Below are 144,179 nucleotides of genomic sequence, written 5' to 3'. Positions count from 1 at the left end.
AAAAACTACAGAAAGTAAATGGGAGGAAAACTGAAAAGACGAGCATTCCCACATCAGGACGGGCCAATTTCCAACTCATCACCCTGTTGTTGATTACCAATGAAGTGTTTATGTGGGTCCAAGTCTCACTCAGAAATAACAAGCTGACTGATGAACGTTTAGGTTTTACCAGCATACTCGACTCCTAACATTATTTCAGCGCAGGTCTGAAGATGGATGAATATGCTGACCATGGCATTTGTGTTGGGAAAAGAGCCCTTGCCATAAAGGCAGTCTTGTGCCAATTATGGTGTTCCCACATGGAGATGCCCATTCCCAACTCATCACCCTCTTGTTGATTACCAACGAAATGTTGAAGTGGGCCGAAGGCACATTCAGAAATAACAAGCTGACTGATGAACATTTAGGTTATATCAGAATACTCGACTCCTGACAACATTTCAACATTTCATGCAGCACGGTAGCATGGTGGTTAGCATAAATGCTTCACAGCTCCAGGGTCCTAGGTTCGATTCCCAGCTGGGTCACTGTCTGTGTGGAGTCTGCATGTCCTCCCTGTGTGTGCGTCGGTTTCCTCCGGGTGTTCTGGTTTCCTCCCACAGTCCAAAGAAGTGCGGGTTAGGTGGATTGGCCATGCTAAATTGCCCGTAGTGTCCTACAAAGTAAGGTTAAGGGGAGGGGAGTTGTTGGGTTCCAGGTATAGGGTGGATACGTGGGTTTGAGTAGGGTGATCATTGCTCGGCACAACATCGAGGGCCGAAGGGCCTGTTCTGTGCTGTACTGTTCTATGTTCTAATATGCTTACCGTTGAGTTGGGAAAATAGCCATTGGCATAAAGGCCTTGTGCCAATAATGGGTCCAAGGAAGACGAGAGGTACACTACTAAAACCCTGTTGAAAGGGAATGAAGTCGCAAAAGCACCAAATAGTTGGCAAGATAAGCATCAAAAATAAACTGTATGTCATTCTTTGTGAGAAATTATGTCAACTCAGTACATTGTTCCAGTGGTGTCTCAGTGTCGTCTGCTACACTCAGGCATCGCCAATTGCTCCATTAATATCTTTCTCTCAACCATAATTTCAGACTGGCAGTTTCCACCAATGACCGTATAACATTTAATGTGAGTTGTTGGGGGGGGGGGGGGGGGGGGGGGGGGGGAATGTCGGGATACCCAGAAGCAGTTCAAGGAGAAGTGGAGTTTCTGGAGGACCACTCCTGGACACACAATTTAAGAATTGTTGGGATGCCAGAGGACATTGAGGGAGCGGACGCAGGCTCTTATTGAGCCAAAATACTGGAGCAGCTGATGGGGGACGGGGCCTTCAACTGGCCCTTGGAGGTCAACTGGACGCTGACAAGGAAGCTGCAGGCAAATGAGCCGGTGAGAGCGATGGTGATGCAGTTACACCGGTTTTTGGATAAAGAGAAAATCTTGCGGTGGGCCAGGCAGATGAGGAGATGTACCTGGGAGGGTAAGGAACTCCGGGTGTATCAGAACCTGGGTGCGGATCTGGCTAAGAGGGCAGAGCTGGGTTCAACGGAGTCAAGGTTGCCCATTTCAAGAAGAGGGCGAAGTTCAGGATGCTGTACCCGGCCCGCCTCTAGGTGACTTACAACGGCCATGAGCATTATTTGGGGACACCAGAGGAGGCAACAGAGTTTTTGAGAGTCACTGAACTGGCAGGAGGGGGACGACATTGAACTCTGGCGGAAGTTTGAGGAGATGTCGGTCTCTCTGCATTTTTGTTCCAGCTGAGTGGGCTAGTTAACAGGAGATCAGTGGAGGGGAGGAGCAGGTGGTTAGAGTGGTAGAGGCGGATGGGATTGTTGTTTTATTTAGGGGAGGGGGGACAGCTGACAAAGTTGAGGCTGTTGTGTCGTAGTGGAGAGGGAGTTGGTGACAGTGACACCCGAGGTAGGCCCGGAGGGTTGTGTGATGATGGTCGGGGACTGGCCCAAGAAGGGATATGGTTGATTGGCAGGGGAGGGGAGCGGGGTGTCCCCTCACCAGGTTGGTCACATGGAATTTGAGGGCGGAATGGACCAAACGGTCGCGTGTGTTCGCGCACTCGAGGAGCTTGAAGGCATTTGACTTGTCGGAAGGGGACATACACACAATCATCAAGTAAATACTAGTCTGGTTGAACCACTGGAATGTAAAATCAACACTAGCCCAGAACAATATTTCACATGCAACCAATGTATGCATGAAGATTGAGTATACTGAAATTTTATTCCTTCTGAAGCGATAATTCCAATGTTTACCTGCATAGAGTTATGTATGTCACTCCAAACGAATCACTTTATCAATGAAAACATGTTTTTTTTAATTTACGTAGCATGTTGACAATCTTTTAAGATGCGAATCATCAGTTTAGAGGCACACAGAACAGTATTGTTTTATTAGAAAATTCAATTTTGAACTATTTGTTATTCTGTTCCAAAGGTAACGATTTACGTAACTTTTTACTCTTTTGTTGCAGCCAATATATTGACAATACTGATTCTTACTCGGAGAAAGTGCGGTCTTTCAAGCTGCATCACTCGATATTTCATGGCGATGGCGGCAGCTGATCTACTGGTCCTGATTTTCAATATAATCCTTTATGAGCTCAATGACATGTATTTTCCAAATTCCTTCCTTAACTACACTGCAGTCTGTAGCTGGAAACATATTCTTGGTTTTGCAGCTATTGATTGTTCTGTCTGGTTAACGGTCGCTTTTACATTTGACCGTTTTGTAGCAATTTGTTGTCAGAAGCTAAGAGTGAAATATTGCAATGAAACTGTGGCCACCATTGTCATAGCAGTAGTGGGCGCGCTGAGTCTTTTAGAAAATGTTCCAGTGTTATTTGTATTTGTACCTGGGAAGATAGTTAACAATGTTTTGTGGTTATGCTCGTTAAACTCAAGATTTTATACTGTTCACGCATGGGTAGCATATTCCTGGATGGACAGCATTTTAACCCCATTCGCTCCACTCTTTCTGATTTTACTGTTCAACACATTGACCATCCGACATATTTTGATAGCTAGCAAAATCCGAAAGGTTTTGCGAGGCAGAAACATTGATGAAAACGAAAATGACACAGAGGAACAGAATCGCAGAAAATCCATCATTTTACTTATTGCCATTTCGACGAGTTTTATACTGCTTTGGATGATAGCGTCAATACATTATATATATGTAAAAGCCACCGACGCCAAGCATTTCTATCATGACTATAATAATCCTATTGTAATCATGCAACAGACCGGTTATATGCTGCAGCTTCTCAGTCCCTGTACAAATACATTTATTTACGCAGTGGCACAGACAAAATTCCGAATGGAGCTAAAGAATGCGATAAATTACCCTTTGTATTTGATTATTAAATTAGCTCAATATGCTCGCTCATAAAGCTGACTGACTATTGAATTTGGTCGTTAAGCTTCATGGTAAAACAAACGGTGAAGCCGGTGGTCTAAAGCCGGTTCAATGAGGAGCTTTGGGGACCCTACCAGGAGCCGCCCAGACATAAGAACATAAGAACATAAGAACTAGGAGCATGAGTAGGCCATCTGGCCCCTCGAGCCTGCTCCGCCATTCAATTAGATCATGGCTGATCTTTTGTGGACTCAGCTCCACTTTCCGGCCCGAACACCATAACCCTTTATCCCTTTATTCTTCAAAAAACTATCTATCTTTACCTTAAAAACATGTAATGAAGGAGCCTCAACTGCTTCACTGGGCAAGGAATTCCATAGATTCACAACCCTTTGGGTGAAGAAGTTCCTCCTAAACTCAGTCCTAAATCTACTTCCCCTTATTTTGAGGCTATGTCCCCTAGTTCTGCTGTCACCCGCCAGTGGAAACAACCTGCCCTCATCTATCCTATCTATTCCCTTCATAATTTTAAATGTTTCTATAAGATCCCCCCTCATCCTTCTAAATTCCAACGAGTACAGTCCCAGTCTACTCAACCTCTCCTCATAATCCAGCCCCTTCAGCTCTGGGATTAACCTAGTGAATCTCCTCTGCACACCCTCCAGCGCCAGTATGTCCTTTCTCAAGTACGGAGACCAAAACTGAACACAATACTCCAGGTGTGGCCGCACTAACACCTTATACAATTGCAACATAACCTCCCTAGTCTTAAACTCCATTCCTCTAGCAATGAAGGACAACATTCCATTTGCCTTCTTAATCACCTGTTGCACTTGTAAACCAACCTTCTGTGACTCATGCACTAGCACACCCAAGTCTCTCTGAACAGCGGCATGCTTTAATGTTTTATCGTTTAAATAATAATCCCGTTTGCTGTTATTCCTACGAAAATGGATAACCTCACATTTGTCAACATTGTATTCCATCTGCCAGACCCGAGCCCATTCACTTAACCTATCCAAATCCCTCTGCAGACTTCCAGTATCCTCTGCACTTTTCGCTTTACCACTCATCTTAGTGTCATCTGCAAACTTGGACACATTGCCCTTGGTCCCCAACTCCAAATCATCTATGTAAATTGTGAACAATTGTGGGCCCAACACGGATCCCTGAAGGACACCACTAGCTACTGATTGCCAAACAGAGAAACACCCATTTATCCCAACTCTTTGCTTTCTATTAATTAACCAATCCTCTATCCATGCTACTACTTTACCCTTAATGCCATGCATCTTTATCTTATGCAGCAACCTTTTGTGTGGCACCTTGTCAAAGGCTTTCTGGAAATCCAGATATACCACATCCATCGGCTCCCCGTTATCTACTGCACTGGTAATGTCCTCAAAAAATTCCACTAAATTAGTTAGACATGACCTGCCTTTTACGAACCCATGCTGCGTCTGCCCAATGGGACACTTTCTATCCAGATGCCTCGCAATTTCTTCCTTGATGATAGATTCCAGCATCTTCCCTATTACCGAAGTTAAGCTCACTGGCCTATAATTTCCTGCTTTCTGCCTACCTCCTTTTCTAAACAGTGGCGTCACGTTTGCTAATTTCCAATCCACCGGGACCACCCCAGAGTCTAGTGAATTTCGGTAAATTATCACTAGTGCATCTGCAATTTCCCTAGCCATCTCTTTTAGCACTCTGGGATGCATTCCATCAGGGCCAGGAGACTTGTCTACCTTAAGCCCCATTAGCTTGCCCATCACTCCCTCCTTAGTGATAACAATCCTCTCAAGGTCCTCACCTGTCATAGCCTCATTTCTATCAGTCGCTGGCATGTTATTTGTGTCTTCCACTGTGAAGACCGACCCAAAAAACCTGTTCAGTTCCTCAGCCATTTCCTCATTTCCCATTATTAAAACTTCCTTCTCATCCTCTAAAGGACCAATATTTACCTTAGCCACTCTTTTTTGTCTTATATATTTGTAAAAACTTTTACTGTCTGTTTTTATATTCTGAGCAAGTTTACTCTCATACTCTATCTTACTCTTCTTTATAGCTTTTTTAGTAGCTTTCTGTTGCCCCCTAAAGAGTTCCCAGTCCTCTAGTCTCCCACCAATCTTTGCCACTTTATATGCTTTTTCCTTCAATTTGATACTCTCCCTTATTTCCTTAGATATCCACGGTCGATTTTCCCTCTTTCTTCCGTCCTTCCTTTTTGTTGGTATAAACCTTTGCTGAGCACTGTGAAAAATCGCATGGAAGGTTCTCCACTGTTCCTCAACTGTTCCACCATAAAGTCTTAGCTCCCAGTCTACCTTAGCTAGTTCTTCTCTCATCCCCTTGTAATCTCCTTTGTTTAAACACAAAACACTAGTATTTGATTTTACTTTCTCACCCTCCATCTGTATTTTAAATTCCACCATATTGTGATCCCTCCTTCCTAGAGGATCCCTAACTATGAGATCATGAATCAATCCTGTCTCATTACACAGGACATACCCGCAAATGATATGCTAAATTACAAAAGGACAATGAAACAATACGTGCAAGAAATGCAACCCATTTCCATACAATAGGCAGAGTTTCAAGGTCCCAAAGCAACATATCTGCTCGAGTATGAGCATTGCTGTCGTTTCCACACATAAATAGAACAGTACAGCACAGAACAGGCCCTTCGGCCCTCGATGTTGTGCCGAGTAATGATCACCCTACTCAAACCCACGTATCCACCCTATACCCGTAACCAAACAACCCCCCTTAACCTTACTTTTTTAGGACACTACGGGCAATTTAGCATGGCCAATCCACCTAACCCGCACATCTTTGGACTGTGGGAGGAAACCGGAGCATCCGGAGGAAACCCACGCACACACAGACAGTGACCCAGCCGGGAATGGAACCTGGGACCCTGGAGCTGTGAAGCATTTATGCTAACCACCATGCTACCGTGCTGCCCCATATTGTTGTAAACCTCAATCAGATGTCCCTTTAACTTCCTTTTCTCAAAATAAACACAGCTGTTTCCTTATCCCTGAAACGAATCTCCTTCACACTGTCTCAAGGAAATTCACATCCTTCCGAAAGTGGGGACCAGAACTGGAGGCAATAGTCTAGCTGTGGCCTAACCAGAATTTTATACAAAGGTTTAGCGTAACCTTTTGGCTATGTACTATGTTTCCTTACTTATGAAGCCCAATATCCCATATGTTTGCTAATTACTCTCTCAAAGATCTGTGTACATGACTCCTAAGGTTCCTCTGTCCCTCATTCACCTTGGGACCATGCCATTGGGTCAGTATTGTCTACCTAACACTTCTGCCAAAATACATCACTTTACACTTCTTTATATTAAATAGCATCTGCCACTTTTCTGCACATTCTGCTGACGTATGTCTTGTTGATTGGTATTATATATTTTGGTATTGGTCGATTGGTTTACTACACTTCATATACAAGATGTACTATAGCAACACACCTAGCACCCTTCAACAGCGCCTTCTAAAGCCACAATCTCTACAAGTTGGTATTAGGTATTTGTACAATTACTTAGAGGACGATTATCCAACTTAATTCAATTACTAACTGCAGTAGCAGTCCAGCGCACTATTGGAAAGCATAAGTCTCAAGGATTTGCATGTGTGGATAACCACGATAGACGAATTCAGGCCCGTCGATATTCCCGGCAATGTGGCCAATTGCATGGACATGCCGTGAATTTAAGGAGGACAATTACAATCGTGTAACTTCCATCACATCGATCTACTTTCAATCGTCTATAACACGTTGGATTGTATCATTGTCTCTGATATTGAGTGGGAAATTGCTCAGAAACTTTCAACCCACCAATGCTCAGATTGGAGTCCACCAGGGGTTCAGAGTTCGTAATCTAACTGAAACCGATTGCAAAGAAGCCAGATGTGGACATGTCGGCGTTTTACTGTGGTGGGCACAGGACTAAGTCTTACAACAGTAAGTTAAAGCCCAACAGGTTTGTTGGAATTTAACTTGGTGTGTGAAAGACTTCTTATTTTTTCTTACTATTTCAAAGAATGTAGAAATACGAAGGATATCAGAAATTACGTTAGAAATAACTCCTTAAGTGCCATTACCTGTATGCAATAGATGTTGCCTCGATTAGCGAATGGCGTATGTTAGCGGGAGAGCATCTCAAATAAATAATTCAACGCCCAGGCTACTGGTCCTCGCATCAAACGATTTATTTCGCTGGTGGAGAGCTGTCGTCTGTTAAAGTACACCGAGCACAGGGGCAGCACGGTAGCATGGTGGTTAGCATAAATGATTCACAGCTCCAGGGTCCCAGGTTCGATTCCCGGCTGGGTCACTGTTTGTGTGGAGTCTGTACGTCTTCCCCGTGTGTGCGTGGGTTTCCTCCGGGTGCGCCAGTTTCTTCCCACAGTCCAAATATGTGCGGGTTAGGTGGATTGGCCATGCTAAATTGCCCGTAGTGTCCTAAAAAAATAAGGTTTGGTTGGGGGGGGGTTGTTTGGTTACGGGTATAGGGTGGCTACGTGGGTTTGAGTAGGGTGATCATTGCTCGGCACAACATCGAGGGCCAAAGGGCCTGTTCTGTGCTGTACTGTTCTATATTCTATAACACAGAGAAACATCCTCCATTCACCTTCATCATAAAACTTTATTCAATTTTCGTCAATTTCTAATGATTGATTTTCTAGCTATTCGTAGAGACGTACATTTTTTGAGAATTTAGATCGGATCAACTGTCTGCTGAAATAGTTAATTTTCCTACGGAACGAAAAGGGGCGGAGAATGGGTGGTGAGCATGGAACTCCATTAACATGATCTAAATCGTTATTTATATTTTCCTTTAAATTTACTAAAATGTCTTTCTTGTTATTTAAATTGATTTAAATTTCCAATCTTAACCAGTGTTTGAAAGAAATCTTTCTCGCTTTTTTATAACTCAAATGAATTGAATTACTGCCGAGTTATTCTCGGAGTCACTGGCTTGGACGACTTAAATGGCTTAAACTCAAACTGAAATCCGATGTTGCAAATTTGAAACGATCTGAATTTATTTTAGACATGAACCCATTAGTTACGTTTCAAACCATAATCTTATATTTACTTTACTCCCTTTCCTGTATTGTTGTGGGAGGACGTCGGTTGCGGTGTCCAGGACGCAGATAGGGATATTGAGCTTTCCTGGCCTTTTTTCTATGCACAGTAAGAAGTCTTACAACACCAGGTTAAAGTCCAACAGGTTTGTTTCAAACACGAGCTTTCGGAGCACGGCTCCTTCTTCAGGTGAATCAGGTGAATCAGGTGAATTTTTTCTATGCAACATTTTGTCTATTGAAATCCACATTGCTTCCACATTTTATCAATTGTGTTACAATGCCTCTAGCTCAGGAAAAGGGACATTATAACTTCCCCTCCTCATTCCTTACCACACGCCGTCTGTCTTTTGGATTAAGCTTTATTTGATTTTTTTGCCTTCTTTTTGACATATCTTTTAATCTAAATGGTGATTGAAGATCTAAACCGTGCGAATCTGGGGCTTCCCATGGCAGGAAACATCACCACTCAATAAAGTTGAAATTTGATTTAATCATCTCATCGATAAACTTTGTTCCAGCTCTTAAGTGGCAAATCGAGAACCACTTCTGTCCCCACTCGAGCTCTATCTTTTTACTTGTCATGACTTTGTGGGATTAGAACCGTCCGCAATTTACTCTCAGGTGATGCTTTTAACTCGAGGGCAACTTGTAGTAGGCAGGTCTCTTCACTTGTTGTCGCATCAGAAGTCAGTCACATGCTTATCACTTAATACCTATTCACACTTTCAGACAATACCCGACTATGCCTACGTCCTTTAACGAATGACCCACCCCACCGTTTGATTGCTGGCCACACCTGTTCACAGGTTCAGAATTCGTCAGCCGCCGAATACCGTCCGGTCTCCAGGATCGATTTACTCACCCGGGTCGCTGACGATATCGGCCGACTAAAGAATCCGAGTCAACACGCTAAACTGTTAGCGGGAGAGGGTCTCAAATAAATCACTCAACGCCCAGGGCTACTGTTCGTCGCATCAAACGGGTTATTTCGCCGGTGGGGAGATGACGTCTGTCAAATTCCCAGACTGTCTCTGCACCTAACAAAGAAAAACATCCATTCTTTTACAATTTTCAAAACACCTACACAGCCCATTTCGGCTTGACCTTGTGCAATAATACTGATTATACATTACGTACATTTGAGATATAGCCCATTAAATTTGACGTTACGTAAAGTGGGTTGGTATCTTACCAGCTGCTACCTCCATGAAGAGGTCACTCATACTAACTTTTAAAGTTATGTCTCCTGCCTGCACCTGGAGACATTGAGCTGGTGAGGATGCATAATGCTCTTTCTCCTGCGGAGCTGTTAAACCTCGCTCATGAAGTACCCCCTTGAAACTACCATGACTGTTTCCATCATTCTTGTCCCACTGACTAACTCTGCTCTCTGTAATTAAATTATGTTTTTTGTACCAGTTTGTAACTTAACCCAGGAATTGTTCAGGGAGGCGGTTAGTTCAGCTAAAATCAATTTTGTGTCTTTTAGTATTGCTATCTCAGCTGACAGCCATTGTGTGTCCTTTCTGATCTTAATAATTCTTAGGTTATAAAATCACAAGCATTATGTATGCACTATCTATTCCTACAAATTGCCTCTTATGCAGGCATCTACGCCAATGGATAACTTTTATCGAAGAACATTCTTTCGAAATCTGACTTCAACAGTGTGTTACTGGGGAATATCTGAAAAATACGATTGCAACTGTTTCCGCAAACAAGAAAATTAATAACACCATATGTGCTTATTCAGGAATCAGAAAATGTGGCACATAAATTGCTCGATAATAACTGACTTCAAGGGATTAATATATGGATCTTATCTGATGAGCGTTTAGCCTTCGGAAATAATTCATCGGAGTTTTTTTTAAATGAAATAGACCAGCTCATCAGTGGCGATTTAACTTCGTCGTGCGGGTATCAATGACATTGTTTCCAGTTGACACACTCGTATAATGTTCACTTCCGTCTATCAACCACTGTTCTCGGGCAGACATTCAGAGGAACTTCAGAGTCGTGAATACCGCCCAGTCCATCACACGAACCTGCCTCCCATCTATTGATTCCATCTACACCTCCCGCTGCCGGGGGAAAGCAGGCAGCATAATCAAGGATCCCTCCCACCCGGCTTGCTCACTTTTCCAACTTCTTCCATCGGGCAAGAGATTCAGAAGTCTGAGAACACGCACGAACAGACTCAAAAACAGCTTCTTCCCCACTGTCACCAGACTCCTAAATGACCCTCTTACGAACTGACCTCATTAACACTACACCCATGTCTGCTTCATCCGAAGCCAATGCTTATGTAGTACATTGTGTATATTGTGTTGCCCTATTATGTATTCTCATGTATTTTCTTGAATTCTGTTTAATTCCCTTTTCTTCCCATGTACTGAATGATCTGTTGAGCTGCTTGCAGAAAAATACTTTTCACTGTACCTCGGTACACGTAACAATAAACAAATCCAATCCAATCCAATTCAACATTGACTTCGCACGAAGGAATGCTTCGATTTTTAATATTTATATGTATTAATTTTAATCCGTGATTTCCCTATTCAGCTCAGTATTTTTTTCTTGTATAGATCCCGCAAACTCATACACTGCTCTGTTACAGACATCATGATCTGTCTGATTTTGTTTCCTTACGAATTTGCTATTATCTTTAGCCCTCGGGTTCTTATGTTCTGTACTTCTCTGACAGCTCGAATCAATTTCGATTTCATATTAAAAGAGACTGCTTCAATCGTATAACGTTGACTGTGTGTCATTATTTGCTTTAAAACCTCCATAGGTAGGTTGATGTAATTTTATATTGTAGCACCGTTTATCGTGTAAGGCACCAGAAAAATACGTAAAGCGGTAATGTACATAAGTCAATATGCAGAGTACGGATCTAATGGTAAATCAGCAGATAAGCCTAGATTCTGGAAAAATAACAAAATGCCCAAACTAAAGGTTCTGTACCCAAGCACACACCACGGCATTAAAAAAAAGATGAGCGCATTGTGCAAATACAAATGAGCAAGTACGAACTGACAGCCATTACAGGGACATATCTACAGAGCGACAAAGATTGGGACCTTAACAGTTAACGGTTTGTAGAATTTAGGAAGGATAGAAAATAAGCAACATATGGAGGGGTGATTCTGTTACTTAATGCTTATTTTCATGCATTAATCAGACGAGACAGATGTTAAGGAGACCAATATTACAGTTAGCGTTAAGATAAAATATGAGGAGGCAAGAGGTCACACACAGCACTTATATGCCGCCGCGCTAATTGTAACTGAAGGGTCGGGCAAATTATAAAATAAGAGAAAGCGAGAGCTGTGCTGAAAGCCACAGTGATAATCATGGGGTATTTAGGCCTGGATATAATTTAAGAAAATGAAATGGGCAAAGTTAACGTAGATACCTAGTTCTAAGCGGATATTCGGGATAGACTCTCAGAACAGTCCAGTCTGTACTTTATTTGAACTGATATTTTGCAATGTGATGCATTAATTGATAACGTCAGTGTGAAGGCATCCTTTGGCTCCAATGGTCAAAACACGATAGGATTGTGCATTCATATTGAGGGAAACAATACCGCTCCACGATTAGCATTTTATCATTAAACAAATAGATTTGAGATGGCAACAAAACGAGCAAGCTAAAGTGAACTGGCAAATATCGTTCAAGTGAAGGTAAATAAGGTTTCATTGTCCGAATTTGAAGCGATATTTCAGAATGGACAAATGCCAATTAAAAATAATAATTCCAAGTTGAGGGCTCATCATCTGTTGTTAACACACAAAGACTAATTGAGACCGTATGAAAATGAAGAAAAAAAGTAGAAATGCAGGAAGATTAGTGGCAGGTCAGTAGCGTGGACGGAATATACTGAACGGAAAACAATGTCAAAATATTGACAAAGAAGGAACTAATAGAATACAAGGGACAGTTAGCTCGTGACATGACAACTGATAACAATATTTTATGTAGACATTTTAATGAAAAAAATACCTAATAAAGTGAGACATGTTTCTATAAATAATGGGTCAGAGAATTTCGTAATCTAAATTCGGGTAATGGAGATGACCAAAACAAATATTTTACAATAGTATTCACAATATGGGAACGAGTAACATTGAAGAAGTAGCTGTAAATTAGGAAATGGAAGGGAGGGACGAACACTGGAAAATGCAAATCACTAGGGAATGGCATTGAACAAATCCTTGGGTGTCTGGCTTGACAAATTCATGTTCCTGACGGAATTCACCCCAAAGTCTCGAAATAAGTGTTACGTAAAATAGTGGATAAATTGCCTTTATTTTTCCAAAATTCCCTGAATCCTGTGTTGGTTCGATTAGATTAAAAGGTAACTACCGAAACTGCTTTATTCATTAACGAAGGTGAACCGATCAAGAAACGACAGTCCAATTCGGCTAACAGCTGCTATTGTGAAAATGGTAGAAGGCATTGAGAAGGACGACGGGCTGGATTATCCGTGACCGACCTCACGCCGAAATCGCGCGAAATACAGTCGGCAGAGAAGTGGCTCCGACGCCGAAATCGGGCTTGATCCCGGTTTCGCGCCCATTCGGAATTCTATGGACTCTCCCCCCTCCCCCTCCCCACCCGCCCCCCCCCCCCCCACCCCCCCCCCCCCCCCCATTTCCCGTGGCGCCTGCCCTGCAGCCCGGAAGCATCACATTATCGGTTCTGACGACCGTTTCTCCGCGGCATCAGCGATTCTGCGCCCTGGATGGGTCGACTTACCGACGACGTTTCTAACCACCTTTTAAAAATCATGACACCGGCGTGCTCGCTGAGGAAGCTGCGATAGGAGGGAGGAGGTGGCCTGGTGGGACTGCGGGCTTCTTGATCGGACAACGGCCGTGCGTTCTGCGGGGGGAGGCGCCCTGCCGGGGCTGGAGGAGGGAAGAGTGGGGACAGGCAGAGCAGCCGGGGATCCCTCGACATGACAGGGGCAGTGTCCACGCACCGAGCCCCATTACGGCGGCCATATTGTTGGACACCCACCCTGGCCCCAGGTGAACGCTGACAGAAAGGCCGTATGTGGGTTCACCCCCACCAAGGCCACCCCCCCCCTACATTCCCGACGACCCACTCACCCAGCAACACCCAGAGTGGGACCACCTAGGGTCACAACTACGGCAGCCTCCAGTGAACACAATGTCATCAAACGGTGGCCCTGGCAGCAGGGACGGGCGCCAGGACCGGAGGCACCGACGGAGCCGATGGAGGGGTGGGGGACATGTGTGGTTGTCACGCGCGTTCACAACGGAGGCATCATGTACCTCATGGTACCTGTTTGTGCACGAGTGTATGCGCCATGATAACATGTTTTCCCCTCACCCCTGCAGATAATCATGGTTGGTCACAAACCAGCAATGTTGGCCGCCGTGAGGGCGGCCACTGCCCTGCATGTAGTCCTGTGGCAACATGAGCAGGGGTGGCTCAGAGAGGAGGCAGAGGCTGCAGCAGAGGAGTGGAATGCGGAGGGGCAAGTGCAAGACGCTGAGGCTGGAGGGCCGGCCCCCCAGTAGGCTGAGGAGTAGCTGGAGGAGGCGATTGCAAGAGGCGATGGATGACCACGTGTATACCACCACCGCATATCCTTTCAGGAACTCCCGGACCGGGCATGCAGGAGGAGACGGCAGATAAGGTGGGAGACACGGCGACACATCTGCCACACGATGGTACAACTGGCACCGCATGTGAATGGAGAGCACACCCATTCCCAATGTCCGTCAAGGTGACGGCGGCCCACAACTATTCCACCGAGTCTTTCCAGTCGCTGATGGGACATGTTCGGGATTTCACAAGCATTGGCGCACAGGTGCATCCGCGATGTTTCACATGCCCTGTGTTTGATTTCGACTTTGTACATATAATGCACTGTGGACCGCAGGATGACCGGGCAGTGGACTTTGCCATGAATGGCAGGATGCGCCAGGTCCAGGGGGGTTATCAATGAATGCAAGTTGTCAAATGGGCACTGGCAGATAACAGGTCGCTGGTCACGAACAGGAATTGGTGCTACTCCATGAACGTTCAGGTGGTGTGTGACCACCAGATGAGGACTCTGCATGTCTGCACCCGGTACCAGGGCAGTGTGCATGATTGGCTCCTTTTGGCACAATCTGCGATCCCCGACCATTTCAAGATGCACCCACCCTCCCCCCAGTGGCTGCGGTGATGGTTGCTGGGTGACGGGTTAAGCACTGTAGTCATGGCTGCTGATGCCTATACAGAAGCTACAAACCGATGCGGAAATCCGACACAATGGTGCCCATTGTGCGACCATGGATGTTGTCAAGAGGTGCTTCGGGGTCCTGAAGATGCGATTCAGGTGCCTGGACCGGTCAGGAGGTGCACTCCAGTACGAGGCAAGAAGGGTTGGACGCATCAGTGTGGTCTGCTGTGCCCTCCACAAAATAGCCCAGCAGAGGGGCTATGTGCTGGTGGAGGAAGGTTAGCCTCATCAGATGAGGAGGATGAGGGATAGAGGACAATGAGATGGGCACGTGGGTTGCTGACGCACAGCACGCCATACAACGGAACCGCCAGGGCCAGCGAGTTTGGGACACATTAATCAACACACTTCACCAACTAGGGGGGGAGAGAGTTGCTGGGTCAGGGCATGGACACCACAAGACCGCACAATTTCACCACCAAAAACTCTCATCTCCCACCACCGAACAACGTCACCTCCCACCAGCGACCAGCCCCACCCCCCACACCACAAATAACCCGCATGAAACCCTCTGCATGACACATGCTAGTGGCACTACGCGCAGGGGCACTGGGTTGGCAGTGACAGCGGGTCTATTCGATGGGATGGAGGATCATGACAGGCTGCTCTGCGATGAGCGCCGTGCTCAGCAATGTTAGACAATGTCTGACAATCGCCCATGTTAGCACCTTCCACCTGGGTGATCCCGACATGCAAGTTGGCCCATCCATCACATGGCCCGGTCGAATCACTGGGGTTGGAGTAATGGGGATGGTCGGGGAAGCTGCACGGTCCACCCACTGGGCCTTACTCGTCCGCCACTCCTCACTACCAGTTGCCAACACTGACCGCTTCACCGCCACACCCATCAGACGGAGCACAGAGGCATATATCAATGGTGTGATCATGTGTTTATTCTGAACAATAATACACAGACTGTGCCCTTGCCCCTATATCTAAGCGGTACCGGCACCAGTGCCAACTTAACTGGTGCCTTACGGGCTCTAACACTACGCCTAGGTGCTTCCCCAGACAGTACAGCATGCATGGAGGTGGACCGCTGTGATACCTGCCCAGCGAGGAGTGTTCCCAATGGCACACGCCTCCTGGTTCGGACAGTCCTGGATGGGCCCGGCTGGTCGTCGGACATCCCGCGTGGCGTGGTGTCACCCTGTTCTGCTCACTGCCCACCAGATGCACCACGGCCAGGAGTAAGGAGTCCGAGGTGCTGCGGTGTTCCAGCACCTTCCCTGCAGGAGTCACCGGCACGGGCCCCAGCACGGGCCCCAGTACCTCCTCCTCACTCGGGGTGTCCAATGGCCCCTGTGCTTATCCATGGAACGAGGGTGTAAGCGGGGCCATCCCCTGAGGCCACCCCGACAGTTGGGCACCGCCAGCCTAGAGGCCCAATCTGGTCTCAACAAGGGTATGAATGTTAACGGCAATAGAGGACAGCGAGTGGGCCACCTTCCTTTGAGACTGGGTCACCTTCCTCTGAGACTGGGCCACATCGCTCTGTGTCTGTGTGTCCGACGCCGGTCAGCACCTGGGCAATGCAGCCGATGCTCTGAGCAATGGCCTGCTGTGACTGGGCCGTCAACTGGACAATGCCGACTATGCACTCAGCAATGGTCTGCCTTGACTGGGCCATGCTGTGGAGCGCCATTGCAATCTCCAGGTAGCTCTGGCATATGGTTGCCTGTGAGTGGGCATCTCTGACGTGGGCCTCGGCCCCCGCCTGCGCATAATGCCCCAGGCCTTGTACATGCTGGCCCATGTCCGACAGCGTCGCCCCTTTGCGTCCACCGTAGATGCCTTCCGTGTGATTTTGAACTGGGTGGCACGCATGGCCGGCATGCCTCCCTGCTCCTGTATGCAGATGGACTCCTCTATCTGCATTTGCAGGTGCTGGACTGCATCAGTACTATGGGTGGAACTGGATATTTAAGGAGCCCGGGACCCAACTGGGCAGCAGCTGGTTGTTGTGGTCGGTCTGCGCTCCGACCGTCCTGCCCCTCGGCTGCTCCTACCTTCACGTGCAATACAAGAAAGACTGTGTTGTGCGCACCATTGAGTGTCCTAGAGACTTTTCACTTACTTTCCCAACCGAGGTGACAGTCCCTGAGATGTGGAGGGTGTTGTCCTAGGTCATGGTGTCCTGGGTAGTTTTGTAAAGGGTCGTCATGGGCAGAGGGCTCATATTCCGGCTTGTCTCCACGTCAGTGCTCGGCTATCAGGGAGAGCACTGGCTCTGGCACTCGGTGGGGGCGTGGGGGCCTGGACAGGTGGGGCCCAACCCCAGCTGGTCCTGTAAGACACGAGATGGCATGTACTGGTAGACAGCCGGACGGTGGTGAGGGGTGACGTGGTGAGGTCTGGGGTGAGGTGTTGAGGGGTGTGAGGTGCTGGTGTTGGAGACTCAAACTGAGGGCGCGATTCTCCGCAAAGGCGGAGAGTCGTGAAGGCCTCCACGAAACCGGCCGTGGTTCACGGCAGCCTCCGCGCCCCCTCCCGGGACCCGATTCTGCTCCCCGGTTGGGGCTAGCATCACGGCCCCATGAACTCCGGCATCGCGGGCTTAACGAATTTCGCTAAGCCCGCGCGCCAAAGTTAGTGATGGCTGACGCATATGATGACGTCAGCCGCGCATGCGCGGATTGGACGACTCCAACCCGCGCATGCGCGGATGACGTCATCCGCGCATATGCGTCAGACACGCGCATGCGCGGTCCGTAATGCTCCTCAGCCGCCCTGCGGACTTATTTTGCGGGGCGGCGGAGGGAAAAAGAGTGCGCAGGAATCGGACCCGCTTTCCGCGATCAGTGCCCACCGATCGCAGGCCCATGTCACCCTTGGCACGGCCGTGGTGCGGCCGTGCCAATCGGTGGCATGGTTGTGCAGAACGGCACTTTGCGGCCGTTTTCACGAACTGGTATATCAGGTATATTAAAAATCGTGAAAACGGCCGGAAAGGCCTTGGAAATTGGCCCATCGGCCAGGGGAGAATCGCTGCTCGCCGTAAAAAAACGGCGAGCAGCGATTCGTGTCAGGGGGCGGGCGTGGGGGGGGGGGGGGGTGAAATAGCGGGACGGCGTCGGACCAGCTTCGCTGTAAAAATTTGCGACGCCCTCTATTCTCCGCCCCGTCGTGAGTGCGGAGATTTGCGCCCTGAGTTTCTGATAGGAAAATCATGTTCAACTAATCGATCAAAGATACCGGTGGATTTATTGCGTGGGATTCTCCGACCCTCTGCTGGGTCGGAGAATTTCCAGCAAGCTGCGCGAATCATGCATGCCACCCCGACGCCGAGATGTGATTCTCTGCAGAGTGGAGAATCGGCACCATTTGGGCCGGCGTGGTAACTGCAGTGCCGGTCAGGGGCCGCACTACTCGATTCTCTAACCCGAGACTTCTACACATCATCGATGAAGACAATCATCTTTACACATCGATGACGTGTTGAAGGATGTGGAGATGATGTCGTAGTTTCTCCGCTCTGGAGAAGTACTGGATGGGGAAGGTTACTCTGTCGGTTGTGTCCCGTGTTTGTCTTCTGAGGAGGTCAGTGCAGTTTATTGCTGTTGTTCGTTGGAACTGTCGATCGATGAAGCGAGTGCCATATCCCTTTTGCAAGAGGGCATCTTTCAGCGTCTGTAGATGTTTGTTACGCTCCTCCTCGTCTGAGCAGATACTGTGTATATGGAGGGCTTGTTCATAGGGGATGGCTTCTTTAATGTGTTTAGTGTGATAGCTGGAGAAGTGGAGCATCGTGAGGTTATATTTAGGTTTGCGGTAAAGCAAAGTGCTTCGGTGATCGTCCTTGATGGAGATGAATGTGTCCAAGAATGCAACCGATTCTGAAGAGAAGTCCATGGTGAGACCGATGATGGGATCGAACTTATTGATGCCATCGTGTAGTCGTTTCAGTGATTCTTCACCGTGGGTCCAAAAGAAAAAATTATCATTAATGTATCTGGTGTATAACATTGGTTGAAGGTCCTGTGTGGTGAGGACGTCTTGTTCAACCTTGTGCATGAAGATGTTGGCATACTGAAGTGCGAATGTGGTTCCCATGGCTGTTCCACGTGTCTTGAGGAAGAACTTGGTGTCGAAGGAGAAGTTGTTGTGATCCATAATGAAGTGGATGAGTTGCAGAATTGTGTCTGGAGATTGGCAGTCCTCGGTGTTGAGCACTGACGCGGTTGCGGCAATGCCATTGTCATGGGGGATCCTGGTGTCCAGTGTCGAGACGTCCATTGTGATGAGGAATGATCCTGGTTCAACTGGTCCATGGGTGCTGAGTTTCTGTAAGACGTCTGTTGTCCGGCGACATAAGCTGGCTATTCCTTGTATGATGGGTTTCAAGGTATAGCCAGAGAGGTTCTTGCACAGGGTCCCATTGCCTGATACAATAGAAAGGCCTGGTGCCTTGGCATTGTGTACTTTTGGGAGGTAGGAGAGATATCCAACGTGGGGGTCCGTGGGATGAGAGCACGTAGGGTGCTCTAAAGGTCTGAATCCAATGTTTTGATCAGTCTGTTGAATAGGCGGGTGTGTTCTTTGGTCGGATCTGCGGGTAACTGTCTGTAGTGTTCCTGGTTGTTGAGTTGTCGGTACAATTCTTTGCAGTAGTCCGATCTGTTCAGTATGACGGTCGCCCCTTCTTTGTCTGCTGGTTTGATGACGATGTTGCGGTTGGTCTTGAGAGCGCAGATGGCGTTATGTTGTACTTGGGTGGCATTCGTGGCTGTCTTCTGAATGCGACTGATGAATCTAGCGTTGATGTGAATTCTGACGTCTTGAACATACATGTCGAGTGTCGGACAATGGATTTCCAGAGATGTCCAATTCGACTCGGTCCTCTTCGGTGCCGCACCACAGATCTCTCGCCTTGCTGTTCCGGTTCGCTGGTTGTCTCATTGGGTTCACTGTCGGCCCTTTTGAGGTCTGTTGAAGAATTCCCGGAGCCTCATTCGCCTGATGAATTCCTCCCTGACTGCCTCGAGACTGATGGCCTCCCTTTTGGTGGTGGTGCAGAAATTGAGCCCTTTGCTGAAGACTTCGATTCGTCTGTTTGAAGGTCAGACAAGTTGACAATCAGATTTCTCCGTCTTGTTTTCTACTGTGGTATCGGGGGAGGCTCGGTTGCTGGTGGTGGTGATGCCGAGTTTTTCAAAATTCCTGTTCTTGGTGTGCGTATAGGTTACGGAGTATCGTTGTCTCATCTGTTTGGCGGTGTTCTGGTGAGGTCTGCTGCGTCCTGAGCGCAAGTTGAGAATATGGACTCTATCTTGATTGCCAGGTTGCGGCGCCTGTTGTCGATATGGTGTATGAGGTGGCTGAGAAGTGTGAGGAACACCTGAGGAAGGAGCTGTGCTCCGAAAGTAGGCGATTAAAAACAAACCGTTTGGACTTTAACCTGGTGTTTTATGACTGCTTGCTGTGCACACACCAGTCCAACGTCGGCATCTCCACACACATTAGTTTAAAACATTCCAACCGTTCTGGAAAACATCCACCCAGGGCATAGGTTCTAGTCCTGACCAGCTTTAGACCGTCTATTTATAATGGTCCCACCTCTCCCAAAACCACTTCCAATGTCCCAAAAATCTGAATCCCTCCTCCTGTACCATCTCTCAAGCGACGCATTTATTCTGTCTATCCTGTCATTCCTGCTCTGAATAGCACGTGGCACTGGTAGAAATCCCGAGATTACTACCTTTGATATCCTAATTTTAGTTTAGCTCCTATCTCCCTAATTTCAGCATCATAGAATTAACAGTGCAGAAGGAGGCCATTCGGCCCATCGAGTCTGCACCGGCTTCTGGAGCGAGCACCCTACCCAAGGTTAACACCTCTACCCTATCCCCATAACCCAGTAACCCCACTCAACACTAATTTTGGCAATTTTGGACACTAAGGTCAATTTATCATGTCCAATCCACCTAACTTGCACATCTTTAGACTGTGGGAGGAAACCAGAGCACCCGGAGGAAATCCACGCACACACGGTGAGGATGTGCAGACTCCGCACAGACAGTGACCCGTGCCGGAATCGAACCTGGGACCCTGGAGCTGTGAAGCGATTGTGCTATCCACAATGCTACCGTGCTGCCCTGAGGGACCTCATCCCTTTTTTGTACCGGTATCGTTGGTGCCTAAATGCTCCACGACAGCTGGCTGTTCATCATCCCCATTTAGAATGTCTGCAGCTGCCCTGAGACATCCAGCACCCTTAGGAGGCTACGCACCTTCTTGGATTCTCGTTTGCGTCTTTCTACTGACTCTATATAGGTTGAACTGAAACGCCTGTATATTCCCCTTACAATCGAATCCCCATATACTATAGCTCTACCATTCGTTTTCCTGCCCTCCTGCGCAGCAGAGCCAGCCACGGTGCCGTGAACTTGGCTACTGCTGCCTTCCTCTGGTGCGCCATCTCCCTCAACGGTATCCAAAATGGCATACTTGTTTTGGAGGCAGATGCCAGCAGGGTACCCCTGTACTGTCTACGTCCTCTTCCTCTGTCTGATGTTCACCTATTGCCTGTCTCCTTCAGTATTCTTTATCTGCGGTGTGAGCAATTCGCTAAACTTGCTATTCACGACTTCCTCATACCTTGGATGCTCCAAAGTGAGTCCATCTGCAACTCCAGAGTCGCCCAGCGGTCCAACAGGATGTGAAGCTGGTCACACTTCTTGCAATGTTGCAGCTGGACACATTTTTCCAACGTTTGTTTAAACATAAATAAAATATACCGAATGGGCAAAGTCCTCATCCTGGGGGTCAAGTATCCGTTCCTCACAGTTTTACACAAATATTTAAAAAAATATTTGGGTTTGTAGTCTGGGATGAAAACAACTGTTGGGGTTTTGTCCGAGATCTTAACACTACGGTACACGAATGTGAATTAATTGCTACCTTTAAGATGCCAACGCATCTTCACTGGGTGAATGTAGGGAACATGTGTCCGCTTGTTGGGGAATCTAAATCGCGTGGCACTTCTTAAAAATAAAGAAACGTCCATTTGCGACTGATGAGGTGAATTTATTTCGCATACATGGCCAAAAGATATCGAGGCAGAATCATGCCATTATTTCTTCGTATTTGCTCCGCTGTTTATTTAAATTAAGTTTGTTAGCCCTGGGTTCCTCACTGAATAAACATCTGTCTATGCCAGAATAAATTAAAATACGTGACTTCAAATCCATCAAAGCCCACTGATGCAAAGAAATTCTGCAGACTCACTAGAGAATCTGCTGTAAGAGAAAATCCTCCCCCTCATTGTTCTCTTTATTTGGTAACTACTTACTCTGAGGTTATGCCCTCAGGTCCAAGGCGCTCTCCAAATGGGAAACGACCTCTCAGAATTTCCCTGTTCATCCCCCTGAAAATCGTATGATTGTCTCTATAAGATTGTTCTTCATTCTTCTAAATGCCAATGACCACAGGCTTAACTTACTCAACATCGCGCCATTAGAAAATTCCCCGATACCCAGGATGAATCTGCTTTACATTCTCCGGACAACCTCCAGAGCCAGTACATGCTTTGTTTCTTAGCTGGGAGCACAAAAACTGTTTGCAATGCTCCAAGTGTCGCCTTTCTCGTGACTTGTGTGGTTTTAGCAATACATCCCGATATTAATATCTCGTTTCCCTTAAAAATAATGACCGAAATTCAATTTCTCTTCCCTAGTTCAGGTCTACCTTGCATGTTGGCGATTTGTGATTTATCTCTCTGCGCTGCAGCTTTCTGCTGTCTTTCCCAATTAAAATAATACTCAGCTCCTTTATTCTTCTGAACAATGTGCGTAACTTCCTATGTTCCTGCAACACATTCCAGCCGACATGTTGTTGCCAATCATGTAACCTGTTCATGTTCCAGCTTTACCTCTTTGTGTCGCACTCACCATTAGACATTACTTCCAATTTTGTGTCATCCTCAAACATGGCAATAGGATATTCGCTTCCTTAGGCCAAGTCATGTACCGATATTGCAAATTATTGTGGCCCCAGCACTGGCCCCAGTGGCATTCCACTGGTTGCAGACTTCCTTCTTGAGAAATTCCCCTCTACCCCGCTCTCTGTTTTATATGTGTTCGCCAATCCCTAATCATGCTTAATATACCAGCCCCAACAGTAAGGGCTCTTTTCTTATTAAGTAACCTGTTCTCTGGTATCTTTTCGAAACCGTTTTTGGAAAAGCAAGCATATAATATCTGGATAAAGCAAATCACTGTGGATCCTGCAATCTGAAACCAAAGAGAAAATGGTTGAAATTCTCAGCAGAGCTTTGACAAAGGGGAATCTGGACTCGAAACGTGAGATCTATTCTCTCCGTCCAAATGCTGCGAGACCTGCTGAGATTTTATGGCATTTTCTCCAGGGAAGCACATAATATCCGTTGGTTCTACTTTATCAATCCTCTCCTTACGTCCACAAGTACTGCAACATATTTCCCAGATATAATTTATGAAGCAATGTTCTTTTATCACATATATTGTAATCTCATAGAATCTCATAATTTACAGTGCAGAAGGAGTCCATTCGACCCATCAAGTCTGCACCGCCCCTTGGAAGGGGCGCCCCACTTATGTCCAGACTTCCAACCTACCCCCGTAACCCAATAACCCCACCTAACCTTTTTTGGACACTAAGTGCAATTTAGCATGGCCAATCCACCTAACCTGCACATCTTTGCACTGTGGGAGGAAACCGGAGCATACGGAGGAAACCAAGGCAGTCACGGGCAGAACGTGCAGACTCCAATAGGTATATTTTCCAAGTGGTAGATGTTAAGCCTGCAGTTATCTGATTTTTCCTCCCTCCCGTTTTGAATAAGCCTGTTGCATAGGCTGTTTTGAAATCCTCTGGGACTTCTCCATAATTTTCTGTATTTTTGAAATATTAATATTAGTGCATACGGTATTTCTGTCCCCACTTCCGCTAATATCCTATGATGCAACCCAGCAGATCCAAGTGACCTATCTATCTTTAACACAAATAATTTCCATGGAACAGTTTGTCAATTTAGTAATTTTATATCTGTTCCCACACCACCATAGGTAGTGTTTTTGAAATGTCGTAGGGTTTTCTATCGTGAGAAATGATGCAACATCTTAATTTAACTCTTCTTCACTTTCCTTGTCACCAATGGAATGTGGTAGGGTCTTCTATCGTGAGGAGTGATGCAACATATTAATTTAACTCTTCGTCCCTTTACTTGTTACCAATCATCTACCCATTCTTCTTCTTTAAGGGAAATACGATCCCTGGAGATTCGGGCTTCCTTTTAAATATTTAACTATGCTATTCTTGTCCGTTTTCATAGTATATTCTATTTTACTCTCAGAGTTTGGATTCTCCCGTTGATTGTTTGTTTTGATGTCATTTTCTTCATTTGTGAAACATTACCATTCCTCTGGCATAATATTAATCTTTTATACATATTGTGTCTTTTTGTTTTCGTTTCACACTATCCTTAACTTCATTAATAGTTGATTTATCCCCTTAGTACAAATTTCCTCACTTTCTGGGACTTAACATTGTTGGGAGTCATGTACTATTTTAATTGCTCATCGACGTTAATTTCTGCTAAACTCATTTCCAATCCACGCCAAACAACTGCACGTATCCGTTTGCAATTTCCATATTTAACTTTGGCACCGGGGTTTTTTACCCACGTTTTCCACACTCAAGCTGAATGCAATATTCTCACACGTTCTGGTTGATGTTTCAAGGACATTTTTCAGTCTGAGGTTAATTATTAACGCTGCCTGACTACATATTACCTGAACAGCGGTGTATTACACAACATAGCTTTTTACAGGTGCCAGCACGGTGGCCGTGGATTCACGGTGGTTCCAAAAATAACCATGTCTAGAACCTACCTTTGCTAGGGCGTCTGCTTTAATATTACGAGTGGGGGGAAGAACGGTGGTGACTGCGAACTTTGACAATTCCGTATTTCCTTTCCTTTGCCTGCTGTAAAATATGGCGGAGTAATGGGGCTGATGGTAGGGGTTTTCCGTCTGCTTAACCAAATTCTCTTGTTTCCCACAGGGGTAGGAATTCCGTCAAACTATTTCAGACATACAGGCTGTCTGAATAGATGTCGGCTGGAGTGGGGAATGAGTCGGGGTGGTCTACTATGTATGCGATTGCTGCCAGCTCTGCTGCCTGCGAGCCTAAGTGTCCTGGCAACTTTCGGGAAATCTCTTCTAGGGCACGTCCCTGCACGTCCTCTACATAAATGCCGCAACCTGTTATGCGTTTGCCATTCAAAACTGTGGAGGAGCCGTCCACATAAATCTTCAGGGGTGCGCACGTGTCTGTGGGCTGGGGTCTCTGTGTGTGTGGAACCTATTTTCCTGGGAGGTGTCTTTTGAATGAATGGGCCTGTCTTGTGCTGTGTGGAGATAATCTCACATTCATGAGGGGGTGCCTGGGTACTGTAAATTGTCTGCAAGGAAGGTTTGTGTTTTTGTTCTTTTAACTGTGATGTCCCATCCCTGTAAAAGAAGGGTCCAACGGGCTGCTCGGATTTTGCTGACTGTGCCATTTTTAAGTTGGCCGTCTAATAAAATCTGTGTTGGGGTGTGTTCGGTGAGGATGGTGATGGGGTTGAGTCCTGTGATGTATGAGAAGTACTGTACTGACCAAAAAACTGCGACCGGGTGCCTTTCACAGGTAGAAAATCCTTGCTCGACACTCGTGAGGCTTATGCCACGGGTCTTTACTGGTCATGGCGTTCCTGGAGGAGCACAGCCGAAAGGGTTCGACTTCTTCGATAGCATACAGAGAAAGTGGGTCTGGGACCTATTGTGCGGGGATGTGCTGAGTGCTCTTTTTAAACATCCACGGTATCTGTTGAAGCCATTCCCAAGGCGCCTGCTTCTTGAGAAGTTCGGATAGGGGCGCTGCCTTCGTGGCGAAACCGTCCATGTGCCTTTGGCAGTAGCCAACCAGCCCTAAAAATGACCGCAGGGCTGAGACATTGTGGGGAAGGGGAATTTGACAATCGAGTCAATCCTCTTCTGCTCGATCTGGCGTTTACCATGTGTGATAACTGTTCCCAAGTATATCACTTTTTCTTCCAAACTCTGGGCCTTTTTGGGGTTTACCTTACAGTCAATTTCTTTGAGGAGTCCTAGGTGTTCTGCTAGAAGCGAAATGTGCTCTGCTTTTCTGTCTGACTTTTGTGTAGCAGGTCGTCTACATACTGGACCTGACATTCGGGGCGGGAAAATTCAGCTAATCCATTTGCCAGCTGTCGGTGGAAAATGGAGTGGGAGTTGTGGAAGCCTTTTGGAAGGCATGTCCACGTATACTGCTGTCCGTTAAAGGTGAAGGCAAATTTGTACTGGCACGTTTTAGCTAATGGAATGGACCAAAACCCTTTACTCATGTCCAAAACCGTAGAATCGTGTTTGGAGTCCCTGCTTGAGCATGGTCTCGGGACTTGTGGCTAAGGTGGGGACTGCTGCTGGGGTGACTTTGTTCAGTTCCCGGTAAGCAATGCTCAGTCGCCATTATCCATCCGGTTTCCTGACAGGCGAAATCGGGGCATTATTAGTGGAGGCTACTGATCTCAGTACGCCGTGGTCTAACAAGTTATCTATAACTTTCGCGATTTCTCCCTCTGCTTCTTGGGGAAATCCGTACTGCTTCTGGGGTCTGGGGTCAGGACCTGTAATCTGCACAGAGCCAGCCATTCTGCCACAGTCGTGCTTGTGCTGTGCAAATGCTGCTTTGTGTTCTTGCCGGACTGCCCTAACCTGTTTGTCTGCACTAATGGTTCGCGGGTCGAAGCAGTAGTCTCCTACTGAGCTAATCCAGTTTACATACTCTCCTACTGTGAGCGTGGCGGGGGCTCGTGATGGATTTGCCATTTTCCAAACACATTTATTGACTGGATCAAATTAAAGGTTATGGGAGCTCATAAAGTCGATCCCTAAAATATGTTCTGCTGTGTAGGGCACATCGACTAACACTATGGGGTGCTTGGTGGTTATGTTGCCAATTTAATTTATACAGGGGCTGCGACGTATCCCTGTTGTAAATTACCTGTAAAGCCGTTGAGGGAAATGGTGTCTGTTGTGGGCCACGTGTCCCTCTGGAACATCGTGGAGGAATTGAGTGTGGTGCGGGACCCTCCTGTGTCCCAAAGAAATTCAACGGGCTGACCCCGGACTCTGCCTGCTACGACCGGTCAACCGGACTTATCCCAAAGGGTGTCGCAGACCGAAGTTGGGGGAGCCCGAACACCGTCACTCTGTGCCGGTCATGTCTCCATGGTCTGAACGGGCACTAACACTATGTATGGGCTTTGCCCTATTTCTATTTAGGGTGCCTGTCTGCTGCACTCTCTGTTTCTGCAGCGCGTTGCACTCTCGTGCAAAGTGTCCTAACTGACCACAGTTGTAACACTCCTGTGATTTGGGCTGGGGTGGGCTGTTCCTACTCTCATTTATCCATGCGGGGTTCTGGTGTGCTTTTATGTATGCATGTCTGCATCTCCCTGCTCTTCCTTGGGTTTCTTAAATGTGGTCTTGCTCTGAACGGATTGCTCCCAAGCGCGGGATAACATTTTCAAATCCCATTTCTCATTGTGGTCCTCATCTGAGGGGTCGTAATTCGCGCATGCTCTCTGCCCTGCCTCTGTTGCATTGGAGACCAAGATTCGAGTCCATTTTGCCATGTTATCTGGGGACAAATGGGCGCGGGCTAATTTACCAAAAACTGCGGTGAAATGAATCCACAAGCGTCCAGCAAAAGCTGTGGTGTGCTCTTGTTTTATTTTGCCTACATCTGTTTAGACCTTCTACCGGGTCTCCTCTGTTGTAGCCGATCGCATCAAGGATTGCTGTGTGCATCTCTGTTAGGGTGCCTCCTCCTACATTCTGTGTGTTGGGAAGCGCTGCCACGACTGAAGGGTCGAGGATTAAAACTGTGAGCTTTATCTGCTCTCTCTCGTCCAGTCTGTACATGGTGACCTGCTGTTTAACCTTAGTGAAGAATTGGTGGGGATCTGAAGTGGGGAGGAACGGTGTAATTTTCTCACACGCGTCCCATAATTGGGTCACGGTTAATTATGTGTACTTTCAGAGTTGCGAGGTATCTCTCGATAACGACACAAGATTCAACCCGATAACCGATCAAAGAGCAAAGACATCACTTAGTTAGTTCAAAGTAAATACTATTTATTTATACACACAGTAAGATTTACTCATGCACAACAGTACTACAAACTAAACTATCTCTGACGCTAACGTCTATACTTAACTTCGGGTGCCCACTTAGTCAGAGGAACAATGGCCTTTGTTCGGATCTGAGGTTGTCGGGTTCGAGGAGATAACAGGAGAACAGCTAAGGTCGTCCATCTGGGAGAGAGCGTTGATATTGGACCTACTTGCTTCTTGTGATGCTGGTGGATAGGTCTCTCCAGCTTGAGAGGCAAATCAAAGAGAGCGAATCTCTCGAGGGTGTTCCTTCTTGTACTTGGAGGGGCTTTGCGTGCTTTTTGGCGAACCTTAAACTTGGTCCCAATTAATTGGGCAGCTAGTCGATCACTGTTATCAATCTTAAAATGAAGGGGCGGGTGCCCTGATGGCTCGGCGTGTCTGTGGTGGAGGTTGGTCTTGCTTTGTTTGTGAATTTCGGTTGGGGTACTGGCGCCGGGATGTCTGCAACAGTATCAAATACCTGAGTGTTAGTCCATTGTTCCTCGGATGTGCGCCACCATATGCTAAACGACCCAGAGTTTTGATTCTGTCTGGTAACTGCTTCCCAAATATATATTCAGGCACTATGCCTGCTTGTTGTCTGCATTGTTCACATTTCCCTACATTCTCTGTGAGCGTCCATTTTGTATTCTGAAAGTGGCCATCCCAGATGTCAACACTCCCTCCTTGTGATCCTCAACGTGAAGCGTGAAGACTCATGTTACTGCGTCTTCCTTGTTCTCTGCTTAAGTCGAGCACCCGCAGTCAAGGACAAATTCCACTCGACTCTTCCTATGGATTGGAACTTTGACTTAAATTGCTTTATATGCACACATTATTATAAAATTCTATGGGGCACTATGACATTAAGGCATGCATTACAATTAAAACACGGGTACCTCTAACTATTCTTATCTAAACTATCCTTAGTCACTTAAAATAATTTATAACAGCATAAACTATACAACAGCAGCAATACATGTTTCTGTATCTTGGAGGTCAAGTACAGGATTTTTAATCTTTCTTTTATTAGAACAAACAACTAAGTTAGGCGATGCATTTTATTCACTTTAAGCGAGTGGGGGTTTGCTGAAGTCCGAAAATAGGGGGTCTGAGGGAATATACCGGAGTGCGGGAGGCTTTCCTTCGCCATTTCCTAAGTCTCGGTGTCTGGATGACACTGCAGAGTATTGCAATGACTATCAGTGCTTCAACAATGTAGGACAGGGAATATCAGGTGATTAACTTGTCACACCAGGGCGGTGTATCAGTGGCTGTCTCGAGGTTGATGTATCAGTGGCTGTATCCAGGTGTTGTGTGGCAGGGATGGGAAACATTCACATCCTGTGGTGTAGGAGTCAGGGGGGTTGCATCCGGGCGCAAATGTAGGGATCCTGCGAAGATCCAAATGTCGACCATGATGTATGTCTTCATGTTCTCTTCTTCCTTCTTGGTCTTCCTATGGCTTCTGTGGTTCTGGATTTCTCTGGACACAAGCGTATGTGTTATTATCTTGTTTAAGGTCTCGTATATCTGTCCTTTATTATCAATTGTCCATTAAAGTTGGTCACCACCTGTGACTCCCTCATTTAAAAAAAAAAGAAATATTTTGGGACAAGACATACAAGAAGAAAATACTGTCGCAGTGCGAGCAGTCTCGCAGCCTGTGTGATCGATGCTGTGAGTGTATCGTGCCAGTGTTTGAGGATGTAAATAGCATATGGAGAGCGACCTAATGGTCGCTGGACTGGTTGGGGGAGGGTAGAAATAGGTCGTCAGTGGGCGGGGCGTGTTCATCTGCTGCTCCAAGTGAGATGTGGTGTGAATGGATGTTCTGTGTGCCATAAGACTTAAGCTGGTTTTGTGAAACCATGCAGATTTGCCATTCGGCTATGTGATTTTATGTACGGATGTGCTGACTTGGATTGATTGGACTGGATTTGTTTATTGTCACGTGTACCGATTTACAGTGAAAAGTATTTTTATGCGAGCAGCTCAACAGATCATTAAGTACATGGGAAGAAAAGAAAATACATAATAGGGCAACACAACATTTACATTGTAACTACACAAGCACTGGCATCGGATGAAGCATACAGGGTTTAGTGTTAATGTGGTCAGTCCATAAGAGATACATTTAGGATGCTGGTGACAGCGGGGATGAAGTTGTTTTTGAGTTTCAGACTGCGTGTTCTCAGACTTGTGTATATCCTGCCCGATGGAACAAGTTGGAAGAGTGAGTAAGCCGGTTAGGAGGGATCTTTGATTATGCCGCCCACTTTCCCAGGCAGCGGGAGGTGTAGATGGAGTCAATGGATGGGAGGCAGGTTCGTGTGATGGACTGGGCGGTTTTCATGACTCTCTGAAGTTTCTTGCGGTCCTGGGCCGAGCAGTTTCCATAAAAGGCTGTGAAGCAGCCCGATAGGATGCTTTCTGTGGTGCATCTGTAAAAGTTGGTGAGGGTTAATGTTGACAAGCCGAATTTCGTTAGTTTCCTGAGGAAGTATAGGCACTGTTGTGCTTTCTTGGTGGTAGAATCGACGTGGGTGGACCAGGACAGATATTTGGAGATGTGTACCCCGAGGAATTTGAAACTGATGACCATCTCCACCTCGGCCCCGTTGATGCTGACGGAAGTGTTTACAGTACTTTGTTTCCTGAAGTCAATGGCCATCTCTTTAGTTTTACTGCCTTTGAGGGAGAGATTGTTGTCGCTACACCACTCCAGTAGGTTTTCTATCACCCTCCTGTATTCTGATTCGTCGTTATTCGAGAACCAGCTCATCAGCAAACTTGTAGATGGAGCTGTAACCAAGTTTTCCCTCGCTGTCGTGTGTGCACAGGGAGTAGAGTAGGTGGCTAAGTATGCAGCCTTGCGGGGCACCGGTATTGAGGACTATTGTGGTGGAGGTGTTGTTGTTCATTCTTACTGATTGTGGTCTGTTGGTCAGAAAGTCAAGGATCCAGTTGCAGAGTGGAGAGCCAAGTCCTAGGTTTTGGAGCTTTGACATGAGGTTGGCTGGGATTATGGAGTTGAAGGCTTAGCTGTAGTCAATAAATATGAGTCTGATGTAGGAAACCTTGTTTTCGAGATGCTCGAGGGATGAGTGTAGGGCCAGGGAAATGGCGTCGAATGTGGACCGGTAGCAACGGTATGTGAATTGCAGTTGATCAAGGTGTTCTAGGAGCATGGAAGTGATGTGCTTCATGGTCAACATCTCGAAGCACTTCATTACGACTGAAGTCAGGGCCACTGGATGGTAGTCAGTGAGGCACGTTGTCTGTGACTCTAGCTTGGTTTGATATTCTATCTTGGCATCTGAGATGGCTTTGTGGATGTCGTACCTGAATGTTTTGTATAGGTCAGGGTCGTCTGCTTTGAACACCTCAGATCTATCCTTCAGTAGAGAGTCAATCTTGCGATTGAGCCATGGTTTCCGGTTGGGGAACGTAAATACTGCTTTATTTGGCATGCAGTCGTCCACACATTTGCTGATGAAGTCTGTGACGGTGGTGGCATACTCATTTAAGTTGGTCACTGAGTTCTTAAATATGGGCCAGTTCACTGTCTCTAAGCAGTCACATAAGAGCTCTTCTGTCCCCTTGGACCAGCACTGCACAACCTTCTTAGCTGGATTATCCCGCTTGAGTTTCTGATTGTATTCTGGGCGAAGGAGCACTGTCTTATGGTCTGATTTCCTAAAGTGCGGTCGGGGGATGGAACTGTAGGCGCCCTTTACTTTTGAGTAGCAGTGGTCAAGAGTGTTGTCACCCCTGGTGGAACAGGAGATGTGCTGGTGGAATTTTGGCAGTACACTCTTGAGGTTGGCCTTGTTGGTCTCGGGCCACGATAAACAAGGCCTCCGTGTGTTCTGCTTCATAGTTGTTTACAACTGTGTACAGGTCGTCCAGCGCCTTCCTCACTTCTGCCTGGGGCGGGATGTAGACCGCTGTGATAATGGCTGAACTGAACTCAGGTGGAAGATAGCATGGGCAGCACTTCACGGTCAGGTATGCCAGGTCTGGAGAGCAGTAGGTCCCCAGTGTCGCCACATTCAAGCACCAGGAGGAGCTGATGAGTCGGCACACCCCTCTACCCTTCACTCTGCCTGATGATGCCGTGCGGTCCACCCGGTGAATTGAGACCAGGTTTTAAGGCACAGTCCAGTGAGGCGGGGGTGAGCCATGTCTCTGTGAAACAGTGCACACAGCAGTCCCTTACTTTCCTCTTAAAGGTAAGTCTGGCGTTACTTTCATCCAGCTTGTTTTCAATCGCTTAAATGTTTGCCAGGAGCATGCTGGGGAGAGGGGGTCTTGAAACCACGTTGCTTCAGTCTAACCAGCAGACCGACACGTTTCCCTCGGTTCCTCGGTTGGTGGCTGCTGCTGGATGATCCTAGGATCTGATGGGAGACGTCTGCCCTTGTGGAAGATAGGTGGCTGCGTATGGCGGGGTCCAGGGTGATAGCGGGGTCCAGGGTGCTGGGTACGTATCCGGGTAGCGTCTGGCGGGGTCCCGGGCACTGGTTGAGTTAGCGGGGTTTTAAGGGGGGCATGTTTGCAATCCAGATGGGTCCCGGCATTCTGCGGGCGCGGGAATACCTTACAGCGCATCCGGGTCTGGGCGCTGTTGCTCGTTCTACTGTTAGTGTGATTATCACGCCTCCAATAAAGGACATGTGCTTAACACTGGTTTGGCTCTGTACCTGTGTCTATGCTCTGGAGTCGCCAGGTGCTGTAAGAGACACCGTCACAAGTTATCAAGGTCAAGTTCAAATCAATAAATCTAAACACCGATCAGTAAGTCCAAACAATTAGTGTTTAATATAACAAATATAATAAATACTCATGCACACGCTAAAAGACTCATACTTATTTCTACTATTAAACGTCTAAATACTTATCTAGAAAGGAACAGGCAAGGTAAGGGGTCAAGGCCTTCGTCCCGTTCTTGGTCTGCAGCTTCTGGTTATTAAAGTCGGCAAGAGTATAAGTAATGCCTGGGTCACGTAACGATCGTTGTTTTGGGCACTTACTGATAGATGGCTGATGCTCAATGGCCGGTGATGAAAGACAGGATCTGGAGGCTGGAGTCGGAGGCCGGAGTCAGGATGCAACAGCCTAGGCCGGAGTCAGGATGCAACAGACCGAATCATGTGCGGGACCTTCTTTTTATAGTTCCCAGGAGGTCCAGGCCCCCTTGGGGCGGTTCCCTCATCGATTGGGCCTTTCCCGATCGATACGTTTTGAACTCCCCTATCCTGGGGTCGTTTCTCGATGCCTGGGGCAGTTCCTAGGGGTCATTGTTCTGGTTTCTCTGGCGCCATCCTGGCTGGGTAGCTATAGAAAAGTATCGATTGATACATAAAATTTTTCTATTATATCTGGGACTGGGCCGGTATCACCTCATTAGTATGCAGATCGCTTTCCTATTTGCACCTTTGGCTGAGTTTCTGCAACTGCCCTGAAACCGGTTTTGGACGTGCTAAATGCTAAATGCTTCTGCAACCTGTGTGTCCTTACTATGGCTGTTTTTCCCTGTATTCTTTGTGGTTCTCCATTTTGTAGACTGGTGTCCATCTTAGATGGCTACATTCCCTCCTTGTGATCCTCACGAGAAATTGTGAAGGACACCTATGTATGGTTCTTCTATGTAACTTCGATTTCCTTTGGGTTCCTTTTTGGGTTCCCTGACCATAGCAAGTTCCTGGGCGTCTACTCTGTCCTTAACTATGGCAAGAAAATTTTAACTCACATTTTCTACATGGCTCTATGTCAAAGGGGACATGCATTACCAATAATCGGGAACCTCTACTTATCACAATTCTTACTCTCATCTTACTTTAAACATTTCATCACATTCTAAAGTCTTATCCATTCACACCACAGTGCATGTCACTTTCTGACTCGGCAGTCGAGTTCAGAACAATATAATAAATCAGTGTCTCGTTTTTATTTACATATGGCTATAAATACATTTCCTATGCATCAAGGGGTTGGGGGTATTGGTGATAACCGAAAATAGGGGAATGAGCTCCGTAAATGGTTGAGGGGCAGGAACGGGAGGCTCTCCTTTTCCATTTCCTCAACCTGAGGGTCTGTACTATGATGCAGAGAATTGCAATCACCAACAGTGATTCAATCACATACGACATCGAGTACCAGGTCATGAATTTCGTGCACCAGGTCTAAACCTCACTGATCAGTGCTGAGCACGGAGAAGTCGGTGTGTGGGAAACATTAACGGTGGGGGTCGTGGGGGAAACATGATTTGCTTCAACATGCAAAAATACAACAATATTTAAAATAAATAGGTAGGCTTCCATCATGGTCTTCTTTGTTCTCTTCCTTCTCTTCCTTTGTAGGGCCGATCCTTGCCGTGAACCCTCCTTTGACTGTTCGAAAGCTATGGGATCAAGCACAGTATCTGTCAATACACAGTTTAATATCTGTACTGTTAGTGTATCTGTCCTCTCATTCCAATTGGCCATTAAATTAATGGCCAAGTCACACCCTGTGACTCCCCTCATTTTTTTTTTCAAATGCGAATTTAGGAGCGGATGCACACCTAACAACTTTACCACTGCGAGCCGTCTCGCAGGTTTTGTTATTTACCATCCGAATGTTCCTGGATGTAAATAGCACGTGGGATGGCTGCCGAAGGGCTACCTCAAGAAAAATGAAACCAAATTTCAAACGAAAAGGCCGAATGAGTTCCGTATGGGCCGCTACGGGTAAGATTTGTATGGGATCCCCAGGTAAGGCATGCTGTGCCGTACCCGAGCTAGGATGACCAAAGGGGTTCTCAGACAGGGCGGGTCCTCAATGCCGTTTCTCCACTGCCTGAGCAACCTGAAATGAACGGGTATGAATGTATTCATCGTGGAATTGCAGATTCTATTCACAGAATAGAGGGGCACCTGAAAAACAAGGGAGGAGCCAAGGTGCTCCAACATCTGAAAACAGATTACAAGTCGTGAACTTTGTCGGTTCACCAGAGGATATCTAACAGTAGTTCTCAGAAGTTTCTGCAGACAAGCTAACGTGTGTGCCAGGCGGTCACAAGTTTTTCAGCTGAAAAGACTGTGATCTGATCTCCAATCAAACCCTTAACATATCAGCAACAAACAAACACAAACAAACAAAACATACGTGCAGGTTCCATTAGAAAGGATATCGCTTCCCTCAAGTGGTTCCTCTTTTACATCATCTGGACACCTCACTTCTCCTCTCTCTCTGTGAACAGGGTCACAAAGGGGTTGCCGTACCGGGAGTCAGACATCAAGTCTTCCTTTTCTCCCGGATCCCATACTCTTGTATGGATCAGGCATGCGATCTGTCCGTTATGTGACTGGGGGTCACTCTCATCATTACGGACAAGTCTCCATGAATTGTCCCTGTGCCAAAGTGTGGTATCTAAGTTTGATGGGGCACTGTTGGGGTCGTTGGGGTCGGGTGGTGGGTCTGGGTGTTTAACGTAGGTGACCACCATGGGGTCACTGGAGTCGGGGTCGTAGTTGCTACAGTGGGGGCTGTAGGGTTGGGTGCTGTGGCTGTCCTCATTGTCTGAGTCAGTGTCGCTGTCTCTGCTGTGGCAGCTTGTGGGCGTTTCGGGGCGTGGTCTGAAGTCAGTGGACAGAGTCGTGGGCGAGTCCGATGAGGAACTGGTCTGTGAGGGGGATGGTGGAAATGTGTCTATAGGGGTCGGGGCGAGATGTTCTACTGCGTCTAGCAGGACATGGTGTGTGTGGTTAGACTGTGTTCCATATATCTTCAGTTGGTTAATATGAAACCACGCAATCTTACCGTTGGGGTATTTTATTCTGTAAACGGAGGGGCTAATTTTGTCCGAAATTGAATACGAGCCGGAAAATGTAGGTGCCAAAAAGCTGCTGGGGTTATAAACAGATAACATTACCTGTTGTTCAACCTGAAATTCTGTGGGGTGTACATTCTTATTAAAGCAAGCTGTGCTTTGTTTTCATCTTTTTCCCAATTTTACTGCGGCTGCTAACTGTGCAGACCTCACAGTCTCAACTAAATCTTTGACTGCCTTCTCATGTGTGAGGGCCGTCACTTTGGGTCTAGCATGTCCAGTCCTAAAAGGAGTTCTGTACCTTTCATAGGGCTTCCGGTCATGAGTGTGTATGGGGTGAATCCTGTGGATGATGAAACCGTGTTGCAGATGAACATGAGTGCAAATCGGAGTACTGAATCCCATGTTGAATTGTTCTCCTGAACCATTTTTCTAAGGGTCGATTTTAGGGTCCGATTCATGCGTTCGACTATCCCACTTGACTGGGGGTGGTACGCAATGTGGAAATGTTGTTTAATGCCAAATATTGTCAGAACGTTCTTCATGACCCGTCTTGTGAAGCGAGATCCCTGATCTGATTCTATACTTCTCGGGAGACCCCATCTCGTGAAGATGTGGTGGGTCAGGATATTTGCAGCTGTCTTAGCTGTATTGGTTTGTGAGGGGAATGCCTCTACCCATTTGGTAAAGGTGTCTATAACGACCAGAACATATTTATAGCCATTCCTACAAGGGGGGAATGGTCCTATAATATCGATCTGGAGGTTAGTCTAGGGGCCATCAACTGGTCGAGTATGTCTAAGTTGTGCCTTTTTCGAGTACCACTCCGGGTTATTTTGTGCACAAATTAGGCAATTCTCGATGTAATTTGTTACATCGTTTCTTAAATTTGGCCACCAACAGAGTTGCCTGAGGTGTCTTGTGGTCGGGTCGATCCCTTGGTGTCCATGACTGTCATGGAACAAGGCAATCATCTGATTCCTATCCTGTTCCGGAACCACATAAAGTTTATCCTTAATTATCACACCCTCATGTGTGGTCAAAGCGTGTCTGAACTTATCGTATTGGTGCACAAAATTTCCTTTAAAAATCTCCCTGAGATCTCTATCCTGTTTCTGTGCCTCAACTAAATCTTTAATTTCCGTCGTGAGACCTGAACTGCACTCACAGGGGCGCTGGCTGGTGCGCTAGCTGGGGGTGTCCAAAAGTGCCCTCGCCTGGAACCTGCTTTTGCCAGTGTGTCGGCTTTTACATTTCCAGAGGGGGTGACCTATGGTGACTTCTAACTTTGATTATGCCATACGCCCTATCCTTTGCCTTGTCTAAGATATGGTGGAGTCATGGGGCTGATGGAAGGGGCTTCCCGTCTGCGGAGACAAAACCTCGTGTCCTCCACAGGGGTAGAAAATCTGTTAAACTGTTACAGACATACAAACTGTCCGAATATATGTCTGCCGGGCTGGGAAACGAATCTGGGTGGTCCACTATGTATGCGATGGCCGCGAGCTCTGCTGCCTGCACGCATAAGTGTCCTTGTAATTTTAAAGAGATTTCTTCTAATGCGCGACTCTGCACATCCTCAACATAAATCCCGCATCCAGTGATGCGTTCTCCATCTAAAACTGTGGATGAACTGTCCACATATATTTTCAGTGGGTCACATGTGTCTGTGTGCTGGGGGCTCTGGCTTGAATTCCCTATCTTTCTGGGGGGTGTCTTTGCTATGAAGGGTCCTGTTTTGTGTAGGGGTGTTACAATTCGCATTCATAGGGCTGTCCTGGATATTGGAGGTTGTCGGCTAAAAATGTGTGTGTCCTGGTCCGTTTAACTGTTATGTCCCGTCCTTGTAACAGTAACGTCCATCTAGCTGCTCTTATCTGGCTCACTGAACCGTCCTTCAGTCGACCATCTAAAAGTAACTGTGTGGGGGTGTGCTCGGTCAAAATGGTGATGGGATTGAGTCCGGTAATGTACGCGAAGTACTGAACTGCCCAAAAAACTGCTAGGAGGTGCCTCTTGCAGGCTGAAAATCCTAGCTCGATGGGGTCTAAAAGTCTGGAGACATAAGCCACTGGTCTTAGCTGCTCGTGCCGTTCCTGGAGTAGCACGGCCGAGAGGGTCAGATCTGTGCTCGCTACCTCTATTGCATAGGGGGAGAGTTGGTCTGGGACTTGTAGCGCAGGTGCTGCGCTGGGGGCTTTCTTTAATGCTTCCATAGCTTCTGTCAGCTGCGGAAGCCATTCCCATGGCGCTCCTTTCTTAAGGAGGTCTGAGAGTGGGGCTGCCTTTGTCGCAGAACCATCGATATGGTTCCGACAGTAACCAACCAGTGCTAAAAACGACCGGAGGGCTGAAACATTCTGGGGAAGGGGCAATTTGACAACCGAATCAATCCTTTTGAATTCGATCTCGCGTTTGCCGTGCGTGATGACTGTACCCAAATGCATCACTTTGTTTTCTAATATCTGGGCCTTTCTGGGGTTAACTTTGCATCCGATCGAGGTTAAAAGTTGCAGGAGCTCGGCCAGAAGCGTAATGTGCTCTGCCTTTGTTTCTGTCTGCAGTAATAGGTCGTCCACATACAGTACCAGACATTCGGGGCGGGAAAAGTTTGCTAAACCATTTACCAGCTGTCGGTGGAAAATGGAGGGTGAATTGTGGAATCCTTGTGGGAGGCATGTCCACGTATACTGCCGTCCTTTAAATGTGAAGGCAAATTTGTACTTGCACGCCTTTGCCAATGAGATTGACCAGATGCCATTGCTGATGTCCAATACCGTGAAATATTTGGAGTGGAGTCCCTGTTTGAGCATGATCTCGGGACTTGTTGCTACCATGGGGGCTACTGCTGGGGTTACTTTGTTGAGCTCCCGATAATCGATGGTCAGACGCCATGATCTGTCGGGCTTTCTCACTGGCCAAATAGGAGCATTATTGGTCGAGGCTACTGTCCTAAGTCCACCTTGCTCCAATAAGCTATCTATAACCTTTCCAATCTCTCCCTCTGCTTCTAGGGGAAATCGGTACTGTTTCTGTGGTCGGGGGTCAGGTCCGGTAACTTGAACTTGTCCAGTCATTCTGCCGCAGTCATGCCGGTGACTGGCAAATGCTGTCCTGTGTTTATTCAGAACTGTCCTAACCTGTTTGTCCGTGCTAAGCGTGGTCGGGTCGAAACAATAGTCGCCTACTGCGCTAATCCAATTTGCATACTCTCCTACTGTGAGAGTAGCGGGTGCTCTGTCTGATTTTGCCATTCGCCAGGCACACTGGTTTACTGGATCGAACGACAGTCTATGGGCATTCATGAAATCTATACCCATTATGTGTTCTGCTGTACAGGGCAGATTAACTAATACAACGGTGTGTCTGGTGGAGATGTTCCCTAGCTGAATTGCTACGAGGGCTGTAATGTGTCCCTGCTGTGAGTGTCCTGTAAAACCGCTGAGTGTAATGGTGGATGTGGTCGGCCACGTGTCTGCCTGTGCCGTGGTGGTGGAATTAATTGTGGCGCGGGACCCTCCTGTGTCCCAAAGTAACTCTAAGGGCTTCCCTCGAAACTTTGCTGTGATTACCGGCCTCCCGGATTGGTCCCAGAGGGTGTCACAGACCCAAGTGGGGGAGCCCGAGCACCGTCAGTCCGTTCTGTCCACATTGGTCTGTCCTGACTGTATTCCTAAACTGTGAATAGGCTTCGCTCTAGTTCTGTTCAGAGTGCCTGTCTGCTGGCCTCTCTGTGATCTTTGGGGTGCATTGCATTCCTTAGCAAAATGTCCTAACTGACCACAGTTGTAGCATTCCTGCGACTTCTGTGGAGGGCTGTTCTTCCCTTTGTTTACCCATGCGGGGTTTTGGTGCGCTCTCACTGCCTGAATATCCGCTGCAGCCTGAGCTTCATCTTGGGTCTTTATTTTAATTTTGCCCTGAACCGATTGTTCCCAAGCGCGGGGCAATCTTTCCAGAACCCGTTTCACGTTATGGGCCTCCTCTGAGTGGTCGTAACTATTGCAAGTACTCTGTCCTGCATCTGTGGCATGGGAGATTATGGTGCGCGACCATTTAACCATGTTGTCACGGTTTAATGCGCTCGGTCTAATTCGCCAAAAACTTCAGTGAAATGGATCCACAGCCTTCCTGCAAATGCTGTGGGATGCTCTGTTCTCTTTTGTCTGCATTTATTTAGTCTTTCAACTGGGTCTCCTCTGTTATACCCTATTGCATCTAAAATGGAGGTGTGCATTTCCTCTAGTGTGCCTCCTCCAACGTTCTATGGGTCGTGGAGGGCTGCTACTACGGATGGGTCTAAGCTCAGAACCGTGAGCTTAACCTGCTCTCTATCGTCCAGGCCGTACGTGGTAGCCTGCACTTTAACATTTGCGAAAAATTGGTGGGGGTCTGCGGTGGGGAGAAATGGAGTGATTTTCTCACACGCGTCCCTGAGATGCGTTACAGTTAAGGGGGTGGTGTAGGTGATATCGGGTGCGCCGTCTGTGGTTGCCTTTCTTTGGGTGGTGACTGGGTTCATAGGTGCGGATGCTATCTGATCTGTGGGGTGTTGGGGTGCTTTCCTTTTCTGCTGCGCTGCTGTTGCACATGTTCTTTGAACATAGCGCTGCAGTGTCTCACTCAGTTCCTGCCAGTCTGGGGCATTCTCCTCATCTAACTGCGTTCCAAAAGTGCTTTGGAACCCATTCTGCACTGAAAGCAGCGATTGCAGCTCCGCAATCTGCTTTCTGCATTTTGCATGGTCTACTGTGCTCTGTCTTTGCTCAGTAGTGGCAGCATGGAGTGCTCTTAAAGCTGCCTTTAGGTCAGAGCATTGCCTCTGCAATGCCTCTACCTGCTTTTCCGATTCCTCACTTATCAGGACTGCACGTTGCACATATTGATAGGCTTTTTCGTATTGGGTCTGGGAACTGCTCAGATGGGCTAGACACGACTGATGTGCCCTCTTGGCATCATCCACCTCTCTACCCTTCTCTGCCAGCTTCCCTCTTATTTCTAAGTTTTCCTTCTCGATGTCCCTGACATCCACTTTACTCATTCTATTCCTCTCTTCAAACTCTGCCCGGAGCTTCCGAACGACCTCCTCAGTGCCTCGCAACTGTACCAAGCAGGACACGATTGCCATCGGCTTGCGTGCTTTACTCGGATTTTTCTTATGAATTTGAGAGAGGTTCTCCCACCAAGTATGTCCTATACTCTCGGGACCTGTCTCCTCATTCATACTAAACTCATTCCAAAGGGGCCATCCTTTCCATTTCAGATACTTGCGGAGTTCCAGCTCCCACACGGGAAACTGACCTACTCTGCTGGTCGCTGCGAACAAGAACTGCTCTGAGTTCATGAGGCGTTCCGTTGCCTGCATGGCCATTTCCTCCTCCTGTCTTAATTTGGAACAGGGGGTGTTGAGGTAATATTTTAAAAGACGGGTAAGGCTTTCGCTATGTTCCGCTTAAAAATTCTTGAAAGTTCGTCGCAACAAAAAAAGCTCTCAGTTTGCCTTACAACCCTGTTAGTACACATGCACAAAACACACTTCCCAATTATCGTTAATGGTTTGAACACCTTGACCACTTGTGATTTTTCCTTTTTTTTCCAATCAGATTTCTAATTCAAATTTCTGGGGTTCTCACGGAGTGGGGGTGCCACTTCTAATCGTGTCCCGTCAGGATGTCGCCACTAAATGTTGCTCGTTCTACTGTTAGTGTGATTAACATGCCTCCAATAAAGGACATGTGCTTAACACTGGTTTGGCTCTGTACTGTATCTATGCTCTGGAGTCGCCAGGTGCCGTAAGAGACACCGTCACAAGTTATCAAGGTCAAGTTCAAAGCAATAAATCTAAACACCGATCAGTAAGTCCAAACAATTAGTGTTCATTATAACAAATATAATAAATACTCATGCACACGCTAAAAGACTCATACTTATTTCTACCATTAAACGACTAAATACTTATCTAGAAAGGAACGGGCAAGGTCAGGGGGCAAAGCCTTCATCCCGTTCTTGGTCTGCAACTTCTGGTTATTAAAGTCGGCAAGAGTATAAGCAATGCCTGGGTCACGTAGCGATCGTTCTTTTGGGCACTTACTGATAGATGGCTGATGCTCAACGGCCGGTGATGAAAGACAGGATCTGGAGGCTGGAGTCGGAGGCCGGAGTCAGGATGCAACAGCCTAGGCCGGAGTCAGGATGCAACAGACAGAATCATGTGCGGGACCTTCTTTTTATAGGTCCCAGGAGGTCCAGGCCCCCTTGGGGCGGTTCCCTCATCGATTGGGTCTTTCCCGATTGATACGTTTTGAACTCCCCTATCCTGGGGTCGTTTCTTGATGGCTGGGGCGGCTCTTAGGGGTCATTGTTCTGGTTTCTTTGGTACCATCCTGGCTGGGTAGCTATAGAAAAGTATCGATTGATACATAAAACGTTTCTATTGTGTCTGGGACTGGGCCGGTATCACCTCATTAGTATGCAGATCGCTTTCCTATTTGCACCTTTGGCTGAGTTTCTGCAACTGCCTTGAAACCGGTTTTGTACGTGAAAAATGCTAAATGATTCTGCAAGCTGTGTGTCCTTACTATGCCTGTTTTTCCCGGCATTCTTTGTGGTTCTCCATTTTGTAGACTGGTGTCCATCTTTGATGGCTACATTGCGCTGTCTCCGGCGTTTCTGGGTCCTGGGTCATGGGCAGGGGCTTCCTGAGGCAGGTTGGGCTGGGTCCCATGGTCTGTACCCTCCCTGGGCGCTCCTGGGTCGGATCTTGAAGCAGGCCCGGTCGGGCCTCCACGTAGATTTTTCTTTCTTCCATCACCAGGTCAGTCGGGTTGCTGGGTGGGTCTCTCTGGATCGTGACGCTGGGCGGGTCTTTCGAAGTCGCGTTCGGACAGGTCTTGCCATCGGAGGTCGTGTCGGGAGCTCTGAGGACTTGGCCAGGCGCTCCGGGGAATGGCGTCGGTAGTTAGGCCGGGTTTGGAGCTCCGAGGTCCGTGTCGACTCCAAATCGAGGTCAGGGCTTCACTTCCGGTTGGTCCCGATCGTCTTCCAGGCCGCCGAGGTAAGGTCGGGTCAGTACAAAAGGTCTCCAAGGGCCTCGGAAGATGTTCAAGCCTGCAAGATGAACTTTATCAAAAATGTAGTAGGGTCCTGCAAATTTGGGGGAAAGGAATGAACTGAGCTGCTGTAGTGATGACATAACCTGCTGTCCTACTACAAATTTTGTGGCATGTACTGTTTTGTCACAGCAAACTTTACTTTGCTTCTTTCGTGTCTCAAGCCTAACAGCTGCAGCGAAATGGGCGGTATTTACATTATCGATAATCTCCTGAACTGCTTTCTCATGGATGAGGGCAGTGACCGTTAGGCTGGCCAAATCGAGTCCTATCAAATATTCTGTCCCCTTCATGGGTCGTCTGGTCATGAGGGTGTAAGGGGTGTATCCTGTCGACGTGGATACCTTGTTCCTTATGAACATTAGTGCAAAGGGGATAACTGTGTCCCAGGTGCTACTGTGCTGTTGCACCATTTTCCATCGGGTTGCTTTTAGTGTCCTATTCATTCTCTCAACTATTCCGCTTGATTGGGGTGATATGCAATGTGAAATTCTTGTTTGCTTCCGAAAATTGTGATGATGTTTTTTATCACTCGTCCTATAAAATATGACCCTTGCTTTGATTCTATGCTGTGGGGAAGACCCCACCTTGTAAAGGTATGCTGAGTGAGCATCATGGCTTCGCTTTAGCCGTGTTCGTTCTGGATGGGAAAGTTTCCACCCATTTTTTTGAAAGTGTCGATGACCACCAACACATACTTAAAACGATTCTCGCAGTGGGGTAGGGGTCCTATATAATCAATCTGCAAATTCGTCCAGGGGCAATTAATGGAGCTGTGTGGCTAAGCTGACCTTTCCTTGCATATCTGTCTGGATTGTTCTGGCAGCACATTTAACAGTTTTCCATGTAATGCGTTACATTGGATTTCGAATCTGGCCACCAGCAGAGAGGTCTGTGGTGGCCGAGGGTTGCTTCCACGCCTTGATATCCATGGCTCTAATGGTAATTGGCAGATAAATTGGTTTATGTCATGGGCGGGGACCACATAAATACCTTCTTTTAAAATTACACCGTCATATGTCGTCAATGTGTTCTTGTATTTATCATAAGGGGCTGGGAAGTTGTGTTTTAAAACTTCCCTGAGCTGAGCGTCTTCCTTTTGGGCCTGAGCTAGATCCTGAATTTTGGTCTGTGAGTCTTGGACCGCGTGTACAGGGGCACTCTAGGGGGATTCCAAAAGTGACCGTGTCTGGAACCTGCCTTTGCTAGAGCGTCTGCCTTAACGTTACCGGGAGTGGCGGGGGTGGGGGTGGGGAGGGGGGGGGGGTGGCAGGGAGAACAATGCTGGCTACAAACTTTGATAATACCATATTTTCGATCTTGAGCTGCCCTTAGATTATGCTGATGTAATGGGGCTGAGGGTGGTGGTTTTTCCATCTGCGTGAACGAAACCTCTAGATTTCCACAGGGGTAGGAATTCTGTTAAACTATTACAGACATATAGACTGTCGGAATATATGTCAGCTGGGGTCGGGAACGAGTCAGGGTGCTCTACAATATACACTACGGCTGCTAGTTCAGCTGCCTGTGAGCCTAGATGTCCAGGCAGTTTCAAGGATATCTCCTCTAACATGCATCCTTCTGTGTCCTCTACATATATACCGCAACCGGTAATCCTCTTATCGTTCAACACTGTGGAGGAGGCATCCACATAAATCTTTAGGAGTGTGCCTATGTCTGTGGGCTGGTGTCTCTGGGGTGTAGTACCTGGTTTCAGGTGAGGCTGTCTTTCGTCCAAAGGGTCCTATATTGTGCTTGGTGGAGATGATTTCACATGCATGTGGGGTGTTGGCATAGTGTAAATTGTCTGCGAGGAAAGTGTGTGTTTTTGCACTGTTAACTGTAATGTCCCGTCCCTGTCAGATAAGGGTCCATTGGGTGGCGCGAATTTGGCTGACTCTGTCATCCTTTAGTCTACCATTTGGAAGAAGTTGGGTTGGGGTGTGCTCAATTAAAATGGTTACGGGGTTGAGTCATGTAATGTAGGCGAACTATTGAACTGCCTAAAAACCTGCAAGCAGGTGCCTTTCGGAGGCAGAAAATCCTTGCTCTACTGGATCAAGTACTCCTGAGGCCTATGCTACAGGTCCTAAACGATCGTGTCATTCTTGGAGGAGCACGGCCGAAAGGGTTCGGTCGGAGGTTGTAACTTCAATTGCGTATGAGGAGAGTGGATCTGGGACCTGTAATGTGGGGGCTGTGCTGAGGGCTCGTTTTGATGCATCCACGACATCCGTGTGCTGTGGAAGCCATTCCCATGATGCTTGCTTCTTTAGGAGTTCGGAAAGGGGCGCTGCCTTTGTGGCAAAACCGTCAATGTGATCCTACAGTAGCCAACCAGTCCGAGAAATGACCGGAGGGCTGTGACATTATGGGGCAGGGGTAATGTGACAATGGAGTCGATGCATTTCTCCTCGATCTCGCGTCCGCCATGGGTGATGACTTTTCCAAAGTAAATTACTTTTTCCTGGAGAATCTGGGCCGTTTTGGGCTTCACTTTACATCTAATTTGTTAAAGGAATTCTAATAGTTCTGTGAGAAGCGAAATATGCTCTCCCTTAGTGTCTGTCTGTAGAAGCAAGTCATCAACATATTGGACAAGGCAATCGTGTCGGAAAGATTTGGCTAACCCATTCGCCAGCTGTCACTGGAAAATGGAGAGGGAGTTGTGTACGCCATGTGGAAGGTACGTCCACGTGTATTGCTGTCCCTGGAAGGTGAAAGCAAATTTATATTGGCACGCATTATACAATGGAGGGGACCAAAAGTCGTTGCTAATGTCCAAAACCGAGAGATTCTTTTGACTGGAGTCCCTGTTTTAGCATTGTCTCGGGACTCCTGGCTACGGTGGGGGCCGCTATTGAGAATACTTTGTTTATTTCCTGATAATCGATGGTCAGTCGCCATGATCCATTGGGTTTCCTGACGTGCCAAATTGGTGCATTGTTTGTTGAGGCTCCTGAACGGAGTACGCCTTTGTCAAGCAAACTCCGGATAACCTTTCAGATTTCTTGATCTGTTTCTTTGGGAAAACCTTACTGCTTTTGGAGTTTGGGGTCGGGAGCTGTAATGTTTACTAAGCCAGCGATATTGCCACAGTCGTGCTTGTACTGGGCAAATGCTGCTTTGTGTCGTTGCAAAATGTCCCTAACTTCTCTGTGCTGACTAATGGCTCGAGGGGCAAACCAGAAGTCTCCTACTGCACTAATTCTGTGTGCGTAGTCTCCAACTGTGAGCGTGGTGGGTTCTCATGCTGCCTTAGCCATTTTCCACACACATTTGTTTAGGGGATCGAACGATAGATTGTGGGAGCTCATAAAATCTATACCTAAAATGTGTTCGGTTGTCTGGGATAGATCGTCTAGAAGTACGGGGTGTTTGGTTTTAATGTTCCCTATCTGAATCGCTACCGGGACTGTAATGCGTCCCTGCTGCAAGTGCCCTGTAAAACCGCGGAGAGTAATGGTGTCTGTGGTGGGCCATGTGTATTGCTGAAATATTTTGGTTGAATTGAACGTGGTGCGGGGCACTCCTGTGGGCAGCACAGTAGCATTAGTGGGCAGCACTGTAGCATGGTGGTTAGCATAAATGCTTCACAGCTCCAGGTCCCAGGTTCGATTTCTGGCTGGGTCACTGTCTGTGCGGAGTCTGCACGTCCTCCCCGTGTGTGCGTGGGTTTCCTACGGGTTCTCCGGTTTCCTCCCACAGTCCAAAGATATGCGGGTTAGGTGGATTGGCCATGAAAAAAATTGCCCGTAGTGTCCTAAAAAGTAAGGTTAAGGGAGGGGGGGGGTTTGTTGGGTTACTCGTATAGGATGGATACGTGGGTTTGAGTAGGGTGATCATGGCTCGGCACAACATCGAGGGCCGAAGGGCCTGTTCTGTGCTGTACTGTTCTATGTTCTATGTTCTATGTTCTATGAAATAAATTCTATGGGTTGTCCCCGGACTGAGCTTGCCACTACCAGTCTTCTGGACTTGGCCCAAAGGGTGTCGCAGACCCAGGTTAGGGGGTCTGAACACTGTCAATCGGTGCATTTCATATTTGCGTTATCGGAACGGGCGCAAACACTATGGATGGGCTTGGCCCTATTCTTATCCAGGGTGTTTGCCTTTTGGTTTTGCTTCTGTTTCAGGGGCGCATTGCACTCTCATGCATAATGTTCTAATTGTCTGCAATTGTAACATTCGTGGGATTTAGGCTGCTGTGGGCTATTTCTTCCCTCATTTACCCATACGTGGTTCTGCTGCGTCCACACTGGATGCATGTTAGAATCTGGCTGCTCTTCATCTGCTTTCCCGTCAGCAGATTTTCCCTGCATGGACTGTTCCCAAGCTCGGGACAATCTCTTTAGTGCACATTTCTCATTGTGGGCCTCATCTGAGGGGTCGCAATTTGCGCAAGCTCTCTGTCCTACTTCTGTTGCGGGAGAGACTAGGATTCGATTCCATTTGGCCATATTGTCTGGGTCAAATGGGCGCGGAATAACTCCGAATACCGCTGTGAAATGAATCCACAGGCGTCCACCAAATGCTGTGGGGTGCTCTGTGATTTTCTGCCTACATTTGTTTCGGCCTTCTACGGTGTCTCATTTATTGTAGCCGATCGCATCTAGGATGGCTGCACGCATTTCTTTGAGGGTGCCTCCTCCTACATTCTGTCGGTTGGGAAGGGCTGCCACGACTAAGGGGTCGCGGCTCAGAATTGCGAGCTTCACTTGCTCTTTTTGATACAGTCCGTACATGGTCGCAGTTGTTTTACTCTTGCAAAATAATGGTGTGGGTCCAATGTGCGTAGGAACAGTGTAATCTTATCGCATGCATCCCTTAATTGAGTTACTGTTAATGGGGTGGTTGACAGAAAATCTGGTTCTCCATTTGTTGTGGCCCTGCGCTGTGTGGTGACAGTGTTCATGGTCTTGTGCTCTGCCTGTGCAGTCGGGGGTGGGAGTGCTTTCCTTTTCTGTGGTTTGTCCTGAGTACATGTGCCATGTACATATCTATGGTGCCATATGGTACCATAGTGGGCCGGATCTCGAATAACAACGAGTCCGAATACAGGAGGGAGATAGAGAACCTAGTGGAGTGGTGCAGCGACAACAATCTCTCCCTTAATGCCAGCAAAACTAAAGAGCTGGTCATCGACTATAGGAAGCAAAGTACTGTACACACCCCTGTCAGCGTCAACGGAGCCGAGGTAGAGATGGTGAGCAGTTTCAAATTCCTAGGGGTGCACATCACCAAAAATCTATCCTGGTCCACTCATGTCGACGCTATCACCAAGAAAGCACAACAGCGCCTTTACTTCCTCAGGAAACTAAGGAAATTCGGCATGTCCACATTAACCCTTACCAACTTTTACAGATGCACTATAGAGAGCATCCTATCGGTCTGCATCACAGCCTGGTATGGCAACTGCTCGGCCCAGGATCGCAAGGAACTTCAGAGAGTCGTGAGTACCGCCCAGTCCATCACACGAACCTGCCTCCCATCCATTGATTCCATCTACACCTCCCGCTACCGGGGGAAAGCAGGCAGCATAATCAAGGATCCCTCCCACCCGGCTTACTCACTTTTCCAACTTCTTCCATCGGGCAGGAGATTCAGAAGTCTGAGAACACGGACGAACAAACTCAAAAACAGCTTCTTCCCCACTGTCACCAGACTCCTAAATGACCCTCTTATGGACTGACCTCATTAACCCTACACCCATGTCTGCTTCATCCGATGCCATTGCTTATTATGTACGTTGTATATATTGTATTTCCCTATTATGTATTCTCATGTATTTTCTTGAATTCTGTTCAATTCCCTTTTCTTCCCATGTACTGAATGATCTGTTGAGGTGCTTGCAGAAAAATACTTTTCACCGTACCTCGGTACACGTGACAATACACAAATCCAATCCAATCCAATCTATGGGCAGTCTTATTTAACTCATGCCAATCGGGGGTATTTTCTTGGTCTAACTGGGGTCCGAATGTATTCTGGAATCCATTTTGTACAGAAAGCATGGATCGCATGTCTGCAATTTGCTGTCAGTATTTAGTGTGGTCCACTGATCTCTGCCTTTGTTCCGTCTTGGAACTGTGGTGTGCTCGTAGGGCTGCTTATACATCATTAGATTGTTTCTGTAATTGCTCAAATTGGTGTTCTATTTCTTCTCTTACCAACACCGCGCACTGCCTGTCTTGGCAGGCCTTGTCATATTGCGACTGAAAGCTACTTAAATGGGCGAGACAATATTGGTGTGACCGTTTGACATCTGCCATCTCCTTGTCCTTCACCGCTAACTGCTCTGTCAGTTCGCTGTTAACTTTCTATTACTCAGTCACACCTCCCGCACTATTCTTATTTATCTCTTCAATCTCTCTACAGAGCGTCCTCACGACCTCCTCTGTGCCTCGCAATTGTGCCAAGCAGGACACGATTGCCATCGGCTTACGAGCTTTCCCTAAGCTTTTCTTATGAGTCTCTGTCAGGTTACACCACCAAATATGCCCTTTACTTCCGGGACCTGTTTCGTCGTTTGCTCAAAATTCAGTACAAAGGGCCATCCTTTCCTTTTGAGATATTTTCTAATTTACTCATCCCAAATGGGACAGTGCCCTATTCTACTGTTCGCTGCGACCTCGAATTCCTGGGGTTTGATAAGGCGTTCCATTGCCTTCATTTCCAATTCTATTGCAAACTCTGGGTTTCTACTGAATTTGGAACAGCGGGGAATAAAGTGGTGATGTAAACATGGGAACGGCTCACGCTATTTTCCGGCCTACCAAACTCCAGACAGTTACGCAACAAAAGCTATCAAGTTTACCTGTATCCCTTGTTAGCACGCATGCAAATAACTCACTTCCCAAATTTGGTGTTTGATCGATATTGGTCTTACGCTTGTGGTTTTTCTTTTTCCAATTGGATTCTGATTCAAATTTGGGTTCTCTCAGAGTGACAAAGCCACTTCTATGTCGAATCCCATCAGAGTCACCAGTAATGTTGCTATATTTATTTGGTTATAAAATGGCGGTCAATGTGGTCGCCGTTCTTAATTCTAATTATGAGTACATTCAGAGTCGCCAGGTATCTCTCGATACTGACACAAGGTTCAATCCGAATACCGATCAAAGAGCCAATACACCAGTTAGTTAGTTCAAAGTCAATACTATTTATTTACACACACAGTAAGATCTACTCATGCACTATAGTACCACAAACTAAACTATCTGTATCGCTAACGGCTATACTTAACTTTGGCTGCCCACTTAGTCAGAGGAACAATGGCCGTTGTTCGTATCTGAGGCTGTTAGGTTCAAGAGATAATAAGAGAACAGCGAAGGTGGTCCATCTGATTGCGAGCGTTGACCTTGGACTCAGTTGCTTCTGGTGATGCTGGTGGATGGGTCACTCCGCTTGAGAGCCAAATCCAAGAGAGTAAATCTCTCGTGGAGTTTCCTTCTTATACTTGGAGGGGCTTTGCACGCTTTTAGGTGAGCCTTAAACTTGGTCCAATTAATTGGGCAGTTTCTCGATCATTGTTATCAATCTTAACCAATAAAGGGGTGAGTGCCCTGATGGCTGGCCGTGCCTTAGGTAGCCGTTGGCCTTGCTTTGTTTGTGTTTTTCGTTTGGGGTACTGGCGCCGGGATGTCTGCGACAGTGTCAACTACCTGAGTGTTAGTCCTTTGTTCCTCGGAGATTGGCCATCAATATGCTAAACGACCCAGAGTTTCGACTCCGTCTGGTAACTGCATCCCAAATATACATTCAGACACTGTGCCTGCTTGTTGTCTGGCATTATCCACATTTCCCTACATTCTCTGTGAGTCTCCATTTTGTATTCTGAAAGTGGCCATCCTAGATGGCTTCATCGGTTTCTCACTATTTATCTCCACCTCTTGCTCATGCCCAAATATTGGTCCCCTGTAATGTTCCAGTGATTCCCAGAGCAAACTAGAAAAATAACGCCTCATCTTATAATAAGGCACGTAACTGCCTTCTACACTCCACATTCAGTTCGCCAACTGTCGACTGTGAACAATTACATGCATTTAGGTTCCTTATTTTAGTTTGCTTTTGTTAGCCCATAATACTCATCCCCATCTCCCTCAATAGCCAACCTGCCAAACTCCTGTTTTTTTTCAATTTTGCTTTCAAACAACGCTGACCTTGTTCTCCTGGAAACCCATTGTGAGATCTTACCTTTACCCTACTATTGGCTCTTTTTCCATCCTTAATGTCAACGTTAAGAGCGCGTGTCTTGAGCCTGTTACATTTTCGTCCATCTCTTCTTTGCTCCCCTCCACATGATCGCCTCTTCTGCCGCACATTCCCTATCATCTCTCCAACTGTATAATTGATTATATTTGTATTCCTCTTCAGTTATGCAAAAGATTCCTTATGTTCTTTGTAGTGTCTACAGGTCTTATGATAACCCGGACATTCATAATATCAGATGTATGGGCCTGCAGCACAGACGCGCAAGTCATCAGTGAACACGCAGCTCAGACCAACAGTTTCGCCAGTGATCTGCGCAGGGAACAATTGGCAAACAGTTTTCAGAAAATTCGAGAGCAGTTTTGGCTGAATTTTGCATTCCCCCAACCAGGTGTTTCCCGGCGGCTCGGTATTCACTGGTGACGGAAATCACACCTCATAAGAACACTTCGACTGCATTCTCCGCCGGCTTGATGCTTCGTTTTGCAAACAGCCCGGGTGTTTATCAATGTGGCTGCCCACATTGGGAAACCCCATTGACAAGCCGGCGTAATGGAGCATCACGCCGGAGGGGTGAAACAGAAAGGCGGAACGGTGGGGCCGAGAATCCGAAATGGGAGCAAGGGTATGCCATAACACCCATCGAGCATTCAATAAGATCATGGAAGATGGTTTTGTGGACTCTGCTTCACTACCCATCCACTCGTAATAACCGTTAATTCCTCTACTGTTTAAAAATTCACGACCATTTGGGTGAAGGGATTCCACCTCAATTCTGATCCCGCTCATTCTGTGGATATGCCCCCGAGTTCTAGATTAACCCAGCAGTGGAAACAACTTCCCTGCTTCTATCTTACCTCTCCCCTTCAAAATATTTATTGTTTCTGTAAGATCCCCCCTTCATTCTTCTAATTTCTAATGTCTGCCCCGTCTCCCCTCAGAAGCAAATCATGTCAAATCCGGAATGAACTCCTGTCGCATTTCAACGGAATTTCCGGAAAACGTGCCGTCAATGTGGCTGCGGGGGTGGGGGGGGGGGGGGGGGGGGCGGGGGTGGAGCGGGGGGGGGGGGGGGATGAATTGCAATTCCGACCAAGATCCCATTGCAGGAAAGTGTGGCATAATGTTTGCAGCTGAAAATAATATAAGATGGCTTCCAAAGTTTGGAACTTCTCAAGAATAATTTTGCTCATTGTCCAAAAAATCATGAACGTGCCATAAGTGCGTGCAAGCCAAAACAATGAAAATAAAGCAATCATGACTTTTAGTTTGAGTGAACGGGAGTAGAATGGAAAACAATTTATTCTGCAGCAGATTAAACTGCCAGGTTTGACAATATAATGGCAATTGTTCTGCTCTGAGTAGCATACCACAAGATAGAATGGCATTGGAGTTACTTGAGCGTACATACCTGAATAAAACAAATATTCAACTTTTAAATTTAGGGAAACTGCTTATTCAATTTCTTGGATTTGCTTATCGTAGGCGATGTTTCCGATATTGTCCTTACATTAAATGGAAGCAATCCTGCATTGGAGTGAAACTAAGATGCGGATTTGGGAGAATACCATTCCTTCACACGGTGTGCAGATGTAAATCAATCCCTCAGGTTTGAATGCAGGAACAGATCTGCACACAATAGCTTTTGGAAATTTGAATCTACGTTCCTTAGGTGACACTGATAATCGTTGAATTGTGATTTACAAATCTGAGACTAATATTCACTCGTCAACATAATAAGAGATGTGGTGGGACGAAGGATAGCTGGACGGAAGTCACAAATGAAGATGATCTTATTGAATTGTCCGACGACTTCGTGCGCCAATTCCTGTTTCCAGTCCCGTAGTGGTGCATTCGTTGCACTAGTCGCAGTGCTTAAATGCGTTACTGTTTATCTGTGGGCTGGTTTAGCTCACAGGGCTAATCGCTGGCTTTTAAAGCAGACCAAGCAGGCCAGCAGCACGGTTCGATTTCCGTACCAGCCTCCCCGAACAGGAGCCGGAATGTGGCGACTAGGGGCTTTTCACAGTAACTTCATTGAAGCCTACTCGTGATAATAAGCGATTTTCATCTTTTGATGCTGTGATATATGGAGGATCTGTATTATTTGATGTTGTTATGTCAGCTTATATTGAAAACTTCTTTAAGTTTCCGATTCTGCATTACTTTGAAATATTGCAATTGCTTGTGACCTCTGTTAGTTTTTTTTTTGCTGTCAGTATTATATTGAAAACTCTTTTAGCCTTTTTGTTCGAAACAATATTTGTCTTCAGAAATGCATTAATTTCAAGAAGAGCATGGGCAGCAATTTATGTATTCGTTGGTCGCGCGTGTCTTTTGGAAGTGCCATGCACTCCGGTGTTTTGACATATTCACTTCTATGAACTATATAAACTCAATACACAGAAATAATATATTTCTGCCGTTCTTGAGCACGTCAATATACAAATGTAACTGAGTGGCTGCAGATAAATAGACCATGCAGTTTCTAGAATTCAGAATCACTACAGAATGCTTATGGAGAATTGAATTATTGTTAAATTACAAGAACAGGGTGAACAATATTGGCAGTATTTTGGATACCTAAACGCATTTCTGAAATTAAGAACAATATTTAATTGCAAAATCGACTGAATTAGAGTATTACAGGCTCTTCATCTGTGCGAAAACAATTTTGCAATCTAGCTATCCCCCCGGAGTTACTTCAGGGCATAAATTAAATGGGCAGGGCGAGTTTCCTCTCAGAGTCTAATTGAGAGTGACTACTGGCATCACAAAGGGACAGTTCAGTTCACTCAGGAAATGATGGAAGCAGTTCAAAACATCAAGAAAGTGTACTACTTGACCCTTGCAGTCATTGGCGTTCCTGGTAAGAGAATATCAGTGTCCAATCTGTATAATCTCTTGTTGTAATTTCTAGTTTTTACTCTGAATAGGATCATGTCGTACCGTCATCTAATTGCCAAACAAATATTCGCTCAATTTAGCAGTTAGAATTTCAATGAGCACGATCTGTTATTTTATTAATTGGCTCAACTGCAAGTAAGCCTCCGTTGGTTGATCAGAAACTATCTGACTTGGGAAATGATCAACTTACTGTAATGCCTTGCAGTCATGATTCACAAGTCAGAGATGGCAATTCACTGAGGTTGCTGTCTCTGACTGAGACGGCACTGTGACACAGCGGTTAGCTTTACAGCATGACAGTGCGAGGGACCACCGCTTCATTCAGACCTTGGCTGACTGACTTTGTGGAGTTTGCACATTCTCTCCGTGCCTTTGTGCGTTTCATCCTGATGCTCCACTTTCCAACTACAGTCCAACAAAGTGAAGTGTAGCTGGATGTAGAACTGTAAATTTCCCTTTATTGTCCAAAGGTGTGCAGATGGGTAGGATTCTGGTAATAGGGCGAGGGATGGAGCCAGGTAAGCGTCCTCATTCGGAGGGGCGGTATACACTCGATGAGCCGAATGGAGCCCTTCTGCACCGTTGGGACTCTATGGTTTCCATGGAAGTATTTTTACTTGTATCTCGCATTGTGTAATTGCAAGGAGTGTGGATTACTAACCGGAGGCCTGGTCGAAATTGTTATGATGAAAGGGAGTATTTACAGTTACAATTTTCTACCGACAATGTGGCGCGCAGATCTGTGAAACTTCTTAAATCAGGAGCTGTGCAATATTGAATGCAAGCTTATTGCTGTGAGCAACAAGTCTGGCAAATAATTTCAAGCAGCAATTGTTATTCCGTTTACCATGTCTCACTAGATATGTGACCGAAGCAGTAAATCACTGTTGTTTTGTATTACTTGTTGTATATTTCACAGAAAGGATCGACATAGTTTGGTTAGCTAACTAACCCTGTAAGGTGGAACATTTATATTTCAGTATGAACTTATTGGTTCAGGTTCGCTCCACACTGCATAGCTTAGTGCAATTGGCAACGTCGAATGGAATATATCGAAATATATTTGTAACTTGAAAGGTCCCGCTATTAATTTATGTGCTACTGATCTGCAGCACAAAAACAAAAAAGAAACAGGATAGGAAGTCAAAATTACAATAAGCAAAAACTTAGCAGAGTACTGTCATTTCACAACAGCTATAGAAGAAAAAGGTTTTTGGAGCTTCGTAGCCACTTCTTGCAACACATAGACAAACTGAGGCTCGTCGTGTCATGATAATTTTATTTCATTCGAGTGCACTGAAGGCGATGCGCTGTGTATCTATCTTTCTTCTACACGAATATAAAAGCAAATTACTGCGGATGCTGGAATCTGAAAAAAAGAACATGAAAATACTATAGAATTTTAGACAGTCCGACAGCATCCTTGGGGACAAAGGAGTGCTAACGTTCCGTGTCTGGATGACTTTTGTCAAAGGTTTGAAAGCGTCATTCAGACTCGAAACACCAGCTCCCTTATCTCTGCAATGATGCTGTCATACCTGCAGATATTCTCCAGTATTCTTTGCTTTTGTTATCTTTCTTGCCCTGTCCTTCATGACATTTTACGGAGAAGTTCTTTACCATTAATTCTAAATCTATATTAACGTAAGTGCAAGGATCTCTTATTTTGGTCTGTGCCTTGTGTACCTGCCATCGCAGTCGCAAATAACTGAAAAGAAACACACATACGAGCTGTTTATAACGAAGGCAGTAGTCAATGAACAAATAATATCAATAATATGAAACTGAAAATCATTAAATGCACTACATGTCTATCATGTCTTCTTCAATAGATGCCAATAAGACATTTCCGCCAATACCGCGGCATTTTCTTTCGACACATGCGATTCCAAGCAGCAGATCCTTTGATAAGTGTGTGTTTAATTAATTTATGGGATGGGGGCGTCGCAGTCTAGGCAACCGCTCATTGGTCATGCCCACGTGCCCTTGACAAGTTTTTGGTGTGCACCTTTTTGAGCCGCCGCAGTCGCGGAGGTGCAGGTACACAAAGAGTGCTGTTTGGCATTGAATATCAGGATTTCATCGCAGCAATAGTGAATGAACGGCGATACCTTTCAAGTCAGACTGGTCAGTAACTTGGAGGGGGAACTCCAGATGATGCTTGTGCCAGGTACCTGCCATCCTTATCCTTCTATACAGTAATTGCCGTAAGCATGTCAGGTGGTGGCAAAGGAACCTTAGTGAGATCCTGCTGTGCAGCATGGGTTTCCTCCGGGTGCTCCGGTTTCCTCCCACAGTCCAAAGATATGCGGGTTGGTGGATTGGCCATGATAAATTGCCCGTAGTGTCTTAAAAAGTAAGGTTAAGGGGGGGGGGGGTTGTTGGGTTTCGGGTATAGGGTGGGTTTGAGTAGGGTGATCATTGCTCGGCACAACATCGAGGGCCGGAGGGCCTGTTCTGTGCTGTACTGTTCTATCTATCTATCTTGTAAGTGCACACATTGCTGTTATTGTCCACCGGTGGTGGAGGGATCCAATTTTTGTGTTAGTCGTAGAAATAATGTGGGTTGCGCTGTCCTGGATAGTGCCAAGCTTCTTGAGTGTTGGAAGAGCTGCCTGCTTCCAGACAAGTGGAATTATTTCCATCACACTCCGGAAATGTGCCTTGTAGTTGGTAGATGGGCTTTGCGAAGCAGGATGTGAGTTGCTTACCTCAGGATTCCTCGCTGCTTACCTGCTCTTGTCGCCACAGTATTGAGATGGCTAGTCCCGTTCAGTTTCTGGTCAATGAGAATACCTAAAATGATTACAGTGAGGGATTCTGGGCTTTCAAATGTCAGGCGACGATGGTTAGATTCCCCCTTGTTTTAGATGGTCATTACCTGTCTCTTCTCTGGTGCAAATTCAACTTAAGACGTGTCAACCAAGCCTGGGCATTTTCCAGGTCTTTCTTTATTTGGAGATGATCTGTTTCACTATCTACTGAGTCGCGAATCGCCGATCTTTGTACAGTCGTCAAAGAACTACTGACATTATGATGGAATTAATGTCATCGGTGAAGCAGGTGAAGATGGTTATGCCAGGATTCGAACCATTGAAACTCCTGAAGTGCGGATTTGGGGATGAGATGATACACCTCCACTGACCACAACTATAATTCTTGGTGCTCGATGTGCCTCAAACTAGTGGAGGGTTTTTCCCCAAGGCTTCTTCACACCACGTTTGCTGAGGCTCCGTCAAATGCTGTATTCATGTCAAGGGCATTCACTCACATCTCAGCTCTGGCGTTCAGCTCTTTTGTCAATGTTTGAACGAAGGCTAGCAGATCCTAAATTGAGTTTCAGTAAGCACCTTATTAATGATAATCTTTAATAGTGTCACAAGTAAGCTAACACGGCAATGACGTTAGTGCGAAAATCTCCTCGTTGCCGCACTCCTGCGCCTGTTCGGGTGCGCTGAGGGAGAATTGAAAATGCCCAATTAACCTAACAAGCATGTCTTTCGGGATATGTGAAAGGAAACCGTAGCATCCGGAGGCAAGCGACACAGACACGGGAGAACGTGCAGACTCTGCACAGACGGTAACCCAAGCGGGGTATGGAACACGGGTCGCTGGCGCTGTAAAGCAACAGTGCTAACCACTCTGCTACCGTGCCGCACGTATTGCTGAGTAAGTATCATTTGCTAGCGCTGTTGATAACCCTTTCCATGAATTTACTGATGATCAGGAGACACTAACGAGGTTATAAATTGCGTGGTTCGATTGGTTCTGTTTCTTGTGTCCAGGGGATACCAGGAGACACCGAACCACAAGTAATATAAAATATTTTATTTACATGTAAATAGTAATACATGGACCCCACTACATTGCATGCTAATACCTGCATTTATTGTAATTGTTCCCTGCGAAAAATGAGTTGTGAATTTGTATCCTGGATACTTTGCTTCAGTTATTAATTTTATGTTGAACGTTCGGAAAATATGGTTTGAATGTTAGGGTGTGGTTGTAACCTTCCCGCGGATTATATCTGCGGCGACATCTGATTCCAACATTACTGGAGAAATGCCAAGAACGAATAAAACAATGCAAAATATGGCGTCAATGGAGAAATAACAGTCTTCAGGCGGCATTACAAGTGTGGAAGTGGGATTTATGATCCTCAGGGAGCGGTACTCTCAGCTTTGAGAGCTGCCATGCAATCGATTCACTGAGAGTTCTGTCGACCAGAGCAGTGCTGGGACAGTAGCAGTAAATGCCACTTACAATATGCCCTGCAGCATATTGTGCTGCACTAAGGGGAACCTTAGCAAGGTTCCTGAGGCAGCGCGATTTCCAATCTCATGACTACTACCGTCTAGAAGGACTGGTGCAACAGATACATGGGTACACGAAGTCTTGGAGGTCCCCCTCTAAGTCACTTGCCAAACTGACTTGGGAATATATAGCCACCCATTCACCTTAGTTGGGGCAAGTTCCTGGAGGTTCCTCCCCAAAACCTTTGAGAATGCACATACACCTCGGCAACTGCAGCGGTTCAAGATGGAACTTCACTATCTACTTCTGAAGGGCAACCGGCAATAGGCATTACATTCTGTCCAAGCGAACAGCATCACGTAAAGTAATTAAAAATAATGTCAGTCCATGCACTACTGGTCCAGCAAAGACACCTGCAACAGAAGTTGTCGTTGGCCTCCCGATACATAAAAGTCTGCGATTTTAAATAATGTAGCATGGAGGAACTTAGTGAGTAGATCAAATGGCATTGGAAGTTTATCGGAATACATGCAAAGAACACAGATGAATCGGGCGTTACATTTTCTGGAAGTGCCCGACATGCACAGGGCGTCCTCCAAACGTGCATCACCTTCGTTCACGATATAAGCCTATCCGCTATTGCCCTCCTGTACATTTAACCACAGTGAGGCATGGAGACTATTATTTTCTCAATTAATGTGCTTCCAAGCTCTATTCAAAGTCAGCAATAAATAATAGTAGGGCTGTCAATTCGGAGCCCCAAACAACCAAAACTCCATACCTGTCACCAGCTACTGGATTACTGGTAGTGTGACAACACGGTAGATCACGTGGTTAGCACAGCTGCTTCACAGCTCCAGGTTGGATTCCCGGCTTGGGTCACTGTCTGTCCGGAGTCTGCATATTCTACCCGTGTCTGCGTGGGTTTCCTCCGGGTTCTCCGGTTTCCTCCAACAGTCCAAAGATATGCAGGTTAGGTGGATTGGCCATGCTAAATTGCCCTTAGTCAAAAATATTGTGTGGGGTTACTGGGTTGTGGGGATAGGGTGGAGATAGGGATTTCGGCCGGGTGCTCTTTCGAAGAGCAGACTCGATGGGCCGATATGATTTATGATGTTGTCAGCTGTAACATTTGCGATCGGTTACAAAAGCTGTGTCATGTAATACACTTTTTAAAAATTGAGATGTCCGGTTGCCACGGATAAGCTTCTTGTGTCAACAATCTCTTTTATGCCCGCCATCTTAAATAACGATTTAAGTTCTTATTAATTAGTTCTCCTGTGCCAATTAAATGACTAAGCTTACGCACGAACAAGAATGAGCCATTCAGCCCGTCGTTTCCGCATCACCATTTCATAAAGTTATGCAGGATCTGGTAATGATTGAAATTTGCAACCCGCCTAGATGCGATAACATTTCACATCGTTGCTTCTGTACATTTGCAGCAGTAATTCCTAAAATCACACTACATATGTCATATCACCATTTTAAAGGCACAAACTCTATTTTAAAAGAGGGCACATTGTTCAAGATTCCCTGAGAAGACGAAGAATCCTCCTACCTTTCACAATGCCAAGAAAACTTTTCACCTTATATGGCTCAATCAAGTGCGTGGTACTCTGCTACATTGCAAACGATACCATTTTAGCCTGACCAATCTTCCCTCTTAAAACTTAGTCTGGTAAAACGTCTCTGAACTTCTTCAAACGGATCGTCACTTGAATTAGAACAAAGAACAAAGAAAATTAGAGCGCATGATCAGGCCCTTCGGCCCTCGCAGCCTGTGCCGATCCAGATCCTTTATCTAAACCTGTCTCCTATTTTCCAAGGTCTACTTCCCTCTGTTCCCGCCCATTCATATACCTGTCTAGATGCTTCTTAAATGATTCTATCGTGCCTGCCTCTACCACCTCCGCTGGTAAAGCGTTCCAGGCACCCACCACCCTCTGCTAAAAAACGTTTCACGCACATCTCCCTTAAACTTTCCCCCAATTAGGTGACTAATATTGTACAAAATACTAAAAATACGGCCTGACTAGTGCTATGCACAACAGCGGCATCGCATCCATGCTTTTGGACTTAACTGTTCTCTTAATGAATGAAAACATTCCATAAACTGTCCCAATTACTTGCTGAACATGCACACTAGCCTTTTCTGATTCGTGCCTCAGGACATGTAGATCTCCCTTCACCTCAGAGCTCTGAAATATCTTACCAGTTAGATAATATGATTAATTTATATTCTTCCTGATCAAATGAGCAACTGAATTAGCTTCTTTCCGCATTTCACACATTTGCGTGATATTTACTCACTCTCTTAATATATTTACACATTGACCTGGCCTCCTTATGTCTTCTTCATGTCATATTTCCCTACCATTCACTGTAGTTTCTTCATTTAAATCATTGATATCAACTGAATTTGCGGTTCCAGCACTGGTTCCTGTGGCATACCATTCAGTTCATATTGCCTATCTGATAATAAATTATTGATCCATAAACCGTTTCCTGTTAGCCGGCAAATCTTGCATCCATGTCAATATGTTATTAATAAGTCACCCACCATAACATCATCATCAGCTTTTATTTTTTTGCAATACTCCTTGATCTACCTTCCTGAAATCAAAGTGATGCACGCATAGCTTTCCTTTTATTCTCAGCACATGTAACTTCCACAAGGAAGCCCAATAAGTTGATTAAACGTGCTTTATCTTTGACAAATCATGCAGCATGTGCCTAATTACCGTGAGCTAATTCAAATGCTTCAGTATAAGTTAATAATATATGCCAACATTTTCCCTACTACAGATATTAACCTAATTGGCATATAGTTTATTGATTTCTGGCTCCCTCCGTTTTTGAATAATTGAATAATGCATTTTCTAAATTCCAGTCTAATTAGAATTTCTTCGAATCGACGGAGGTCTGAAAAATTAAAACCGATGCGTTAATAATTTAACTCGACACTGTGTTTCAGAACCTAGGCTGAAGTCCATTAGTGCCCGGGCGCCTTTTAGCCCGGTGCTCTATTGCAACCTTGAATATATTTACCGAAACACTCTTTAGATCCCTCTAAGGTAAATAATTCCATTTATTCACTACCCTCTGATAGATGTAACTCCTCTTCATCTCTGTTTTAAATTTTCCATCCCTTACTTCGAGATTATGCCCTTTCGTCTCAGCCTTTCTCCGAAAGGGAAATTAACCTCGCAGTATCTACCCTGTCAAACCTGTTCAGAATGCCATACATGTAAAACTGGACAGGTCTCATACTACTCAACTGCATTGAGACCAATACCAACTTACTTAACCTTTCCTGTGCAAAAACCTCCCCAAAACTGAGGAAAACCCATTGAACCTTCTCTAGACAGGCTATATACAAGTATATACTTACTGAGTTAAGGGGACCAAAAGTTTTCACAATATTCCAGATGTTGTCTGAGTGGCTCTTTGCATAGATTTATCAACACTTCCCTCTTTTATGCTTAGTTCCCTTCAAAGATGGGCAACACGGCGGCACAGTGATTAATGCTGCTGCCTCAGAGCACCAGGGACTCGGGTTGAATTCCGTCCTTGGGTGACTGTATGGAGTTTGGACTTTCAAACCATGGATGTGTGGATTTTATCCGGGTGCTCCAGTTTCCTCCCACAGCACAACGATATGCAAGTCAGGTGAATTGGCCTTCCTAAATTGCCACTTAGTGTCCAAAGATGCGCAGATTATTTGTGGTCACGGGCATATAGTGTGGGAGTGGGCCGAGGTCGACTTCTATTTCAGAGAGTGGGTGTAGACTATGGTCTAAATGGCCTACTTCTGCATTGTAGGAATTCTAAAAAAGTCATCATTCTATTAACTTCCCTAATTCCTGTTGAACCTGGATGCTAGCTGTTTGTGGTTTATTTGCAAGGATTTCTAATTTCTTAATACTGCAGTTTCCTGCAATCTATATACATTTAAATAATTAGAACTTTCTTTCCAAAGAGCACTACTCCAGATTTCCAGACATTTCTTTGTTTTCTATTAAGTTCTCCAAACTCAATTGCTTTCTACATTACATTTTTTGCTGACTTTGTTAACAATGTTCTTATTATGTACAGTCAAGATACGTCTTACTGTCTGTTTTTTCATATTTCTGACAATATGTCACTCTGACTGCACACGCTTCGTTCTTGTTAATCGTTTAGTCATACTTTATCCTTCTTTGTATTCTGTTCAATCATATGACATGCCACCTGTCTCTCTGCCTCATTGTCTCCACAATTGTCTTTTGTTAAGTTTGCTACTATTTTACGCCATTAATCTCATACCTCATATGTTAGCAAGGTGCATAACAGCCGATGGTGTGAGTGGTCGCACACAGGTAAGCTCGTTCTCGAAGGTCGAGGGAAGAGTTCTTTTTCCCGTTCCTGTGTGTAATTTTGACAAAAACCTGTCTTTGAAAGCCGGGGGAATAGTTTCTTTCGGAAGTGGTATGCCCGCTGGTTACCAAAGGCAGAATTCAGATATTTGGGGATTCAGGTAGCAACCGAATGGACAATTCTCCACAAGTCGAACTTATCTCTTGGTGGAGGAAGCCAGGGAGGATCTTAAGAGGTGGAATACACTGCAATTGACTCTGGCGGGGAGTGCCCGAGTGGTAAAGATGAATATTTTGCCAAGGTTCCTGTTTATATTACAAGCACTCCCGATCTTAACACCAAAGACCTTTTTTCGGAAGCTGAAAACAATAATTTCGAACTTTGTATCGGCGGGGAAGATTCCAAGGATTAGGAAGGCACTGCTGATAGAGGCAGAGGGGGAGTTGACATTGCCGAACCTGCATCCTTGTTATTGGGTGGCGAATGTGGAAATTGTCCGGCACTGGTGAGATGCGGATTGGGCAGAATGGTTGTTGATGGAGGAGGAATCTTGTAGGAGGTACAGCTTGAGGGTTATGGTAACGGTGGTGTTTCCAATGGCGCTGAGAAGGTATTCAGGGTGCCCAGTGGTGCAGACAAAGGTGATGATTTGGAAAGTTGAGGAGGCATGTAAGGATGTAGGCAATGTAGGTGTTAACGCAGTTGCGTGAGAATCACGGGCTTGATCAGTGGGGTTGGGGGGGGGGGGGGGGGTTGGGTATGGACAGCATGTATAGAGGTTGGAGGGAAGTGGTATTGGTCAAGGTGAGGGATTTTTACCTGGAGGAAGAGTTTGCCAGTATGGAGGAGCTGAGGGAGTGTAGAGCTACCGAGGGAGTGAGTACAGCGACCTGCTGGTGAGGTGCCTTGCGTGGAATGTTTCGAAAAGGTCCATAGCCTGCCAAGGTGCATCCTCCAGGAATAACTACTGCTCCCGAATGTGGAAGGGTAGGGAAGAATGAGAGATATATGCAGCTGACTGGGAGAGCAAGGAGGCGAGGATCGAGGCAAATTGTGAACGGGTGGTTGAAGGGAAGATCAATTGGGGCGTATGGAATGAGGCACTGCGCAGGATAAACGAAACCCCCTGGTGCGCAAGGGTGAGCCTTATATAGTTCAAGGTCATACACAGGGTACGTATAACGGGCTAGAATGACTAGGTTCTTCCAGAGGATGGCATATGAGCGTGGGGTATGGGTGGGGACCAGCGAATGACACGCATATGTTCTGGGGCTGAGAAAAGTTGGAGAGATTCTGGGCGGGCATGCGTGCGGCCTCAGCGTGGACAATGTGGGAGGATGTGGACCCGTATTTCTGAGTGGTGATATTTGGGGTTTCAGAGATGCAATCGCTCATGGAGAGCAGGAATCCTTCGCCTCCCTGATTGCCCCTCGACGATTCTTACTGCAATGGCGGTCGGCATCACCACCGGTGGTAGCGGTCTGTTTTGGTGATTCATATCACTTGCGGTGTCTGGAAAAGATGAAATATGATCTACGAGGCTCAGCAGAGAGTTTTAAGACAAGGTGGGGAATGTTCGTGACCATTTTTGAGAGTTGTTCATCGCGGCGTGTGGGGAGGTGGGGGTGGGGAGAGCAGAGTGGCGATCGATAAAGTGGAAAAGTTTGTACAAACTGTATCGTTGACTGTTGGGAAGTATGTTTCCCGGGCGTTTATGTGTTGACACTTTTTTGATACATATTTGTAACCAAACGCATTTTAAAAAGAGAAGCAAAGTAGTCGTGAGGCCAAATGCACGGATATTTTATTGCGAAATAAGTCTTTGCCTGTCGCACTCCAATAAGGGATGTACATTATGTCCATTAGAATCTACTTATGCTGGATCTTTGACATGCTTCCTGATTCACCATGCAGCGCCGAGTCTCAATTATTATTACCTTTAAAGTTGAACGTACACTGATTACATGCATTGCCACGTGAGTCTTACAATTCTTCTATTACGACGATCGTTTGTGATAGTGAATCAATTGTACGATTCACTGGTCATTGATTTCCAGTGGATGCTATTTTCATTCACTTCCCATTTTGTTCGTGTTCCTGTCATTGGTTCAAAGCTTTTAACCTCTGAAATATTTTCCAATTCTTTTGAAAGATAATCTGCCTCAGTTTAAAAATATAACGCGTTTATCTGGCCTGCAGAATGTTTCCTTCATCCACTTTTTAAAATGGAATTGTCCACAAACTCCGTGTTTTGCTTCTATTCATTCTAGGCATTCGAAGGGCGTCGGCAGTCATTCAGACAAGTGCACATGGTATTGGAGTTTTACCTTCTCCTTCCAGGTGGTTCCTCCCTTTGAGATTCATTACTCCGAATTCAGCCTGATTGACTTTCCTATATATTCCATGTTTAGCAGTGTAATCCATCAGTCACGACATCATTACGTCGCGCTTGTTTCAAACATAGAAAACATTTCCTCAGTTAATGGATGGCAGATATCTGAAGAGAAATTCGGCAGAGAGAGGGAAATATGAAAAGCTTGTTAAAAAGTTATGTGTCAGTGCCATTAGGAGCTGCATGCTTCTGAGGCGTATCGTGAGTGCTATGCTATGGCAAAATGTAGAGGGGATTTGACTGGCTGGGATTAGATCTATGGCCGAAACAGATTTCTATAATATTGAAAGATAATCTGCAGCAGGGTAGCATGGTGGTTAGCATAAATGCTTCACAGCTCCAGGGTCCCAGGTTCGATTCCCGGCTGGGTCACTGTCTGTGTGGAGTCTGCACGTCCTCCCCCTGTGTGCGTGGGTTTCCTCCGGGTGCTCCGGTTTCCTCCCACAGTCCAAAGATGTGCAGGTTAGGTTGATTGGCCATGCTAAATTGCCCGTAGTGTCCTAATAAAAGTAAGGTTAAGGGGGGGGGGGGGTGTTGGGTTATGGGTATAGGGTGGATACGTGGGTTTGATTAGGGTGATCATGGCTCGGCACAACATTGAGGGCCGAAGGGCCTGTACTGTTCTATGTTCTATCCTCGAACAAAACACCAATACATATTTTCCAATTCTTTCTCTGTCTTTGACAAAGAATCATCGGACTCGAAACGTTAACTATTTTCTCTCCCTACAGATGATGCCAGGCCTGCTGAGATTTTCCAGCATTTTCTCTTTAGTTTCAGATTACAGCATCCGCAGTAATTTGCTTTTAACCAATACATATCTTTTGAGTGATGTCACCCTTGAACGATACCTGCTTTCAGGCACGGTGTTTGTTTAATTTACGATTTCCTATGTATTTATCTTCCCTGTTTTGCAGTTAATTTAGTTGCCATTGCGATCTTGTCTCGGGCAAAGTGTGGTATCTCCACCTGCACCACTCGCTACTTGGTAGACATGGCAGCAGCGGATCTACTGGTCATAATCACTGATGTCATACTTTGGCGGATCAGCTATTATTATTTCCCAGGAACCTTTCTGGACGTCACCCCGGTTTGCAGTATGATTTATACCCTGACGTGCGCAGCCAGAGACTGTTCTGTCTGGTTCACTGTTACTTTTTCCTTTGATCGATTTGTTGCCATTTGTTGCCAAAAATTGAAAACGAAGTACTGTACCCAGCGAGTTGCAACTTTTGTTTTAACAACAACATGCCTTCTGTTATGTTTAAAAAATGTTCCCTTCTTTTTTACATTTGAACCTGGAAATATAATCAATAATTTGCCATGGTTCTGTTACTCAAAGTCAAGCTACTACACTGAGCCTGGATGGATGGTATTTGACTGGATTGACACAATTTTAACTCCAGTGCTCCCATTCGCTTTAATTTTATTGCTCAACACCCTTACGGTCAGGTATATTTTACTAGCTAGTCGAATACGTAAGGGGCTGAGAGTTCAGACACATGGCGAGAATCGCACTGACGCAGAGATGCAGAATAGAAGGAAGTCGATGATTTTGCTATTCAGCATATCTGGCAGCTTCATACTGCTTTGGTTGACATATGTGCTGCATTTCATATATTATAACATCACAGGAACAAATCCCGAAGAATACACGGATTCTTTATATATTTTTCAGCAGGTCGGAGTTATGCTGCTCAGTTTAAGTTGCTGCACAAATACATTTATTTATGGCGTTACACAATCCAAATTCAGAGAACAATTTCTGAATACGGTAAAATATCCAGTCACCTCAATTATTCAAATAGTTAGCAATCGAACCAGGGCATCACGGTCGCATAGTGGTTAGCACTATTGGTTCACAGGGACAGGGTCACAGGTTCGATTCCCGGCTTGGGACTGTCTGTGCAGAGTCTGCATGTGCTCCCCGTGTCAGCGTGGGATTCCTCCGGGAACAATGATGAGAAGGATAACCTCAGCCAGTGCGAGAATTTAAAATGTGCTGTTGGCGTTGTTCTGTATCACTAACCAGCCGTCGAGCCAAAAGAACTAACCGACAAATGGGATTATATTATACAGAATGTCAAACACACAAATTGTTGACTTGGCTATTTTAGTCTATAGTGCTTTATATACAACAGGAACGGGCCATTCGATGCACCTCCACTTAACTGTTTAACGGACGTAAAATGGTAAGTTGTTACAGGTGCACTTCAAGTTTTACTTTCGAGGTATATAACCTTAGGGCCACAACCACTCCCTGTGAGTTCTCGATTTAAAGACACCATTCAGGAAATACGTGTGTTGTTTCTTATTACTATGCTATTCATACGTTGCATTCATTTTTCTTACCTATTATTTAGTTCTGGCTGGTTTAGCTCACTCAGCTAAATCGCTGGCTTTTAAGGCAGACCACGCAGGCCAACAGCACGGTTCGATTCCAGTACCAGCCTATCCAGACAGGCGCCGGAATGTGGCGACTAGGATCTTTTCACAGTAATTTCATTGAAGCCTACTCGTGACAATAAGCGATTTTCATTACATGTGCAGCCATTTTGCATCCACTGTCCCGTCCTTTCCTAATTTTCAAGCGCTCTGTTGCATCTCCTCTCAGTATTTTTACCCTTAATAGTAATAAAATATAAATACAAAAATGGCACCCATCAGCGAATGTTCCAATATTTCAGTTACGATTCAACACTTGAAAATTAACTTTTCAATTTCTGTAGTCGCAGTGTGGACTTTTATATGTTGGAGGTTTGAACTATGCAGAGCACTCTAAATATTATCTGTTCAACTTCAACATCAATTTACTGCATGTGCAAATTTTACTGCTCTAATCTGCTCAATTAGTAATCGCCAACCAGCGAAGGAACTAGTTTTGATACCGGGTGAGCATATGTGCAATTTGAACCATACAGCAAGAACAACACTGATTGTCTTTAAAGTTCCCTCACACGATTTATGCCACGGAGTTAATTTGTGCTAAGGAAGCAAACCTATACTGGAGGTGTCTGTCATGCCACATGTCGTGTTTTCTTCAGTCCATTTCTATATCCAGATGTCAGTTCATGTGACTTTGGGTTTTTCCACCTCTGGACTCTCACCACCCGCGTACCTAACACCGTGGACATTGGCTTGGCAAACCCCCGCCAGAACCCTCCAAGCTTCGGAAATGCCCAAAACATATGGACACGTCTTGCTGGGCTTCCCACACACCTCGCACGTCTGTCTTCGACCCCGAAAAGTGTATTCAGCGTCGCCACCGTCATGTGGGCCTAGCACATGATGAGGAGGAACTGACCCTACTTTGGGCTTCCGCCCACAGACACGGCTCTAACTCTCCACCTAACTCCTCTTCCCATTTGCCCTTAAGTTCCTCCACCGTGGTTTCCTCTGCTTCCAGCAGGTCCTGCTAGATATCCGACAGCTTTCCCTCCCACACCCAGGTACCGGAAACTACTCTATCCTGTGTCCCCCGTGGTGGCAGAAGCGGTAAGGCCACCACCTGTTTTCTCAGGAAGGCCCGCACTTGTAGATATCTAAAACTGTTCCCTGGCTGCAGTTTAAAATTGTCCTCTAGCGCCTGAAGGGTATGAATGCTCCCACCTATAAACAGGTTACCCACCCTTTTGGTGCTGCTCTCTGCCAGCTCTGGAACCCGCCATACATCCTGCCTGGTAGAAACCTGTGCTTATTCCATATCGGGGTCCAGACCGACGCGCCTTCCACCCACTTGTGTCTCCTCCACTGTCCCCTGATCTTCAGTGGCACCACCACCACAGGACATGTGGAGTAACGGACCGGGAAAAACGGCAGAGGTGCCTTTACCAGAGCTCCCAAACAGATGCCTTTACATGATGACGCCTCCAGCCGCTGCAATGCTGATTCCTCCCCTAATACCAAATTCCTAATCATGGCTATGTTCGTCCCCCAGTAGTAGTTGCAAAAGTTCGGCAATGCGAGTGGACCCCTCCCCCCTACTGCATTCCAGCAGCACTCTCTTTTCTTTTTCGCCCACACAAATCCCGAGATGATCTTATTCAGCCGCTCGAAAAAGGCCTTCGGGATGAAGATCGGAAGGCAATAGAATACAAATAGAAATCTGGGTAGGACCGTCATTTTAACGGTCTATACTCTCCCCGCCAGTGACAGTGGGAGCATGTCCCATCTTTTAAAGCCCCCTTCCATTTGTTCCATCGGTCAGGTGAAATTAAGCTTAGGCAACGAATCCCACTTCCGAGCCACCTGTCTTCCCAGGTAGTGAAAGCTCAGCCGCAGCTCACTCAGTCTCTGCTACTGTCCATTAGACTCAAAAAAACTCGCTCTTCCCAACGTTCAGTTTATACCCCGAAAAACTACTAAATTTCCAAACGATCCGCATGACGTCCTCCACCCCCTCCAGTGGGACCGAAATATACAGGAGGAGATCATCCGCATAGAGCGAGACCCGGTGTTCCACAGTCCCACCCCACCCCGGGCAAGCTCCGGCCAGTTCCTTGAACCTCTCAACCCTATGGCCAGTGGCTCAATGGCTAGAGCAAATAATAATGGGGGGAGGGGACACCCTTGCCTCGCCCCCCAGTGCAATATAAAATACCACTACATAAGCCGGTTCATAAGCACGCTTGCCACAGGGCACCTGGTACAGCAATTGCACACACCGAACAAGGTCTTTGCCAAATCAAAAACTACCTATCGCCTCCGACAGGTACTCCCACTCCACCCAATCGAACGCTTTCTCTGCATCCATTGCTACCACAATCTCTGTTTCTTCTCTTTGGGGGGGCCTCATAATAATATTTTAAAGTTTCCGCAAATTTGCATTAAACTGCCTGTCCTTAACAAATCCAGTCTGGTCTTCCGCTATCGCCCCCGGGACACAATCCTCTACCCTTGTGGCCAAGATCTTAGCCAATAGCTTGCCGTCCACATTTAGTAACGAGATTGGCCTGTAAGACCCACACTGTTCAGGGTCGTTCTTCCGTCTAAGAATGAGTGAGATCAAGGCCTGCGACATTACAGCAGGGAGGATACCCTTCTCTCTAGCCTCATTAAAGACCCTCATCAGCAGTGGGCTCAATATCTCTGAAAATCTCTTTAAATATTCCACAGGAAACCTATACAGCCCCGGAGCTTTGCCCGACTGCATGTCCTCCAGCTCCTTAATGATCACTTCTATCTCGATCGGGGCCCCCCAGCCCCTCCACCAGGCCCTACTCCACCATCGGAAACTTCAATTGGTCCAGAGATTGCTTCATCCCTTCCGCTTCCGCCCGGGGTTCTGACTCATATAATTTGCTGTAGGATTGCTTAAAAACTTAGTTCACTCCCTCTTGGTCCAAGACCAAGTTACTCTCCTTGTTCTTTACTCCACCAATATCCCAGGCCGTCGCTGCCGATATGTCTCCCATGTCGTTTGTTTCCCGGTAGTTCTAGATACTCTTATTTACCCGCCCGCTAACCACCTCATCCGCTAACAACCCCACATCCAGTCTCCACAGTGAATGCTGTCCTCCCTCCTCCCTAAGCCGCAAATCCACCCAGTGCGGGGCATGGTCCAAGACTGTAATCACCGAGTATTCCATCCCCACCACCTTCAGGATCAACGCCTTACCCAGAACAAAAACCTCAATATGGGAATGAACTTTGTGGACGTGGGAGAAAAAGGAAAACCCCTTTACCCTCGGCTGTATAAACCTCCAGGGATCTACGCCCTCCATCTGCTCCATAAAACCCTTCAACTCCTTTGCCGCCGCCAGCCTCTTCCCTACCCTGGATTTTTAGCGGTCCAATTCAGGATCGATAACCATATTGAAGTCCTCTCTTCCCCTCCCCCATGATCAAGTTGTGTGCACCAATGTCCGGGATTTTACCTACCACTTGCCTCATAAAGTCCACGTCATCCCAGTTTGGGGCATAGACATCCACGAGCACCACTCGGACCCCCTCCGGCTTCCCACAGCATTATATACAAAATCAGCCACAACTCTCCAAGCCTCAAATGCCACTCCCTTACTGATCAGAATTGCTACCTCCCTGGTCTCCGAGTCCAGACCTGAGTGGAACACTTGACTAACCCAACCCTTCTTTGATCTTATCTGGTCTGTGACCTTCAGACGTGTCTCCTGCAGTATTGCCACATCTGCCTGCAGTACCTTTAAATACGCGAACATATGTGCTCACTTCACTGGCCCATTCAGACCTCTCACATTCCACGTAATCAGCCTGGACGGGGGCTACCACACCCCCCCCCCCCCCGCTGCCGACTAGCCATCACCCTTCTTAGGCCAGCCCTGAACCCACGCCCCCCGCTTCCCCGAGCAGTGCCTGAAGCAGCAGTCGCCCCCGACCTCCCATTTATTCCCTGAAAATTATTTCTCCCTTGCCAGCAAATCAGCCACCGCCCCTACCACCCCACCTCCCCTCACCATAGCACCAGAAACCTAATCTTTCAAATAAAACACCAATTCAACACAAGCTCAGCCCCCACTACGCTTCCGAGAGTCAGATGAACACCGCTGACCCCGATAACCCCCGAAGTTCCGCCGATCAAACTATCACCTAATTGTTCGGAGCCCTCTACCCACATCGATAAAAAAAACTATTTACAGAATCACATTCCCCAGTAAGTAAACAACAGCACTCCAGAAAGCATTAACATAACCATAACGCAAACCAGGCACACTCAAAACAAAACCCAGTCTACCGAAGGATAATGCTAACTTCAGAGCACCCCTCCCCCCGTATCAACTCCCTGCGAAACAAAGAGCTCTCCAACCATCCCTCCAGTCCACTCTCTCGCCTATGACTAAATACAATCTTGTTAAAAACAGAACACAATTACAAACCACCGCCACATCGCATCTTCGTAGCTTAAGTGTCGTTTAACTCGAGTCCAACTTCTCTTTAATAAATGTCCAAACAACATCTGGCGACTCGAAATAGTAGTGTCGATCTCCATGCGTTACCCCAGCCTCGCTGGATAAGACACCCCAAACTTCACCGCCTTCTTAAAGAGTGTCGCCTTTGCCCGGTTTAACCCCGCATGTCTGTTGGCCAGCTCTGCTCCCAGGTACTGATAGATGCGCACGTCACTGTTTTCCCAGTTGCTGCTCCGTTCCTTATTGGCCTACCTCAAGACTCGCTCCTAATCTGAAAAACGGGGGAAACGAACCACTATGGCACTCAGCGGGTCATTCGAATTGAGCTTCCTTGCGAGAGCTCTGTGCGTTCCATTCAGCTCCAGGTGTCAAGGGAAAGCCCCGCTCCCACCAACGAATCCAGCTTACTCGACACATATGCTCCCGCATCTGGTCCCTCAATACCTCCTTGAAGGCCAACGATTCTTAAATTCGGGCTCCTGGTCCTGCTCTCCAGCTCCTCCAGCTTCTTCTGCATATTCTTGTGGCGGTCATCTAGCACCTCCACCTTGTCGCTCCAGTACAGTTATCTCGTCCCCTTGATTGGAGAGTTTTAACTCGATCTCCTGAATTGCTTTCCCTGGGCCGCCTGAGTCGCGACCATTTGGTCAATCGATGCTTTCATCGGGTCAAGCGTATCCCTGTTTAGCTCGGCAAAGCAACTCTTGAACAACTCCATCTGCTGCTGCTTCGGCGAGTATCCGCCGGTCCCTGGTCCTTGCCATCTGCCATGCTTCCCCGCACTGCTAGCTCCACTCGCTTCCCTCTATCGGGACTAATTCGTTTCACACGGCCACTTATGGTCCAGCTCTCCATACTTCGGGGCGGGGTGGGTGGGGGGGGGGGGGGATCCTCCTTAATATTGCTCACTCCACCGATTTATTTCATAACGTCCACTAAAATCCGGGAATAAATGTCCGCAAGTCCGTTTCAGGTGGGAGCGATCGAATGTGCGGCCTACTCCTCCATGGCCGCCACCGGAAGTTCCCATTGAGTTAATTATTAATCTGCATTAGCAAAATAACCAAGTAACTTGTTGTATATTTTAATACAGTAAAAACTCTTACAACACCAGGTTAAATCCATCATGTTTGTTTCAAACACTAGCTTTCGGAGCACTGCTCCTTCCTCACCTGAGTCAAACGCCGGCATCTCCACATCATTATATTTTAGTACTGAGCCTTGTGCACATAGATGGTTTGATACCGCTTCATCAGCAGAGGACTTAAGTGGAAATTTGACATTCATACGTCGAAGGATATGTCCCTTGTCATTTATAAAATATGCTGATATGAATGGAACCAATAAAAACTCAGAAATACAAAAATTGTTTCTTCTGTGTATTTTTGCAGACAGTTTCACGAATTTTACATTTGCTTTCGATATTGTGTTCACGAATTGTGACACTAATTAGTTTCCAGATGAGATGGTTTGTTTACTAGGATAATTTGCATCCCTAAAGGAGAATGGAAATGACTGAACCAACAATTACAGCTTTTGATGAGCTGAACTGTTTAATAATAATTATGTGCCCACCGGCTGAAGAATATTTCTGCATTCTTCAGATACTCTCCTAAAAGCTCCATTTAATTCAGCAACATTTACTCAGCTAAAGAAATCTTTCACACACTCACATCTCACCATCAATTAATTACTGATTGTGGAAAAAAACACGACCGTCTTTAATACTACATTGACATAAAACCATTTCTTTCAGTTATTCCATTTGTGGACAGAAGTTACAGGTTACCATTCAGTGTACGTGTGGCCGTGGGACTGAAAGCACTTTGGTTAATATCCACTGCACTCGCAAAATACTGAGTTGTCATCCAGTCACGAATACCAGCCTGTGCTTCTTTAGGGGTCGGGTTCATATGAAACAGAATTGATGAAACCAAACATCTTGAAACAAAATGAAATGCAGTTATGACACATTTGTGCCTTTCAGCAAAATGGTGACTCTCACTTTATCTTTATGACTGGAGAATTTATCTTCATGTATACTTTTTCCAACAAGGTGATTCTTTTCTGCTAAAGTATTGAATCTCAGATAGGTATTCAATTAAGGATGTTTTCATACATTTACATATCATGCAACAGCTGAAGTTTCAGCACGCTCCTCCATGTAGGTACACAGATAATTGCCCTGTTAATACGCACTACCTGGGCACAGTTAAACGCATTTTCAATACAAAATTAGCGTGAATGATGGGGAGATACGGATTATACCCATCCACTTACAGTTAGATAAACTGTTTCATGTAAAATATGTCAGCAAATCACAAACGAGAAGGTACTTCCTCTGGCTAAAGGGATTTACTTTGAACAGATCTAGCATCTCAAGTCCTGCCACATCCATCGTCAATGGTGGTGAAGAATTAAACAACTCACTAGAGGAGGAAGCTCCACAAATATCCCCATCATCACTGGTGGAGCAGCGCAGTATAAATTAGCAAAAGGCTGAGGCATTCCCAAAAATCTTCAAATTTAGTCCACTCTCCATTATGAGCAATGTGATTGAAGAACTCATCAACAGTGATATCAAGCAGCACTTACTCAGCAAGAAACTACGCATGGGCGCTCAGTGTCGGTTCTGCCAAGGTCACTCAGCTCCTGTCATCATTGTCGCCTTGGTTCAAACATGGACAAAAGAGATGAATGCCAGAGGTCAGGTGAGAGGACCTGCCCTTAACATCAAGGCAGCATTTGACCGAGTATGGCATCAATGGTCCAAGCCAAACTGGAGTCAATGGGAATCAAGAGCAAACCCCCTCCATTGGTTGGAGTCATATCTGGCACTAAAACAAAGATGGTTGTGCTGATTGGAGATCAATTATCTCAGCCCCGGGATATCACTGCAGGAGTTCATAAGGGGTGTGCCCAAGGCCCAACCACCTTCATCTGCTTCAACCTACACTTCGACCCACCCAGAGACGAAGTGTTAAAGGGGCTGTTTTAGCTCACTGGGCTAAATCGCTGGCTTTCAAAGCAGACCAAGCAGGCCAGCTGCATAGTTTGTTTCCCGTAACAACCTCCCCGGACAGGCGCTGGAATGTGGCGACTAGGGGCTTTTCACAGTAACTTCATTGAAGACTACTCGTGACAATAAGCGATTTTCATTCATTTTATTTCATTCATCAATTACCTACTTTTCATCAGAGGGTCAGAATTGGAGTTGATCACAGATGACTCTACACAGTGCGGCACCATTCGTGACTCCTGATATAATGAATCAGTCCATGTCGTAATGTAGGAAGACCTGGACAATATCCAGGCTTCGGCTCACTATTGCACATTACTCTCGCCCTGCACAAGTGCCAGACAATGACCATCTTCGACAATAGAGCATCTAACCAGCACCCCTTGACATTCAATGGCATTCCCATCGCTTTTACCCCTACAATCAATATGACAGAGGTTACCATTGATTATAATCTGAACCAGACTCGCCATATTACTACTGTGGCCACGAGGACGGCTCAAAGGATAGGAATTCAGCGGTGATTAACTCAACTCCTGATAACCGCCCCGCGCACCTCTCCGTCTCCCGTCAACACAGTCCACCATCGACAGATAATCAGGTGATTGAATACTTCACTTGCCTGGATAGGTGTAGCTCCAACAACTTTCAAGAAGCTCGAAATCATCCTAGACAATGCATCCCGATATCAGTGATACCCTGCCACAAACATTTCAACCTTCCACCAATGGCGAACACTGGCAGCGATGTGTACCATCCACATGATACATACAATAACTCGCCAACGTTCCTTAGACCGCACATTCAAAGTCACGTACGATATTATCTTGATGGACCACCTGAAGATTACCCTCAAAATCACTCACCAGCATGACTTAGAAATATATCGTTGTTCTTTCATTGTGGTTGTGAAAATCCTGCAACTCCCCCCTTATTAGAACTGTGGATGTAGTTGCACCACATGGACAGAAGTGGTCGACAAAATAAAGTCACTACCACGTTCTGAAGGGCGACTAATGATGAGCAATAATTGCTAACCTAACCAGCGATGCCCACACCCTTAAATGACTAATAAAGTAAAGAAACAACAGAGATATTCAATACTGCTGGAAAATGCAAGGTACGTTCACACCTTGTTTTCTTCTTTAAAGATCAGTCGCTAACAAGTCTGAATGCCCACCAAAGAAACGTCATGTTACTAATCATGATTCCGATGCATTCTCGCATGACTGGAGCCCTATCCTCGTGCCACAACTTTGACTGTATACGTGCCAGTTCCTTCAAGGAGTTGGGATATGTCTGCGGACACTCGCTCACTGGTATTCCTTTCTCATGATAATTTAATGTCCTCCTCTACAGCCTGATGTCCTCGAAGAATTGTGCCCCTTCAGTCAGGAGGTTCCTCCAAGCAAACCTTCCTCAGCCAGGATTTGCCAGGCGTTGACATCTCTGTTGCATTTCTTGAGTTAAGCCCTTAAATGTCTTTCAAGTGCTTTCATTGTCCTTCTCTTGTTCAGAAGTCTTACCGGAGGTTGGCAAGGAAGATCTTCTTTAGCAGTCGCAGTTCTGACATCCTAAGCACATGGGTGTCCAATTGACATGGTTCCGTTCGTCATAGCCTCGATTTCGGTGCTCTTGATTCCTTCAATGACACAATGTTACTTTTCCGTCCACCCAGCTGATACGGGGAATCTGTCTCTTAAAGCATTGGTGGTACGACTGTAAGGCCTTGGGGTAGAATTGGTCAATACTGCGTGTTTCTGAGCTTTATAAAAGAGTTAGAAGGACGATGGCCTTCGAAAGTGTTTTGGTAACAACACGGAATTCACAGTCATCAAAGACTCAATAAGTTGCGCTCTAAGAATAATACAGTGACTCCATTCGTGAAACTTCAGTGTGTGGATAAAATCGCTATATCTACTCTCTGAGAAGAGAATCTCCAACCCATGCTTGAAACCGTCGCGGAATTAGGCAAAGCACTTGCTCTAAGCTTCAAGCTAAAGAAGATTCAAGTCCTTTATCAACGTAGCAGAGGGCAAGATCTGGTAACTTCCCTCCATGAAAGCCATTGATACGCACCCTAATTTGAACCATTTTCCATACCTGGGGAGCCACCTCTCCTCTAAGGCTGACATGGCTGTAGAGATCCAATATAGTTTCCCATCCGCAAGGATTCTGAAGGACTGTAATATTTGACGGTCATGATACCCGTGCTGATAACAAGATTTTCATGTACACGGTGGTTGCGCTCCCATTTCTTTTACATGGCTTTGAAATTTGGACTTTGATCCTTGGAATTCATACAGACACCACCCCAAGGCCCTGGGCAGGCACCATCGGTGCTGGCTTAGACGGATTCTCCGCAGCACGTGGAAGGACACGCTTAACAACATGAGAGCATCAGCACCTGAACGATCTGAAACAGATTCCACACGGCCGACCATGTACTTAGAATGTTACAGTCCCAACTTCCAAAACAAATCTTCTTTGCCCAGCTGAAGGAAATATTCAAAACAAGCTGGGATGAAGGGAAGGGCTTCAATGAGTCCTTGAAGGCGTAATTAAAGAAGCAACATCGTCGTGAATATGTGGGATACACTTGATCAGACATGTTTGGAGGAACGTCCTGACCGAAAGGAGATAATTCGTCGAGGACACCCTACGGCAAGAGGGGGCGGGGTGGCTGAAAATGAGCCTGATAAAGGAATACCCGCACTCTCGACCGCAGAGACAATCTGACCTCTCATGAACATACTCCATGTATGCGGTTGAGTTGCATTAGGATTGGCCTCAACAGCCATGCAAGAATACAAAGAACCAATGGCCATTAGCAGAGTTACTTTGTGGACAATCATATTCATTGGTAGGTAAGAAAATGTGTCCTAATTGGTACCTATTGTCGCTTCAGTTATTTATTCCCCCTTCCCTCACAGAAAATAATATCTTCTGTTCAAATGGTATCTGCAGATAGCTGTAAAATAATAAGTGAGATGCAATCGTGTCCCTATTTCTCAACCCAATGGACAAGCAAGCACTCGGGGGTTACAAAAACACGCAGTGTATTCCGTCTTTTGACATGAGTAGGAATGGAAACATATACGGTCGAGCGATTGGAAGATATTGCGTTAAAAAGGACTTCGAGTTATAGAACATAGAATATAGAACGATACAGCGCAGTACAGGCCCTTCGGCCCACGATGTTGCACCAAAATGGGAAGTCAAAAACTAAAGGCCATCTAACCTACACTATGCCTTTATCATCCATATGCTTATCCAATAAAATTTTAAATGCCCTCAATATTGGCGAGTCCACTACTGTTGCAGGTAGGGCATTCCAGGGCCTCACCACTTTGCATAAAAAACCCACCTCTGACCTCTGTCCTATATCTATTACCCCTCAATTTAAGGCTATGTCCCCTCGTGCTAGCCACCTCCATCCGCGCGAGAAGGCTCTCACTGTCCATCCTATCTAACCCTCTGATCATTTTGTATGCCTCTAGTAAGTCACCTCTTAACCTTCTTCTCTCTAACGAAAACAACCTCAAGTCCATCAGCCTTTCCTCATAAGATTTTCCCTCCATACCAGGCAACATCCTGGTAAATCTCCTCTGCACCCGTTCCAAAGCTTCCACATCCTTCCTATAATGAGGCGACCAGAACTGTACGCAATACTCCAAATGCGGCCGTACTAGAGTTTTGTACAACTGCAACATGACCTCATGGCTCCGGAACTCAATCCCTCTACCAATAAAGGCCAACATACCATAGGCCTTCACAACCCTATCAACCTGGGTGGCAACTTTCAGGGATCTATGTACATGGACACCGAGATCCCTCTGCTCATCCACACTACCAAGAATTTTACCATTAGCCAAATATTCCGCATTCCTGTTATTCTTTCCAAAGTGAATCACCTCACACTTCTCCACATTAAACTCTATTTGCCACCTCTCAGCCCAGCTCTGCAGCTTATCTATGTCCCTCTGTAACCTGCAACATCCTTCCGCACTGTCTACAACTCCACCGACTTTAGTGTCGTCTGCAAATTTACTCACCCATCCTTCTGCGCCCTCCTCTAGGTAATTTATAAAAATGACAAACAGCAACGGCCCCAGAACAGATCCTTGTGGTACGCCACTCGTAACTGAACTCCATTCTGAACATTTCCCATCAACCACCACTCTCTGTCTTCTTTCAACTAGCCAATTTCTGATCCACATCTCTAAATCACCCTTAATCCCCAGCCTCCGTATTTTCTGCACTAGCCGACCGTGGGGAACCTTATCAAACGCTTTACTGAAATCCATATACACCACATCAACTGCTCTACCCTCGTCTACCTGTTCAGTCACCTTCTCAAAGAACTCGATAAGGTTTAAGAACATAAGAACATAAGAACTAGGAGCAGGAGTAGGCCATCTGGCCCCTCGAGCCTGCTCCGCCGTTCAATGAGATCATGGCTGACCTTTTGTGGACTCAGCTCCACTTTCCGGCCCGAACACCATAACCCTTAATCCCTTTATTCTTCAAAAAACTATCTATCTTTACCTTAAAAACATGTAATGAAGGAGCCTCAACTGCTTCACTGGGCAAGGAATTCCATAGATTCACAACCCTTTGGGTGAAGAAGTTCCTCCTAAACTCAGTCCTAAATCTACTTCCCCTTATTTTGAGGCTATGCCCCCTAGTTCTGCTGTCACCCGCCAGTGGAAACAACCTGCCCGCATCTATCCTATCTATTACCTTCATAATTTTAAATGTTTCTATAAGATCCCCCCTCATCCTTCTAAATTCCAACGAGTACAGTCCCAGTCTACTCAACCTCTCCTCATAATCCAACCCCTTCAGGTCTGGGATTAACCTAGTGAATCTCCTCTGCACACCCTCCAGCGCCAGTACGTCCTTTCTCAAGTAAGGAGACCAAAACTGAACACAATACTCCAGGTGTGGCCGCACTAACACCTTATACAATTGCAACATAACCTCCCTAGTCTTAAACTCCATTCCTCTAGCAATGAAGGACAAAATTCCATTTGCCTTCTTAATAACCTGTTGCACTTGTAAACCAACCTTCTGTGACTCATGCACTAGCACACCCAAGTCTCTCTGAACAGCGACATGCTTTAATATTTTATCGTTTAAATAATAATCCCGTTTGCTGTTATTCCTACCAAAATGGATAACCTCACATTTGTCAACATTGTATTCCATCTGCCAGACCCGAGCCCATTCACTTAACCTATCCAAATCCCTCTGCAGACTTCCAGTATCCTCTACACTTTACGCTTTACCACTCATCTTAGTGTCATCTGCAAACTTGGACACATTGCCCTTGGTCCCCAACTCCAAATCATCAATGTAAATTGTGAACAATTGTGGGCCCAACACGGATCCCTGAGGGACACCACTAGCTACTGATTGCCAACCAGAGGAACACCCATTTGTGAGACATGACCTACCCTTCATAAAACCATGCTGACTATCCCTAATCATATTATTCCTATCTAGATGATTATAAATCGTATCTTTTATAATCCTCTCCAAGACTTTACCCACAACAGACGTTAGGCTCGCCGGCCTATAGTTACCGGGGTTATCTCTATTCCCCTTCTTGAACAAAGGGACCACATGTGCTATCCTCCAGTCCCCTGGCACTATTCCTGTAGCCAATGATGACTTAAAAATAAAAGCCAAAGGCTCAGCAGTCTCTTTTCTGGCTTCCCAGAGGATCCTACGATAAATCCCATCAGGACCCGGGGCCATATCTATTTTCACCTTGTCCAGAATTGCCAACACTTGATACGCACCTCAATGCCATCTATTCTAATAGCCTGGGTCTCAGCATTCTCCTCCACAACATTATCTTTTTCCCGAGTGAATACTGACGAAAAGTATTCATTTAGTATCTCGCTTATCTCCTCAGCCTCCACACACAACTTCCCACCACTGTCCTTGACTCGACTTACTCTTACCCTAGTCATTCTTTTATTCCTGAAATACCTATAGAAAGCTTTTGGGTTTTCCTTGATCCTACCTGCCAAACACTTCTCATGTCCCTTCCTTGCTCGTCTTAGCTCTCTCTTTAGATTCTTCCTTGCTTCCCTGTAACTATCAAGTGCCCCAACTGAAACTTCACGCCTCATCTTTACATAGGTCTCCTTTTTCCTCTTAACAAGAGATTCCACTTCTTTGCTAAACCATGGTTCCCTCGCTCGATCCCTTCCTCCCTGCCTGACTGGTACATACTGATCAAGAACACGCAATAGTTGTTCCTTGAACAAATTCCACATATCCAGTGTGCCCAAAGCTTGCAGCCTACTTCTCCAAACTACACATCATAAGTCATGTGTAATGGCATCATAATCGCCTTTCCCCTAGCTATAACTCTTGCCCTGTGGGGTATACTTATCCCTTTCCATCACTAATGTAAAGGTCACCGAATTGTGGTCACTGTCTCCAAAGTGTTCACCTACCTCCAGATCTAACACCTGGCCTGGTTCATTACCCAAAACCAAATCCAATCTGGCCTCACCTCTTGTTGGCCTGTCAACATATTGTGTCAGGAAACCCTCCTGCACACATTGTACAAAGAACGACCCATCTAATGTACTCGAACTATATCTTTTCCAGTCAATATTTGGAAAGTTAAAGTCTCCGATATCAACTACCCGGTTACTATCGCTCTTTTCCAGAATAATCTTCGCCATCCTTTCCTCTACATCCCTAGAATTATTAGGTGGCCTATAGAAAACTCCCAGCAGGGTGACCTCTCCTTTCCTGTTTCTAACCTCAGCCCGTACGACCTCGGAAGAAGAGTCCCCATCTTGCATCCTTTCTGCCACCGTAATACTGTCCTTGACTAGCAGCGCCACACCTCCCCCTCTTTTGCCCCCTTCTCTGACCTTACTAAATCACCTAAACCCCGGAACCTGCAACAACCATTCCTGTCTCTGCTCTATCCATGTCTCTGAAATGGCCACAACATCGAAGTCCCAGGTACCAACCAATGCTGCCAGTTCCCCTACCTTATTTCGTATACTCCTGGCATTGAAGTAGACATACTTCAAACCACCTACCTGAACATTGGCACCCTCCTGCGAAGTCAAATCTGTGCTCCTGACTTCTGTACTCTCAATCTCCCGTACCCCAAAACTACAATCCAGGTTCCCATGCCCCCGCTGAATTAGTTTAAACCCCCCCCCCCCCCCCCCCAAAGAGCACTAACAAATCTCCCCCCCCAGGATATTGGTGCCCCTCAGGTTCAGATGCAGACCATCCTGTCTATAGAGGTCCCACCTTCCCCAGGAACAGCCCCAGTTATCCATAAATCTGAATCCCTCCCGCCTGCACCATCCCTGTAGCAACGTGTTTAATTGCTCTCTCTCCCTATTCCTCATCTCACTATCACGTGGCACGGGCAACAACCCAGAGATAACAACTCTGTTTGTTCTCGCTCTGAGCTTCCATCCTAGCTCCCTAAAGTTCTGCCTGACATCCTTGTCCCCTTTCCTACCTATGTCGTTAGTGCCAATGTGGACTACGACTTGGGGCTGCTCCCCTTCCCCCTTAAGGTCCCGAAAAACACGATCCGAGACATCACGTACCCTTGCACCTGGGAGGCAACATACCAAACGTGAGTCTCTCTCATTCCCACAAAATGTCCTATCTGTGCCCCTGACTATTGAGTCCCCAATTACTAATGCTCTGCTCCTATCCCCCCTTCCCTTCTGAGCAACAGGGACAGACTCCGTGCTAGAGTCCCGTACCCCATGGCTTACCCCTGGTATGCCCCCCCCCCCACAACTATCCAAAACGGTATATTCTTACTCAGGGGAACGACCGCAGGGGGTCCCTGCACTGACTGCTTCTTCCCAGTCCCTCTTACAGTTACCCATCTAGCTCCAGTCTTTGGTGTAACTACTTCCCTGAAGCTCTTATCTATGACCCCATCTGCCTCCCGAATGATCCGAAGTTCATCCAACTCCAGCTCCAGTACAATAACTCGGTCTTGTAGGGGCTGGAGATGGCTGCACTTCCTGCAGGTAATATCAGCAGGGACACTAACGGCATCCCTCACCTCAAACATCCTGCAGGAGGAACATTGCACTGCCTTCCCTGCCATCCCTCTTAGTTCCAACCAAGTTCTGGTTAAACAAATATAAAATACATAAAAAATAATAATATAATATAGCACTTACCTGCTTACAGCAATGGGTCTTATTATTAGGTTAGAGGAGGAGGGCGGGTGGGAGACACTATACGTGTAGTGTCTCGGGTTTCCTCTCCACCAGAATTTATTGGCTAGGGGAAAATCCTTCCCAGAAGTCCGCGGGTCGTACTACAGGTACCTGCCTTATATTATCTTTGCTCCCACTGGCACCCCGCCGCTCTCCGGCTCTCAATGGGTCCCCTCGCGCTCGTTAACTGGATCAGATGCAAAATAATGTATTTGTAGCTGCATTTGAATGCGATTGTTGGATCATTGAATTTAATACGTAGCACCTGAGTTTACTGTTTTCGTTTGTGAGCTAATAGCTGGTCAGATATTCATTGTTGTGTTGAGTTCCCTCTGAGAAAAACATTGAAATTTCAACATGGTTTTTAGAAATGTTAAAAATTAAAATTATGCAGGGTTACACATCTGCGTAACGCTAGAAATGTTTAGTTCTACACATTTATGTTCTGCAGTATAATTAACCCTTTCAGCAGAAAATTGCTATTTTAAATCTCCACACCGTTTTTATGTTTTTTTTAATTTAACTTCTGAGAAAATTAAGTTACAGAATATTTTATACACTTATGATTGTGTATGTGTCAACTCATTAGGCTCCTGTTTATAGCCGCAATGGATTGTTGTGTGTTATTTTACAGGTACCGAGAGATCCACTTAAACAGGAAAGTTAAATATTCAAGTTTTTGTTCTGAAAAGTCAATTAAATACATAATTAACATTTCTGTTTTTTTATCATTTAAGAAAAAAAACCGTTTTTTCCAGAAAAATTAACTCGAAACTAAATTAAACCTGTTATCTCCAAAACGAAATTGTCATTCGAATTCAGAATAATTTGGAATGTAACAAATATGATGTAATTTCGTGAGTTTATTGAGAGAAATGGGAATATCCCCTTCAATGAAGAATGAACAAGCAAAATATGTTGATGCATGTAATGAAGGAAATTTGTTTTATTTCTATTTTAAAGATGTTATGGAAATTTTTTTACTGAAACTTAAAATTTCTCAGCGGTCACAAAAAGATAACATGGCAACTATCAACTATTGCATGTGAAAATAGTACGAGGAAACGAAGTGAGGGGAAAAGGATGTAAAATGAAATGAGAATGGGAACCATTCACAATGCGTGCAGTTCAATGAATCAATTTTGACATGCAATTCTAGTGAACCGAAAGTATATTTGAGATTAATTGAACTAACTGATTCCACTTGGAGTTTTCTGTGCCCTTACCTGGGATCTTCCATTCTGAGAACTGAATTTGATAGTCTGGGCAGGATCTGGACTGCACTGCCTGGGATGCTGGTAGAGGCGGGTTGCCTCATATCCTTCTTTTAAAAAATCCCTTTTGAGATCACTTTTAAATACAAGCAACACTGTAAAATCTTAGCAGCTGGAGAGGAAACAACTTTGACAGCTCTGCAAGATGCAAAACCGGAAGCAGGAGAATAAAGCAATGAAAAGAAACAAAGCCCAAAAAACTAATGGACAGCTTGTTCTGTAAACCAGTCAATTAAAATAGATGTTCCAGGAACACTAATGCGAAATGGGCAATGTATTGTTCACTGAAGTTAAAGACAGAACTGAAAGGTGCAGAAATGGAGTTTGGGAGAGAGAAACCAAATGTCAGAAGCAATCCTTACCCTAATGTTCTCCAGGGAGGGAAATCTGCTGTCCTTACCTGGTCTGGCTTGTATGTGACTCCAGACCCTCAGCAATGTGGTTGACTCTTAAATGCCCTCTGAATTGGCCCAGCAAGCCCCTCAGTCCAAGGGCAATTGATCTACTGGCCCACGTACATTTCGTAAATGCTTGAACAGGCTTGGATGTCTGATTCAGCTGAGCGCAGCAATATTTAATTAAATGGAGAAAGAATGGGGTCTGGCAATGATATCTTTCCTACATGTCCTTCATTGACATGAAGCTTAGAGCCACCCAGTAGCTTTGGAAAGTTTTAGTGGGCAGCACGGTAGCATGGTGGTTAGCATAAATGCTTCACAGCTCCAGGGTCCCAGGTTCGATTCCCGGCTGGGTCGCTGTCTGTGTGGAGTCTGCACGTCCTCCCTGTGTGTGCGTGGGTTTCCTCCGGGTGCTCCGGTTTCCTCCCACAGTCCAAAGATGTGCGGGTTAGGTGGATTGACCATGCTAAATTGCCCGTAGTGTCCTAAAAAGTAAGGTTAAGGGGTGTTGTTGGGTTACGGGTATAGGGTGGACACGTGGGTTTGAGTAGGGTGATCATTGCAAGGCACAACATCGAGGGCCGAAGGGCCTGTTCTGTGCTGTACTGTTCTATGTTTTATGTTCTTACATTGCTGACATTAGCACAGCCTGTGAGGCAACAGTGTTCACTTGGCATAACTGAATATCTGGACGATTGTGTGGAAGCTTGAATACACATTGTCAGTTAAGTCAAAGGAATATAGAAAGTATAGATTCAAGTCATGGGCTGTGCTCCTTTCCGAAAACAGCTGAGAAAAATCAGTGTTGGAAGAACAGTCAACCATCTATCCTTTCAAGAATGGCGTTTGAGGATTTAGTAAACAATCGTTTGGAAGCTAGAGTCCAGAGAAACCAATTGGCTCTCACTCTAATAATAATCTAGGAGGATTGGAGGGGAAATTCAGAGAAACTCGATTGGGGGGCGTCTGCCTATTTTTACCAGGTTTATGTTTGTCTGACCAGAGTTGGTCTATTCGTTTACGGGGACTATATTTTCTGAGTCTCGTAGCACAGTACAGCACAGAACAGGCCCTTCGGCCCTCGATGTTGTGCCGAGCAATGATCACCCTACTCAAACCCACGTATCCACCCTATACCCGTAACCCAAACAACCCCCCCCCCCCCAACCTTACTTTTTTAGGACACTACGGGTAATTTAGCATGGCCAATCCACCTAACCTGCACATCTTTGGACTGTGGGAAGAAACCGGAGCACCCGTAGGAAACCCACGCACACACGGGGAGGACGTGCAGACTCCGCACAGACAGTGCCCCAGCCGGGAACCGAACCTGGGACCCTGGAGCTGTGAAGCATGTATGCTAACCACCATGCTCTCAATTTGTGTTTCTCTTTACATCTGAGTACGTTTGTGCAGAGTCAAACGTTTCATGTTTTTTTTACTTTCATGTTGTTAAAAGCGAATTAACAATCTGGTTACTTTGATTTCCTAGATCTTACAAAAACAAATGTGTTGGAGTTATGGTCTTTTGAGTGCGGTTTCCAATCTCGGACCATGCCCTCTAGTAGTAACATCAACTGGACTGGTAAACATTTGTTTTTCGGACTCCGAAGAGAGACATTCAGAAGGTTTAACACATCTGTTCATCTCTATAGGCCTTGAAAAAATATCCTCTGTCAAACAATAACGGACGATGAGTTTGTGTTACAGTTTTTTGCATTCGAAAATATGACACTGTGGTTTAATAATATATTTAGACTTTTTGTCATAGACGACCTTTCAACTGTTATTAATCGTGATTTCCCGATACTGGTTTATGAAATTATTCCAATCATCAGATGTATCAATATTCTTTATGGGTCTCATATTTCAGTGCGATAGAAAACGGAACTGACGTGTTCCACTACAGGTAGATTAACCTCGTTTCTCTGTTGATCCTTTTCTTTCACCCTCTAGCTCTTTCTCTGTCTGTAGTATTGCTTTAAAATAGATTGTTCGTGAACATGTTCCAGTTTTGTTCACATTTATTGGAGGAGAATCATGAACAGTAGTTTTCAACGCGAAGTGATGCACAAGATGCTTGAGTGATGGTGGCCACACGACCATAAGAGACAAACATCGGTATGCCATACAGCCCGTCTCATCGTCTTCGCCATTCAATGAGATCATGACAGATATGATATATCCCTTAACTCCACTTTCCCGTCTTATCCCTACGACCGTTGATTAGCCTATTGATTAAGCATCGGTCTATCTTAGCCCCAAACCTAATTAATGACGCAGCCTCAAGAGCCCTCCGAGGAAAGGCGTCCCAATGACTCACCCCCTCCTTTGAGAGAAGAAAATCGTCTTCAGCTCTTCTTAAATGGGCAATCCCAACTCAATTGTGGTCCTACAAACACACAAGGGGAATTAACCTTATAAATAATTATTTGTCTTTCAATAAGGTCGATTCTCATTCTTCCAAACAGCAATGATATGCACAGCATATTTAATATTTCCTGTTTTGTATAGGATTTTGAGCAGTATTTAGTATTGATCTAAAAGCTCGATGAAGAGGGAGAGACAAATTTCGATGTGTTAGGCATTTCAAAAGCAAACCGTTTTGGGTGGGTGCGAATATATTACGTGCCCTTTTACTTGCAGTCTTCTTTAAATTAAAATTTAGAGTACCCAATTATTTTCTGTCCAATTAAGGTGCAATTTAATGTGGCCAGTTCACCTACCCTGCACTTCGTTGCATTGTGGGGGTGATACGCTAACGGGCACGGAGAGAATGTGAGAACTCAACATGAACAGGGAACCGGGACTGTGGTCGAACCCGGGTCCGCTGCGCCATCAGGCAGTAGTGCTAACCACTGTGCTAACGTGCTGCCCCTGGCTGTTCAGTCGTAAACAGAAAGTTACCTCATCCAGTGTTGCCATTGATTGTGCATGTGTTGCTGATCGGGCAGGACTTGAAGACATAATTTGCTACAGCTAATTATATAAGCAGTCCAAGAAAGTGGTTGCTAGACTTGCGAAAGTGTTTCACGCATTAACCTGACAGCAGGGTGTGTATGTCGGACAACCAACACGTCCATGCCTCGTGGAGCGGGGCGTGGATGATTTCAGGCGAGGATTCGATTGCATTTGAGATGGTATTCCCAGTCCATCAATTGGATTCTGTAAAACATCCAGCGGATTCCTTCTAGGCTCAGGCATGGAGAATGATTTGTAAGCAATTTCCATTTTCTGTTCTCTTGGTTAACAGTTAAGCACGTGGCGATTCCGATGATTTCCAGGTGTAAAAAAGGACTTTCAAAGTCTACCTCTTGCTAACTGGTGGTGGGTTTACTACACATTATCCCTGATATCAGACGGTGGATAGTATTGTAGTATTATTTCCCTGTATCTTTCCTGGACATCAGCTCTGCGTGCAGTTTAATTATTGTCCTCTGTCGTGTTAATCGAAACTGTGCTTTTTGGACCATTGTGGCATTCATTTTTAACCGATTTGTGACGATTTAGTGACAGAAGCCGAAAATTAAATTTTGCACAGAGAAAAGTTATATTTTAGATTTTAACCTGGAAGAATAATGAACAATGTCATCTTATTTTGACAAGAGAAATCTAGCTATTATACCAATCCTGAATGGATAGCATTATGACAGGTTTGAGACGGTTGTAACTCGAGTGCTCCCATTCGCTTCAATGTTGTTATTCAGTGCTTTGACAGTGACAAAGATTTAAGTGCCTCGTCAAATTCGTCAACTTCTGAGGGGTCAGAGAAAAACAGAGAAGTGCCGAGAACCAGAAACGGAAAGCAGAAGGAGGTCTGTAATTTTGTTGTTTTCCATGAGAGACAGCTGCATGCTTTTCTGTTCGTCAACTGGTACAGACTTTTTCCACTATTTTCCACTGAAATTATCCTGTCATTAAAATAGTGGTTTATATGTATTATAAAACGTCGCAATCATGCTGTCAAATTTAATTTGCTTCACACAGATTTATCTCTGTGGTACTGCAGTCACAATTCAGGGAACAGATCAAAAACCTGGCGAAGAACCCTGTAACTTTAATTACTCAATTCATTAATGCTCAAAATAAATAAGACAATCGCAGACAATGGTTTCACTCTTCCCAAGTCATGAATCTTGAAATCAACCACACGTTAGCGTCAAGTAATTTAAAGCTATAATCTCTGTTGATCCCAAAGGATACCCAATGGACTGGTAGCATTGTGTTTATTAGGCGCCATTACCTTTCGTTGACATTTATGACCTTCTGTTTGAGGCATCGTTACTAATTTGCTTTATTCTGGCTACGTTTTTCACAAAATAGTCACAGATATTGTGTTCTAATTAATTTTGGTTTACCAGAGTCCGAGATGTTTTCATAGAATATGCATCATAGAAAGGCTATTTTCTCGATTAATTTGCCCGATGTTGCCCACGAATCGCATTCAAATTCCTCACCTTAATTGTCGCCTTTCATTGTTTTTTATTAATTTGCGTGATGTGGGCATCGCCGGCCAGGCCTGTCTTTATTGCCCATCCCTCGTTGCCCTTCAGACGGTGGTGGTGAGTTGTCTTCTTGAACCAGTGCTGGCCTTGAGGTGCAGGAACACCCACTGTGGTGCTCGGGAGGGAGTTCGACGATGTTGCCACAGCGACAGTGAAGGAACGGCGATATATTTCCATGTCAGGGTGGTGAGTGACTTGGAGAGGAATCTCAAGTTCTTGCGGTTCCCAGGAATCTGCTGCTCTTGTCCTTCACGGTGGTAGTGGTCGTCGGTTTGGAAGGTACTTTCTAAGGAACCGTGGTGAGATATTGCGCTGCATCTTGTAGATTATGCACATGGCTGCCACTATTGTCGGTGGTGGACGGTTTGAATGTTTGTGGAACGGGGAGCAATCAAGTGAGCTGCTTTGTCCAGGATGGCGGTCGAGCTTCTTGATGGTGTTTGGTGCTGCACACAGCCAGGCAAGGGGAGGTATTTCATTAGACTCCCTCTTGTCACTTGTAAATGTTGGATGGATTTGTGGGGTCAGGAGTTGAGTTACTCGTCGTATGATTCCTAGGCTTTGACCTGCCTGGGTAGCCACAGTATTAATATGGCTCGTCCAGTTCAATTTCTGGTCAATGGTAGCCCGTAGGGTATTGATTGTGAGGATTCGGCGATAGTACTGCCATTGAATGTCAAGATCCTCTCTTGTAGGAGACGGTTATTTCCTGTCACTTGTGTGGCGCGAATGTAAATTGTCACTTGTCAGCCCAAACATGCATATTGTTCAGCTCTTGCACCATTTGGACATGAACTGCTTCATTATTTGAGGAGTCGTGAATGGTGCTGAACATAATGCAGTCATTCGCAAACATCCCTATGTCTGACTTCATGATGGAAGGGAGCTCGTTGATGAAGCAACGAAAGATGGTCGGGGCATGGACATCACCTTGATGAACTCCTGCAGTAATGTCCTGGAACTGATATGATTGACCTCCAGCCAGCACAAACATCTTCATTTGTGCCTGGTATGACTTCAACTAGCAGAGAGTTTTCCTCCTGATTCCCATTGACTCCAGTTTAGCTAGGGATCCTTGATGCCATACTCGGTCAAATGCTGCATTGACACCAAGGACAGTCATGCTCACCTCACCTCTGCCATTCATTTCTTTAGTCCTTGTTTGAACCAGGGCTGTAATGAGGTCAGGATCTGTGACACTGGCAGAACCCAAACTGAGCGTCCGTGAGCAGGTCATTGTTGTGTAACTGCTGTTTGATAGCACTGTTGATATCAAACAGTTATATCAACTGTTATCAGTTGATAACAGTTAACGGTACATCACTTTGCGGATGATGGAGAATAGAATGTTAGGGTGCTAAAATTCTTGGTTGGATTTATCCTGTTCATTGTGTGCACGACAATTACCACATTGTCAGGTTGTGGTAATGTTGAAGCTCTACTGGAGGAGCTTGGTTCGGGGTGTGGGTAGTTCGGCAGCTGACGTGTTCACGACTATTGAAGGATATTGCGATCTCCCATAGCCTTTGCAGTAAGCAGTGCCTTCAGCCGTTTCTTGGTGTCACGTGGAGTGAATCAGATTGGCTAAACAGCGGCATCTGTGCTGCTGGGGACCTCCGGAGAAGACTAGATGTATTGTCCACTCGGCACTTCTGGCTATAGATTGTTGCAAGTGCCCCAGCCTTCTCTTTTGCACATTTGTACTCGGGGCCTTCATCATCGAGCATGGGGATATTTGTGGTGCCTCCTCCTTCAGTGAATTGATTTATTGTCCACCACCATTCACGGCAGGATGTTGCCGGAGCAGGGAGCTTCGATCTGATTCACTCGTTGCGAAATCACTTAGCTCTATCCATTACTTGCAGCTTGTGCTGTTTGACACACACGTAGTGCTGGTGACACACACGTAGTCCTGTATTGTAGCTTCTCCAGGTTGACACCTCATTTTTCGATATGCCTGATGTTGCTCTTCGCATGGTCTCCACACTCTTCATTGGACCAGGGTTGATCCCCTAGTTTGATGACAAGGGTCGATTGAGGCATATGCCGCACCAAGAGGCAGAAAAATGTGTCTGAATACAATTCTGCTGCTGCTGACCAACAGTGCCTCATGAATGTCCAGCCTTCAGTTGCTCGATCTGTTCAATGTCTATCCCATTTAGTACTGTGATAGAGCCACACAAAACGATGGAAGGAAACCTCAATGTGACGATGGGACTTTGCCTCCACACAATTCTGAGGTGGTCACTTCTACTGATACTGTCAAGGACAGATGCATCTGCAGCAGGCAGATTGGTGAGGATGAAGTCAAGCATGTTTTACCCTCATCTTGGTTCCCTAACCAAATGCTGCAGTCCCAGTCTAGCAGCTATGTCTTTTGGACCCGGCCATCTCGTTTTGCGGTGGTACAACCGAGCCACTGTGCGTCGCATTTCCGTTATCCGCCCTGAATTCGTTCAGGTTGCTGTTCAAAGAATACGGGGCATTTTGTGCACCACTTCCTGAGTTAAAGAACGTCCACATTAGAAACGTTTCTGAATAATCAATTGGTCACAACTTCTCTTTGGCATCAGAAGTAACGATCTGCTGCTTTAATATAACATTTTGCGATTCACTGAATACAATTCGCTACGTTTCCTCTTCTTAAAAGACTAACCTCAACGTGATCTGTCTTGCCACATAGCACAAACCCGCAGTCATATTTTCAAACGTTGAGGTTTTTTCGTTATTTCTTCAGCGCATTTTTATATGCTTATATTCGGCTGACTAATATCGACACAGTTAACGAGAAATGGGACTAACAGGATAATAGCATTACAGAAAGACGTATGAAAACGCTTCGGCTAGTGTATCGTGCCAATTGATTGAAAATATCCAGTCGAATCCCCCTTCTCAGTTGGACGCTCATTGATCCTTATTGTGCAGTCCACTATACATCCATATGAAATGTGACCACAACCTCTATCACGCTAACAGGAAGCCAGTTGCATACCTGAGCTGAAAGGAATGAGAAACAGCTCGAACCACTGTCCATTAGCTTGATTTGTCAGTCAATATGAATGTTACTGAGCCAATGTGGCCCTGACATCATTTTATTTTCGGTTCCAATGTCCCAGACATATAAAACCGTCCTTCCTGCACCATAGGTCCAGCCGCACATTCAACTGGACTAACCTTCCACAGAAGCACGTGGCACCGGAAGTAAGCCAGCGATGACTACCTTTTGGGTCCTGTTTTTTATTCCACTTCTTAGCTCCTAACATTATGCTGGCAGGGCCTCATTCCTTTTTTTTCTGCAGCTACAGTTGGTGCCAGTGTGCACCACGATAGCTGTATCTGACTAAGGCAGGGGAAGGACAGGCAGCTCAATGTTCCAGGATTCAGATGCTATAGGAAATATAGAATAGGAGGTAAGAGGGCAGGTGGAGATGCGTTTTAGATTAAGGAAATCACGGCAGTACTGAGAGGGGATATATCCGAGGTTTCGCCCACTGAGTGTATATGGGTAGAACTGTAAAATAAGAAGGGAGAGATCACTTTGATAGGATTGTACGACAGGCAAACGAATAGACAGCCGGAATCTGAGGAGCAAATATGTAAGGAGATTATAGATAGCTGCAAGCAAATTAGGGTGGCAATAGTTGGGGAGTTGAACTTTCCGAACATTTACTGGGACAGCCATAGGATAAGAGGCTTGGATGGAGATAAATTTGTTGAATGTATTCAGGAGGAATTCCTCATTCAGTATATGGGCGGACCGACGAGAAAGTGGACAAATCTGACCTTCTCTTAGGAAATATAGAGGGGCAGGTGACAGAGGTGTTAGCGGGGGATCACTTTGGGAGCAGTAACCATAATTCCATTAATTTTAAGATAGCGATGGAGAATGATATGTCAGGCCCAAAAGTTAAAATTCGAAATTGCAGCAAGGCACATTTTGGTAGTATTAGACAGGAGCGTTCAAAAGTTGATGTGGGGACTTTGTTGGCAGGCAAAGTGCGGCTGGTAGGTGGGAGGCTTTCAAAAATGTGTTTGCCAGTGTTCAGAGCAAGCACTTTACTTTAAGAGTGAAGAACATGGCTGGTAAAAGTGGGGAATATGGATGACTCGGAATATTGAGGCCCTAGTGAAAAAGAAAAAATAGATATTTGACATGCATAGACAACTGCGATCACGTGGACCCCTTGAAGAGAGAGGTTGTCGGAGTAGAGTGAAGAGCGAAATCAGGAGGGAAAAAGAGAACATGAGATTGCTTTCCAGAAAAGGCAAAGGAGAATCAAAAGAGTTTCTACAAATACATAAAGGGCAAAAGAGTAACTGGGGAGAGAATGCGGCCTCTTAAGGATCAATAGTCGTACATGTGCGGATCCATAAGAAATGGGTGAGATCATAAATGAATATGTCTGATCAGCATTTACAGTTAAGCACCTGTTAGGGAACTAGGAGAAATTAGGGTGATGTTTTGAGGAGTGTAAATATTACAGAGAAGGAGGCGATCAAGGTAGATCAATCCAAGGGACATAATGAAATATAGCCCAGGACGTGGGAGGCAAGAGATCACATTTTGGGTGCCCTATCAGGGATATTTGAATCGTCGACAACCATGGGTGAGGTGCCTGAAGAGTGGAGGGTAGCAAATGTTGTGCCTTTGTTGAAGAAGGGCCGCAGGGAAAGGCTTAAGAACTAAAGACCGGTGAACCCAACGTCTGTGGTACGTACGCTCACACGGTATTCTGAGAGATAGGATTTACAGACATTTATGGAGGCAAGCACTGAATAGGGAGAGTGGCTTTGTGAGTGGAAAATCATTTCGCGGAATTTGATTGAGTTTTTTGAAGGTGTTGTGGGCCAGGGAATAGAGAACCGCAAAGAGTATCATGGAGTTCACCTGACGCAAAACGGTTAATCGATTGTGGTATGGGGAGCACATAGCCCACTCTACAGGTGTGGTACAGCAGAAATGGAAAAGTATTTTTCAAAAGCAAATGTTTATTCCATGAACACAAGTTAACCTTCCTAAAACATACAGTGAACATCTCAGCAACCAATAGTTCAAATAAAACCCCAAAGAATACAGCTCGAAGTAATTCTTAAAGCTTATATTTTACCATCCATAAGACTTAAAACACCTTTTAACAGAAGCACATTAGGTTTACATTCACTACTGAGAACATTTATAATACTGAATTCACCAAATGATCAAGAGGTAGGCTTTTGATGGCAGAGAAAAAAGCCGGCACCTGCTTGGTCTGGCTTCAGGTTCAACACTGAAAGTGAAACTAAAACACATCCTGCAGCAAACAGCCTAAAACGAAAGTAAAAATCTGACAGGCAGCCCAGCTCTACCCACTCTCTGACATCACTGCAGTAGTAAACATCCGTTTCTTAAAGATACTATTACGACAGATATTGATGTACACACCCATTTATAAACACGCATTTCTTAAAGGTACTCTCACATGACACCTCCCCCAAGTAAAAAAAACCCATCAACTTCAAGATGGTTTAATTTTTCACCTTTTCACTATCCTTTAAAAAATGCACACAGTAAATAAACCCTTACGTTTCAAAAAAAACTGCACACGCAAACAGGCACAATAATATAGTCCATTCTTGTCCTTCTTCCTCCAACTGAAATCCTTCCCGTGTGACAGTCTATTTGAACAAGAAGGTCTCTGCACGATCCGTCGTTTTCTCCACGCCTCGGCATTTCTCTTCAAAGTCAGATACATTTGTTCATCTGATCGTAGAGTCCCTTGTAATTCTCCAACATAGGAGCATTGGTTATCGCAGCTTTCAGGCGGCAGATGCATGTTGAAAGTCCGCTGTCCACTGAAATTTTCGACGTTTCTTCAGCAAGTCCATCAGTGGAGCAATCACGCTCCAAAACGTTTGCACAAATGTTCGATTAAATCCACTCATGCCAAAAAATTGCATTATTCCCCTTCGTCTTGAGGGTATTGGGAACTCCTCAAGGGAAGTGTCTTCGGCTTTGCCAAATTCACGTTTGACGAGGTTTATCACGAAACACGCCTCTTGAAGTCGATGGAATAACTCCATCAGATGTTTCAAATGTTCTGTCCATGTCTGGCTGAAAAGTACCAGATCGACGATGTATACTGCACAATTGGGTAATCCTGAAACGACTGTGTTAGTTAACCGTTGAAATGCGGCTGGGGCGTTTTTCATGCCAAATGCAAAACTTTGAATTGGTATATTCCATCTGGAGTCACAAAAGCTGAAATCTCCTTCGCCCTTTCGGATAAAGGTACCTGCGAGTACCCTTTGAGTAAATCCACTTTCGAAATAAAAACTAATTGCCCAACATTCTCAATGCAATCCTCCAAACGTGGGATAGGATAAGAGTCCGTTCTTGTAACTGCATCGACCTTGCTATAGTCCACACACAACTGTTGGCTACCGTCTGGTTTAGATACCATCTGGCAGAGCTCCATTGGCTGCAACCCACTTCAATTGTGCCATTTTGAAGTATACTCTCAATCTCTTTGTTAATCTGTGCCAATTTTAAATGGTTAATTCTGTATGGCTGTTGTTTGATTGGAAAAGCATTTCCCACATCTCCATCATGTATAGCCATTTTAGAACGTCCCAATTTATCTCCACGAATATGCCCATGTGATATCAATAACTCTTTCAGGTTAGTCGGTTTTTCCTGTGGAAGATAACTGAACAATTTATCCCAATTTGTAATAAAATCCTCGTTTTCCAATTTAATTTGAGGCATGTCAAATCCACAGTTATCTGGATTTGGTTCGTCACTCTGGGTTGGAATCATTTAAACCTACTTTTTCTCTCCTTCCCTTTCAAAGTACATTCTAAGCATATTCACATGACACACTCGCCGAGTTTTCCTTCTATCTGGTGTTTTTAACCACATAATTCACCTCACAATTTCCTTTCAATCTGATACGGTCCACAAATCGTTGCTTTTAAATGTTTAGCTACCTCTGGTAACAACACTAAAACTTTATCTCCACTGGAAAAACTGCGAACATTAGATTTCTTGTCCGCTACCCATTTTGTTACATTTTTCAATAACTTTCAAATGTTGTCTAGCCAATTCACTTGCTCTATTTAATCGTTCCCTGAAATTTGACACGTAATCCAATAATTTAATTTCCGAATTCTCACTCACCAATTTCTCCTTAATCAATTTAAGTGGTCCTCTCACCTTATGACCAAAAAGCAATTCAAACGGACTAGATTTGGTTGACTCATTAGGTGCATCCCTAATTGCAAACAGTACGAATGGAATTCCTTTAATCCAATCTCTGGATAATCTTGACAATAAGCCCTCAACATTGTCCTTAATGTCTGATGCCACCTTTCTAACGCTCCCTGCGATGTGGATGGTGCGCAGTTGATTTAAATTGTTTTTTTCCTAAGTTACCATAACGTCTTTGAATAGCTTGGGGGAAAATTCGATCTTTGATCCGATTGTGTTTCTGTGGGTGGTCCATATCTAGTAAACAATTTAAGTATCTCCTCCATAATGTTTTTAGCTGCAATACTACGTACTGGAATGGCCTCTGGAAACTGAGTAGACACATCCATTATCGTCAAAAGATATTGATTCCCACTTTTCGTTTTATGAAGCGGTCCTACACAATCAATCACGACCCTTGTAAAAGGTTCCTCAAATGCTGGAATTGGTATTAAGGGCGCTGGTTTTTATCACTGCTTGAGGTTTACATATCACTTGACATGTGTGACATGATTGATAAAATTAAACTACAACTTTATGTAGTCCAGGCCAATCAAAATATGTCTGGATTTTAGCTTGAGTTTCCTTATTCACAAATGACTTCCCACTGGTGTGTCATGTGTAACTCGCAACACCTCCCTTCTATACCCTACCGGCAATACTACTTGATGAACGTCTGCCCACTTTTCATCCGCCTGCACATGTAAAGGTCTCCATTTCTCATCAAGACATTACTTTTACGGTAATTCCTCTTCCGTGTATGTTTTCTGATACATCTTTTTTATTTCTACATCTTTTTGATGTAACTCTGCCAATTTTCCTGAACTAAAAATATCCGCCTGCTCCTCCACCTGTTCTTGTTCTTTTTCGATCATCTGATCAAAACTCGTTTGTGATAATTGCACTTCAACTTCATCTTCACTCTTTATTTCTTCTTTTGTTTTAACCTGTAACTTTGCGACCTTGTTGCTACACAATCTGGAACAATCGCAGAATATTCGTCCTTCAACACTTCAATTGTCTCATTTTCCACTGGCTTATCAACCGCAGTAGGCATCACTCCCACCTGTGTTCCAGCTAAGTCATAACCCAAGATAAACTGTATTCCTGGACAAGATAGTTTCTCTATTACTCCTACTACCACTTCACCATTCTTCACTGGACTTTCCAACCTTACCATATATAATTGAAGACGAGTCCTTTCACTCTGAATTGCACATATCACCACGTTTTCTGGCAACATTCTTCCCAAACTACATAACTCCTCATCTCTTACCATTAAAGATAGACTAGCTAACGTATCTCTTAAAATTGTGCCTTCTTTACCTGCTCCTCCTGATACACATGAGTAAACTTTACCCACACAAGTAAATTCTTTAGAGAGTTCTGGCACCTTCTGATCAATCGCCTCTTGATCAGGCTGTACAATCTTTTGCAACTACTTCACTTCACTTGGGCTTTTCATTCCCACTTTAACAAACCCCGACGCTTTATCCTGTTTTACCACATCAGCCTTCTCAGTGCTTTTCTCCAACTACCAACCCTGTGACTTTACATGGCCTAGTTTATTCCAGTGAAAGCATTTGAAATTTTTCATTTCTTTGCCACCGTCTTGTGTTTCTTTTTTAATCTGAGGTGCACTCTCGTTATTATCTCCCACCAGATCACATTTGCCACTTGATTATTTCTCATGTCCGCAGTTTGTATCCCTCACAGGCTAAAAAATAATGTCGGAAACCAATCCTTGATTTATGAACTAATTCATAATCATCTGCGTGAATGATCAAGAGATATTCTTTTGATGGCAGAGAGAACAGCAGTACAGCTGCTTGGTCTGGCTTCAGCTCCAACACTGAAATCGAAAATAAAACACACCCTGCAGCAAACATCCTAAAACGAAAGCGAAAAGCTCACAGACAGCCCAGCTCCACCCACTCTCTGACATTACTGCAGTAGTAAACACCCATTTCTGAAAGGTACTCTCACTAAATATATTTATATACACACCCATTGATAAACACACATTTCTTAAAGTTACTCTCACATGATGTGGAGATGCCGACGTTGGACTGAGGTGAGCACAGTAAGAAGTCTTACAACACCAGTTTTAAGTCCAACAAGTTTGTTTCAAACGCTAGCTTTCGGTGAACCACCTGAGGAAGGGGCAGTGGTCCGAAAGCTTGTGTTTGAAAAGAAGTTGTTGGATTTGAACCTGGTGTTGTAATACTTCTCACTGTACTCTCACATGACAAAGGCGTAACAAACAAGATAGATGACGGAACTACAAGACCATTGACAATGTACCGCATGGTAGGTTGGTGGCATAATGGACGGTGAAGAAGTTTGATCTTGATCAAATGAGCCAGTGGGCCGATGAATGGCATTTGGAGTTTAATTTAGATAAATGTGAGGTGATGCATTTTAGTAGATCGAATCGGGGCAGGACCTACTCAGTTAATGGTAGTGAGCTGGGAGATTTCTACAACAGAGAGATCTAGTGGTAGAGATTCAAAGTTCCTTCAAAGTGGAGTCGCAGTTGGACAGGATGGTGAAGAAGTCATTTGGCATGATTTGTTTCATTGGTCAGTACATCGAATACAGGAGTTGGGACGTCTTAGTGAAATTTCACTAGATATTAGTAATGCCAAACTTGTCATCCTGGTGCAGTTCTAGTCACCCGCTTATACAAAGATATTAATGTACTAGAAAGAGTGCAAATTTTTTTTACTCGAATGCAAGCTCTTGATGGTTTGAGTTATAAGGCGAGGCTGGTTAGACTGGGACTTTTTTCCTTGGAGTGTAGTCGGCTTAGGTGTGATCTTACAGAGGTGTCTAAAATAATGAGGGGCATGGATAAGGTATGATGTGGAGATGCAGGCGTTGGACTGGGGCGTACACATTAAGAACCTTACAGCACCAGTTTAACAGTGTATAGAGGGATATGCGCCAAATGCGGGCAGTTGGGAGTAGCTTAGTGGTAGAAACAGGGCGGTATGGACACATTGGGCCGAAGGGGCTGTTTTGATGCTGTACACTTTTATGATGATTCTATGACTATGCTGTACATAACCCATCATTATGCCCTGCTGCCGTTTCGTGGCATATCTGAGCCTGGAACCCTGGGTCATGCTGCAGGATCTTTGGGAGCCGCTGAAATGCCTGTCTATTCCCCTTACAAGCGAATCCCCTACCACTATGGTCGTCACGTTCCTCCTTCTCCCCTCTTGTGCAGCAGACCCGCCCATATAGCTATGAATTTGGATGTCACTGCTTTCCCCTAGCCAGTCATCTCTCTCATCAGCATCCAAAACAGCGTATCTGGTAGGACACGTGATGGCATCAGAGGCCTCCTGCACTACCTGCCTTCCTCCACTCTGCCTGCGGAACAGCTATACCTTGTTGCTTGTTGAGTCTTCACCAGCGATGAGCCTACCAAGTGAATGTGCTATCCACGGCTTGATCAGAATCGCGGATGAACAACAGTTAATTGTTCTTCAGCTCCAGCTGCGAATGCTGTTGTGGTCTATGGAGCTAAAACGTTAAAGTGGAGTTGAGAAATATAATCATATCAGATCAGTCGCAATGTCATTGAATGAGGTCGAATACGCGATGTGCCGAGTGGTCTCCTTCTACTCCGAAGGTTAATGGATTTACACTAATTTCCCTTTCGGTGGAATTCCTGATTGTTCCATGTAGTCTGCCATGATACCTTTACTTGCACCAGAACAGTCGTGGTAGCCCATACATCCATGATTATGGAAGGAGAGGGAAGTAGAGAAAAGGAAAATATAGTGTTCGGGGCGGGGAACTGTGGAGCGTCTCATTTGTCAGGGGAAAATGATGATAGCGTATTAATTTATTCGTTTTTTTTGATTTCTAAAAAATAATTTGATTATTTTCATTTGTAATTGTAAATTTAAAAAATGAAATGATAAATTACCAACGGTGTTCAAACGTTTAGCAAACTTTGTTCTGTTAAACAATGTATGGGCAGAAAGGGGTTGATATCTTTGAGGGTACAGGTTGGAGTGCTTGGGGAAGGTGTACAGTTTTGCGAAACGCGTATGGGAACCTATGTAAGGATTCCGAGCTGGGTAAATGAAGGACAAGATTAAACATAGAGAAAGGAGAATAGGAATAGTGATAAGCAGAGTAATCAAGGGCCTGAATGAGATAAGGACGCAGTACAACCTATTATAAAAGGCCCAGTCAACCTTAATATGACTCGCTTTAAGATTTTGTACCTCGAACGCTTGGAGCATTCTAAACAAAATTGATATATTAGCTACGCATGTACATATATACGGGTATGATACATTTACCAGGAAATTAGTTCAAAGTGACTGACCAAGGCTGGAAACAAAGCACTCAGGCCTTTCAGTGTTAAGGACGGACAGCAGAAAGGTCATGGCGGAGGAGTTGGGCTGTTGATTAAGGAAGATATTGATGCAATATTGAGAAAATATATTACCACAGACTACATGGAAGCTGTATTGTTCCTGTTAAAAACACAAGAAGCAAAAAAAAACAACCTTTTGTGGTGGTGGTGTGCAGACCATTAAATTGTAGTGATAATGTTGGTAATATTATTAAACAGAAAATCAGAGATGAATGTGGTACAAGAACATCTGTGATTATGGGTGACTTTAATCTGCACATAGATTGGGCGAGTCATATTAGTCTTAATACAATAGAGAAGGAATATTTTGAGTACGTATAGGATGGTTGTCTGGACCAATACATTGAGGAACTAACATGGAAACATGCCGCTGTGGCTTGGTACTGTGCAATGAGAAAGGACTGGTTCACAGAAATAATTCTGAGAGACCGTTATGAATGAGTGACTATTATATGATATATTTTTTTATCAAGGTGCATAGTGAAGCAGACGATTCAGAGAATTACAATTATACACGGCGTTGGTGAGCCCACAGAGGGATATCGTGAGCACCTTTATATGAGGAGCGATGTTCTTGCAATCAAGTTAATGCCGTGAAGTTTTACCCAGCTGATTCCTGAGATGGCAGGACTGTCACAAGAGGAGAGATTAAGTCGGTTAAAATTATATCGTTTGAATTTCGAAGAGTGAAAGGGGATCTCATTGAAATTTATAAAATTTTAACACCATTCGACTCAGTAATAATGCTGACGCTGGCGACGGAGTCCAAAACTAATGGACAGCCTTTGAGAATAAGGGAAATCCTTTTACGACTTATGTGAGGAGAAATCACTTCACCCAGGGGCTGGTTTAGCTCACTGGGCTAAATCGCTGGCTTTTACAGTAGACCAAGGCAGGCCAGCAGCACGGTTCGATTCCCGTACCAGCCTCCCCGGACAGGCGCCGGAATGTGGCGACTAGGGGCTTTTCACAGTAACTTCATTGAAGCCTACTCGTGACAATAAGCGATTTTCATTTTTCATTTCAGAGTGGTGAATCTGTGGAATTCAGTACCACAGAAAGTGGTTGAGGACAAAAGTTATGCCTTTTTAAGATGAAATGGAAATAAATATTTTGGCTGAAGGCATCAAGGCAAATGGAGGCATGGAGGGATCGTAGTATATAATTTGATAGTCAGCCACGATGAATTGCGGAGAAGGTTCGAATGACTGACTCCTGCTTATATTGTCACTGTACGTTTCTATGAATTTGTCATGAAAATATGAAAACACATATTTAACCAAAATACTGGGGAATCATTATCTTTAGGACCCAAAAATATTTCGTCTGAAGTTAGTTTCCCATTCATCATTAATTGACGAAATGTTATTCAATTCGTTGATACTAACCACCCATCAACAATTTCACGCACAGCCATCCCATGGCTGCTATCCCTTTCACCAAAAGCAACGACCCCCCACACCCCCCCCCCCCCCCCCCCCCCCCCGAACCCGGGACTCCACCACATTGTCAACTTCTTCTGGATTGCCGACACTACTCTCATAAAGGGGTTTACAGTTCACCAGGTTCTGTGTGTCCGGTACCAAATGCATATCATATCGGGTCGGCGAGTAATCCAACGTATATTGTCCTCTGTTCGCTTGCACTTGCTGACTGTTACATCCCCACTTCACATATTGCCCAAATGCGAAAGCCTCACACAGTGTAAATTAAGCGCAAAACCGGTCCGACTGTACTGCAGTAGTCTGGAAAATCTGTGCCTGCTAGTCCAATGTCTTGAAAACGTTTGTCGGTTAATCCTCGGTCTTTACTTCTTAAATTAGATAGTTGAGTCGCATTCACAGATGTCACCTTTCCGATTATTCGGAATTCAGCATGTCCCGTGCACAGACGCTCACAAATATAGACGCACAACCACCAGTATGTTCTGTTCCATTGTGCTTAGTGCAATGCAGCCCGTTGTACTGCTGTTAAAAGACATAACCGCAGCATGGCATTTTCCGCTCACCAACACTTTTCTCATACACATGCACTTCTTTTTCATATTTCAGGATATCAATCCTGCGGGCTGACCCAATTCAATTCACACGGCCGCCAGTTCTGGGGTAGAAGCAGGCTGTGTTTAGCCACCTTGCACGGTGATACGCGGTGAAGTGGCGACTCCAGCATGAGACCACTTTCCAGATCCAGTACAATTATTCACGAACTGGATCTAAACCTAAACATTCCCCGTCCGAATGTGCTTCTACAATAGCCTCCGTTATGTTCTCCATCGCGAGTTATCCAACGTATATTTTCCTCTGTGCGCTTGCACTTCCTTACTGTTATATTCCAGCAGGGGCAATCTTCTTGGTGTCTCTACTGGTATTGCATGAATGATGGTCAGTTGATGTGGCCGACAGCTCTCTGAGATGAGTCTTCTCCCAGTTTCAGCGTTGAAGTGCCCGTTCAATAAATTATTGTTCTGAGGAGAGATGCGTTAAGTTCTGCGTACTCTAATTGCTACTTTGTGCAACTGTTCACTGAGGGGCAAGTTAGTTCCGATAATTTGTTGGACGAACTGCATGAGTTGGGAAATACATCATTATCTGTGCTGATTAAATGCGAATGGTAAACATTTAAATATTTAATTAGTGGTTTACAGTAAATCTCCATTTCTTTCAGGCACAATACCCAAGGAAATGTTATTTAATACTAGCTTCAAGATACAACTTCAGTTCTAATATATCAAACGACGATTTTAATACAGTTACAACAACAGTGGTAAACCCACGATTAAGAGCATCATTACATTCTGCAGAAGAGGAGCAACGCACTGGAACATACATTGAAAATAGAATATGTAAGCATACCGCACAAAAATGCAACTATGGATTTCAGATATAGTACATCTATATAACAAAGGGCAGCTTTGACTCAGACAAATTTTGACCCGCTACAGGCATGAATAGGGGAATATTTAATGGGAAATTAAGAAAATGGCAAAGAAACCAAACAAGACGTTGTAGCTGTATTGATGCTGGAAGATACAAAACATCGCAGATTGTCAGAAGACAAAGAGACGAGTAATTCCTTCGAACAATAATATAAATATAATTATTAGTAAATTAAATTAAACTGGAGAAATTTATTGCACATAAAGTAGAGTTCGCCCCAGAATCGAATGATCAACATTGGGAGTATTGAAAGGCACGTCCGCCAAGATCATGAAGGCATTCATCTTCCAAATTCTCAAGAATCTGTAAAGGATCTTCCAGTTTAGAAAGTATGAAACATTAACTCACTATGTGAAAATTGGGCATTGAAAAAACAGAGATTGCAGACTTTCTTGTCTGAAATCACTGGCAGGGAAAATCTCGAAGGAATATCATATGATAACTGAACACTGAGAGAACAGTTGAGGGATTAATCCGAGTCAAAATGGATTTATGAAATGGAAATTATGTTGTGTTGGGTGGATATAATTGGTATAATCGATCTGGCGACAGTGAATGTGCTGCATTTAATGCACAGAAATCGTTCCTGCACATGATGTTCGTAAGGAAATAGGTCGATCTTGGGATTGCGGTGAAAATCATTGCTTTGTGTGAAAACTCGATTAAATTGGCCACAGGAAGTATAAAACCTGAACAGAGTCCAGTTTACAGTTTCTGTTAAAGAATGCTTTCGCAGAGAACGTCAACCTCGCCTTACTCCGGCCAGAGTTTCTCTCGTGCTTCAAGAAGGACACTATCAGACCGGTGCATTAGAAGAACCAAGCAAGGTGCCTCAACGACTGCCATCCGGTGGCTTTGGCATCTAGTATTATGAAGTGCTTCGCGGGGATGGTTACGAGACACACTAATTCAATTTCCAGAATATCGTGACCCACTGCAATTTGAATACCACATACCAGTCCACAGCAAACGCTATCTCATTCGCTCAATTATCATTCCTGTATGATCTCTACAACAAGCACTCCTACGTCAGATTCCTATTCATTGATTACTGTTCCGCATTCAATACCATAATCCCAGCAAAGGTCATATCCAATCTCCAAAACCAAAGATATGGATCCTTTCTCTGCAACACTACACTGGATTTCCTGACAAAGAGACCACAATACGTATGGATAAACAATGACACCCCTTCAACGATAGTCCTCAATACCTGCTACGCGCAAGGTTGTGTAATTAGCCCCAACTACATTTACTAGATACACAGGACTGTTTGGCAAAAGTCGAACACCACCTGCACGTTTGCTGATGACACTACCATAGTGTGTTGCATCTCAAAAAACGATGAGTCAGAGTACAGGAGGGAGATAAATAACGTTGTGGCATGGTGTAATGATAACATCTCTCCCTCAAAGCCAGTAAAACTATGGAGCTGGTCTTCGACTTCAGGAAGCAAAGTACCGTCGACAACAATGTTTGCTTCAATGATGCCGAGGTGGAGATGGCAGAAAGCTTCAAATTCCTAGGTGGACACAAACTAATAATAACAATTTTCATTAGTGTCACAAGTAGACTTACATTAACACTACAATGAAGTTACTTTGTAAATCCCCAAGTCGCGACACTCCGGCGCTTTTTTGGATTCACTGAGGGAGAATTCAGATTGTCCAATTAACCTAACAAGCACATCTTTTAGTAGTCGTGGGAGGAAACCGGAGCACAAAAAGTGACTCAAGTCGAGAATCGAACCCGATCCCCTGGAGCTGATAGGTGACTGTAATAACCACTGTGATACCGTGCCATTCACTCTCATTGTCCACCAACGTCTGCACGATGACCAAGAAAGCACAACATCTCCTACACGTTCTCAGGTAACGAAGGCAATTCGGTATGTCCAGATTGACTCTGACCAATTTTTCCAGATGCACCAGAGATTCATCCTACCCGTCGGCCTCACAGCTTGGTATGGCAACTGTTCGGCCCAAGACCGGAAAAAACTATAGAGTCGTGAACACAGCACAATCCATCATGCAAACCCGCCTACCGTCCGTTTACACTGAGCACCTTATGCTGCCTTGGGAAAGCGGGCAACATAGTCAAATACCCTTCCCAACCGGGTTATTCTCTCTTCCAACGTCTTCCATCGGACAGAAGATACGCAGGTCTGAGAGCACGCAATGTCAGATTCAAAAACAGCTTCTTCCTCGCCGTTACTAGACTCCTGAGTGACTCACGCATGAACTGCACTAATCTCTAAAAAACATAAGAAGGTGAGAACATAAGAAATAGGATCAACAGTTGGCCATCTGGCCACTGAAGCCTATTCTACCATATTATAAGGTTGTGGCTGACGTTTTTGTGGACTCAGCTCCACTTAGCACACGCTCACATACACCTTAATTCCTTTACTGTTCAAAGATCTATCTATCATTGCCTTAAAGACATTCAATGAGGTAGCCTGAACTGCTGCATTGGGCAGACAATTGCACACATCACAAACTTTTGGGTAAAGTAGTACATCCTCAACTCTGCTATACCATTCAATGATGACTGATATGTCTCTCATCCACATTCTCCTGTCATCTCCCCATTACCCATGATCCCCTTTTGAAGCCAGACTCTATTCATCTCTGCCTGAAATATACCCGATGATTTGGTCTCCACTGGTTTCTGCGGCAGAGTTCCACCGATTTACTACCCTTTGGCTGAAGAAATTCCTCCTCATCATCACAGTCTGGAGCTGGGCCCTCTGTTTCTCGGCTTTCCCCACAGTGGAAACAGCCTCCCTAGGTCCACTCTACTCCTGTCTCCCGGTATCCTGCAGGTTTCAATAAGATCTCTCATCGTTCTAAACTCCAATGGGTAGAGCCCCAGAGTCCTCAACCGCTCCTCATATGACAAGTTCTTCCTCCCAGGGATCATTATTGTGAACCTCGTCTGGATCAGTTCCAAGGCCAGTACTGCATTCCACAGACAAAGGGCCCAAATACTCTCACAACAATCCAAAAGGGATCTGACCAGAGGCTTATACAACTTCAGCAGTAATTCGTGCCCTTGAATTCTCAACCTCTCGACATTAATACTAACATTGCATTTAGCTTCATAACTGCCGACAGGATCTGAATGTTAACCTGAAGCGAATATTGACTGAGGACTCCTAATTCCCTTTGTTCTTCTATTGTCCTAACCCTTTTCCCAATTAGAAAATAGTCTAAGCCTCCATTCATCCTACCAAAGTGCACAACCTGACATTTTTCCACGTTACATTCCATCTGCCCATTCTCTTTGCCTGGCCAAGTACTTTTAACTAGTTTGCAGAAGTTACTTTTAATGGGATCGGCTACAAACCTGATTTTCCCAATCCACCTCCATATTGAAATCCCACGCGGTTATTGTTATGGCCAGGCATTAGAAACTCCAAATATGTTATGAAGTCCACCTGACCGACAAACTTTATGTTGAATTTGGCGAGGATTAGCACAAGAGCCTTTCCTTCAGGTGTGAATCAATATTCCTCCTGGGCACTTTAATTAAAATAAGCTTTATTCTAAGAAAGAGTTAACATAAATATACAAACAAACAGCAAGGTTCTTTTTTCAATTACAAACAATAATCTATGTGTAACACTGAATGAATTCCCCCTTCATTGCTCAAATTCAAAAACAACATTCCATAAACTGAAACCCCTTTTCAAGGGCGTGGTCCAGCACTCTGAATTCTCAGAGGATTAAGACTGGCTTTCCCTGAAATTCTGACTCTGTCTCACCAGCAGGTTTAAAACCTTCCGAAAGCAAACTATATATTTTAAGTAACCAAAGTAAGTAGCTATAATTAATGTTTTTTTCTAGAACAACTCTTTAAAATGTAAATAGAGAGAGAGACAGGCCAAAACACAATTTTTCTCCAGCTGTTATCCACAGTAGTCAAAACTGAAAGAGAAACTAAAATAAACCTCACAGCCACAGCTCAGATCTACGAGCAAAATTACATCACTGAAGCCATGTGATAAGACAAAATCCTTTCTTCAACTTAAAGGGACACTCCCATGACATTATTGTAATATTGCTTTTGTTGTGTGCCTCTCCTATCTCCAAATTTATTTTCTGCCGCTCATGCTCACTGCTGCTAGGGGAACTGTACGTAAGTCCAATCAGGCACCTTTTCCCTTTACAATTCCTCAACTCTACCCATACAGATGTTATGCCTTCCGATCCTATATTGCTTCTTGCCATCGATTTAATTTCGTTCCTTACTATCAATGAAACTCCGCCTCCTCTGCCCAGGTGCCTGTCGTTTCTATACGACACATATCCTTGGATATCTATATCTAAGCCCTGATGTACTTTCAATAACGTCTCTGTGATGCCCATAACATCGTACGGGCCAATTTCTACGTGAGCAATACGCAAATTTACATTGTTTCGGATACTGCATACAAATAGGTACAGCACTCTCAGTCCTGCCTTAATCGCCCCACTTCTCATATGTGTCCCCATTTTTGCTTTACCTGAAGTTACATTCTTTTTTTACAGACTTTTATTGAGTTTTTAGTTCACAGAGCAGAAAAATCAATATGAACCTACATTAGGAGATGAATCAAAAAACAAAGAGGAAAAGCAAAGTATAAATACATAGTAAAATTAAAACTATCTAAACATGTATCGTCTGCATATATTTACAGACATACATCGCAGTTTCCTTTCTTTTTCCTCGTTGCAATATTCTGAGCGGCAGTTGTGATCACCTGCGTACCTCCTCCCACCGGTTTTCTCGTTGTGTTTTCCTCCTTCCCTCTATGGTTCAGGTTATTGCACGTGCCGCTCCTCCTTTGTGCCTCATGCTTCTCCTGTTGAGCTTGGTTCAGTCCCATGTTTCAATGACCCCCACCCCGCTCCCACACCCCGCCGCCTTCCCTACAGAGTCGTCGCTACTCCGGATTTTCTTTGGCTTCCTCATTGTTGGCTACAAACAGGTCTTGGTAAACCAGGTGAATGGCTCCCACGGTTTGTGGAAGTCATCTTCCGAACTCCTGTATGGCGAATTTAATTTTCTCCATTTGGAGGAATTCCGACAGGTCGGACAGTCAATCTGCTGGTTTGGATTGTGCTGCTGGCGCCAGTTGAGCAGAATTCCTAGGCAGGCGAATAGGGAGGCAAAGTCAAGGTCGTCGGCTCTCCTCCCGTGAATAGATCTGGCTGTTCTGATACCCCGAAAGCTGCCACTCTCGGGCATGGCTCCACCCTCAACCCCACCAATTTGGACATTGCCTCAAAGAACTCTTCCCACAATCCAACAGGTCTGGGGCAAGACCGGAACATGTGGGCGTGGTTGGTCGTGTCTCTTTGGCACCGTTCATATCTGTCATCTGCCTCCGTGAAGAAACTACTCATTTGGGTTCTGTTTAAGTGGTCTTCCTTTACCACTTTTAGCCTTGAGCACGTGGAGCTGGAATTTACCCTGTGCAGTGCTTCGCTCGAGAGCTCCCACCCTCTTGAAAACCCTAGGCCCTCTTCCCACATCTCACTTTTCTCATCCAGTTGTTTATTACGTCCGCTTCTCAGTCACCCGCACAGGTCCATGCAGTTCCCATTCGCTATGATGTCTACATATACCACGTCCTCTCGGAACGATTGTCAAGGTCATCCCGGGTACGTCCTTGTTTCCCTTCGTAGGATATTATTGATTTGTAAATACTTGAGTGTGTTGCACCCGTCAGTTGGAATCTTTCTGTCAGTTCTTTGAGCTTTGTTAGTCTGTTGGTGGTGTACAAATTACTGACTGTCAGCTTCCCCACGTCTTGTCTTCACCTTTTAAAGGTGGGAAGCACAGCCGGTGGTGTAAACCTGTGGTTATTGCAGATGCCGGCTTTGTCGGACATCTTGGTTACTCTGAAATGTTGTCGCAATTGGTTACATGACAGGACTGTTGCTACCACCACTAGACTCATTGAATATTTATTAGCTGGCGATGGGGAGCCGCCGTAGCTAGGGACTGGAGGGAGGACCCTCTGCAGGAGCCCTCCACCATCAGCACCCACTCGGCTTCTCGCTCCTTTATCTACGCAATTATTCTCTCCGCCATCGCTGCCCAGTGATGACATTGCAGGTTTGGAAGGGCAAGGCCACTCATGGATCTCGTTCACTGCAGTCATCTCTTTGGGACTCTTGCATTCTTCCCGCTCCACACAAATCCCACGATCAGGTTGTCCAGTGAGTTGAAAAAGACCTTGGGGATGTAATCTGACTGGATCTAACCAGTAAGAAGAACCTAGGCTGTACGTTCATTTTGCTTGTTTGCACCCTTTCTGCCAGGGAGAGTTGGAGCGTGTTTCATATCTGCAGGGCCTTTTACTTCCTCTGTCAAGCTGATTATGTTCCACTTGGGGATCCCTGTCCAGTCATGATTAGGTTGGATCCCAGTTAGCAGAATTTGCATTGGGCCTGTTGAAAGGGCAGCCTCTTCAGATCTGCCCCTTGGGGGTTCACGGGAAGATCTTGTTTTTGCGCACATTAAGCTTGCAGCCTGAGATGGCTCCAAACACTTTCAAGAGCGCCATGATTCTTTCCACGCAGCTTCACGGGATGTAGAGGAGCACGCCACCTGCATAGAATCCGACTCTGTTCTCTCTGTCTCCTGTTCGGATCACTTACCAATAATTTGATTCCTGAACCACGATCGTTAATGTTTCGATCACTTTGGCAAACAGCAGTCGGGCTACCGGACATTCCTGTCTTGTGCCTCTATGCAGCTGGAAGTAGTTACTGCTGGTGCTATTTGTCCGAATGCTCGGCATGGAACCGTTGGGCAAGAGTTTCACCCTGGTGGTGAACCGTGTTCCTACCCCAAACACCTCCAGTACCTCTGTGAGGTACTTTCATTCGCCACAGGCAAAGGACTTTTCAGCGTTGAGGGAGCTGATCACCTCTGGTGTTCTCTCCCTGGATGGGGTCATGATCACGTTCAGCAGGCACCTGATCTTCGCCGTTCGCTGACTACCCTTGGCAAAGCCCATCTGGTCTTCTGATACCATGTCGGGTATGCAGTCCTCCAGCCCTTTGGCTAGAATCTTGACAAATATCATTTTGTCTATGTTTAGCAGCGAGATCGGTCTCAAAGAGCTGGATTATGTTTGATCTTTGTAATTTGTAGTTATCAGCGAGATCAGGCTTGTGCTGGCATAGGCAGTGTGCCCCTCGCCAGCGAGTCTGTGAACATCTCCCACAGGTGTGGGGCAGTGCTGTTGCGAATATTTTGTAGAAGTCCACCAGAAACCGTCTGGTCCCGGCGCTTTCCTTGCCTGCATGGAGCTAACAAGGGGATGGTTTAGCTCACTGGTCTAAATCGCTGGCTTTTAAAGCAGACCAAGCAGGCCAGCAGTACGGATCGATTCCCGTACCAGCCTCCCCGGACAGGCGCCGGAGTGGCAAATAGGGGCTTTTCACAGTAACTTCATTGAAGCCTACTCGTGACAATAAGCGATTTTCATTTCATTTTAATTTCAATACTGTCCATTAACTCTCCTACTCCTAGTGGTGCCTCCAGGCCCTGTTGCATGTCCGCCCCCACGACTGGCATGTCCAGGATATCAAGTAACTACTTTATCTCCACGTTTCTGCGTTCCGAGGTGTACAGCCTCTGGTAGAACGTCTCCAACGCCTTGTTTCTATGGTCCAACTCCGCTACTAATCTGTCTCTGCTATCGCTGATTTGAACTATTTCCCTCATGGCTGCCTGCTTTCTCAGCTGTTGAACCAACAGGAAGATAGCGTTGTCTCTATGCTCGTACAGGATCCCTCGTTCCAGCCGGAGATGATACACTGCTCTCCTCGTGAATAGCAGGTCAGAGCCCATCCGTAGCATTTGCCTCTCCGCCAGGAGCTCTCTGTTCAGAGCTTCGGAATATCGTCCATATACCTCCAGTATGGAGTCGACAAGCTGTTGCCTCGCTTCGCTCCCTTCCCTCTCACTCTGTATGTGACAATTTCTCCCCTGATCATAGACTTCAGCCTCAGGCAGAGAGTGGAGAGTGAGACTTTCCGATTCTGGTTATTAGCAATATACTCGTCTATGGCCTGTGATATTTTCTCACAAAAAGCTAATCGGCTAAATAGGCCCACGACCAAACGCCGTGGCGATGTTGGGCATGGCTCGTCTCTAATCATACATTCATGTAATGAGGTGCGTGGTCAGAGATTATGATCGGAGCGTATTCCTCCCTTCCTAGCTCTGGAAGCACTGATTCCCCACGACAAAGAAGTAGATCCATTAATGGACGTTATGTACTTGGAAGAAGGAGAACTCCTTCTCCCAAGCGTATGGAAATCGACATGGGTACACCACGCTATCTGCTCGATGTCTACGCTGAGTACCTTCGCCATATTGAAGGCATTTCCCGTTTTGTGGTTCAAAATGTCCGGCGTTGGGTCCCATACAAAGTAAAAGTCTCCCCCCAACATCGCAATGATCAGTAGGTGTGTATCCATGTCCGGGATTTCCGCCGTGGTCTTCTTCCACAACCTATATCGTCCCAGTTGGGAGAGTACACGTTAACATGGACAACCGGTGCTCCATCGGGGACACTGCTGATCATGACGTTTTGGCCCCCCTTGGTTCGTAACCGTCTTTCACGCCACGGAGGTCGTCCTAGTATTTAGCAAATAGCTATCTGCTGGCGTTTGTGCCGTAGCACAGGTGGCATGTCCCATCAAGTCCTTCTTTACCTCCAGTCTATCCTTCTCCCTGAGATGCATCTCTGGGAGGAATACTATGTGCTCTTTCATGCTTTTCAGGTGGGCAAAGGCTCTGGATCTTTTCAGTACACCGTTAATTCCCCTGACGTTCCAGGTGACTATCCTGATGGGGCTTTATGCCCTCTGCCCCGAACCACCACCACCCCCTCCCCAAGGTTCCTGCGGGATCAACCATATTTACCAGTTAGGCGTGCCCCTGCACTCTGGGGTTTCCCTTTGTTAGAGGACCGTCCAAAATAGTCACGGTCACTGTTCTCTCAATGAGGAAGGGTCCCTGCGCTCCGGTGTTTCCCTTTGTCCAGGGTGCACCCAATATATGCCAACACTAAAATCGGCATGTGGGTAAGCCCATGCACTCTGTGGTTTCCATTTGTCAAGGTACCCTCCAACGTGGTTACTTGCAGCGTCAGTTTGTTCCAGGTTGCCACGTGTGGCGTCCTGTAGCCAGCCTAATGCGCTTCATATTTCATCACCTATTTCTCCTTTATGATACCTTCTGTCCACCCCCCCCCCCGTGTCATTTCTCCTCCTATCATGTAGCTAACCCCTCATTCCCTTTCTCCCTGCTTCTTCCCCTAGTAATCCCGCTGTGACCCTCCACGGTGCCAGGAGCCTTCCCCTTGGTGCGGAAATCGCCGCATCCATTCCTGTCTTCATTAATCCTGATGTTTGCGCCCTTGCTAGTATCGTGGCGTCTCTGTCCGACATTCTCCTCACGCTCCCTGTGCTTAGGCGTCCACGCGCATCCTTCCATAAGACCATAGCATCATAAGATACAGGAACAGAGTTAGGTCACTTGGCCACACGAATCTGCTTCGCCATTCAATCATGGCTGACATTTTTCTCTCCCATTCTCCTGCCTTCTCCCCATAACCCCTGAACCCCTTACTTGTCAAGAACATATCTACCTCTGACTTAAAGACATTCAGCGATTTCTCCTCCACAGCTTCCAAAGGCAGATTTTCCACAGATTCACCACCCTCTGGCTGAATAAATTCCTCCTCAGCACTGTTTTAAAGGATCGTCCCGAAATGAAAAAAAATGAAATGAAAATTGCTTATTGTCACAAGTAGGCTTCAAATAAAGTTACTGTGAAAAACCCCTAGTCGCCACATTCCGGCGCCTGTTCGAGAGGCCGGTACAGGAATTGGGCCTTGCTGCTGGCCTGCCTTGGTCTGCTTTAAGTCAGCTCTTTAGCTCTGTGCTAAAGCAGCCCCTACTGTCTCAGATTGTGTCCTCTGGTTCTCGCTTATTACTGCAAGTGGAAACATCCTCTCCATGTCCACTCTGTCCACGCCTCGCAGTCCCGTGCGTTTTAACAAGGTTCCCACTCATCCTTCTGAACTCCAACGGGTACAGAGCCAGAGTTCGTCAAACGACGAGATCTTCATTGCAGTGATAAATCTTGTGAACCTCCTGTGGATCTTTCCAAGGCCAGCACATAATTATTTAGTTATTGGGCCCAGAACTACTCAAAATACTCCAAATGGGGTCTGTCCAGAACCCTATACAGCCTTAGAGATGCATCCCTGCTCTTGTGTTCCAACGCTTTCTACATGAATGCAGACATTGCATCTGCCTTCGTAACTGCTTCGTCACTTTGTATGCATTTTATTTTGCTTTATGCTGTCCTTGACTTCCCTCGTCAGCAATGGATGCCGTCTCCTCACCTTAGTATAGTTCTTGCTCCTTGGAATTAATTTATTTTGTGCCTCCCGAATAACCCCCAAAAACTCCTGCCACACTGTCTTCCCTAATATGCTCCTTTTTCAGTAAACTCTGGCCAGCTCCTCCCTCATGTCTTTGTAGTTACCCTTATTTAATTATATCACAGAATTATCATAGAATTTCCGGCACAGAAGGAGACCCATCAATTCTGCGCCGGCCCTCGGAAAGTGCACCCAATCCAAGCCCACACCTGCACCCTATCCCCACAACTCCAGCCTATCACAGTAAACCCACCTACACTTTTTGGACACACGGGACAATTTAGCATAGCCAATCCACCTACTCTGCACATGTTTGGACTGTGGGTGGATTCCGGAGGACTCGAAAGAAACCCACGCAGACCCAGGGAGAATGTGCAGACTCTGCCCAAACAGGGAATCGAACCTGTGTCCATGGAGTTTTGAATCAACTGTGCTAACCACTGTGCTATCGTGCTCCCCTTCATTAATACCTTTGCAACTGAGTGTCCCTCTCAAACTGCTGGGTGAATTCCATCGTATGGTGGTCACTGTTCCCTGAGGATTTCTTCACCTTTAGTTCCCTAATCAAGTCTGCCTCATCACACATCACCAAATCCAGAATTTCCTGTACACAAGCTGCTCCAGAAAACCGTTTCTTAGAAATTGCACACATTATTTTCCTTTGGATCCACTATGACCTTGATTTTCCCAGTCCAACTTCATATTGAAGACCCCCACGATTGTTGCAAAATTGCCCATTTTGCATGCCTTTTCTATCTCCTGATTTATTTTCTGCCCCACATTCTGACTACTGATCGGGGGCCTGAACGTAACTCCCAATAGTGTCTTTTGACATTTCCGATTCCTCAACTATACCCACAGTGGTTCTATGTCTTCTAATCCAATATCGCTCCTTGCTATCTATTTAACTTAGTTCCTTACTAACAATACATCCAACCCCTTTGCCCACATGCCTGCCCTTTTGATAGGACACATTTCCTTGCATATTTGGATCCCAGTCCTCATGCCTTTGCAACCACGTCTCTGTGAAGCCCACAACATTGTGCCAGCCAATTTCATAGTGCACAATGAACTCATTTACCTTGTTCCATATACTGCGCACATTTAGGGACAACATTCTCAGTCCTGCAGTCCACCTCCCATCTCACACTTGTCATCTATTTTGTTCTGCCTGAAGGTGATGTTGTTCTCTGATTTTTGTTTCCCTCTCTTACCGCTCCCGTCTCTAATAGAAGGATGTGTTCTCCCTCGTAAATCGGACACTGTTGGCTGTACAGATTGTTAAATTGAAAAAAAAATGTTATTACATTGTGTTATAAGAGTCTAGTTCTGCTAGCTCCACATTACTGCCACTGCTGCCGCTTCTATAGTCCGTTCTCTGCGACAACATTGTCAGCGTCGGGACCATGGAACGGTGTTTCCTGACTTGATAAGTAGTCCAGAGATTGGCTGGGTACAGCGTTCCGTTGCAATTATCGCCCTCGGCTGTTTCCCGGTTTTGGAGTTTGGTCGGAGCGACCGGTGCACTCTTCCCATTTCTGCCATGTTCGGGAAGCTGTTCCTTCCTACTATGTTACTCAGCATTAGGCTCACACATTATGTGGGGTTCTTATCTTCGATTACCTCCGGTCGGACATGATTCGCAGGGTCTGCTGCCTCGATTGGTTCTCCTGATCCTCGACTTTTCCCCTCACGCTGCCGTGTGTCGTGACCAGCCTTGCCATCTCATTTTCCGGGGTGATCATCTGGTCAGTCGCAGCCCTCTCCAAATCTTGAATTGTTGTCCCCTGTGTCTCCAGGCGCTTTTTTGCGTTTCGTTATGACCACCTGTATCTTCGCCAGAGCTTTAGCACTGAACACCACGACAGCTTGTATGTCCGATTTTGTTTCCTCTCGATGTTCCTTCAGCTCTCTTGGGAGGAACATCCTCCATCCATCCCCTGGTGTGGGGGACTTCTCGTGCGGTGGGTTGGTTCCTCTCGCTCCGGCAAAGCACGCGTTTTTCCGCGTCGTGCATCGGTTGGTTCGGTCCTTTGCTATTAGTCCAGTTTTTTCCACTCCTGGTCTCCACTCGTCCTCTGGATGAGCGGTTGTTTGGCACCTTTACCTCTTTCTTCGTTTTGTTAATAGTGTGGGGATGATTTATAAAATTTGCTGGCGTTTTACAAGCACAAAGTGCCTATTTTTCAGGTTTGCGAGAGGTGAGACACATGATGGACGGCTTTTCAGCATATCATCGCCATTGGAAGTCTTGACTTTCGATTCTTGCCACCTTCTGCACGCTGTGTTATATTTAGTGTTCTGCAAACTTTACAAAACCTCGCTTGTGCCTTTGGCCCATTTAACTAGTTTGAAACCCTCGTCATTAACCTCCTTTAACTTGGATCTTCTAATTGTCCATACAACTAACCCCCCCCCCCACCCTTACCCCCACTATTTAGTTTAAAGCCCTATCTGCAGCTCTCATTATGCGACTCGCCAGGACTTTGGTCCCAGCATGATCCAGATGAAAACAGTCCCACCGAAACAGGACCCCTCTTCCTCAGTACTGGCGCCAATTTCCCATGAATGTAAACCCATTTATCCCACATCATTCTTTTAGCCACGAATTTACCTCTTTAATCTTATTGATTTGATGCCAATTAGCTCGTAACTCAGTAATAATCCAGAAACTGTAAACTTTTTGGTTCTGCTTTTTAATTTAGCTCCAAGCTGTTCATACTCACTTCGCAGAGCCTCTGTTACATGGTCAATAGCGTTCATTCAGGAGAGCTGATACGTCAAACATATCAACGTTTCTGTCCAAAAACCCCAGGACGGGATTGCAGTTTGATCGGTCCCAACAAAGAACATACATTTTTAAAATTGCTCCCTAAATAACAAAAGTAACTGTCAAATAAAAGAAACATACATTTTCGACTGAAATGTTAGTCGTACAAAGGAGCAAACGGTCCCCAAATGCACCTGCGATCAAAACATTCCTTTTTGGAAATCTCTTTGATTTTGTTCTGAATGAAATATGTGGTTAGTCACCCCGGGCACTCGTGAGAAGCAGACGAAATCAAAATGTTCGCCCACCATCCGCCACTCCACTAATGTTTTTCAAATTGCGAAAAGCGAAGAGGAGAATAAGTGGCAGTAATTCACACCTGAAGTTACTCCCGCATAACTTCATTTTGGTGACGTAATCCAACATTTTGAAAGAAATGCAATATTAAAGCTGGAGGACGCTTAATTATACTCGCCAGCTCATCTCTGAAATTACGTTGCGACAATGCATAAATCAATGTGTTCGTGCAAGAACTCAAAATGCTTAGCATGTACCCGGATTTTTCAACAATGCTGAACCAGTCACTCTGATTTTCTTCTAAATACTGGACGTCTGAAAACTGCACAAACAAGTAAGAGATTAAAGTTAACATCCATAAAGCTATAAAGTTGGCCGAAATGGCAAGGAGTAAAATGGTTGATTTTCTTCGATTCTCAATAACTGTATCATGCTGATTTTCACCAATGCTTTTTGCTCGGAGTCCCTCCCTAAGCGTATTGGCCTGTATAATGTGCCTTATGGTCAGAATATTGAGCAGCATGATCAAGACAAAAGGTGCAAAAGGGGTTAAAATGGTTTCTATCCACAGAAATGCAGTCCATTCGGGAACATTATAGAAGCTTGGTTTTACATAGCAGGACCATGGCACATTGTCAATTATTTTTCCAGGTTCATATATAAAATATATGGGAACATTTTCTAAAATGCCTAATGCACATACAACCGCAATTATCAGAGCTGCGGTTTCTTCGGTACAATATTTAGTCCGTAACCTTTGACAGCATATGATGACAAATCGGTCCACAGTGAAAGCGACGGTCAACCAGACCGAACAATCAATTGAAGTGAAAACAAACACGAAATTGAGACAACAAATGGGAGTATAATTCAGGAATGAATATCGAAAGTAAACGTCTTTAATCTCATACAGGATTACGTCAAAGATCAAGACCAGTAGATCAGCCACTGCCATTGCCACTAAGTAACGTGTTATGCATTTGGAAAGGCCACAGCTTCCGCGGGAGAAAATCACAATCGTCAACAAATTACCTGTAAAATAATCGGTTGGACAATAAGTTATTAAACACAATAGTTGACAAATTGTTGCATCAACACTATTCCTATCTCTGAAAATTCAAAAATTGAGAAGAAGTTGTTATTCTCATAGTTGGAGTTTTCATTGCTATTTCATTACTGGTGGAACCGCGTGACAGCTCATGAGACACAGCAACAAAGATATTATTAAATCCATGCAAAATGTGGTTAAATATTGAAACATTTCTGAAAGGCATATTGGCTAACTGCAGGTGACTTACTAGGAACACCAACGAGTGCGAGAATAGGGTAGAAAATATTTTCAATTTGGATGATCAGCGGCTGTCCCATTCTCGTGGCGGCGCGGCGTTGATTGTTCCTCGTATGAAGTTTGCTTTCAAAATGGGTGTTACTTATACTTCAATTGAGACTTGACTTCCGGGCGGCGAGCGAGGAGGTCGCAGGGAGAGGGGCTCCCGCAAGCGGTGGACAGCAGGAGGAACAGCCCCCCCCCCCCCCCCCCACAGGCCGGACGGCGGAGGAGCCGGAGCGGGAGCCGAGGAGACGGAGCCGAGGAGCCGAGGAGCCGGGGAGCCGGGGAGCCGAGGAGCCGAGGAGCCGGGGAGCCGAGGAGCCGGGGAGCCGAGGAGCCGAGGAGCCGGGGCGGAGGAGCCGAGGAGCCGAGGAGCCGGAGCGGGAGCCGAGGAGCCGGAGCCGAGGAGCCGGAGCGGAGGAGCCGGAGCGGCGACAGGGGGGCCCAACAGCAGCAGGTCCATCCCCTCTCCCCCCCCCCCCCCCCCACGCGGGCCAGGAGCGGTGCGGCGGCGGCCCCTCTTCTCTCCCCCCCCCCACGCGACCCAGGAGCGGTGCGGCGGCGGCGGCCCCTCTTCTCTCCCCCCCCCCACGCGGGCCAGGAGCGGTGCGGCGGCGGCGGCCCCTCTTCTCTTCCCCCCCCCCCCACGCGGGCCAGGAGCGGTGCGGCGGCGGCGGCCCCTCTTCTCCCCCCCCCCCCCCACGCGGGCCAGGAGCGGTGCGGCGGCGGCGGCCCCTCTTCTCTTTCCCCCCCCCCCCAGCCAGCAGCGGGGACCCCCCCCCCCCAGCCAGCAGCGGGGACACAACTCCCCCCCCAGCCAGCAGCGGGGACACAACCCCCCCCCCCCCCCGCCAGCAGCGGGGACACAACCCCCCCCCCCCCCCCCCAGCCAGCAGCGGGGACACAACCACCCCCCCCCCCCCCCAGCCAGCAGCGGGGACACAACCCCCCCCCAGCCAGCAGCGGGGACCCCCCCCCCCAACCAGCAGCGGGGACCCCCCCCCCCCCAACCAGCAGCGACCACCGGCCCACTCGCCCCTCCCCCCCCCCCAACTGCTGTGACCACCACGTGGCAAAGACAAAGGGACTCTCTCTCCTGGTTGAGTGGGGAAAGAAGACAAAAGAAAAAAGAGACTTGTATTTCTGTTCTTCCCAAAAGAAAACTGGTAAAGAGAAAAGGGGTAGGGGAAATAAATTAAAAAAAAAAAAAAATATATATATATATATATATATATATACATATATAGATATATAATAATAAATAAAATAAAAATAGGGTGCGGAAAAGGGGGAAAAAGAAGAACAAGGAGAGAAGAAAAGATGAAGGGGAAGGGGGAGAAAAAAGTGCCAGAAAGGAGCCAAGAGAAAGGGGGCACCGGAAGTAGACTGGGCAAAGGGAAAGCCAGCTCGGGCGAACGAGTCAACACGCGAAGCGGCGGGAAGGATGCTTCGCCGCATCCAGAAGAGCTGGACGGGCGGGCAACCTCTCCCCTGGGGTTAGAGGGGGGCGTGAATTGGAAGGAAGCCTTTGCCGAGGTGGTGAGGGAGCAGCTGCAGGCATTCAAGGCAGAGTTAAAAGCAGACGCAGAGGCCGCAGCACAGGCAGCAGCGACCAGGGCCATGTCAGGGGTGCAGCAGGTTCTGACCAGATTGGAGAAGAAAGTGGATGCCCAAGGGAAGATACTGGAAGCCCAAGGGAAGATACTGGAAGCCCAGGGGGCAACCATTAAAGAGCTGGAGAAGGCAGCGACAGACGCGAGCGACCGGGTCATATCCCTGGAGAGGGGAATGGTGAAACTGAGTGCAACACAGGGGAGCCTGAAGGGCAGGGTAGACGACCAGGAGATCAGCTCGAGAAGGCAAAATATCAAGATAGTGGGCCTGCCAGAGGGGATAGAGGGTAGAAATCCCACAACATTCGTGGCTGCGATGCTGGGCTCCTTAGTGGGGCGGGAAACTTTTCCCACCCCACCGGAAATGGACAGAGCTCATCGGTCACTGCGCCCGAAGCCCAAGGAAGGGGAAAAACCGAGAGCAGTTATAGCCAGACTGCACCGGTACCGGGATAGGGAGACAATCCTGCGCTGGGCCAAGGAGAATAGAGCCTGCAATTGGGACGGGCACGCCATCCGAATCTACGAGGATTTTGGAGCGGACATAGCTAAGAGACGGGCGGAGTTCAACAGAGCGAAAGCAGCTCTCTATAAGAACAAAGTACGTTTTGGTATGCTGTACCCAGCAAAACTCTGGGTCACATACCAACACAAGGAATATTTCTTTACAGCCCCTGCCGAGGCGAATAGATTCGTCGAGGAGCACGGGCTGGAAAAACGCCATGGGAAGTAGGGACGAGGGGCCCATGGCAAGGAGACACGTCATGCCGACGGGGGGGTGGGGAGGGGCGAGGCAAAGCCAGCCCCCTCCCCCCTGGCAGAAACACCCAGAACGGAAAACAACCCAATGCCCTAGGGCCCGCTCCAGGTGGGAGGCCAGGCCCCGGCACGAGGGAACGGGAGTACTGGAGAGGGGAGAGGGGAAGCGGGACAGCAACCTCCGAGAGGGGAGCCACCGTGCTAGCAGGAAAGCTAGCGAAGGGGGCGCGCAACAGAGCAGGGCCGCAGCGCACCCCCAACAGGGGGGAAGGCGCCAGGCAGGGGAGGGGGGGGATCACCCATCAAAGGTGGGAGAGCAAATGGGGACAGGAATGGGGGAGAGAGGGGCAATGGAGGGGTACACAGGGGTATCCCCGAAAGGGATAGAGCGGGGGGGGGGGCACCCGGGGGGCGAGAGACCAGGGAGGGGAAACGCAGGGACGAAGGGACAAAAGAGGCCAGTAAGGGAATAGGGCCACAAAGTGCCACAGACAAGGGCTCGAAACAGGGAACTGCTGCAAGCACCCACCCAGTACGGTCTGTGGGTGAAGGGGCCCCCCGGAGTGCAGGGGACTACCCGCGTGGCGGACACAAAGTGGACGGCCATGGCGGGTGTCCCCGGGACAAGGGGGAACCCCGGAGCGCAGGGACCCGACCGCATGGGGAGAGCAGTGATAGTGGACATCCTGGACGGCCCCCTAACATAGGGAAACCCCAGAGGGCAGGGGCGCGTCCACCGGACAAATATGGTTAACCCCACAGGAGCAAGGGGGCAGAAGCCCCCCACCAGAATAGTCACCTGGAACGTAAGGGGACTTAACGGCCCAGTGAAGAGATCTAGAGTCCTCACCCACCTTAGAAACATGAGGGCCGACATAGTCTTCCTCCAAGAGACGCACTTGAGGGAGCGGGACCAACTGCGGGTAAGAAAGGGCTGGGTGGGACAAACCTATCATTCCTGTTATGGGGCAAGGGCCAGGGGGGGTGGCGATCCTGATTGGCAAGAGGACAATGTTTAGGGCGACAAAGACGGTTACGGACCCAGGGGGACGGTATGTCATGGTCAGCGGGGCCCTGGATGGGGCGCCGGTAGTTCTAGTTAACGTGTACGCGCCCAACTGGGACGACACGAGCTTCATCCAAAAGACCATGGCAGAAATCCCGGACATAGCGACGCACCGACTAATCATGGGGGGGGACTTCAACTGTGTACAGGACCCAACGACGGACAGATCAAACCCCAGAACGGGGAAAACCTCAAACATGGCAAGGGAACTCAGCCACTATATGGAGCAGATGGGAGCAGTAGACCCCTGGAGATTCGCCCACCCGGGGGAGAAAGAATTCTCTTTCTTCTCCCCAGTACACAACGTGTACACCAGAATTGACTTCTTTGTGGTGGGGAAAACGGTGCTTCCAGAGATAGACAAGGTGGAATACTCCGCAATTGTGATATCAGACCACGCTCCACACTACATGGATGTGCGGCTAGAGACGGGAAGGGCCCAGCGCCCCAAATGGAGGTTGGACGGTGCCTTACTAGCTGACAAGGCCTTCAGCGAAAGGATAGCGCAGGCCATAGCGGAGTACACTGAGATCAACCAAAACGGGGAGGTCTCACCCTCCACGTTCTGGGAAGCGCTTAAGGCCGTACTAAGAGGGGAAATCATAGCCTACAAAGCGCAAAGAGATAGGGAGGAAAGGGTGGCTAGGCAGAAGCTGGTCGACTCCATACTGGAGGTAGACCATAAATACTCCGAGGCCCCGACTGTAGAACTCCTGGCGGAGAGAAAAGAATTACAAAGGAACTTTGACCTGCTCTCCACCAGGAAAGCAGTACACCAACTCCGCCAGGCACGCGGGGCCCTATACGAACACGGAGACAAAGCCAGCCGCCTGTTGGCCCACCAGCTGAGAAAGCAGGCAGCCAGCAGAGAAATCGCGCAAATCAGAGATACCAGAGGCACGTTGGAAACAGAACCAGAGAAGATTAACAAAACCTTCAAGGCCTTCTACCAAGAGCTGTACACCTCAGAGCCCCCAACGGGGAAGGCTGGGATGAACCGGTTTCTTGACGGACTGAACATACCAGTTGTGGGAGAGGGCAGAAAACGGGATCTGGAAGCACCACTAGCACTGGGAGAGATCATGGACAGCATTAGCTCCATGCAGGCGGGGAAGGCGCCGGGACCGGACGGATTCCCGGCGGACTTCTACAAAAAATTTGCGACAGCGCTGGCCCCGCACATGCGGGAGATGTTCACAGACTCGCTAGCTAGGGGCACGTTGCCACCCACGTTAGCACAGGCCTCAATCTCGCTGATACCTAAGAAAGACAAAGACCCAACGGAATGTGGGTCATACAGACCCATATCTCTGCTGAATGCAGACGCCAAAATACTGGCCAAAATCCTAGCCAAAAGGCTAGAAGACTGTGTACCTGAGGTGGTCACAGAGGACCAGACGGGCTTTGTCAAAGGTAGACAGCTGACCGCGAACATCAGGCGCCTGCTGAACGTGATAATGACCCCCTCCGGGGAGAGAACACAAGAGGTGATCGTCTCCCTGGACGCAGAAAAGGCCTTCGACAGAGTCGAATGGAAATACCTCATAGAGGTACTGGAGCGGTTCGGGCTTGGAACAGGGTTCACCGCTTGGGTAAAGCTCCTGTACAACGCTCCCATGGCGAGTGTACAGACCAACAATACCAACTCCCAATACTTCCAGCTGCACAGGGGCACCAGACAAGGATGCCCACTGTCCCCGCTGCTGTTCGCACTAGCAATCGAACCGCTAGCAATCGCGCTCAGGGCAGCAAAAAATTGGAGGGGGATCCGAAGGGGAGGTAGAGAGCACAGAGTCTCACTCTATGCGGATGATCTGCTCCTCTATATCTCGGACCCACAAAGCAGCATGGACGGAATCATCGCGCTCCTGAAAGAGTTTGGAGCCTTCTCGGGCTACAAACTCAACATGAGCAAAAGTGAGATCTTCCCATTACACCCGCAAGGGGGGGGGGGGGGCAGCACTAAAGGGGCTGCCGTTCAAACAAGCCCGACATAAATTCCGCTACCTGGGGATCCAAATAGCCCATGACTGGAAAGGGATCCACAAATGGAACCTCACCAGCCTGACGGAGGAAGTTAAAAAGGACCTGCAAAGATGGAACACACTCCCGCTCTCCCTCGCGGGGAGAGTTCAGACGATCAAAATGAACGTACTGCCCAGGTTCCTCTTCCTGTTTAGATCCATTCCGATCTACATCCCCAAGGCCTTTTTCAAAGCGCTGGACAAACTCATCATGGCGTTCGTATGGGGGGGTAAAAATGCTAGGATCCCAAAGAAGGTCTTACAAAAAACAAAAACCAGGGGAGGGTTAGCCCTCCCGAATCTACAATTCTACCACTGGGCAGCAACAGCCGAGCGAGTAAGGGGATGGATCCAGGAGCCAGAAGCTGAGTGGGTGCGTGCGGAGGAGGCCTCCTGCATGGGAACCTCCCTCCGGGCCCTCGCCACGGCAGCACTCCCATCCCCACCCAAAAAACACTCCAGCAGCCCAGTGGTGACAGCCACCCTCCAATCCTGGAACCAACTGCGGCAGCAACTTGGCCTGACCAAAATGTCGAACAGGGCTCCCATCTGCAACAACCATAGGTTCAAACCAGCACTGACCGACGCCACCTTCAAAAGGTGGAGGCAGGACGGGGGGACACTGACAGTCAGGGACCTATACACGGACGACAGGATCGCAACACTGGACGAACTGACAGAGAAATTTCAGCTAGCTGGGGGGAACGAGCTACGGTACCTGCAGCTCAAAAACTTCCTACGAAAGGAGACAAGGACGTACCCACAACCGCCACGACAGACACTACTGGAAGACCTACTGGACGCAAGTATCCTAGAGAAAGGGAACTGTAGTGACATGTATGACCGACTGGTAGATAGGGACGACACCGTACTGGACGCAACAAGGAGGAAATGGGAGGACGACCTGGGGATGGAGATCGGGTGGGGACTCTGGAGCGAAGCACTGCATAGGGTCAACTCCACCTCCACGTGCGCAAGGCTCAGCCTGACGCAACTAAAAGTGGTACATAGAGCCCACTTAACAAGAACCCGTATGAGTAGGTTCTTCCCGGAGGTGGAAGACAGATGTGAACGGTGCCAAAGAGGCCCGGCCAACCACGCCCACATGTTCTGGTCCTGCCCCAGACTCGTGGAGTACTGGACAGCCTTCTTCGAGGTAATGTCCAAAGTGGTGGGAGTGAGGGTGGAGCCATGCCCGATAGTGGCGGTCTTCGGGGTTTCAGAACAGCCAGATCTATTCCTGGGGAGGAGGGCGGATGCCCTTGCCTTTGCCTCCCTGATCGCCCGCCGTAGAATCCTGTTTGGCTGGCGGTCAGCAGCACCGCCCAGAGCTGCGGACTGGCTGTCCGACCTCTCGGAATCTCTCCAAATGGAGAAAATCAAATTTGCCATCCGAGGGTCGGACGACGGCTTCCACAGAACGTGGGAGCCATTCATGCGACTGTTCCGGGACCTATTTGTGGCCAATGTACAAGAGGAAGAATAGTCGGGGGAAGGTAGCGGGAGGGGGGGGGGGGGGCTACAGGTTCGTTACGGGGGTTCGATGGCTAGCTAAGGCCCAAAACCAAGCTAAATAAACATGTTGAGGGGGGGAGGGGGGGGGGGGGGGGGCGCAGTTACTACTACGAAGATGCTTACCTGTAAATATGTGTGTTAATTTTTGCGTGTTTGTTTTTGTTTGTTTTTTTTTTCTCTCTCCTAACAATTTGTAATTTGTTCAATATAAAATACGAAAACTGAATAAAAACATTTATAAAAAAAAAAACTTATACTTCAATTCAACATATGACGCAAGATAATTGCACAAACATTGAACTTAGTTACACTCCACTGAACAAACAGAACTGGAATTGTAAAGCAAACCTCTGCAGATACTTGTAATCTAAAATGAAAACAGCAAATGTTCGAAACCTCCAGATCTGGCAATGTCAGTGAGATTGAAGCTAAATTAAAGTTTCGCTACCCATACGAAGTTTATTCTAAAATCTGTTGCATTTGCCACCACTTAAATATTACAAGTACGGTCACACGTAGACTTAACTTTCCTGGTTTATTGCCGCTTTAATAAGATTCAATATAATGATTATATAAAAACAAGCCGGTCCGATTGATGGGGAAACAGCCCAGCACGATAACAATGAAGTCCCTCCAACACCATGGCAATTTGTCAGTCATGTGTCATGTCTGCAGGGTACACTACGGAAATTCGTCAAATGTTCTTAGAGAGGGTCTTGACTTTCAAAAGAACCTTAAAGGACTATAGATCATAGGATCATATAATTTACAGTGCAGAAGGAGGTCATTTAGCCCTAAAGTCTGAACCGACCCTTGTAAAGAGCATCCTATCCCTGTAACACCACCTAAACTTTTCGCACATTAGGGGCAATTTAGCAAGGCCAATGCACCTAGCCTGCACAGCTTTGGAGTATGTATGGATATTAGAAGTGAAAAATAGTCCAAGTTTATCTTCAAGTGACAGACCATCCCAGTTAACAAATTCAACTTCACTCTTTCTTCGCCACTGGGCCTAATTCTGGAACTCGCTGCCAAACAACGTGGAAGTGTTGTCGTATTCCCAGTTAAGACCAATAAAGGAAAATAATATCTGGCATTCTTGATTCGAACGGTGAAAGATAAATAATTTCGATAAAACGCATGAATGAGTCTCATTGAGCAAACCAGCTGGAGGAAAGATCCTGCCACGAGACATCATTAAGTGATTTTTGCCCCCCTTTGTCTGACAGCGATAATAAGTTGTTTGGATGTGTGGACAAGTGTGGAAGATAATACCCTCAATAATAGTTGATGTAGCTTCCCACAGGATGGATTATCTCAACCTGTGAAACATATGCCAGATATTACATATTCCTGTTTTTTCTGTTCTCATAAGATATTGCCATTCATTTATCATCTTCAAACTGTGGTTCGTTAAGTAATTTTAGGTTAATTTAAGCGACAACACTTTAAATGAGATCTCGCGACACATTTTGGCAAGACTGTGTAAGAGTCTCAGCTATCGTCCCTAAAAGGTGACAGTTGACTAGCTGACCTTTCTTCAAATATTTTCTGAAATCAATGATATTACCATAGTTGGTATCAAAGGGACGACGCTTGTTCCCGATTTCATTAAATGACTGAACATTCCTTGAAGCTCCCGTCGGATTTGTAGTTCAGTCAGCAAGGTTTTCCATGACCTCCAGATTACCAGTTCTAATCAAAATGTCTCTCTACTTTATCTGTCATTTATTTGATCGCCACCTTCATCTGAACTTTCGTCGTAAAGTTCATATTTCATAGATGCCCAAGGTGTCAGGATAAATTTGGGAAGATTGTTGCCCCTCTGCACTTCCAACATTCAGTCTACACGTGCGCATTCTTCATGACAGAAGTAAAATCACACTTTCCTCGTACCAAAACTTCGGTTTCCCATAATAACTCTGCAAAGAAGAGACAACTGATTTTGTCGTCACGTCGTCTCTCATTCCCAAACTTTAATGACTAGTTTCAAGTTCGCAACTGCGAACCTTTCACGGCATTCAAACTGCTAGCTGCTAGAAATGTGCTTATAAGTCAATGGATAATCATATAACATGACAATTTTGTGCCTTATTTGATGAAACATAAATATTCATAAACAGCAGGGCAGTGGGGCAGTGGTAATTATGGGCGGAATGCCACTCAGTCGCGAGTTACCTTCGCTTGAAACTTAAAGCGCCTGTCTCAGTCGACCTTCCAGACACAGTTTGGGTTAAGTTGAAAATGTGAGGCAGCTCAGGAGACCCAGCAGCGACCAGTGCAGCGAAAGGAGCCGCGGCCCTTGCATCCGTTTAAAGGGAACATTGAAAGGGAGGTAAGTTTCAAAGTACGTGAATGGAATGAAGGGGTGGAGTTTGAGGCATTGTTGTGCGGTTGGGTCGGCTCATATTTTTTGCTTGGCGCTAAGAGGCTGATGTCGGGTCTGACGGAGCGATTCCCTTTCGGGTAGTGTCGGGTCCTGACTTGGGCGGAAATCTGGGCGGGGAACGCTGTGTACAATCGGAACTGGATACTGGGAACAAGGGTAACAGGGGCTGGTCAGGGAGGAAGACTTGGCGCTGTGTGGGACTGAGAATCCGGCCGGCCTGGTCGGCTGCCAGGTCGGCAAGGCGGCAGTGTATCCGATCAGTTCAGAAACTGGCACGGTGGTGTGTGGAGTGGAGGCGGTGCAGTCGGTGTAGGTTGTAGTTCACAGAGTCACACTATATTTAGTGAGATGGAAAATTAAACATCTTTCAGTCAGGAGCGGCGTGGAAAATATGAATAAGCAGAGTCCTTGATGTTATTCCAATTCTTGTTTGTGTTGTGATCGAAAACGACTAATTTGCATTTTGCTCATAGTTACCAAACTAAATGTATCAGCTAAATATTCTTTGCCAATACAAAACTTGGATGTTACCAATGTTGTTAATATCCATTTTAACCACTTATTAATACCAATATAATCAGAGACCCTCACATGCCTATTAATTACTTTTCATTCCAACCCGCCGCTTGTTTCTAACCTCTTTCATATTTTTGTTATCGTTCTTTTTCGATTTGGAGCGTCCCAATTGGTTGCTTCAAACCTCTGCCAAAGTCAAGCAAAACATCAGAACACAAGAACGAAAGTCTGAGTGCGCCGCACCAGGAACGTTCGCAGCTCAGTGGTGTCGAACATAAAATGCGTCACCCGCCAGCCGTGAAACAGCAAGCGAACCTCTCAGAGACTGAGTCGCTGCGAAAAGAGGCACAACGATAATTACATAGTTACAGAACGACAGCCGGCTGCAGCGCGGCTGATGCCGATAAAGTGCATGTTCCAAATAACGGATATCATAACACAAGACCGGAATTTCGCTGTACCTTGGCGGGAGTGGGGGTGGTATTGTGGGTCGGGGAGCGCGGCGAGGGAGGGAGCCGTGTGAGTTCCGAAATGATGAGTTGATGGACTTCTCTCGTAACTTTATAGGTAAGAATTTATCTCCCTTCGGCACTAGAATTATGTTAAAAAACCATAATTGGTTGCGTGATGTCCAGCAACATGTGTCAATCTGCCGAGGTACATCGGTAACCACCTTCAAAAGGGCACAATATGAAGAGTTTCGCCGAGTAACGCGTTTAGAAGGCATTTAGATAAGAATTAGTGGTGACTGGTTCATGAATAGAAACAGTTTACATCGAGGATTAGGAAAATCAATGACGTATGCATCCATTGATATTTAGAGTCAAGAAAGCTCACTTGGGCAAACAGCATAGTCCGTTAGACCAGTGGTGTTTGTCCAAAGTCCGTAGTTGAAGGAAGGCAAAGCAGTGTTGTAGCCGCTAGCAACATGACTGGAGATGAAAGGCAGTAAGAAGGACAGCATTGTGTTACAAAACAGAACAGATAAGCTTTAATATTTGTATCCGAACAGTAGGTAAACTCTTGTTTTGCTCACTGTCAATTCGTATCAAATCCCTTCAGATAGCTGCCTTTATCAAGTGTCTGTTTAAAAATTTTATTTTATCCTAATTTCACTTTTCAGTCTTAATTTTCCCCAATTTGTAAAACGTTCATTCCTTTCTAACCTAGTATTCCTGATGTAAAAGATGATCTCATTTTTCAACTAATTTTTAAAATTTACTTCGTACAGGACGTAAACCCCTCGTGGTGACGACATCAACTTTTCGGTACTCCACAACCAGCCTTTAATTTCCATTTGGCTTCCGCACCATTACTAAAGATGTACCCCAGTCACAACATTCAAGTCAATTATACCTTCAATTTGCATATGTTGTTGTGCTAACTTTGATGAATTTAAGCAATATCGATGTTGTTGACTGGACACTGTTTTCCACACATGTACATCGTCCATCGCTATCAAAAGTGTTACCTAATGTATTCCCAGAAATACAGTTATAAGTCTACAGTAACCTTTCAAATTCGCTTCGGCTCTTATGGAGTCGATAACTTAACCAGTTGTTCACATTTTCCAATACCTCCTCAAATTCCAAATGAATCAGAGTATCGTAACACTTAGATGTTAACATATCCTCTTCTCCCTGCTTCTTTCATGCTGATACATCATGCCTTTCATAATTTCTCTTATCATCATACCTCTTAGCCCTATTAACATCACATGGAATGTGAGATTTACCGCTGTTAGTGAGCATACCAGATAATTTACTTTGCTCAGTTTCCAATTCAATCAGAAATGGCCATGAAAGTTTGACTTTAATTAGTCACCCGACACAAATAACAACACTGTAATTATCTCCCCTTCACCGAATTACAAGTTTCAGTTTTCTTAACAGCTATTCTTTTAATCCTTGCTGTGCTACCGGTAAGCGTTCCTCTCCACCCCTCATGCCCAATTTATTATTGCTCTGAAATTCGATACGTTGTCCAATAGTGTTCTCTGATTTATTATTTCACAATTTTTCAACGATTAATTTCTTTAGTCTTCTAACTTCATTTGTGCGGACTAATTGAAAAGGACCAAGTCTGTCAGAATAATTTGGTGCACCCCCAGTGACTAGTAACAGAATAGAAACAGAATCCCGTTCTCCCAATCATGAGGATAATCTTGAATTTCCGCAACCATCATCACATGACACATTGATTAGCACTGCTGCCTCGCAGCACCATGGACTTTGGTTCGAATCCAGCCTTCTGTGTGTGTAGAGTTTGCACATTCATCTCGTGTCTGTGTAACTTTCCTCCAGTTCCTCTGGTTTCCTCCCACAGTGCAAAGAAATGCATATTAGGTCTGATTACGGTGTTAGGGAGTGGGCCGAGGCAGCGTCCTCTTTTCAAGGTCGGTGCAGATTAGATGAGACGAATGTCTTCCTCCTGTATTGTAGGGATTCTATGATTCATTATTTACAAAGTATGATGCAATCTTTCTTTGACTCTGGGTAGTATACCGATGGTTAATTCTTTTTTATTTCCAGGCTATGAATGACATATTTAAATAATTATGTCATGCAATTTAATTCTCGACATGACTGCATCTATTTGGGTAAGCGATATGAAGTAAAACTCAACTTCGTTGATTCCGTTTGGCTGTAATGGATTGCAATTGTATGATTACGTAAAATATCTTGGATATATCCATAATATTTTATAAATATTGGTATCCATGTTCTCGACAGTGTTCCAATGTTGTCGATAGAACTCCGGTAGAAGGTTCTCATAAAACTAAAGTGGAGATTAAAGGTGTTTGCTTTAATGCTCCGAAATATTGCTTCACTTATCTCATAATATGCACCTGTTATCTCCTCAGCACAGAATCAGAAAACACACGATGTTTGTCCGTTTGCAATGCTTCTGCAGCTTGATTTTCAACAGGTTGTCCAACATGAATCACTATTACCTGTCATCCAGTATATTATTTCGTTGGATGAACTGGAATCTTGCAACGGGCAATGGTCGTACCAGTCCTACAATACCTTATCCTATTTTGAAGTTGCGCCTCATTTTTCCTTTCACCGGATAATTTATCTGTTTCACCATTAATATTCACGCTCTTCCGTCAATGTCCAATCTGGACAATACATCTTATCCAACCAAATTGGTGTTTGATTTGCTCCTGTGTCTCTTACATTTCTAATATATTTCCCCACTTCATGGAAAAATCTAGGAACATTTCTTTGCATACAAAATCCGTAAAGCTATCAGCCACATGCTATTTACTCTGCCCCTGTGCAAGCGACAATTTCCCCCTTCTTTCAATAATTTTATTCCCTGTTTAGAAGCCCTACTGTTCCTCTTCCCCTTAACTCTCTGATGTAATACTTCCTTTCTTATGACCTACAACTACAACTGACTTGCCATTTAATCTCCAGCAGAAGTATTTGCTCTGGCTCAGCTCATTACAATGAGAGCATAGCCTCAGCACAGCCTTTTTAAATTTTCATTTGATGTCTCAATGGGGAATTTCAAGCCACTGCCTCACTTTTGTGACAGACTTTTCTCTCATATTCCCATTTTGTATCTTGTCAAATTCTAAATTGTGTCAAAAAAGACTTTGAAACATGAGGCAATTAAGACATCAGCAGGCTCCACATCTGGAAAATAATTTACTCTCAGAGAGCCTCAAAGAATTCTTATGTTTTTAATGCTCCCACGCACCTATCAAAATTAATTTGTTTCTGCCTTTCAAATCGAACGTAAGGCATTTTACTTACATTTGGAAACTATTGTTTCAAAACCTTCAGTACTAATTCATAATCACTCAATTCTGCTGTCTTCACGGTGTAACTTAACTGTATAACATCACTGTAGAATGCTCCCCAGCCTTTTCCTCTAACAAAGACACAGAGATTTTACGAACCTTCCGAAATGGTTATGCTGTAAGAGCCGCGACCCATTGATTTGTCTCTCTATTTTATGAAATGTATTGGAAAAATGCCTCGACTTCGAATTTGTCAAATTTTGTAAGTCTGTGCGCAAATCAAAACATCTACCACTAAGTTCCAGTAGAGACCTATTTACTTTCCTCACTCTATTCTAGAACATTTTATTAACCTTTTTCATTTTAAGTTGAAATGATCTCTCTTTTTTCTCTTGCTTGGCAGCAGTTGCTAAACTTTCCAGTTCCACGTCACGTTTCCTCATTTCAATTTCCTTTAGAATATGGTTATTGCTTTCTAGTGCCTTGTCTGTCCATATTCTTTTTTTCCTGCAGTTCCAGTTCGTTTTCAACATTTGCATTTCTTAACCTTATTCCTTTTCCCGCATTTCCATTTATTTAAATACGATTTGGTTGCACACTCGCTGCTTTTCTAATGTCTTCATTTCCATATCTCTTTTGTTGTTTGGATGAATTTCTGATTACTTTCATTCATATTTCTTGCTGTTTAACATTTTATTGGGCGTCTAAGTGTTTCATTTGAATTGAATTTTATTTAACTCCATGTCCTCACCATTTGAAATATTTGGTCTTTCTGACAATTCTTCTAGTTTTAACTAATTCGTTATTCTTCAAATCTCTTTGACATTCTTCGTAGTCCAATCGTCTTCCCCAGTTCTATTAATTTAGCTTTAACTGCTGTTTTCTATCTTTCCAATGTAATATAGTCAACTATAGTCAACTGCCAAACAATTCTTAGCCATGGCAAGAGGTATTTCTCAATAATCCTATTTTAAATCACATAATCACTTGATACAACACTATATTTACTTTCGCAACGCTTAAAAGCCACGAATATCCCTACACCCAAGGAATTATGCTTTTCAAAATGCAGGACTCATGTTTAGAACCCCGCTGGTATTACATGCGATGGTAACACATGACTGGAATTTACACACAATGCTACCGATAGTACAATTTACACTTGTGAAAAATGCATCAGCAATGATAGGGTATCACCCATATGACTGATTTTAAAATTAGAAGGTTGTACTAATAGAATCCATGCAATTAACTTGGTGTTCTGGTTTGGAAACCTCTGGGAGTGTGGTTGGGATTGTGGTCCATATACGCGGTCGTCTCTGATAAATTACAGGCAGCGAAATACTCAAAATGTTGTAACATTTAGAAAACAAAAGTCCGCACTGAATTGTAGAATCATTCTGCTGATGAAGATTTAATTTCATGAAACGTGCCCCACAGTTTTCCCAATTTTAAGTTCTTCTTCCAGTAACAACAATGCCTCCACTTGAAGCACTAGTATTCAGTTCCAGGTCAAACTGTTGCCCATAACTGGTGAGGCGACCAACGGCACTGTTATCAACACAGTTTCAAATGTTTGAAGGCTGGTTGGCCGTCGCCCGTCCTGTTACATTTCTTGTTATTCTTCAAGATCTGCTGGTGGTGCTCCCACGCTGCTCAAATACTGCACACGCTTAAGATGCTATCCATTAACTCTAAGTTGTTTTACGCACTCTTATTTTGGACATTGTATATGGAAAATCCCCATTAGCCCATATTTTCGCATCTCCGAGTCATTCGACCAGGTCCCACTTAAATATAAAATCGTAACTTTAGCACATTGCTTTTTGTGAAACGATGACTAGATTTGATTATTTCAATCGTCAAAACAGTTATTTACCATTTAGAAACTTTGCCTAAACACCACAAAATCGTTAATGTACAGTACAAAGTGGGTGGATTCTATAGTTCCACACCCGTGTTTTTCTTGACCACAATCGGTTTGTTGCCAGCGAGATTCTGTCTTCACCGTTTGTTGAAACCAGACCTTGCCACTGAGAAACCTGGGATGCGCTAATGGAGGGAATCGTACAACACGTTGGGAAGTCCGCGGGTGGGGATGCCCTGCCGTCAGGAAAAGTGAATCACAACTCAATGCTTGAATACATTTGTTCATTAGTCTCTGAAATCTGGTGGAAGTATTCTTCTTACCGACAGCGATAACTCTAAATTGATAAAGTTCATCTCTCGTCAAGATTGCTGAAATTTAATTCTACCTTTCTTGAAAAGTTACTTGGAAATATTCCGTTAAGTCGCATATCGTCCTGTAGAATTTATACTGTTCAACTCATTCAGTACAATCCTCAAAACGAGGCACAGGAAATTAATTCATCTTGATGACAACATTCACCTTTTCTGTTGTCAACAAAATGAGTTTGTGTTTCATTATCTTCGGCACCCTTGCGATAGGTGTACTACAATCACATAAAAACTCAAAACAATTTCGCAACTTTCGAGCATGTCTTCAATTTGCTTCTGTACTTGTATTAACTTTGCTGTACTTAACCTGTTTAATGTTGTTTATAGGGATCTGGTTCCCCACATATCCATGATGCATCGCTATAATCGAGCTACCTACTTTATTGTCACAAGTACATTTGTGAGATTAGAGCGACTCACCCAATTCATTGCGGATCTGATATTGCAGATGCACAAAACATGCATAGATAATAGAAGCAGTAGGAAGCCATTCTGCCCATCGAGTCCGATCCGCTAGTCAATATGATTATGGCTGATCATCAAGTTCAATGCCCTGATTCAGCCTTCTCCCCGTATCCCTTGAAACCTTTAGACCCAAGAGCTACAGCTAATTTCTTCTGGAAATTACAAAACGCCTAAACTATTTGCCGTGGTTGTGAATTCCAGAGAATCAGGACTCTCTGTGTGAAGAAGTTTCTCCTAACCTGAGTATTAAAATAGTAACCGATATCCTCGAACAATGATCGTTAGATCAGCCCTGCACCCACCATCGGGAATATTGTTTCTGCAAACTCCAATGAATGGAATCCAAACAGACTTATTCTCTACTCATAATACGATCCTGTCATTCAAGGGATCACCCTGGTAAACAAACGCTGCACTCCGTCCATAGCCAGAATATCCTCCCTCTGGTAAGGAGATCGAAACTACACACAATACTCCAGGCGTGGCCTCGCCAATGCGCTATACAATTGAACTAAAACATCCCTTTTACGATATTAAAATCCTCTCGTTACTTTGCCTTTGCCTTTTTACTCCCTGCTGTACCTGCACACTTACGTTCAGAGACCCGTGCACAATGCAACGAAGGTCTCGCTGAGTATCCACGTCTATCATTTTACACCAATTCAAATAACAATCTACCGTCATATTTTTGCTACTGAAGCGGATAACCTCTCAATTATCGAGATTACACTGCATCTGCCATGCATATGCCACATACTCAACCTGTCCAAATCCCGCTGAAGGATATCTGCATCATCCTCACAGTTCGTCCTCCCAAAACGTTTGTATGGTCTGCAAATTGGGAGATAATAGATTTACTTACCACGTCCAAATCATTGATATATAATGCCAACAGTTGGGATGCCAGCACATATCCCTGTTGTACCTCACCTAGTCACTGCCTGCCAATTTGGAAAATTACACATTTGTTCCAAAGTTTTGCTTCATCTGTGCCATTCAGCTTTCTATCCATCTTAAGACAACGGCCGCAAGCCCATGCACATTAACCTTACATAGCAACCTGCTGTGTTAGACATTGTCGAAATGGGTCTAAAAGTTTTCATAAACCACATTCACCGGGAATCCCTGATCAATTCTACCAGATAATTCTTCAATGAATTCCTGTGTACTTGTGAAGCATCGTTTCCCTTTCAGAAATCTATGTCGCCATTGTGTGATTGCATCTCGGCTTTCCAAATGCTGTGCTACTAATTTGCTAAATAATGGACATGAGCAAGTTCCCGACGACCGGCGTTAAGCTAGTCTGTAGTTACCTCTTATTTCTCTCTGCCTTCCGTTTTCAATGGCGAGTTATCAGCTGCACTCCAATATGTAGGAACCATTCCAGATTTCAAAGAATTCCGGAAAATGACCACCACTCTTTCAACGATTTGTTGGGCCATAAGAACGTAAGAACTATGAACATGTGAGGGCTATCTGGCCCCTCGGGCCTGCTGCGCTATTCAATAAGATCATGGCTAATCTTTTTTGTGGACTCAACTACATTTACTAACCGGCTCACCATAACTCTCGATTATTTTACTGTTCAAAAATCTAGCTATCTTTGCCTTAAATCTTTTGAAGATGGAGCCTCAACTGTTTCACTAGGCAGGTAATTCCACATTTTTATAACCACTTGGGTAAAGACATTCCTCCTGACCTCAGTACTAACTCTTCTCTCCCTTACTTTGAGGCCACCTCCCATAGTTCTAGTAAAACCGGCCAGTGGAAACAATCTCCCTACTTCTTCTTGTACACTCCCTTCATAATTTTATATTTTTCTTTAAGATCCCCATCCCCTCATTCTTCTAGACTGCAATGAGTATTGTCCCAGTCTTAGTCTATCCTCATAAGCCAATCCACTCAACTCAGGAATCAACCTAGTGAATCTTCCTTGCACCCCTCCTGAACCAGTGCATCTGTTCCCACGTAAGATCACAAAAACTGTACACAGTCCTCCAGATGTGGCCGCACCAGCACCCTCTACAGCTTTAACATAACCTCCCTGCTTTCAAACTCCATCCCGCTGGCAATTAAGGACAACGTTCAATTTGCCTTCTTAATTACCTGCGACACCTGCAAACCAGCTATTTGCGATTCATGCACAATGAAATGAAAATCGCTTATTGTCACGAGTAGGCATCAAATGAAGTTACTGTGAAAAGCCCCTAGGACAGCCACGTCACTCTGCACAGAGCATGTTACACTTTTTCACCTTTTAAGGGAGTTAATTTTGCTGTAATTGCTATTAAAATAGATGACCTCACATTTACCAACATTGTGCCCCATCTGCCAGACCCTTTCACACTCACGTTATCCATCTCTTCCACTGCAGAGTTTCAGTGCCCTCTGGAAACTTTGCTATCAAATTCATCTAAGTATCATCTGCGAACTTTGACATATGGCACCTGGTCCCCAAGTCCAAATCATGTACAAATTGTACATATATGCGGTCTCAACACGGATATGTGAGGCGCACCACTCGCCACTGGTCGCTGTGACGGAACGCCCCCCTATGATAGCCCTGCAAAGGACGCTGGGAAAATTGGCCACGTATGAGGACAAGCCGGCTGTTGTTCAAATAAACATTAATTAACAAGTTGCAGTCTGGACGTCGCAATGCACAGGAAAAGGGTAATCTTCAGCCATCCTTTGGACAGTAGAAGTACACTGTAAATCACAAATGTCTCAGAGTGGCACCAACACCTATATTCCTCAATTGGAAGTCCCTCCGTGCACCTTACACTGACAAACGTGGCCAGAGCGTGCACGCCCCGAAATCTATTTTGTACGCCTTGATTAGGCTTTATCTATCAGAGTGATCAAACACTGATGAATTGATTGGTAATGGCCTATGGACCACCAAAAAGCGCGCTAAATGTAGGAAGGTTAAAAGGTGCTGCATCACCTTACAATCACTCTGTGCAGCAGCCAGCAACAGGCACACAACAACGGTGACTTTCACCAGCCACGACGACAAGAACCATCACGCCACCAACAGAAGTATGTCCAATACTGGAGCATTAGATCAGACTGAGGGCCAAGCATCGAGAATTACAGGACGAGGCCCAGATTATGGCCAATATCTGTCCGGATAGTTGCTAGTCACTCAACAGTTAAGGTAAGGTCAAGTATGAACGTTTCGTAATCTAGAATAACTTCTGAGATGGTGTGATTGATTCATTTCAATATTGTGTGAGTATGAATATACTCGATTTGACTAAACATCGTAAATACTCCACTCCATACGGGCTAAAGAGACACTGCGGAAAGAACATTACCACCCGGAGAAAGCACCCATTGTCCCCACCGCTTGCTTTCTCTGCGTTTGCTAATCCTTTATCCATGCTAATATATCACCCATAACATGGTGCCCCTTTCTCTTATGCAGCAGCTTTTTGTGCAGCACTTTGGTGAATGCCTTCTGGAAATCCAGATACATCACATCCATTGGATCCCTGTTGTCCACCATGGTCGAATAATTCCAGTCAATTAGTTAAACATGACCTGTCTTTCATGAACCCATGTTGCGTCTGCCCAATAGAACAATTTCTAACCATGTGTCTAGATAATTCTTCCTTTGTAATAGATTCAAGTATTTTCTCCAGTATAGAAATTAAGCTAACCAGCCCGGTATTGACCGCCTTTTGTCTACCTTCTTATTATATAGTGGCGTAACATTTGCTGTTTTCCAATCTGCCGGAATCACCCCAGATTCCAGCGAATTTTGGTGAATTACCACGAGCGCATTTGGTCTTTACCCTGCCATCTCATTTACTAACCTCGGATGCATCCCAGCAGGACCAGGAGACTTGTCTTTCTGAAGCCCCATTAGCTTGACCAACACTACCTCCTTAGTGATAAAGATCGTTTTCTTGATCCGCATCTACCCTATCCACCTTATCATCAATTATTGCCATGATATTTGTGTTTACCTCTGTGTATATCGACACCAAATACCAGTTCAAAGCCTCAGCCATTTCCTTATTTCCCATTGTTAAACCCCCTGCTCCTCCTCGGAAGTCCAATGTTTACCATAGCCACTCTTTTCCGTGTTATATATTTGCAGAAACTTTTGCCACCTGTTATTCTAGTCTTTGCTAGTTTACTCTAATAATCTCTCTGACCTTACTTTATAGCTTTCTTCGTGGCATTCCGTTGGCCTTCTAAGTTTGTCCAATCCTCTAGTTTGTCACGACTCTTTGCTGGTTTGTATCCACTTTCTTTCAATTTGATACCATTCTTTATTTCCTTAGATTTCCAGAGCTGATTATCCCTTTTCCGACAGTCATTCCTTTTCACCGGTATATACTTTTGCTGAGGAGTGTGAAAATCGCTTTAAGTCTTTTATTGTTCCTCAATTATCTCACCATGACTTTGTTGCTCCCACTCAATCTCAGCCAAATCCTTCCACATCCCATTGTAGCCTCCTTTATTTAAGCACATCAAACTGTACTGGATTTTACCTTCTGACCCTCCATCTGCAGTTTAAGTACAACTATACAGTGGTCGCTCCTTCTGAGATTATCCCGAACTGTGAGATAATTCATTATTCCAGTCTCATTTCAAGGGAACCGATCTAGGATAGCTAGTTCCCTCAGGTTCCATTACATACTGTTCGAGAAAACTTTCGTTGATACATCCTATGAATCCCTCTCAAGGCTGCTTTCACCCACCTGGTTTGACCATTCGGCATGTAGAATAAAATCCCCGATGAGAATTGTCGTACCATTTTTACATGCATCAGTTATTTCTTTGTTTATTGCCCACAACATCATGATGTTACTATTTGGTGGCGTATAGACGACGCATATCTTTCTCCTTACTATTTAAAATTTCTACCCACATGGATTCAATCGTTTTGTCCCTAGAACCTATAGGGTCTCTCACTGCCGTTTTGATGTTATCCTTAAATATCAGAGCTACACCATCTCCCTTATCTTCCTGTTTGCCCTTCCGAATAGACTGATAACTCTGGACATGTAATTACCAGTCGTGAACACCCTACAAACATGTCCCTGTAATGGCCAGTAAAATATACTGATTCCCGACATGCCGTCAATTAATTTACCATGCTTCAAATGCTACAAGCATCCAGGTAAAATGCCCTAATGCTAGCTTGTATACCTTCATTTTGAATACTAACACCACTTCATAACATCTTCTCAGTTCTTCTTCCCTTTACCTTTTTCACAATTTTCGATGTCGTTAAACATCCCCATGTGCTACATGCGCAAAGCTGCTGCTTTCCTTCCCATGAACCATTATGCTTCCCATGGGTGGACACGCACCCCCCCCCCCCTTCGCCACCCCCCCCCCCCCCCCTCACACACACACACCTTGCTAGTTTAAAGTCCTTGTCACCACCCTATATATTCTTTAACCTCCAACACTTGTCCCAGATCGGTTTAGGTGAAGACAGCCCGAAGGGTACACATCCCTCCTGTTCCTATACTAATGCCAAAGCCACAGCAAATAAAACCCCTCTTTTCTGAACCAGTGCTTTAGGCACGTATTTAGTTCCATATTTTACTCATCCCTACATCAATTTGCACTTTGCTCGGGTAATATTCCAGGGATAAAAAGCTTGAGTACCTGCTCTTTAATTTATTTCCTGGAGACTGATAATCCGCTAACAGACCTTCACTCCTCGACTAGTCAATGTTGTTTGTTCCAAAGTGCACGAAGACAAGTGGTACGCCCCCTCCCAGTCCAACATTCTTTCAAGGATGACCCTCAGCCTCGCACCAGACGAAAACATACCATGTGAGTCTCTCGAGTCTGTTTATAAAGGAAGCTATAAATCCCCTTAATTAGAGAATTACCACAACAACCATTGGTCTTTTTATTACGCCAGCTTGCATGGCCTCCTGTACCACGATACAGTGGTCGGCTATGTCATTCTTCCTACAGCCCCTTTCCTCATCCACACTGGAAGCAAGTACCACATTCCTGTTGGAAAAGTTCAAGAGCTGAAGCTCAGGCGTTGCTGAATTCAGGATCCCTCTACCTACATCACTTGCACTCACAACCTCCTGCCCCTGACCACTGACCGACGTTGAGGTATTTAATAGACAGGGTGTGACCGACCTGAAACGAAGCGTATAGGGAATGCTCTCCCTGCCGGATATGCTGCAGTATCTGAAGTTCACACTCCAGCTAAGCAATGTTGAGCCGATACCCCTCAAACAACCAGCACTTGCTGCAGAAGTGGTCACTGCAGCTCGCCATGGGATCTGCCATCTCCCTTACGATGCAACTACAGCATATCGCTTGCCAATCCATCTCCACTTCGTTAATTAATTAATTATTTCTTGCAGTGCGTTTTTTGAAATTGAGCACTGATTTCCTAACAGTCAATCTGCTGTCCTGTGACGACAGTTTTCATTTCTTTTCAAGCTTCAGTGGGTCCGCGAGGTAAGTTACTTGATACTCAGCGAATTCGATGCTCCGCCCGCTGAGACTATTCCCTGAAGACGAGGCTGCGAATCACCGAGTGCTAATGCTCCGCCCACCGAGACTGCTCCCTTGTGACGAGGCTGCGAAGAAGATTATTAGGTCTTGGATATTTATGACCTTTCAATTCCATGAATTTCCCCCAACCATTTCTCAACTCACACTAATTTCCTTCAGCTCCTCACTAAAACTTGTCTTTTTCAGAACGTCGGAAACCTTATTTATGTTGTCCTTCGTGAAGACAGAAGCAAAGTACGAATTTAGTTCCTCAGCCATTTATATTTTCTCCTTTATGAATTCCCCCGATTCTGGCTGTAAGGGATCTACATTCGTTTTTATCCAACCTTTTCTCTTTAAATACCTATTGACACTTTTAAATTGAGTTTTTAATATTCCCCCAGCTGAATTTGAAGTATTGAGGTCCATTTTGGGTTTTTTTTCTACTTCCGAATGTGTATACCTCCTCTTTGAACCTCATATTCCCTCTAAATTGCCTTGTAAGCCATGGTTTGGCCACGGTTCCCTTTCTACTCTTGCGCCTAATAAGAATAAACAATTGTTGGAGTACACCTATTAATTCACTGATCGTCTGCCATTTCCTGTCCACTGTCTTTCTTTGCAGTAATTTTCCCAGTTCGCCATAGCCAACTCATGCCTCATTAATTATAGTTATCTGTATTGAGACTCATGAACCTCATCTTAACAAGTTGTTTTACTCTGCCAATAATTCCTCATTGAAAAATGACCGAGAGGAAACTCACCAACAGAATGTAACCCCTTATCTTCCCCATGCATCCTTACTGATAAGAATATATGCTTGTCGCCATCTCTTATATCCCAATTCCTCATAAGCATGGCAATATGGCATGTTCTCTGTAATTTCTGCTATCTTTTACATGCAACAAATAATGTCTTTAGTTCAGTTTTCTTCCTTCTTATCGAGCCCTGTATATTTAATTTTCAACATTTCGTTTGACACAAGTAATAACACAAGCTCGTTTCCCCTTTTACTAAAATATGAGTCTCTGCTCTCCTTTTCGACATTGTTCTCATTCGTTCCCGTGCTCTTTTTCGATGAGAGCACAACGGTTAGCACTGTTGCTTCACAGCGCTAGGTACCCGGATTCGACTGCCGGCTTGGGACACGGCCTGTACGGAGACTGCACATGCTCCTCGTACCTGCATTGGTTTCCTCCGGGTGCTCTGGTTTCTGCCGCAAGTATCCAAAGGCGTGCTGTTAGGTGATTTGGACATTCTGAATTCCCCATCAGTGTACTGGAACAGGCGCTGCTAATGGTGACTCGTTGGATTTTCACAGTAACTGTTTTGCAGTTGCACTGTGACACCAGTAAAGATAATAATGAAGTTGTTATTATCATTATTAAAATGCAGTCTTTCTCTGGCACTTGAGACGTTGTTTAATGGTGTATTATGCGATTTCATCATGAGCAATCTTTCTTGTACTAATATTAGTGTTCGTCTAACATCATGTCAATAATAACATTCAAGGGCGGCAGTGTGGTGCAGTCATTAGCACGGGTGCTGCACAAGGCTCACGACCGTTGTTCGATCGCGGCCATGAGTCACTGTCCACTGTCTGCGTGGGTCACAGCCCCACAACTCAATAGTTGTTCAGGGTTGGTGGATTGGAGACTAAAACTGCCCCTTAACTTGAACAAAAAGAATCGGGTAGTTTAAGTGTTTAACATAATAATAACAATACAATTCAAAAGGACTAAATGTTGTCAATTTATTCCACTTATATAATTAGACCTGTAGGTGATACACAAATAATTTATGCAGTTATATTTCCGGGCTATTCATGACGTCTTTAAATAATCCTGACAATAAAATTGACCCTTTATATCATTCAGCCTCTTTCAGTAAACCTTAGCCAGTGAAGAACGTGGTTAATTCCTGAAGCAACCCCTCTTCAGTAATATTTCTTAATAGTTTGGCTTCAGTGAATCGAGTGGACATAACCAAAATAGTGTAAGTGTCAACGTGGAGTGATTTAAAACTTACGTTTTAAAAGTGGTCTAATACAGTAGACTAGAACTCTTATAAAACAATATTCGATAACTGGAATAGAGATGAAAGTTGCTTTCTTTTTTAAAAATAAATTTAGAGTACCCAATTCATTTTTTCCAATTAAGGGGCAATTTAGCGCGGCCAATCCACCAACCCTGCACATCTTTGGGTTGTGGGGACGAAACCCACGCAAACACGGGGAGAATGTGCAAACTCCACACGGGCAGTGACCCAGAGCCGGGATCGAACCTGGGACATCGGCGCCGTGAGGCATCAGGGCCACTGCGCCACCGTGCTGCCCAAAAATTCATTTCTTAATTGCAGCTTGTGGTTTCCATATTTTCTGCATCTATGACATCAGTGACAAAATTAAATACATCTTCCTGCAGTCCCGATCAGTAAAACCGTTTCAATATCTTCAGTTTTGTATTTTCTGTTCCTAGATATCCTCACAATGGAATTTCACGACCTAACCTCGAAATTTTTTGCGACACTCAGGAGATCATGCCTTTTGATGTATTTCTGTCCATTTGTCATCTGCACTTATATGCACGTGATGTCATTTTATCATTAATATGCAATCGTTTA

Source organism: Scyliorhinus canicula, chromosome 13 (genome assembly GCF_902713615.1).
Source record: "Scyliorhinus canicula chromosome 13, sScyCan1.1, whole genome shotgun sequence".
NCBI classification, from domain to species: Eukaryota; Metazoa; Chordata; class Chondrichthyes; order Carcharhiniformes; family Scyliorhinidae; genus Scyliorhinus; species Scyliorhinus canicula.
Note: the sequence above shows the minus strand (reverse complement) of the source record.